This window comes from Dermacentor silvarum, chromosome 7 (assembly GCF_013339745.2).
Source record: "Dermacentor silvarum isolate Dsil-2018 chromosome 7, BIME_Dsil_1.4, whole genome shotgun sequence".
NCBI lineage: Eukaryota > Metazoa > Arthropoda > Arachnida > Ixodida > Ixodidae > Dermacentor > Dermacentor silvarum.
In genome coordinates, this window is record NC_051160.1 from 57080077 (window position 1) to 57221932 (window position 141856).

Below are 141856 nucleotides of genomic sequence, written 5' to 3' on the forward strand. Positions count from 1 at the left end.
AGAACCAAAAAATAAAGCGGGGCTAAACAAAAATATAAACAATCAAATTACCGTTCGCGTGTTAATAAACAGCGCCGATACTATTGGTCTAGTCACCATACCGATCCGTAACCATTTCCGCAGCGGGTGAGATCGCGGCTTGATAAGAAGCTCTATGAACGAATGAAATCAACTTTATTGAAAGGTGCTGCGAGTCGACCCCTACGAAGTGGGCTTCTCCCACGACAAGACCGGGAGCCCAAGCTCGGCGGCGTCGTCGTGGACTCGCTGGACCACAGAACACCTATGCTGGACTGCCCAGAGTTGAGGATCGAGCGAGTTGGTCGCTCCTGATCGATGGCTTGATCGAAGTTATTATTTTCTTCTTCAAGGTCGGCGTGAGCTCGCGAGCGAGGCCAGAGAAGGTGGAAGACGTTTAAAGGTGAATAACAGCTATCGCAGTATGCTCGCCCGACGGTGACGCAATCAGTTGCGTCACTCATGTGCGTCTGCTAAAGGTGCGCCATTCGGCTGCTCAGTTTCGGTTTTCTGAGCGAAATTTGCCGGAATTTAATACGCTGAAAAAATTACCAAGGCCAGCTTCTTGCATCTATGGAACCGGTTATGAACTCTTTAAATGACGGGCCTGCGCGAGTCTTGCATATTTACATGCCAGCCACTTTCAGTTAAAAAGTTAGGTTCATTTCCATACTTGCCTACTAATTCAGTCATTTTAACATGCAGGCCTCTTGCTGTTAAAAGCATTTCCGAGGAAACTGCTTTATATTTATCCCTAGCAAAAATATTCCACAATAGATTTGTACTAGTCTACTTGTTTTTGTATGTGATGTATAAGATATACGATAAGATAGTTTATGCAAAGGTTGTTTCACGTAACTTGAGCCAAGCATTAAAAATATGCAAATGCCATGTACCTGGACAGAACCAAGGTAATGTTGCTTGCCATCGCTTGGAGATACTCAGATTATAATTTTTTTGCATTATGCCTAATTAGATAAGTAATCTTAATTAATTAATCAACTTCTCAATTGTTATAATTACATTAAATGTGTCGATGAGAAAATTGTAGAGCAACATAAAAAACTCCCGATACAGCTTTCTGTTGCTCAATACGTGCTGCATAAATGTCTTTTTCCGAGCGTGAAAGAAGCTCGTGAATAGACGCAACATTGCTGCGCGACTGGCCACTCGAGGCACTTTGCGTTCATTCGCGGGCATCTTTCGCGCTCGGAAAAAGACATTTATGCAGCACGTATTGAGCAACAGAAAGCTGTATCGGGAGTTTTTTATGTTGCTCTACAATTTTCTCATCGACACTTTTAATGTAATTATAACAATTGAGAAGTTGATTAACACTAATTATGTAATTAGGCAGACTGAAACAAAAAGTAATCTGAGTATCTCCAAGCGATAGCAAACAACATTACCTTGGTTCTGTCCAGCTACGTAGCATTTGCATACTTTCAAGGTTTGGCTCAAGTTAGGTGAAACACCCTGTATTTGTCTAGTACAATTATTTTTCCAGTTCTTGTCAGTCCATTAAGTGTCTGCTTTGGGTACAAATATTAGTCGTAGTGTTTGTGAATATAGTATAGAATACTTGCAATCATATGAATACGGTAGTGCTTGCTGATAAACTAATTACTAGAAGTGCATATACGAGGGGCGTTCAATAAAGATTTCCCCTGAATCACTTCTATTTATTGCAAGATGCTGAAACTGTGCATGTGTAATGACATAAGTCACTATAGGTCACGTGCCAATGTGTAAGAACTAATACCGGTCGTTCTTTTACAGGTGCTGAAGTGGTGTGAGGTGTGATAATGAATGCAGTGGAATACAGAGCAGTCATCAAGTTCCTGTACTTGAAAGGCCGCACTCCAAGGGAGACGTTCGATGAGATAAAAGAGGTTTATGGGGAGGTTTCCCCATAACATGGTGTAGTGAAGAACTGGCATTGTCAATTCAAATGCGGTCGGACTTCGGTGGAAACGGCTCCGATTGCAGGGCGACCCCACTCCGCTATCGTTGAACACACCATCCAGCAAGTGGAGGCCACCATTTTGGAAAATCGCCACGTAACCATTCGAAACTTAGCCCAAAATGTCAAGACTAGTGTGGGGTCTATGGAAAAAATTATTCAGGACCATCTTCATATGCGTAAGGTATCCGCTCGCTGGGTTCCCCCGGCTGCTCACACCTTTCCAAAAGCAGGAACGAGTCGAAAGCTCCCAGAATTTTTTGACCATGTGCGATGAAAACCAGGAGGACTTTTTCAACAGAATGATTACACAGGATGAAAGCTGGGTCCATCACTATGATCCGGAGACTAAAGTCCAGTCGATGCAATGGAAGCACTTGGACTCACCTCCTCCAAAGAAGGCACGTGCCCAGCCATCTGCGGGCAAGGTCATGCTTACAGTCTTTTGGGACCAGCACGGAGTAGTCTTGATGGATTTCCTAGCAAATGGTGCCACGATTACTGGGGAATACTATGCTTCACTGCTGCGGAAATTGCGGGAGGCCATCAAAAGCAAGAGACGTGGCATGCTCACCGAAGGTGTCCACCTTCTGCAAGACAATGCCCCAGTTCACAACTCACATGTTGCCCAGATGGAAGCACGCTGCTGCGGCTTTGAAATTCTACCGCATCCCCCTTACTCACCCCACCTCGCACCAGCGGACTTCCACCTCTTTCCAAGAATGAAGTCATATTTGAAGGGCAAGCATTTTCCAGGTGACGAGACTCTCATTTCTGAAGTCACAACATGGCTTTTGGAGCACCTGTCGACTTCTACAAGCGAGGTGTTTGCAGTTGCATAAAGAGATGGGAGAAGTGTGTGTCCCTGGGTGGCACCTATGTAGTGAAGGACTAATAAATCTGCCAAGTTTTCTTGCTCTCCATCCACAGGAAGTGGGTCAGGGGAAATCTTTTTTGAACGCCCCTCATAATAGGCCCACTGTCAATGTATTACGACTATAACAGATAAAACTTTCCAGCCTTAAAACTTTAGTAGCAGACTAAGCTAGCTCATGCATATTTTGTTGCATTTTGCACTGTATACTGTATTGTGGGTGACAATTGGTTTTGATGGAACTCGATACGTCAACTGGTCCTCATTTTAAGTCACTGGTTGAGTGATGCTGTGAAACAACAAAATAGTTCATAACAACATGGCACAATTATAATTTGGGTCCTCAAATAAAGAGGGCATTGTAGTTTGGTATGATCAGTGAAGAGCAGCCTTTGTTTTTATTTAAATAAAAATCCGTCACAGAACCTTTTGTACTTGTCTTGAAGCACTCGCACTGCTTGTTGACCCAATTTTTGCTTGCATATAAATACATAGCATGTGAGAGAAGAGATTGCACATAGTGAAGTGGTGGGTTAGGTTAATGAATTGAACTGCCATTGTATGAGCATGCATTAAGTATAAGCCATTGGGCCTTAGACCCTTTTCATAACTGTAAAGGTAGCGAAGCAGTTAGCCCATCTCATGGCAGTATAGCTATTTTTTGCAAACAGCTTACACAAGCACAGTTTGCTTGTATTATGGCATGGAACATCTAGACATGGCGATAAAACTATGTGCAAGAAACCAAGTCCTAGCATGCGTAGCTAGCACTTTGTCTCCATTTGGATGATGACCAGTGTTGCCATTAGTTGGGCAAATGTGCAGCGCAGAGAAGTGCATTTGAGAATTAGGAAAACGGCTTATGGTGTTAAGAAAACGAATTTGTAATCCCAGTGCTTTTTATTAGATTGGGCTGTTGATTGTTAAAAAGCAAATATAATATTGTTTCTCCATATAATATTACTTATTAGACTATTAGTTGTCGATAATCTTATAGCCTAGCTACTAGTTTTTCTTTTGGAATTTTTGTCAGGGATTGCATCTTTTATATTTTAAGGAACTCCAAATGCATTTTCGGAAACAACCTGTATGTGACCAAGGCAATAAGCGGTAGCATAGTGCCTCAAATTGTTCTCACCTTTTCAGAGTAGTTTTCACCTTACCAGACCTTTGGTAGATATTGTGCGCGGTGCTGGAATGTATGCTCCTGTTCTACGCTTAAGAATAAACATGCAGCAAGATAGATTTAACAAACTTGTTTTAATTAACACGTATGTTACACACTAGTCTGTTCTCATAGGAAATCAAGAACACATACGCAGTCAAAAGGCAGTTTACAAACACTTCCTCTTAATTACATATATATTTCTTCTCCCTTTTCCGCTAAGGCCTGGTAAACTATGGTTTTTTTTAGGTATGCATATATGTGTTTTTTAATGTATGTACATTTATGTATATACGTTAACTATAAGGGTGCCAAGCACAGAAAGCAAGAATGTGAAAGGAAATGAAATTAATGAAAGTGGCCAATCCAACCTTTTCCACAGATCACCATGCAAAACAATTTCAGTTCAAGACAAATTGCAACATTCATCAGCGACAATTTTACCGCTGCGCGTAACAAACACTCGGTCGTTGAAACTGCAATGCAAATGGAATTAGTGCACGCATTCTGCTGAGTACCATATGCTGACAAAACAGTATGTAGCATCAAGTATTGCATTTTTTTAAGTTCATGGAAAGCGTACACATGCACACTAATCGGAAACTAGAAGACAACGCACAATTTAGATGCAAGACGAAAGTGATCTGAATCAGCAACAATATACAAAATAAAGACACGACCACATTGTGGCTTGATACCAGTGCGGAAAATTGATGAAAAATCAAGCATCACTGAGAAAGAGTACATCCAATGCACAATGAATATGTTACTTAGAACAGTGAAACAAAGTGGAATGTTTAATAAAAGGAGGTCGGCATAAGTTCATATTCATAGGCAGTGCAGCAGTAAAACACACACCTCGCCCATTTTGGCGTATCTGCCGTCTACATTCAGATCCCATCTCCGACTAGACAGTACTTTCCTGTCTTCCATCCAAAACGTGAGACAGTGGTCGAGCTCATTCCTGGAGCCAAAGGGGTCTATTCAATTTTTCTTTAAAACGAGAAAAATAGCAATTAATGTGCAAAAGCATAACGCTTCAATTTTTGGTCCTGCACACTCGTACGCATCTACAAACGTGAAATAGTTAATAACTGTAAAAACAGATCAGGCTGTGACTTCGTATCAGATTAAGATCACGACTTCGTACAGTCCAGGCAAATGAGCATGTAACGAGAACAAAATACCTGCCAAGAGACAGCAGAGAAAAATGAGTGGATAGCAGTTATAAATGTGTTTAAAAGTGCTTAACACTTAAACAAAACCTGTAAATATATCTAGCCTCCTGAACAACAACAAAAACAAGAACATAACAAACTGCAGTTTCACAGTAACTTGCTGGAGTTTTCCAAGCTCAAGTAAATGACTAGACACATCACAGGCAAGCTGGAGTATCGACACAGCAAATGGCAAGTTCCAGCCCTAGCGTTAAAAGATTAAACAAACTCAACTAGGCAAAATGTGGTTCTTTGGAACACAAGACTAAACTTAACAACAACCAGTGCAAACACAGGCAAGCTGGAACTGACATAGTTTGAGCTAGTTCTTGTAAATACAACCAGAGTAAGCATACTGTTTAAACCAATGGTACATTGGTTACTAGTTGATTACTATAACCAATATAGTATGCTGGTTAGAATGAAACATAGTAGTATGTTGGTCACTGTCGTTTAGTATACCAACATAGTATGTTTGTTATTAATCAGTATACTATTCTGCTTAATGTACCAACATACTTAATGTTGGTTACTAACCAATATAGTATGTTGGTTAGTATTCCCGGTTCACACATTATAGTGTAGTTAAAGCATGAACATAGTAAAACGGCATTGGCTGTGCATGTAAACATAATACTGGGCCTACAAACTGACAACGGTGACTAACACAGTGCTGACACAAAACAAAACAGGATATACTGCCTGCTTTCAGAGATGCTGTTTTTAAACGTCCTGGGGGTTCACCACTTTTTCATCTCCTCACGCCAACGAGGCGTGTTTGGCCACGCTGCTCATAGTTGATGCTCAAAAATGGCTTGCAATGGGTAAATTCTACTTTCTGGGTTTCTCATGTCGTGTCAGCTATTGATATGCACGCGTCGTTCTATGTACAGGATTATGCTAGTCCTAAAACGTACTTCTGCATCAGATTTTTTTTTTTTCTTCATCTCACGTGAACTGTTCTTCATCACTATGTTGGAAGAAGTAAGAAGCCGAGCCAATGGAAGTGGAAAAATAAATAAACTGCTCCAGTGAATCGCATGTGAGTGTGTGCATTATCACTTGGATGTCACGAGGACTGCAGACAGCAAAAAAAAAAAAAATCTCTGCTACGTCGCAGCGAAGCGAACGAGTTCGTAGTCGCTGCGCCAACTCGCGGTTGTCACCAAACGTTCCACATCACCACGGGACGAGACTGCGCGCACAAGAAAGGTGGAACGTGCTTCGACAACTTGGGGGTGGGCTGTGAAAAGTCGGCTTTTCTTTTTTTTTTTTCTTCACAAAACACGGCCGAAAGGGTGTGACCAAACACAATGGGCTAGGCTAGGGAGATGTGCATGATGACCATGGTGTCCTCAAGAAAGGAAAGGTCCTGTCAGTCAACGAGTCTAACAAGCTGCTTTGCAGCAGCAATATTAAACATAGATAAGCTTGCTTTTAACATGGTGGCAATTCCAGTAACCTCTTGGGTAGTCACTGCAAAAGGATGATTGGCCCCCCATTTATGAGCCTGTGCATAAACCATCAGGCAAAGGTTTACCCGCAAGCGTGGTCAAACTAGGTTGTTGTCCTAGGCCCAGATTCCCGACTCATTAGCATTGGCAAGCAACCTCATTATTGTAGCTTTCTGCCATACACGGCTAAATATCAAGAAGAGAGAAAAAGGGGAAAGAAATACATTACAGAGTTACTGAGTTCAGGCTAATTAATATGAGTGCAGTTTATTGTAGTCGCACTGCATCCTGCTGGGTAGTAATGCAACTTGATGGGTCAATTCGGTGCATCATTAGATTCAAGGCCAAGATGCACCAATGCAACCAGGTGAATGTACGCATTGCTGCACGTTCAACCAAGGAGCAACATATCACTGCTCTTCTCAGGGAGGCTTCCCTTGAGTGGCATATTAAAAAAATGTTCAGTTCCCAGTTCGAGGCATCGTCTGAACATTTAGCTTCATCAATGTAGCTAGATTACAATGTTTGTTGTTTCTGCCTAGTTCATTTAGCACGCAGCTTGAAAAATCCGCTACTAGTCAGCACTTGCTGCGCGTTTATTCAGCCTGGTCCACTTCCAATTTTAGGTATATTATTTGGTGAGTAAATTAACTGTGCGCCAGCTATAAGCCAAGACACACCCAGCCTTCCACAGACATTTGCAGATTTGTAAGTTATAGCTTCTCATTTGTTTCTTCAGCAGATGACAGAACAGATCCAGACAGCTTAACGCAAGACAGTTAATGTTGGTTGCATCTGTTTCCTTTATTTGTGCACAGTTCAAATAAATTTAGAAATTTTCACTGCAACACTTTTTTGCGACTATGCTCGGTGTCGACTTCGAAGTCCTGCAAAACTACACATACTTTCCTCGTGTTCTTCATTAAATAAAATTAGCAAAAGTCCTAGTCTGATGCAGCTCTGCCGCCACTGGATTTGAAAGCTTTGGCATTCCTTTTGTTTGAAGGATCACGAAAGATCACGAAAGCTGAAGCTAGATCAGTCGAAGTGGTGATTTCAGGGATTTGGCTATGCATTGCGTCACGTTTCTTTTTTTTTTTTTTGCTTTAGAAGACGTGTGTCCAGCAGTACCTCCCCCCCCCCCCCCTTCATTGCCCGTGTCTTCTAGTGCAAAAACCATTTGATAAGCTAGATCATTAAGAATGTGACTGTGGAATACCAGATGCCTCACCATGAACAGACTGATGACACCACAAAAAAGAACTAAGGATAGGTAGCAATGCTGCCTTGACATTCTTGCATCAGACTTGCATGACTTCAGATTTTAACAGAGCCTGCTCGAAGCTACGCGATTGTAAATATATATATATATATATATATATATATATATATATATATATATATTATGCTACCAGACCTGTAAACTTAGGAACAAAAAGAATACTTCAGTTGCAGCCAAGAAATACTAAAATTAGGTGAAAAAAAATATATCAATATATATTTTCCCCTACTAAAGGTAGTGACTGTTCATTGAAGATTTAACTGTAAGGATGCTGTCAATAGGCACTCGACTTTATATATTCACAGCTGGATATGCGTGAAAAACATTTATGAAATGTATTCATGACGTATTCATGTAATGGTGGCCGAAATTTTGGTTGCTATTATACAATGGTTATGTAAGTTAGTGTCACTATTGCACGTTTTCGTATGTACGATCAATGGCTCCAAAAAAATAGGCTATAGAAAATTGTTCGGCGACTGTATTTGTATTTTTTTAAAATAAGTTCTGCCCTAAACTAGGCACAAACAAAATATTTGTAAAAGTATAAAACAGTAAAAGTTGGCAAGTATGCACTATGGTCAAATGTAAACAAGGATTCATACGGGTAACTTACAGTAAATCTTTCTGGATAAAAAATGGCTAAAATACAGTAGAACGCAGCAAAATCCTTTTTTGAATGTAGTGGTGACAAACAAAAGCTCTGATAGCAGGACGAAAATGCGATTAACAGCTGCTTCTCGGATCTGATCCTAATCATGGCATTCTAATCAATACAGTTGCACAAAAATGATCTTAGAGTGGAGACATGTTTTAAGGTGTTACTTCCGATATAAATGGTGCCCTGGGTATGGATGAAAGGAACCGGTTCTGTCACCGAACAGCTTACGTTGAAGTCGGTAGTGCAGCTAACTACACAACTCAATGCTGTCCAAATTAACACAATTTGCCTCTCTTACAACCTTGCCATGCGTCTCTTGCAATGGCAGATGGCCTAGCAAACCAATCACTGAGCAAGAACACAGTACATTTCAAATTCAAGTTCAAAGCAGGTGCCAAGACACACTGGCAGAGACGGTGGACAATAAAGTTCAACAACTTCTGGGCCTGTATAGCCCATACAGTGTGCATTCTCTGTCAAATCTATTCCATCTTTGCCTGCATTGAAGAGGATCAACAGATCCAGTTAGTCTGCACCGAAAACCCAAGCAAAGCCAAGTGGAACCAAGGAGGACCTGTATTAGGTTAACAACAATCAACCATTTGATTTCGTTAAAACTTTTCCGAGTGGCAGCCTGTGTACTGACTGGATCAGTGTGCTAATAAGAAAAGCGCTCTGGCTTTCTGGCTAGTGCACAAGACAAAACGCATTAAAACTGGAGTAGATTGTTGCACTACACCCATCCACCGGACCTGGTTGTACGAAACGGCCTTTTTTCGGGAAATGTCCAAGAGGCAATGTTGCACGCTGTAATGATAACTTCCTTTGCTCCGAGATATTTTGATCGGCTCATGTCCCAGTGACATCCTAAGTGGTAAAAACAGGCCCACACTAATTCAGTGTTCATGCTACACACTAAACAAAGGGCAGCGTACCAGAAGCCACAGTGCAGTGTAACGTGTTCTCGTCTTGACTGAATTCTAGGTGTTGATATTGATTCAAGAGGCCTGCTACGATGCACGTTTATGGGCAGTTGCGATAAAAAGGAGCTGTGGCGGCGCTCCTTTTAAAAATGCTGCTGTCCATCAATTTAGTAGTGGAGTCAGCTACTCGAGTCTTTATTGGTGAAACAGAAGCTTAAGGTATTTGGAAGCTTTCGAGAACTGCAGATTGGATACTAACTATACAGCACTTCGGTTCCTAGCGTATTAACAAACACATCCCACTTGAGATGCCATAATTGTTCTCCTCGTTGAGTCGTGTCACACGAGAGAGTGAGTCACACGGACACTGTTCAGGTGATCGACACACGCCGGCACAGTACGCACGCGGTGTGACGTTCGGCATTTTCTGCACGCGTTGACAACTTGTCAATGCCACCCCCCCGAAACAACCTGTCCACGAGGGCGGAAGATCACAGCATCGAATACCCAAAGTTTCTCCATTAAAACTGTGACCCTTGCTGAAATTACATCCGCAAGTATGCTCGCGGATGTCGATGCAATACAGTCGACTATTGCTAATTCAAACTCGTAAGACCCATCCATCTTTGTTGGAGTCATTGAAAGTCAGAATAACTTTAAGTTGAATTAAAAGATTTCCAAATATGAACATATAAGCACAAAAACACGATTTTATGCCTCCTACATGAAATCGCATGCAGACATTAAAGGGGTCCTGAAACACTTTTTGAACTTAGTAAGAATACGTTTCCAATCTGTAGACGAGGCTCCTGTGGACGTATTCCACTGCATGCAGCAGGGAACTTACAGTCTTGTGTCAAGAACAGTAAAATATTGCTTGCTCTCTCCTTCGCAATTCCGTCAGTAGCTACGTCGCAAGTAGCCCAGCAGCCAGCCAACCGGTATTAGCGGATTTCGCGATCACGAGTGCATTCTCAGTAATACTATTAGTATTGCTAATTTTGAGTTAAATAAATGAAAAATATATATGTCTGCGATCTCAAAAAGACCAAACAAGCATTTCATCTTGGCACTTCCGGTCTACACACAACAGCTGTGCGTAGCCGCGTCTGCTACGCTTGGCCTCAGCGATCACACTGGCGTGCTGCGTAGTGTAGGTACCATGGCCACAACCGGATGCCACGATGAGCCTTTTCGTTGGCGAGACGATCAGACAACCGCGTGTGCCGATTGGTTGGTAGATTCAGGTGCCTGAGTGCCCACGCCTGAACCGGAAGTAGCGTTGTAAGGTACAAAAAACACTAAACAAAAATGCCCAACTTATGGCTGGGGCTTGCCTCCGTATCCTGTGTAGCTTCCAGCGCACTAGTGGAGACGAAAGAAGAGAGCATTTGTGCATCGGCGCAATAACTACCTCCAACTCCACTCGTACCTGAAGGATTTGAAAAATGTTTGTGGCAGAAGATTTGCGAGTTGACGCCCCTTAATAGTGAAGCCATTTTGTGATTAGTTAGAAAAGTGTTTGAGAGCCCCTTTAAATAGATTACACTGAAAAAAAAGAATACAGAAAGGAGGCAGTCCCCACAAATGCACATTCCGCATGCCGGAGCTGCAGAGAAGCAACTGTGTCAGTGGAGCCATCCCCGTAGTGAAGTCTGTCACTGTACACAGCAGCCTGAATATCAAACATGGGCCTGTTTTCGCTACTCATGCATTATGAATGCCCTCTTGTCGGCTTTTTATGACCACACTGCTCTGCTGCTCTGGGAACATTGAAAGTTTGAGCTGGCAAAATTAAATATCAATATTAGTAACAATAATAATAAAAAGCTTAATGTGCATTGAAAACTGTAGACCAAACATCATTATTATTTTTCTTTGAACAAACCAGAATTTTGAGTTATCCGAGTTTGTATTACCACAAGCCGACTGTACTCGCTTTTATGCAGACAGCAATCCAACAGTGATGATATCTGCACTGTATACACAGATGAGGCTGTCCGTGAGGAATGACTTTTGCACAATGCATGCCTCGTGAGTTGTGGCCATTGAATGGAATGCCTGCCCATCAAACCTATCACACATATTGCAGGTAACGCTTGCAGGCTCCTCTGGCAACACTTCTTCACTGTCCGCATGACGACGGACGCACACAGGGGAAACTCAGAATGCGGAGCAGCAGTAGAAAACTACACAAGAGAGAGGGACAGAGACGTCGATAAGAAGAATCAAGGAGCAATCGTGGGGCTTCACCTTTCCCGGGGGGGAACACAAACGAAAAGCAACGTCCCGCACTGCGGACACCCTCGGCATGCATCACCGTTGCTTTTGTGGTCAATGCGTCCGGAAGCGTGGCACACGAGACGACTGGTCAACAGCCTTCTTCTGCCCGACGGCGTTTACAGTTTCGCGAGTCCTTCTTTGCTGGCGACACGGGGCCACCACCCACTACGAAGACCAGGACTATGGCAGATCCATTTGGTTTCTTCTTCGAAGTGGTACTGGTGGCAAGAAGAAGAAGGGGGAAAAAAAGAAGAGTTTGGTTCGTCATAGCCGTTGCTGATGGCATGTCCCCGCACACAGCGACGTCGACGGCCTGGCCTTACAGCAGTTGGGGGTCTAACGTGTGGCGTTTTTGTTGTTGGCTGGCGGTGGTTGTTCGTCGGGAGCAGAACGGCGCGGAGCAAGCAGACAAGGGGCGTTGGCTCGTTTTTCCTCTCACGATCCTATACTAAGACTGGGCAGCTTGGGTATGAACAGTCTACTTTGCTGCAAGACAGAAAAGGTGGGGGCATGGGGGGAAAGGGGTACCGAAAAGATATTGTAAGTTTGGGCACAGATAACAAACAGGTGGCGTGAGTGTCACATGACATACCGACTTGCTCGCTACTGCCCCAGTTTTTGCCACACTGAGTGTTTTGCTGAACAGCACTCGAGTGTTTTTGCATCCCAGCCCAATCAGAATGAGGTCCTTGCGGCTAAATATCAAACTTGTGACGTGCTTGACAACAGAATGTTATAGCCACCGAGCCACCATGGCAGGTGCTTCGTTGCGGGTAAGACCCAATAGAATCTACAACTGCAGTTAACATGGTTAGCAGAATAACTGTGGCTAGATATTTCTCATGTGACACCGCATAACTATGTTTAGATGTAACTGAGATTCAGCATACAGCATACCTATGGCTAGCATGACCAAACGGATTGAAAAACTAACACATCGTGAAGCAGACACATTCACACAAGCGCACTCTACCAGTTTGATGCACAAGCGCACTGACATTCAGTAATTTGCTTTTACAATGGCTCTGGCTGAATACCTAATTTACTTGATCATTTTGAGGCATTTAGCCGCTTGATGCATGCTCCTGAATTGTGTCAGCGTCAGACAATAACGCGAGCAAAGAGTGCACAAATAGCCCCTGTACTTCAGCAACAGAGACATCAAACGTTTTGGCCAGCATCATAGCTAAGAGACATTCTCGATCAATCACTTCTGAGGGTGTCACTTCCGGTACATGCATGCTGATTGGCTGAGCCAGAGGAAGTGGGTGTGCTGAAAAGAATGACACACCTCCCAATAAGATCACTTTCAAAGAGCGTCACTTGGAAATTACGTCACTTTGTGGCATAATTTCCAAGTGACAATTTCTAATTCTAAAGTGTTCAATCGAGAACATGATCCCTGGCACTTCAATGGGTGCTGCTCCAGGCTGTGCAATTTCTTTCCAACCACACAGCTTGTGGCTTCTCCAACTAGAAGCCAGTGTGCGCAGAACTTGCATTATGGGTGTGAACACAAGCAATGCACGTGTTGAGCAACACATGCACTTACACAGCTAGTGCAGAACAGGGCAGCTTCAACAATTCAAGTGCAATGGCTGTGCATATGTGCTCAGTTTAAACAGTGCTGGTGCCGATGCGAGTGCACAAAAATGTACAAGCCAGTGGTGCCCACAGCAGCCATTTCTGGCATGCTACAAAAAAAAAAAAGTACATCGTCGACACACACACACACACAAACACACCAATAAATATTTGTGATACTCTAGCTCGACTCATAAATTTTGTGCACTGTGTGACATTTAACCAATTGATGCTGCAGCAGCTGAATCTCGCTGAAAATAAACTGTCGTGCATCTAAGCAAAGCCTGCAGCCAAAAGTTGTTAACACTGTAGGGTGCAAACTATATTAAGCTATAAGATTCTATAGTTTTATCCATGACGAAGCAGTTTCAATTTATATTAGAATTATCACCATGCCTGAACTTATACAAACCTGGCCACCAGAAGTCAGGTATACTAAACAGTGCTTCAAGGTAGAGAAGCCAATGAGCAAGAATAAAACTACGCATTCCCTAGGCATGGCTTATATGCACATTACTTCCCTAGAGCAAACATTTTATGTGCACGGAGATTTAAAAAAGCAAGAAAATTGAGCATGCTTACACATTATTGCTTACCAAGGCTAACACAGCTACTAGAGTAGTGCATATATTGAATTGAGCGGTGCAGTGACCCTATCGTTTCTTTATATAGCTAGAGCAGTGAATAAAGTTATAGGGCAAGTTAAACATTTGTGCACACAAGCATTATGTCAAAGGCTATGTTAAACTTGCTTCCTAAACAAGCAATTGCTTATCCGGTTCTGTAATGTGAAAATTAGGCGAGAAGTGTAAATCAGCTTGCTCGCAAACACCTTGAGAGGGTGTGTTGTCAGATGCTGCAACCATAAAAACGTCTGAACATTTAAGAAAAAAGCTGTGCCATGTCAGTACATCCGCCGGATGTGCCATGCAGAAAAAAAAAAAAAAGAACATATATGTGCCAGTGTGGTGCAAGTGCAAGATAATGCAGGCGGTGAACACGTACCGGTGCCACAACAGTGTGCAAAAGAGTGCAAGGCAGTGTTAAATGCTAAGTGACCTGAGACAAACACTTGCACTTAAATTTTTGCCTTCATCAGCAGAGATGCTAACGTCAGCACTGAACTTGGCAAATAAGACCATATTAAAGTGCAACGCCTAAATTGTAATTCCGTTCTGGAAGCCTCTGAAGAATAAAGTTTTGACATTCGAAAAAGTGTCTCGACAAATGATCCTATTTCCAGCATTCGTCCGTGTGTTCTGACACTGCTGACACATTAACATATGAACTGTAATAAACTTGAGCGCGTACGTGCGGGGCTTGGTTTCATCAAGGTACCACAGGTGTCCATGAAAGCTAATGTAATGCATTATGTTAACCTCATTAACTCGGTGTAACCATAGAAAAGTTAACTGCAGAGGCATCAACGCCTTTAGATTTACAGTTGGAAGCACAGCCTTGATCTTTCTTGTTACACAACACCAACAGTATGTTTGGAGCATAATGGAAAACTTTACTAGTGCACAAAGTTTACTTCTGAAACAGTGCAGTAAAAAAAAAATCACCGTCCATGCAGCAGCCCATACTCAACATGAACTTGTTTTGAGCACAGAGCCACTCATCCAAGGTGCCAAAAATGTCAACGTTGCCAACCTATGGTGCAACGTTGGTAGGATAAAGTGATCAGTGTGACAAATCCCACTTATGATGCTTATCACAAATGTGATGAAAGTAACCTGTGACAAACCCCACTTATGGTACCTAAGACAAATGAGACGAAAACAACTTATGATTTCTAGGACAGATGCAACAAACCCCACTCTTAGCAACAAGGAGAAATATGATAAATCCAACTCATGACCTAGTCTAGGACTAATGTGACAAACACCACTTATGGCATCTAGGACAAATGTGGCATAAGCCTACTTATGATTTCTACGGACGGATGCAACAAACCCCACTCTTGGCACCTAGGACAAATGTGATGAATCCAACTAATGACCTCTATGACAAATGTGACAAGCACCACTTATGGTACCTAGGACAAATGTGACAAAACCAACTTATGATTTCTAGGACAGATACGACAAACCCCACTCTTGGACACCTTGGACAACTGTGATAAATCCAACTCATGACCTCTAGGACTAATGTGACAAACACCACTCATGGTACCTAGGAGGAATGTGACAAAACCAACTTATGATTTCTAAGACAGATATTGACAAACCCCACTCTTGGCACCTAGGACAAATGTGATGAATACAACTAATTTTACCCACTTATGGTATCTAGGTCAAATGTGACAAAACCAACTTATGATTTCTAGGACAGATTCGACAAACCCCTGCTCTTGGCACCTAAGACAAATGAGATGAATACAACTAATGACTTCTACGACAAATGTGACTAAACCCCACTTATGGTACCTAGGTCAAATGTGACAAAACCAACTTTATGATTTCTAGGACAGATTCGACAAACCCCGCTCTTGGCACCTAGGACAAATGTGATGAATACAACTATTACTTCTACGACAAATGTGACAAACCCCACTTATGGTACCTAGGTCAAATGTGACAAAACCAACTCATGACTTCTCTGGCATATGCAGAAACTTAAATCTTGGAACCTAGGACAAATGTGATGAATACAACTTATGGTGCCATAGACAAATGTGACAAACCCAAGTCATGATGTCCAGGACAAATGTAATGAACCCAACCTGAAACCAACCTCTGATTTCATAAACAATTGTAATAAACCCCATTTATGATTTCTAGGACGAATATGACAAACCTCAGTCATGACACCTCGGACCAATGTGACAAAACCCACATATAGCACCTAGGGCACTTGTGACAGGCCCAAGTAATGACATTCAGGATAAATGTGATGAACCCAACTTATGATTTCTGGGATAAATGTGAAGAACTACACTTATGATTTTTGGGACAAATGTGAGACCATCATAGTGAAGAAACAAACTGGGAATAGGATGACACCAAAAAAAAAAAAAAGAGATGTCAAAGACAGATACCTTTTCCTCTGCCTTTTTGTGATAGTACCTTCATTTTTACAATGCCATTAGTTCACAGTTTATTCCCAAGATAATGAATCACCAACTCACTCAATTAATGACCTTGTTGTGCCTGGGGAACAAATAAAAGTTATGATGTACAGGACAAATATGATGAACCAGATTTGTAGGACAAATGTAACAAACCCCACTCACAGTATCTAGAAAAAGTATGATGAACCCCACTCACAGTTTCTAGGTTAAATGTAATCGGCATTTTGCGGACAAAAGCAGATGGTTTTGGTGACGAAAGTCCACAGGACATATGTGCAGTGGCCGAGGCACACTGCACTGTGCATCTTCCACTAGCTTGCCTTCTAAAAGCATGGAATAGTGCACATGTAGCTTGCTGTGCTTGTTTGCACGTGTACATTTCCATACCCTTCCGAAGTGTAAAGCTTGTCACGTGATCTGGTGCAGTGCACCATTTCAGCAGCTACCTACCAGGATGACTTGCATTTCCTGTGAAGAGGATGTTACTAGACTCAATAGCAGCATCCACAACAGACCTAAGGCATCAGAAAGTTTTTGAAATTGCAAACGCAAGTGGCTTGCTAATGCTAAAGAAGCCTTAATGTTCCCAAGAAAGACATATCAGAAAGCACTGCGCCCATGTGCACATGCCAAACTCTTTCGCTCACAGGGCTGACAGCGTTTATCAACTTCGGTCCGCCTTCTAAAACTGTTAGAGCTGCTTCCAAAGTTACATGCCACACTCTGAACTCTACATGGAGTGTCACAACGCCAAAGAGCAGGAAAACATACACATTCCTGCAAGCTGTCTGATGCATTTAGGTAAGCACAGTTGATTACAGTGAATTTGCTCCACTGTACATTAGAGAAAGTATGATCAGAATGATCAGGAATATCTGTGCTTCTGCAGTCAATGGGAAGGACACATTTTGTTTAAAGGTACCTGTGTACATTGTGATTCCAGTGCTATTTAATGCAATACAAGTGCTAACAGAAATTGGTATTACGTATACAGTGATCTTGGGGATATCTCTCACTTGCCAGAGGTCTACCCTAAAAAGTGCCCGAAAGGTCAGACTGCATAATTACGAAAAGTGGGGCAACCTTTAGTAAATGAGTATAATAGACTAGCTTAAATGAACAGGAATCTGCAGTAGCCTCCTTTAAAGATATGCATGAAAAGGCCATAATAATCTGCTTGGTCTTATCAAATGACGCAGGAGAAGTCCACTGATGTATCTACCTTGAAAATCAGTCTTAACAGTTTACAGAATATATCGGACCTTGGAAATCTTTACGGCTTAATTATCTGACGTTTGTCTCGACAGAAGTTCACTGAAACTACAGACAGCTCAGCTTATCAAAACATCTTGGTTTCCCAGTGTTTGCCCCAAGAGAAGCCTACTGCGTCAAGCGCTCCAGGGAAAAATATAATGAAAATTTCTATAACGCTAACGCAGCAGCTGCTGTGCATTTTGGAATGCTGTGATGTGCAGCAAAGCATTCCTGAAGCCAGGAATTGCAGGGATTGAAACACTGCCGCCAAGTTCCAGCTCTAGGATTGCTTGACCAAAACCAACTATGTAGCTCAAATTTAACCTGTTCTCAAACAGCCAGTCATTAGTTTTGCTATCTTTTCTACAACTGCTCCTTCGGCACATATAAAAATACCAGACATTGGCACGTGCAGAGGCACCCACTAGAGGGCACCTATCAGTAGGGTTCAGCATTTTCAATTTTAACTGAAAAGAAAAAGAAAAAAAAAAGAAAGATATTACAAAAAAAATTAAATAAGTGTGCAGAGTTTCTTTTTTCGGCTTTCAGTTTTAACCAAACAGGGTCTGTGATAGGAAATTTACTAAATAGCTAAGACGGCAATCAACGCGCAGCTGCGAGCCTACGTGTGCCCCTATGCAAGGAGCCTGGCCAAGTCGAAGCAAAGTGGCAGCCTGCTATGCCAGCAATCTTCATTTTTTTTTTTTTTTTTGCCCGTTTTGCCTGTTGCGATGCAAAAAAAAAAGCAAGAGGGTAGGGTGGAATAGGGGGGGGGGATGAGGAGACAGAGCTCGCAGAAGGGTCAGGAGAACTCTGGTTTGGGCTTCGGGCTCTTACAATCTTCACGCTATCGCCACTGCCCAGTAAAAAAAAAAAAAAAAACAATTGACTCCAATTAGCTTTTCCAATAGGAATCAACTGGGACCAATAGGAACCAATTGGAAAATCCTTACTTCCAACCGGTTATCATTGGGTCAGAGGAGAAACCAATTGGAGTTGCCAATTAAAATGAACTGGACCCAACTGGAACCGATTGGGAAATCCCTAGTTCCAACTAATGGTTACGATTGAGTCAAAGTGAACCAATTGAGTCCGCTTGGACTTGCCAATTGGAATCAACTTGGCCCATTGGGAAATCGTTACCTCCAATTGGTTACGATCGAGTCACGGATGCAACCAATTGAGTCCAATTGGACTTGCCAGTTTGAACCAGTTAGGCCCAGCTTGCATGTTAATCCCAACTGAGTCTACTTGGACTACCAATAGGAATAAACTAGCTAGAACGTAACCAACTGGGAAATCATACTTTCCGTTTATGAACCCATTCAAGGAACCTGGAATTAGTTATAGCTATGCATGCAGTACTAAGGCTATAGCAAACCTGTTTCTGACAGCTGGAATATTTAGGTTTGCTTTGTGGGGTATATATGTGTATTAGTATTGCCCATTGGTACAATTGGTCATTCCAACCAATTGGAACCCACAAAGGTACAAATGGTCACTCCAACAAAAACCAATTGGTCACATTCCAGTTGGTTCAATTGGTCCAGTGATGTACTAATTTACGATAGAAAATTTTCCAATTGGTACCAATTGAAAATTTCCCAATTGGAGTCCATTTCTTTTTTTGACAGGGTGTGGTGGATAAGTTTGGCAAGTTACGAGATGCTAACGTGGTGTAGTATCCACCAAGTCACTGCATTTCTGTATTGTTTGTTGGAGCACTGTATACCTATGTAATATTGCAAATGAAGTCTCATTCTATTTGCATTCTAATATCAAACACACCCACTCTTAAATGGAATTGTGTCTTTGCTAGACAGCTTCTCAAAAACCTTATTCTATGTATTAGATCTGCAGTCATACAGCACCTTTTAGCATCTACAAAATTAGTGAACCAGTTGCTCACTGGGAGAAAAAAAAAAGAAAAAAAAAGAATTTCAGGACAAAAAAATTTAGCGACCAAAAGAAGCTGATAAATGCTCATCTTGAAAAATGCATTCAACAGGGTAAAAAATAAAAACTTATAATGCTGAACCCTACCTATAACTTCCCATCAGCACCTCACTTCCCCACTTAGTGCATTCCCTGAATGACGTTAGCTCTATAATGGCTAGCTCCAAAGTTTTCAGATGAAGCAATTCACATATTTTATCGGTAACGAATGAATATGGATCGTGCAGGACACTGTCCCGAATGGCCTTCCTTTCATATTGATCTGTGGGTTGTACAAATCCAAGCCCCCTTCAGAAAGCTTGGGGGTCAGAGAATGTGTCCGAGAGAATGGTCAGCGAGAACTTTGTGTCCAAGTCGTAATTTCCATTTGCTGTTCTTGGTGAACATGCCCACACAATGCCAGGGTTTTTCTCAAGCGACTTGGAAGAGTTTTTGTTTGGCAGGACTGTCCAACTTTACTGAATCCAAGATTTCAAGCTGCGTCTCCATGTCAAGCCCCGCTGCTTCCAGTCTCACCATCGCACTTGGTATAAATCCATACTTCTAAATATGATCAGCGGGTAAAGGGCAAAGTAAGCGCAAGCGCATCTGTTAAATACTTAACTGGAAACATTATAAAAAGTTTGGATAACCGGGACTATTAGTGATTTTCGGTAGATCCAACATGAATTCAGGACAATTTGGGGCAACAAAGTTGCTGAGAACTAGGATTAAGTAAATTCCCAGTGACAACGATGAAGCCTTATGGATATCTTCTGGACATCCACTTGCCGGAATATGGATATCCTAGGGATGTGTGGACGTCCCTCACATGAACATCTGACTGCACTTTCCGTGTCCTGTGGACATCCCTTGCATTTCTGCGAGGGGACATTAGGGGGATATGCTGCGTACATTTTACGGAGATATGCCAGGTCCTTTTGCACAGTGTTTGCCATATTGTCAATTACAGTCGCAGCACACGCTGTGTGACAGATGCAATGGGCAGAGCACCCACGCTTAAAGGACAGATACATTTTGTGCACACGTTATGCTCGCACACGTGTGCGGAAAGGCAGCATACTCATCATTCTTCTAGGCCTTCCGCTAAGTAAAAAGGCCCTATTAAACTAATTGAAGTTTTTAAGTAAATTGTGTCAGAAGATTCGTAAAGTATGACGAACACACGAGCAGCAGACTTGATTACTTTTGATTGTAATTCAAACATGTGAAAAAAAAAAAAACATAATTCTCTTACAAGGAAACTGAAAGAGAAAGCCTCAATTAGGAGGACAAGTATTCACATGTATGTCAAAAAAGGTTCATGTGCGATATGCCCTATTTGTCCAGAGAATGCCCAGAGAATTCTCTGTCATGTCCAGAGAATGCCCTATTTGTATCGGAAATTGTGCATGGACATTGGAACATGATTCAAATGTCCCATGAATGAAGTGTTTTTCACTGAGTAGGTAGATGTCTGCAGGTAGCTGACACTATCATCGGGACATTTTTAAAACTGGGAGACCCCAAAAATCTACACTTATTAGAGATGACACAAAGGTCTTCTTGGGGAGTAAAAAAAAATGTGTGAGAAGGTGTTCCAATGACAAGGAACGCAAAGGATGTATACAATGCTCTGTCCTTTGGCGTCTTGTGCATTTCATGACATCACTGGACGCAAATGTCCATAGATGTTCAGCTAAGAGGATTCAGATTTAGAGAGTTGATGTTAAAGAGAATCTCCTTTAGTTATTTGCAGTAAATCAGTTTAAGTAAGCACAGGTGCACATCATAATAGAAAACTTTATGAAGGCTGTTATAGCACTCAATGCAAGGTACATGTGAGACCCTTTGATCTGGGCATCACTAAAAATTATGGAACAAAGCCCACAGAAATAAAAGAATAAGAAGGTATCACTCAACATGGTAGTATAGTGCTCTCCAAGATAATAAATGGACTCAATCATGTCTGTGTTGGTTGCACACTGTGACACAAATTGACAGATTTTATGGCATGCAGATGCTCTTGCTTTACAGTAGAACACCCCATGTGAAAATACAGCGATGCAAGAAGTGCATCGACATGTAGTCAGTGCATACACACACAAAGTGTTCTAGTGTAAAAGTCGGCCCAGTGCTTTGACAAGATTGTCAACATGCAAGCCGCTTAAAAGCAAGTGTTCAGCAACATGCTCATGCTAAAGACGCAAGAACGAGACACCACCACGCCAAGACAATCCAAATGGTCTCACTGACAGGCTGGGGTCTGCCTTTGCCACTTGTAATAACAGATGAGAATTAAGAAACTACAAAATTGTAGCAGTCCAGAGAAAAGTAAGTCATTTCATTTATTGTCACTACACAATAAAGATCTTTCATCCAGTTCATGTTGACAGTCTAAATTCTGCCACTTCTTCTACTTGTCATGTCAGATCTTCAAAGCTACTTTATGCAGTGATAAGCTTGCCACAATTTTCTTTACTAAGCAACTAGTATATCTAGACTAATCCTATGAAGCCAACAGACAGTGAGACGAAGGAAAGCATAGGGGAAATTAACAGCATAGGGTTTCAAGAACTGAAAACTGCAAGTGCAAACTAATTCCAGTACGTCATTTCACTAAAAGTTTATTAAAAGCAGTAATACCAGAATGTGACTCCACAGAATCCCCGTTTCTAACATAAAGGCTCAGAAAACAGATATATCGCAATGTTTGCATTTAAAATTTCAGTTCTTGTGCCCCCTAGCCCCTTAGCCCCTCTGGAAGACTGGGGTAGAAGCCCGTCAGGTTTCTGTATATAATAAAGTTTTTCTACTACTACTACTACTATTATAGGAGGTTCCTTGCTCGAACATAGCAGGAATCAAACTTTGTTCTTATTGTTAACAAGAATCCGTTAATAAAATGGGACAAATAACAGGCCTAGTGTCATGCAAGATTAATTTGGAAGGTTGTTCATGGCTGACCCACCAGACCATCAATATGACCATTTCGCTCTTATATTTAAAAGACGAGGCTTTAGTTGAGATAGCAGCTTTCTCACAAGAGCTCTTCAAAATATCCAGCAGCCCAAACAGCACAACACATGCAAAAAACACGCGATCAGCAACTGTCACGAATGCAAAGCGGCCACTGAAAAAAGAAATAATAAAGCCAAGCAGTAGCACCGACACAGCTTCGTATTTAGAAATATTTAGCTTATTGAAGTACACATATGTCACACCCGTCACTCCTGCTGCTACATCAGGGACTGTCAGCTCTACTACAGAATACTGTGGTGAATATTGAGCATTTGTGACCTCTCAAACTGCACTAATTACAGCCTTTTCACATCGTGATCTTGGAATTTCTTTTCTAAATGGGTTGCTGGCTGTTCAGTATCAGATCGCAGGTGTCTGAGACTCAAAAGTACTGATTTTTAAGCCTTATTGTTTCGCAAATTTAAACGTGAAACTTAGCTCAAGTAACCACTGCAGAGGCATCAGAACAAGCTCTCTAATAAAATCTACTGTATCCTGGTAAAAGCTAACAGTAACCACAATGCCCAAGCTGACTGTCTCATTTACTGCCATTTTATTTTATTTTTTGTTCTTTCCCAGCTCTCCTTGAGATTGATGTAGTTGAAGTATTCTAATTGCAATTTATCCATGAAAACGTTACAATTTTTCACTGTAGTAGTGTCCCAATGTAAGTGGGAAGTCGGCAATACTAATATGAAAATTAATTTTTCTTCAAGAATGGGACAACATACTATATGCTTGAGGGCAATTACATTGTTCATTCAGTAACAAACAGATGACAGTTTAGAAAAAGAAAATCTGAAGCATATGATATGCAGGTGTGAAAAAGCTAACCAATCGCTTGCTTCCTGGAGTGGCTGAACAAGCAAAAGTAAGTTATGCACGGATAAGTGACATGTAGCTGTTACTGGGTACCAATTAAGTAATCAATGCAGCAGCTGAGGGTGGCACTGTCAATGTCCTCTGCGAATGAACTCAGGTAAGCCCGGCGTTTCGGGCGAGATAATTTGTAAGTCAGACGTGAACAGAGAAAATCTGGCTGAAATTCCTGACAACAGCACTGCACGTGTTACAGGGATGCGTGAAAGCAAAATGACCTGCCAGAGTTCTGCTTGAGTGATAAACACATAGGGTGTGTGTTTCTGGAACAGACAGATATGTAGAGATAAGCTGCTAGTGAAAGGTAATAAGTCTAGTGGCACTGTGCAGCAAAAGAGAGACGTACAAGTTTCCTTGCTGACTAGGAATGCCACTCGTAATTAAGATAAAGGTCAGATAAGATGTAGAGGTAGAGACAAAATTAGGTCTGTAAGAAAAGGCCTTGACAAGGTTGTGGCAGGTCTTGCATGATGCGCTTGGGCATGGCTCTCTCGTCAGAAAGGCAGAGCCCAGATACTAAGGCCTTTCCAGATAAAAGAGATAAGAAGAGAGAGACACAGATAATGAGAGAGAGAGGCACGCACGCATGCGCAAGGCAGCCATGGCGGCGGGCAAGCTAGGAGGAGGATGGACCCGGGTCCTTCTTGGCCGTGAACGATATCACAGAGCGGAGCCCCTTCACGGAGGTCTGCGAGAAGGGCACAGTTGAGCGGCTGCAAGCTGACTGCGCCATTGAGGCTGGGGTGGAGGAAAATGGGAGGGCGAGAGGGGATACGACAGCTCTGCCGCACACCCACCTCACCACACTTTCAGTTAAGCCGTTCTGTGCATTTCTCCGCGCCATTGCACATCTGCTAGACATCATCTGCTACACGGCGCCTGCTACATGACGTCTGCTACATGACATCTGCTAAATGACATCTGCTAAATGACGTCTGCTAAATGACGTCTGCTAAATGACGTCTGCTACAAGACATCTGCTCTATGACGTCTGCCGCGTGGCATCTGCTGTGCATCTACTCTATGGCATTCAGCTGACACCTAGCATCCTGTGGCAGCCAGCTAAAGAGGGATGCACTGCAAAAGTCTGCATAAACAAACATTTCTAGCAGGAGACTACGCTCTACAACTAGTGCTCTAGAAACTAATGAAGCAGGAAAGGGCTACGCTACTTAATGCTGCAGAAGAAAAAAAATTAACGCTGTACGAAGGAAGTGGATGCCTGTAGTCTGTTCAGCTAGATCACTACAGCAGCTAGTGAAGCAGGGGACTACTTACTGTAAAAGAAATAAATGATAATGTTTGTAGTCTGTTAAGGGAAGTGAATGTCTAGTCAGTTCAGGTAGGGAAAACGGGGCTAAAATGATTAATATCTTTTTGATAATTCAGTGGCATGGAAATGCACCAAGTGTTAGAAAGTCTGACTGTTCAATTTTGGCACTAAGGACGAATGGTTAATACAATGTCTCAGACAAAAAAAAAAAATGGAAGCTACCAAAGTACCAAAACAGAAATGAGGGAAGTAAGAACACGCAGACATACACACATAACCACAGGAGCACAAAAGACGTCGCATCGAGACCACTAGTGGGAAAGAAAACGAAACGGGTCGGTCTGTACACGAAGTAGCGACAGCGGTCAATCTACCATCTACTGTCACACTGACTGCGGGTGCTAGGAGCGTTTCGTACACAAGTCTAAGGGGGGGGGGCAAAAGGTGCTGAGGGGAGCTAACACAGACAGCACTTGTGTTCTACGAGGGGAGTTTTGCACTAGGCAGGCTGATGCAGGCTAATTCCTGAAAACAGTAACACAACCTTGACACGCAAGAGACAACTTTGACGAGTGATGCTGCACGCAATGCTAGGTTACCAACTTGCAATTTAATCAACTGGGCACTCTTTCCTTAGAAAGAAATAGAGGAACTTAATAACCACCTAGGCGTACAACTGAGTACACACTGTACATGTTTAATCACGTAGCATTTCTTCAAAATCACAATGTGCAGTATTACATAATAAGTGACACTATGCTCTTAGAAGAGAGTTTTAACTTGTCTGTAAACATTGTACACTTTATGAAATACCGGGTTACCGAAGCCGCAGATGGCAGTAGCAATGCTCATAGCGGCATCCTGTGACTCTTTGTCGAACTACAACACGTTTAAACAATTTTTTTTTATCTTTTGATACGCGAGTGCTTTCGTCGAACAAAATTTAAAAAGAGACAGAAGGTTAACGATTATGTGTCGACCGATGCTTTTCAACAGCAGTTAAGCAGAATATGGTGGGTAACTTCAATAATATAGCTCTTGCGCTCTCTGGTTAAAGTCTGTACCCCAAGATGGAGCCACTAACATAGCCGCTAACATAAACATCTTCGGTAACCCTGAATTCTGCAATGAGTTATTACACTTACGGACGAGCTAAAACACTAAATAATCCAAGACATGTACTGAAGAAAACTGTCAGTACCTAAGGTGTGCCAGGCTCACATTGTACAATTTATGCGTCGAGTGTTGGTCTTGCAGAAAAAAACAAAACGTTTTAGTTGATGTAGGGATACAATAACTATGCATCAAAGTGGGTGGAAACGAATGCTGCAGCTCTCTCAGTTCACACCCAGTCTACAATGTACTGTTAATCTCAAGATCCACTTGTAACTGACTTAAACGATAAAGATTGCTCTATACTGCCCTGGGAGCTATAGAAGAGCCCTAGCGATAGGAACTTGCACACATAAAGTGAACAGGTGCAAAGTGAAGCACACAATCACCACGACTCACAAAACACCAAAGTGTTCTCAACACTAGTGCAGTGTGCTGCAAACCACAAGGTGTATGCATGTCGGTGTGAAACAGAAGTTAGTTCTTAGACTAGCAAGAAACAATTAGATGCTGAATTTACCAAGAAATGTTGAAGACTATCATTACCAATTTTAGTCTCAGCATATTGCTGAACCAAATGCTTCTCCCTTTTGCTTACATGGAAATGAAACGCAACACACGCTTATGGAAACATTCCAACAGTAAAACTGTAATCATTGAGCCATGGTTCAGTATATATTTATTTAGCAGTCACCTCACAATTTATGCATGCAATGCAGCCTTGTTTTAAACAAAAACAACTGTTCAGCAACTGTGCCTCATTAATTATAATCATTATTTACGTACAGATCTCTGAAGAAGTACGAAAAAGAAAACGTGTGGGCATTAAAATGGCACAAGAAAGGATTAAAGCAACACCATCATATTCCATTTAGTAGGTAGAGAAAAGCTTTAGCAAATCACATTACATAAAGTAGAAATCACTTTTAGCACCAACTTTAGCAATAAACTGGTTTGACTATGCATGCACTAGAGCAGGTGAATGCCTGTTAACATTTGTCGGGGCTCTTGGGAGACAGATGTGATGTTCTGCCAACGGTGTAGCCTCGCTTACCTTCTTCTTAGTGCCGTTAGCGTAATCCATGTACATGGCAGAATTGGTGTACCGCCTATAGCTGTCGTTCCTCATCACGAAGTAGACATGCCACTGAGCATGAAGAGATCAGGATAGGGAGTGGGAAAAACAAGAGCAGCTAGTTTAACCACAGCAATGCAACTCAATATAGCCAGAAATCATGCGACAGAAAGTGTATTCATTTGGTTAGCACGAACAGCAGGTCTGACTGATATAGCAGGCCACTTAATTGTAGTGAAGGCCTAATCTTTGCCAATAGCCTACAATTAGGAAAGAAAAAAAAAAGAAACTCGTCCCACTGAACAATGTACACTTCTTTTGAAATGCACCATTATTTTAAAGCCCGTGAATTATTGTGACATTTAGGATGTGGTGGCCAGAAATGTACGTGAAACATCATGTTAGTGAACAAGAGATGGTTACGGTATTCTAAGCTGGCATCACACAATGTTCAGGTGAGTGCAAGGTAAAAAGAATTTTAAATGCTTGCAGGTATGGCTACAGAGTGTTTCTCAATGGCTTTCAAGTTTAATCACAAAATGTTTACTTCCACACTGGCATAAGACACTTGTAATAAACAAATTTACATAGTCCCGCATGCTATCCAGCTGACTCATAGCTAGTTTACACATACAATCAGGCCCATTACCTGAGCTGGCCCTTTGCATGGTCCCAATCTCAAGCACTCCACCAGTCTCAGTTGAATAGCCTCGCAACAATCTTACCACAATCTCACAACAGACCATTAAAAAGTCAAAAAGAGCCATTTTAAAGCTGTATGTGGCTCTGAATCAGTGCTTCTACTGCAGTGGTTACCCAAAGTATAGAACTTCGGGCACACTGTGATGATATTAAGCAGGATATCTGTGATGTAATGCAAACCAGGTCTGATAAAATCTACAAAGTGTAAATGTACAGCCTTTGTCAAATGAAATGAAGCCATGGTACGCATGGATGCTGCTGACTCCAGGCCGCCTATTCTGCTTTCTGTTGCATCCACACCGCTCGCAAGCTCAGCTGAGCAACGTAGGCTTTCACAATTAACCTCCACGTCTTCCTAGTGCCAAAGTTTTCCAGGCGTGACACAATGCAGCCAGGGCTCAGCAACAATCGCTCCAGGTGGCTTTGTTTGTTCACTTGCTCATTTGAAAAAGTCAGCAGTTCCCTGCTCACTTTTTCTCAGTGGCATGTACAGCCAACAGCGTTTGCCATTTGCGTGACAGTGTTTGCCAAAACAGTGCCGTTTCAAATTTGTCAGCACCAAATATTTCTGACTATGCGAGAAGTAATTGAATCTCCATTTGGAGAAGCGCACTTACAAGGGCGTGGTGTGACGCAGAGTTCGACGTATCAAATGCGCCAGTGAACGCCAGTTCTACGTACATGAAGTACATTGCTATACTTTTGCATAAGATATTCAAGGGGATTTTACAACTGTTCGATATAGATGATAATTCGATAGATCCGAGTTTGAGATATATTCGGGATCGAATTCATGCTTCATCAGAGGTACGAGTGGTGCTCTGACTACATTACGGCCGGGACCAATCAGCCATCAGCAGCTGCTGATAAGAAAGGGTATATTGAGCAAAAAGAAATTCGTACATTATACCGGCCATTCTTTTTGTGATCCAAGTCACCTGTGTCTACTTGGCCCAGAGAACATGTTTCATTCGTATGCTCATAGTTTCAAGTGACTCAGTCCAGGCACAAAAACAAAACAGAGCTACACAGGAAGGTGGAGATGTAGAAGATGGTTGAACAAGGGGTGTCGCTGAAGTCGATGTTTTGACAAGATTTCTCTTCATGATGAAGAAAAGTTCTCTGGTGAAAACGTTCGCTTCAGTGACATCCCTTGCTTCACCACTGTTGATCAATGCAGGCAGTGATGCAGCCTTAAGAACATATTGGTGACTCTAGCGTGCTATGTAAAGACAGCGTATGTTGAATAGTGCACTAATTTGTATTCGACAGCACGTGAAATTTGGCAAGCGAGTTCACGAGAGCAAGATGCGCTGAGCAGAATGGGACTCTACAACAAGGCCAAACCACTCACGGCAGCTTCGTCAAATGTCCACCGGTCGGGATTCTGCATGTTGACCTTGGTGATCTCGTAGCTTCTCGAGTCGATGTTGATGGGACAGTTGGCATCAGGAGCCAGGTACTCGCTGGAAGGCAGAAGACGTGCGTCAGGATTCGTTAACACAGTTGACAGATTGCAATGCTGTCGACGCCTGAATCCTTAAGAGGACATAATTTTTTACCAATAGCATACAATTACCCACGAAGCTGCAGTGCATCTGCCCTTTGTGCCTCTGGGTTTTTCCGAGAGTTGCCAATATTGAAAGTAGTTCACCTCTGTTGTGGCGCCACGAAATTAAGCGTACGTAATTGACTGGCATGCCCACACAAAGTTTGAGTTTGACAGCGGTGTACTTGTCACGGGTTTTTAGGCTGTCATCGACTTATACTACCTCGCTTTCATGTCTCTGGCCTAGATGCCCTGATTACTGACAGGTGATTAGTGCAATATAACTATAACCAAAGGACACAGTACACTCTGGCTATTCAAAGACAGAGGTTTCATTGATACCCATTGCACCACTGTGTGTATGTGTACACGCTGCGTGCATAGTGCGGTACATAGAGAAGCACTTTTGATGCAGTCCTTGTGTGATTGTGCTTTAACACTTGCCAAATGCCACTGCTTCACCTCACACTACAATGTCATTCCCATGTGGGTTATGAGCACACTCTTCATTCAGCACGATAGGCGTACAACACACTGCACACAATTCTGCGCTTAATGACTTTTAATGACTTTGCCGTTTGCAGGTCATGGATGTGACAAGATTAAAGCTGCAGTCTACTGAGACCGGAAGGAAATTGTTACAAACAATCAGAGGGTATTAAGTAGACCTTATATTAGCACGTACATGTAACATGAATTTTTGCTGTGTGGAGCTACTTCGTGATTTCCTTCTAAATATATTGGGCTCAACTTTTGTAAGAATTGCACACCGTGTGATGCTCCATGAAAGTTATGAAGCTTCCCGTGGAAAAGTGACTAGAGGTTTGTCCAATGCTTGCTGCTGGCATGTACTCGAATGACTGAAATATATAAATATATATATATAGTATATTCAGTTTGTCTTCTTTTCGAAATTGTCTTTCTAGCTTGCCCTTGGCTATGTGCTCTGCGATCCCAACTCACGAGTGTTTGTGCATTTTCAATTCGAGACAAATTTCGAGCCACCGAGTTATCAGCAACAACAGAAACATAACCACATTACGCGTGTGGATCTGACGCAAAAACAAAACTCACTTCCATATCTCTTGTACTTTGATGGGGACATCTTTCAGATGAATTTGCTTCAGCTCTTGCACAGCCTCCCAGAACCTGGCAGAAAGAGTAAATAAATTTGATTGATTGATTGATTGATTGATTGATTGATTGATTTCTGCTGTTGACTGCAAGGGTGGGGGCTCTGTTTCCACAGAAGATGCCTTGGTCGGCCAAATGATTCATCGATCCATTCTATGGACACAGGGCCCCCAACCTTGGAGTTGGCATCAGGGCATCGTGCACTGTTCGCAATGCACCACGGCAAGAGGCAGGTGAGGCCTCGGCATGGCTCACCTAAGGTTCTCGAGGCTAAACTCTTTCTCGAGAAACTGGATGAAGTGCTCCCGACCCGCAGGGTCCCGGAGAAGCTCCTGCAGGGAGTTCTTCCAGCGACGCACCCGACGCGGTGGCACATTGGTCCTGGAAGGAAGCAGCGTCAGTTAACAGGCTGTCAGGCACTGCCCGCCGCGGAACAGTTCTGAATCACATCAGCGCAGGAATGCTTTCTGTCCAAGAAGCTAAAAACAAGGAAAGAAGCTCCCACTTTTCTGGCCACGTAACCTCACAAGCACTCTAGGTTAGAGTGCTCCAAGTGACTTGGCAGCGCCATCTGGGGTTCGTAAAGACAACTGTCATGATAATTGTCATGGCATTAGGGTTCTAAAGCCTGATTGGACACAAGCATTCAGAAGTGCTCTGCAACAATGAATTTGTTGAGGTGCTTCAGGAATTGGTGCAGCAAAGAAGCACTCAACAAAGAAGTGTGGACACCACAAAGCTCAAGAAAAGAGCAAAGTGCTTGGCACTCACGTCTGCTTTTCCACTTCCCAGAACTCAGTGCTATCCGAGATCCAGGGGTTGGAAGGCTCAAGCGGCATGCAGAAGCCATCGTACTCTGCGTGCTTTTCGTAATACGATTTGTACCTGAAAAAGAAAAAAAAAAATACGATGACGCCTTGCAGGTCAATCCAGTCAAAAAAAAAAAAAAAAAACAATTGACTCCAATTGGCTTTTCCAATAGGAATCAATTCAGACCAATAGGAACCAATAGAAACCAACTGGAAAATCCATACTTCCAACTGGTTACGATTGGGTCAGAGGAGGAACCAATTGGAGTTGCCAGTTGTAATGAACTGGACCCAATTGGAACCGATTGGAAAATCCCTAGTTCCAACTGGTTACGATTGAGTCAAAGTGAAACCGATTGAGTCCAATTGGACTTGGTTCCAACAAAGTGGGAAATCATTACATCCAATTGGTTATGATTGAGTCAGGGATGCAACCAATTCAGTCTGATTGGAGTTGCCAGTTTGAACCAGCTAGGCCCACCTTACATTCCCAACTACTAAGTCTAATTAGACTACCAATAGGAATAAACTAGAATGTAACCAACTGGAAAATCATATTCCAGTGTATGAACCCATTCAAAGTAATTGGAATGAGTTATAGCTATATATGCATGCGGTACTAAGGCTATAGCAAACCTGTTTCTGACAGATGGAACCCTATTTAGGTTTGCTTTGTGGGGTATATATATGTGTATTGGTATTGCCCGTTGGTGCAATTGGTTATTCCAACCAATTGGTACCTATTGGGTACGACTGGTCACTCCAACAAAAATGAATTGGTCATGTTCCAGCTGGTCTAATTGGTCCAATTATGTACTAATTTACGATTGGAAATTTTCCCATCGGTACCAATTGGAAATTTCCCAATTGGAGTCTACTGCTTTTTTTTTTTTTTTAACAGGGAGGGCTCATATAACTTCAGTTGCAGCTGACAGTTCTTAAATTGCTCTCACTATTAGGATGGCCTGGGCTCACTAAATGGAAAGAGAAATAAGGCACTGTTTCTATTGTTAGCTTTCTGTTAGGCACTTTATGGCAGAAGGATGAAAGTAGCCAAAACATACTAGCTGGTCCTGCTCAATTGCCACTACAGCTAAAAAATAAAACACATGATGACAATGGGTTAGTTGCAATGTAACCCTGTGCGTGTGCGTGTGTGTGCGTGTGTGTGTGCGTGTGTCAGAAAGAAAAGAATAAAAATAAAAACAAATGAAAAATAAACAAAACCGGCGATGAGAACATTGTTCTCCCAAACTTATGAGTTCGCTTAGGTATGGCATTTGCAATGGTAAAGTAAATATTTCGTCAAATTTCATTGAACATCCAGGGCTCTTGCAAAGGTTTATGAAAATAGGAAATTGGCTACAAGGGGGGGGGGGGGGGGGGGGAAGGTAGGACTTGGCTCCATTGCATACATGTATGCCTTGTTAACATTGTTGTGTGCGTAAGTGAATAGCCGGGCCTCTGGGCACATGCAATTATCCAAGAGCTTTGGGGCATCTAAAGGTTTCTGTTGTGGTCGATTGCTCAGACAGGACTGCATTACTCTTCTCCCACCACCCTTCTCGCCCTGTGGCGGCTTCATGAAGGAGAGGGCTCTGGCACCACTACAGATGTTCACGGTTCTATTCTCTACAGAATTACGCAGTGAAGCAACAAACACTGCCTAAATGTCCTCACTACAAGAAATATATGCCTTCAAGTACATCATTTTTTTAATAATGTTTTCTAAAAGCATGCAGCTATTCGCTAACACTAATAATCATCACTGATGGCTTCTGTGTAATTATTACTACCAGTAAAACCTCGTTAATACGACCCTCGTTAATTAGGAAAATCGGTTCATTCAGACTCATCGTCTCACCCCGGCCAGCGTATGCATTATTGAATGCAATCAAACTCTCGTTAATTCAGACTTAGTTGGCCGTACATCGGTTAATTCGGACAAGTTTCGTAGCTCGGCGAGTGAGGAGCGCCGCAAATGCGCGACGCGACAGAGCAAGAACGGTGCTAGCATCCAATCGAAACGAAGCGGCAGAGTCCACATCGCCATAGCCATCAGCTGAAACCATACGTGAATGACAGCAACGCCTGAACGCTTCGGGATGTGTGCGCGATAGTGCAAGCGTGTCGGCAAATGAAGGAGTGCGCCGCGGCTGTGCGGCGAAGAAAGTCGTGAGAGTCATGAGATGATGAGAATTTCAGCTTCCGCTCCACTTTTGTGCTAAATAGCAACAGGAGTTGCTCACTCATTCATTCACTAAATAAAAGCGCGTTGACGTAGTAAGCATTTGCTTGTTGTTTTCTGGATACCCTCGATAATTTGACATTCAGTTAATTCTGACATTTATGGCAGCCCCGTGAAATCCGAATGAATAAGGTTTTACTGTAGCAGTGTGCTCGCTTCGCTCATTAACTCACGTTTCAAGAGCTGCGGTGATCTTGACATTGCCACCATCGAGCCTCGCTTTGAGCGTTTCCACCTGAAAGGGGACACAGGAGAAAAGGAGTTTAGACACTGACATGGCAGTCTAAGAGCGTTGCTCTTAGACTGCCATGTCAGTGGCAGTCTAAGTCAGTGGCTCTTAGACTGCAGTCTAAGAGCAACGCTCAGGTTTCAAGATACATGGCTATGACGGGTGCTAGAATATTTTGGCACATCTTAGGAATATTTATTTTTCATATACCATGCAGTTAAAACCTGGACATGCAAAAAAAAGAAAGAAAAAAAAAAGGAAAGATGGAAAGACAAGACCAAGTGCAAATCACAGAACACCGGGGTGATCACTTTTAAGTTTTCCAGAATTCTTAAAAAATCGCCTGTTGCAGAAGACATAATTATAGTCCTTGAGCTGGTTAATTCAGAGAGGCAGACATTACTGTCACGAGAAATCTAAACACATAATCAATTAATTAACAAAGAATTGCTAATTCATTTCTTAATTACATTACAGCCCATATTGCAATTTATGAATTGTAGCCGGCAAGCTTGCAAGGTATGTCCACTTGGAATGAATTTCCAGAATGACAGTTGTTCGGAGATGTGCGCCATCAAACTCGCCACAAAAATGCACTGTTGTTCCATTTACTTTTTTAACAAAACACCATTTTATGCACTGAAGCACAAAAGTAAATGGAATGCCCACGTATTTCTTCCCACACCTTGGGAAATAATATCTCGAACTGGTGTCATCCTAGGAGATTCAATTCAAGTGGATACATCTTGCAAACTCACCGGCTACAATTCATAAGTTGCAATATGTGCCATAAAGTAAGTAATTAAGAAGTTAATTAGTGAACTTCTGCTAATTAGTTGAATAGTGTTTGGATTTATCATGCTAGGAATGTCCCCCTCTTTGAATAATCCAGCTCAACGACAAAAATTATGCTTTCTGTGACAGACAATGTTTCAATATTCTGGAAAACTTTAATATGATAACCTCGTATATACCTCTTCTACTGAGTACACAATGCGTGAGGTTGAGCAGTTGGAAAATATGACCATGAAACATTCCACAGCATGACAGTCAACCTTTGACGTGACACATGCTACAAAAGTTACTATTTGTGGGGTAGTAATATCGATAGCAGGCTGACAGACAGACAGTGCAGTCCACTGCTAACAGGAACACATGAGTGTGGAGCACAAGATAATTTTCCACTCTGGCAACTGTGGTAAGTGGCAAGAGTGACAAGTATGCAATCACAATTGTGGTAGACAGCTGAGCAGTGCCATGACATAAGCTTCAGCCGGCACTTGCAGCTACCGCGCCACCAAAGTGAGAGCTGCACATCAGAGCTGCACCCTCTAACAGTTGGCCGTAACTTCCCAGTTTTGTCATTTGAGATGCCTCAATCATTTCACGGTTGATTTCTCCTCTTTCCCTGAAAAATGCTGTTGCGTCCTCAGTCATGAATTTGTGTTTCCACTCGATGGGTTTTGGCAATTGGCTTTGGCAACGACTTTCTCTTTTTTTTTTTGTAGCTTGCTATAATGTTGCGTCGCTGAGTGGAATAAGGGCGGAAGGAAACTATGTGGACAGGACGGACGCTCACTTAAAACTAAAATTTAATGAATAGTTTCCAAGATACCAGAAGGGATGTGCATGAGCAGTCAGAAGCTACATACAAGGCTCACACAGATTCACACGCAAAAGCTCCCAAAAACTACCGCCTACTAAGATAACTTATTTCTTTATCTGTCAGCGCTACTGATGGGACACTAATGCACGTGGCTGATTGTGTCCTTATCTGACCAGCCTCAATGATTGATTTGTCAATCACTTGTCACTATGATTACACTATTGTTATGGTAAAACCTTGTGCATAGCTTGAGGCCAGGCAAGGTAACAGCTTCCACTGTTAACAGTGGCATCGACCTGCTACAGCCCTTTATAGTACTTTTTTTCATTGTGTTCAGTACACTCACCACCTGAGTGTACTATTCTGTGCAATTACAACACAATTGCTTTGGCCAGCAAATTCAAGCTGAATGTGGTGTCACGGAGTAGCGATGGTACTCAGGTAGATCCGTACGGCAAAAGGACAAAGCAAAGCTGCACTTGGGTGGCAACGATAGTGGCAAGCACAGTTGGTGATCGTAACACTGTAACAATTATGTGAACACTGTTCAAGTTTATCTAATGTTTATGTATACATGCATCACCCTACATTCTACAGCAGGCAGCGATGATCGCCTCAGTTCTATAATGTACTACAGTGTTTGCAATGTGTGTACAATCCGATAATGATCAGCCCATCATACTATCAGAGCAATGACATTTGCAATGTTTCTGATACAGCAAGCACGTGCTGCAATAGAGCAATAATATGACAGTGGCGATATTTCAGAGGAGGTAGTCACTGGACGAAAGCAAAACAATTGACAGTATGGCAGTGCTCCAGCCAGAATGCAACAAGCGATACTTGCCTCCTTCTTGAGAACATCTAGCGGTGTGTTAATCTCGCCTTCCGACACGCTGGGACTGATGCGTCCGCCAGGTACTGCGCACTGCAAGTGCTGAAGTTGGGAATTGGAAGAAAAAAAAAACACTCTTTTTTAAAGAAAGACAACGTTTTCATCACGACAAGAGTTGACGCACAACAAAAACAGCTGTGATGTGTGCCTATAGCAGTTAGGTGTTAATTGGGCCTAGTTATTTTGAAATCTTTGAAAGGAATAACAGCATGTGGACATAAAAGGATTTGCATGACCAGAAAGCACCGAAGGACCCTGCTTGTATGCAGAGCCGCAGATTGTTGATGGCGACCGCAAACATAACCGAATTGATATGAACAACTCAGTCGTTCAAAGGACAATGCTATTTCACATTCACTCTTCAGTAAGTACCGGCTGATGCAATTTTTGTGGTGATAAGTTAAGGACTCTCTGAATTTATTTCTTATTATAATTTATTAATTTTTTTACATCAGTACACTGCCACTTGAGAAACCTTTTGCAGTCAGCCTCAGTGACCTTCTGCAGCAACATGCTCAATAAAAGGTCATGCCATCTTGTCAAACACGCCATGTGCGTAGCGTTCTATAGTAAGCATCTTGGTGTGCAGTATTCTAATGCACCTATGGTGCCATCAAAGCAATATAGCCACAGCTGCGACAACTGAACTTTCGCGCAAAATGCTCCAACAGTGAAGCTACAAACGAAAATACGATAAAATGCCATCACCCACTCACCTTTGCGCTTTTGATTGGTTTGTTCATGCGGCAGGCCTTCTTAATGTCGATTTCCGTAGTATTTACACAGCCCGGCTGTAGGAGGTGTCAAGCAAAAGGTGACATCAGTAGCCAAACAAAATGGACAAACACTTCTGACAGCACAAATGCCACAAAGCATCACAACATCCTAACTGTTAAGTGCGCCGTCATGCTAAAGTTGTGTGTTTCATATATTTTCACTCAGGGCCGAGGCATTACAATTCGGCAGTTGGTGGCATGTAAGAAAAAACAGAACACATTTTAACAGCGTAGCAGGGTTAAAGAGAAAATAGTATTTTCTTTCTCTTTCTTAAAGCTTGCACCTGAGCACAGCCTTTTGAGGGATTCACATGTGCTTTATACAATGATGATTTACCTTTGCACACACCGCACAAGCAGCAGAAAACTCGCAACAACAAAGACTGACAAGCAACACATTTTGAGATCACAGTGACCTCTTTGAGCTATATGCTTCGCTGCTATTGATTTTGGCTGCTTCACAAAGGTTTCTGTCTAAACTTGGTCGAAGCAGGTAGCCCCCCCCCCCTCTGGTGTCCTTTCATCATCGAAACATTTCCAATGGAAGGTTCGGAGATTGACGAGCAAGCTTTCTCGCAAACAGAATTAATGTTCCTACATCTTGACAACATTCGTAAAGTCACAAAATGAGCCGAAATTCATAAACTACAAAAACATTCGAGAGAGTTGGCAAGTATGTAAAAGGAACAGACTGCTTTGTGACATGAGGTCAGATAAACCAGAGAGGGAAGAGATGCAGCCACTACTCACCACTGGTCTATGTACATCCCAAAAAGCCCTCTCTTGGCTGTCGAGGACTTTCCTCTCTAACTTGTCTCTTTTCTTGTCAACCCTGGACAAGAGAGAGAACCGGAGAGAGACACATGGCGATGACGACCCACCAGAATGCAATGCAGCTCAAGCGATTTCACTTGCATGTATGTGTATATGTGGGACCACTTCTACATTTGCAGCATGCACCGCTCCAAAAAAGAAAGAAAGAAAGTTCGTCGCTATCTAGAGCGCATTACTTTGCAGGAACCAGCACTGTGCGAATTACTTTTCATTATGTTTGCAATCACTGGGAAGGATTGCACTTTGCAACACCACAACACAGCAGAGATCTCATCATCACAGCAATGGAGTGATGGGTAATGAGGCATTGCTTTTGCAGCAAACACAGCACACACTAATAATATATTAATATCAAAGTGCTAGTTGTTTGGCTAGTTGATATGTACATGGTCATTTAGAATGAAAACAGCGCACACTATAGTGGGGCAGCACTGTGTATGTCTTTCTTTCTTGTCTCGTTAGTGTGCACCGTTATCCTTGTAAATGAACGCCTGCCAACTAGCCCAACAGCACACTATTTTTAGTGAGGTACACTTAGCTGAGCTAAGGTGAATGTGATAGCCTTAGGAAGAAAAAACTATTCAAGCCGCTGACTTTGTTACGGTCATTGAGATATCCATGCGAATTTCATGCCAAACTCCTTTCACTTTAGAACAGCACCAATCTGGACCAGTTGGTGAATACTGAAGTAGGAACAAAACAGTGCAGAAAACAGAATGAACTCAAGGACAAAACATAAGAGTGCTATATGTGTCATTCTTTGTTTCATCATCCCACCTTCTGCACTTCTTGTTCCTACTTTTTCTCACTCAAGTACAGCAGTCCCCACACCTACAGAGAATGTGAGCTCTCCAAGTTCACCATGGAGACCGTATTGAATGTGGCTTAATAGAGAGTTTTAGAAATGGGGACCCAAGCGGCTTGGGGACCCAGGAAAATTGCGGGCCGCAAGTGCGCATGCGCAGAACCCAAGCCAGTCTTGGTTTCTTGCATTCACGTTGACCCAAAACTCAAAAATTGAAAACCAGCATGGGTCCCTAAGCCGTCTTAGGCCTTAGAACAGCCTACTTAATACGTAGTACTAACACAGTGATTACGCTCATTACATTTGATGTTCATCCTTTATGCTCAAAATGCATTCTGTTCGTTTTCCCTTGTAAGAAAAACTTTTCTTCTTTCTTGCTTTCAAGCACTTTTTTATTTGCCCCACTGCGGCGTCCCGAGCGCTTGACCCAACGCTGTCTGCGTTTGATCCAATTCTCAAACTCTGCTGCTCCTCTAAACCCAAGAGCAGCCTACCCAACGTGGCTTGGGGGTCCAAGAGTCTTGGGTTCCCAATTCTAAAGCTCTCTAATATTTCCCAGAGAATGTGCAACACATATCGCCCCTGAGGCCCATCTACAAGTCACTCCACCCCATCATGCTGTCAATGGATTCAGAGTAGAAAGCATTTGCGGCCTAGCAGGCCCTGCTAGCTTGTCTATCAGCGCAATATTGATTGCCTTTGTCTTGATCCATGTTTTTAGCTCTATTGATCTCTCTAGTGATAAATATGTGCATGCGTTAGGAAATACCAACTAAACTGAGAACAAATCCTGAAATATTGGCTCCCCCGGGACGTCCATATCTTAGTTACTTAAAATGATGTTTCGCAGAGTGTAGTTTCTGTCTCTGGGATAGGCTCTTTAACATTTCAGTAAGAGCACATATACACGCATTAAAACACTGTTCATGCTGACTTTCATGACACACAAACATGCAACATGGCAAAGTATACTTTGAGTACAAGCACTTTATTTTCAGCTTCTAGAACTACAAGAAGCTCCAATGCTCATGATGAGTCAAACTTAGGTAATTAAAAATTCCTCCTGATTCAATTAAATATCAAAAGTTTTGATGGCCTGCTGCGTTTTCAATGCATTTAAAGCTACCCAACTTAAGTAATGTGTTTGGTCAATTTAAACAATTGTTTTACTGAGGGTACAAGAAAGTATTTATAACTTGTATATAGCATAACTGTGTTTGATATTCCCTTAATATTGAAACTGCTCCGTGTGTTCACAGGTGCCAACACCAGATGGAACCACTGAAACCAGTTGTGCAATTGCAATGACAAGGGAATGTATCTGCTCCCCTCTGATAGTTGTGCAGAAGGTCAAACGAATAAGCACCAGTATATCTCTATATCAGTTCATAACTCTGTTTTATGCCATACTTTAAATTTCTGTCATTTAAACAAAAATATGTGGTCCCTAAGAGCCATCAGAATGCTACCAGTTTTAAAAAAGCAGAGCTCCACAGGAAAGGCAACCCTCCCAGGAGGTGTCTCATGTCAGCACTATGACTTGTGTAAGTCACTATGAGTTATGCGAGGCACTATGACTTGTGCGAGGTACTGACACAAACACCCATCACAATGAATTTAAAGCTGTTCACTTTATGCAGTCTTACACCTGCTTAGACCAGAGCTGATCATATCCCTGTCCCAATTTATTACATCATTATACCATCGTTTTCTCAGAAGCTGTGCTTTACCAATTTCTTATCTTACCCAGTTCAATGTTACTGTTCTGTCTTGGTTATTTAATATTTGGTCGACGTGCTTTTCTGTTTGATAAATGTCCGGCAGAAGCAGCTGTCACAAATGTGGCATGTTCAGCTAATGCGTGGAAGATGTTCTTCTATTTTATGGTTCCCTGGCATATTACTCACTTGGCCTGCGCCTCAGCCTGCATGAAGATGAACTCCCACTTGCGCGAGAACATCTTCTGAAGCCGGGCCAGGTTCTCGGCCTCGTAGTCGGCCAGTTCGAGGCGGGCCTTGTTCTGCATTGTTCTCTTGCACAGGTACACGGCTGAACAGCCAACCACCACCAAAAGGGAAGAAGAAAGGGATTGATGAAGAACAAGTTGATGGAAGGATCAATGAAGAACACACAGCCCCGAGTGCAGAGTCTTCCCAAGAGATGCGACATGCTGGCAAGACTTGATTGTTAGACCATTACTATTATACCATGAGTGAATACCATTCCCATTAGCTGAAAGCTATAGCAACCAACAAAAGTGACCAACAAATGAGGTAAAAGAAACATTCCCAATGCAACACTATGAGAAATGCCGTAATAGCAAACTCCGGATGGCATAATTGTGTCATCGCAGATTTCACTACTGAGGTATTCTCCAAAAAAATTATCGTAAGAACTGGCCAGGTTGAGCTTTTGTGCGTGTTTTTAAATACCATACACTCCTTTTTCACTTGTACACAACTTGCTAACCTCTAGCAGATGTCATCGAAATTTGTTTACATCCAGGGCTACTGCTGCGCAAAAATCAAGGTAGTGTTGCCATCTATCTTTCAAGTTTGATCCCTTTCTGATGTACCAAATATCTACTCCTGGTAATGCTGACATACTTATGACTTGGAAAACGTAATCAATAAATTCAGCTTCATGTAAAGTATTTATGTTTGGTGCACGCTTAATTTCAGGTGCTGTGCACTGTATTTATTTGTTGTGCATTAACAAGCCATCAATAATAGAGGCATAGCCAGTTAGCTATTGGTAGAGGGCAATAAAAATGAACACTTATCAGTATATCAATAGTCAAACACATACCCATCAGAGCAATAGAGGTCAGCAGAAGGTAGTAAACAGGGCTTACCGTAGTCAGTATTTTCAGGTTCCCAGCAATTTGAGGGCCAGAAGTAAGGCGTCTGGAAGAACGCAAAGTAGACATTCAGTGATCAAGGTAACTTAAGGCAGTTTTGTGAATTAAGTCACCAAAAAGTGATGAACAGTTGTCAAACTATAGGTATGTCACTGGAGTCAACATTTTGTCAAGAGGACTTTCCTACATCAGGGCATTGAGAGTTGTTGCCCTGATGAAGACAAGCACCCTTATCAAAATATTTGGCTGCAGTAACATGTCTTGTTCGACTGCTATCGAACACTTCAAGCCTCCATCTTCGTGTAAACCTTTGCCTTGTTTAACATCCTGGTCACACGAGGCACTTTCGATCGCGATCAAGCCCGATCCAAATCGAATTTCTCTATTGCGATTGTTGCCACCCTTCTGCAGCTTGCAAAAAGAAGGCAGTTGCAATATAGAAATTTGTACCCGATCAGGCTTGATCATGATCGAAATCTGACTTCGGTATAAGTCATCTGACACCGGTCTGACACCGGTATAAGTCATCAAGAAGACTGAGAAGGAATTTCAAGCAGCAGTTAAAAGATTATCACCAATAAATCAGTTGACATGGAAATCTTACCATGCAACCTTCCCACCAGAGGATCTTTTGCAATATGTAGATGGCCTGCGCTTTGTAATTTCTATCAAAGCAGTAAGTTTACACTTTGGCCAACTACGAGTGAAATGGTAGAGATAACAGTGATGTACCTGGAAGCGATAAAAGGTGCCGTCTGCCTTGACGGTGAGCACGTGGTCATCGATGGGGAAGAAGTAGCCATGCGAGGCCATGAGGTGTGCCAGGTGTAGAGCTTCCGCTGGGAGCAAAAGCAGGTAGACAGGATAATCGCTCACTCGTCGGCTGTTTTGCAACACACGCAGCTGCAACTACAATACTCGTATGATGATGATGATGATGATGATGATGATGATGTATCAGTGGTTGCTGTTCAATTAATAGCGATTTACCTTGGCCGCCTAACTTGACTACTAGCAAAGTGTGAGGTGTGTTGAGGAACATGTAAGAGTTCCTTGCTGGGAAATTTGGTACTTAGCACCATCGTCGTCATCATCATCAGCCCCAATTTATGTCCGCTTCGGGATCATGGCTACTTCCAGGGATCTTCAGTTAGCCCTGTCTCATTGGCGGACTCTATTTTATGCCTGCAAATTTTTTATAATCTGCTGTCCTCAACTGCATTTTTCTTTCCTTCAACAATTCTGTTATACTATACTACACCACCAGTTCTACGCATTACACTGTCCCGCCAAACTCTATTTATTCTTCTTACTCTCTATACTAGACTATCAGCTACCCTCAGTCTCTCCCCAATCCATTCCACTGTCTTTCTGTCTCTTGACGTTACGCCTATCACTTTTCATTCCATTGGCTTCCGAGCCAATTTTGAAGAGCTGAAGGGTGCTTAATATAAATTTCACAAAACCATCGAAAAAATGTGACTAAGGCAAAAGTAGGGCATAGAATATATGCTGAACATAGGAGTGACGTTATTTGCTAAAAGAAAACGTGTCCACTTAATACCTGAAAAAGTACAACATCCTAAATTGGCTTGTTTTTGTTGCCAAGTTGAGAAGCGACACCATATTAGGTGGCTCTGTAGTTCCTGCTCTGCAATGTTGCTTTGGAGTGCAAAAGCAAGCCAACGTCAAACCCACAAGGACCTATTATTGCAGCTACTAACTGCTTAGTGCCTCAAATTTTTATGATACCCACCTAGTGATGCACGGAAGAACTTTACAAGATTTACCTTCGTGCCATTTGCAACACAAAATGCTCGCCACAAGTACACAACCACCCCTCAAGATGCGCACTCCTAATCACATGACTAGCAGATCTGAAACAAAAACCTTTTTAGTTGACAACGTCTAGGAGGTTTGCTATTCGGAAACATATCCCTCCTCACCTAGGCACCTATAGGCACACCTAGGATGTGGCTGGAACCAATTTATCAAACATTCAAATTGAGAATGTTCAGCCAATGCACTGTGCTATGAGCTCGTGGCTAATATTTTAACTTAACAAGAAAAATGTAATGCCATTCTCCCCCCTATAACCTTAACACATTTATATCACATTTCATGTATGCAATGTATATCATGTATGTATCACATTTCATTCAGTAATGCCAAACTTCTATGAACCATTTCTTTTTACACAAATTTGGACTAGTCTGCACACGGTACCACCCAGTCAAAAAAATCAATTGACTCCAATTGGCTTTTCCAATAGGAATCAACTGGGACCAATAGGAACCAATTGGAAAATGCTTACTTCCAACCGGTTACGATTGGATCAGAGGAGAAACCTATTGGAGTTGCCAATTGAAATGAATTGGACCCAATTGGAACCAATTGGAAAATCCCTAGTTCCAACTGGTTACGATTGAGTCAAAGTGAAACCAATTAAGTCCGATTGGACTTGCCAATTGGAATCAACTGGCCCCATTGGGAAATCCTTACCTCCAATTGGTTACGATTGAGTCAGGGATGGAAACAATTGAGTCCAATTGGACTTGCCAGTTTGAACCAGCTAGGCCCGCCTTACATTCCCAACTGAGTCTAATTGGACTACCAATAGGATCGAATAAACTAACTGGAATGTAACCAACTGGGAAATCATACTTTCAGTTTATGAACCCATTCAAGGAAACTGGTATGAGTTATAGCTATATATGCATGCAGTACTAAGGCTATAGCAAACCTGTTTCTGACAGCTGGAATCCTATTTAGGTTTGCTTTGTGGGGTATATATGTGTATTGGTGTAGCCCACTGGTGCAATTGGCCATTCTAACCATTTGGTTTCAAACCAATTGGCACCCATTGGGTACAATTGGTCACTCCAACAAAAACCAATTAGTCACATTCCAGTTGGTTCAATTGGTCCAGTTATGTACTAATTTACGATCGGAAATTTTCCAATTGGTTCCAATTGGAAATTTCCCAATTAGAGTCAATTGCTTTTTTTGACTGGGCAGACCACAAGACAAGAATCATTAGCATCAACAGCATGGACATGCAACTCTTTAGGGAGTGGTAGCACATTTGTGGAAACCAAGGGTTTCATGTACACAATGCATTTTTAAAGTTTGCAGCAAATACAAACGAGCAAATGAAGTCTACTAAGCAAATTCAAAGAAATAACTTTTCAGAGAGTTGGGTCAACGAGTCAGGGAAGCAAGAAATTTCAACTCACTCTGGTCGTCGACGTCGAGGTTCTTCATCATCCATGCAATCAGATCAGCTCCTGCAGTGAAAACATACAGATGCGATGACGCAGAGCACAGCTATGTGGGTTACTGCATGTGCAAAGCACAGTTGAACGGCATCATAACATAGTTGCAACCAGCACAAAAACACCTTTGTTATATATGATATTTCTTACAAGCGCATACGCTCATATTAGAAAAAAAAAAGAAACTGCAATTGGGTCTATGTGAAAGAAACGCAAACATGATGCCTGCAATAGGCCAGGAAAGGGTCTCCTGTCAATTTTGATGGCCGATCGGCAGTTTGCAACGTGAATACGTGGCACATGAACAATTCTCAATAGAAAATTCGCTTTCCACCACCGTTAATGCACCACCATGCAATTGGTGAAATCAGTGGAGTTGGCTCACTGGCCTGCCAGCTGCAGGCCAGCCAAGCCACGTGATTGGCCAACACATGCACGCATGTCCAGAATGTGCCTTTTCAAAATGTTCTTGCTGACTATTTCACATATTTGCCACCAGAACATATAATTAGAACTGCGAACAAACAAATATTCGCTTTGTTGTAAACCATATTGTTTCGGATCTTACATTTTCGATTTCAACATCCTAATAGTAAAATACTAAAATAAAGCACGGCCAACCAAATTTAAATTTACTACATTATCTCCGATAATTCATTATATCGAGGTTCAACTGTAATTTACAGAGCTGCTTTGCAGTAGATGCAGAGCAACCAAGGTACAGACACATTTTTGAAGGCAGGGAATGTGATACGTACTACGGCAGCTATGGAAAGCAAAGATTTTGGCACCTGTTACCAGTTGTGTTGAACAGGCCATATATATATTTTCTATGAGAACGAGGCCAACTTTTCAAAAGTGGAGCCAGTAATTAAAAGTTCCATGGTTAATGTTTCAATAAAGAAAGGAAAGAAGACACCTTAGAATGTGCAGCAAATAAAAAAAAAAAGGATATTTAAGCAGGACTAGTTGGTACCTTGATGTAATAATTACCTAATCACTGTTATGCCAAAAATGGTGTCATTCACCATTATTTTTAACCGCCCTCTGTCTGCGCTGTTTTCTGTCATATTCCAGGAGGCCTAAGGTAACACGAAAAATTACTCGCCATCCCGGCCCTGCGAGAGTGGATGTCCTGAGAAGCTGTGAAATACCGCCACTACAACTGCTGAGGGGAGTATTCTTTATAAATACAAAATCATTATATGGCCCACGAACCAAAAATATCCGGCGTTAACATCCGATGGTATCAAAACCCATGTGACCAAGTGGTGACGTCACATTTGACATGATGACGAAACGTGATTGAGTCTTCACCTAAAACGTCGCGTGATGACGTCATCACACGAAAGGTCGCGTGATGACATCTCCACGTCAAATGTTAAGTTACGTGATAACGGCATCGTCCCGTCACGATATCTCCTGATGACGTCATCACGTCAAACATGACGACACGCGATGACGTCATCGTCAAGTGATTATGTCACCTGGGGCGGTATTCTCTAAGAGTCCAATTAGTGGACTGTCCATTTCGGCTGTCGCTGATTGGCTGCCGCTTCACGTGCACGAAGGAGATTGGCTGGCACCTTCCTGTACGTGAAGCAGCAGCCAAGCAGCAGCAGGGTAGCATGCGCCTCCGCTTCTACTCCGGCCGCGGCTACGCATGGTCCGGCTGAGTGCGGCCGCGCGCGTCTTATCCTGGAGGTATAATCTGCCCTGGGTTCGTAGGCTAGCCAACCCAAAGATAGCTGATGGCTTCGTGTGCGCTGTGTTGTCGTGAGCCTGGTTCACTGGTCAAAAAAAAAAAAAACAATTGACTCCAATTGACTTTTCCAATAGGAATCAACTGGGACCAATAGGAACCAATTGGAAAATCTTTACTTCCAACTGGTTACGATTGAGTCAGAGGAGAAACCAATCGGAGTTGCCAATTGTAATGAACTGGACCCAATTGCAACCGATTGGAAAATCCCTAGTTCCAACTGGTTACAATTGAGTCAAAGTGAAACCAATTGAGTCCAATTGGACTTGGTTCCAACCAAGTGGGAAATCATTACCTCCAATTGGTTATGATTCAGTCAGGGATGCAACCAATTGAGACCAATTGGACTTGCCACCTTTGAACCAGCTAGCAGTAGCGCACCCAGGATCTCTGCCAGGGGGGGGTTGACAGTTTGCCAATACCATCTAAACAGCACTAATTTCAATTTCTTCACGGGAAATTGTCAAACAATGCGCTTTTTGTGAGTGTGCAGACGATTGCGCGTCTTACATCTTAGTTGCAGTACTCAAATGCGTGAGGAAAGAAAAGGGGTTAAACAAAAGGGGGGTTAGGTCGGCCTCAGGGGGGGGGGGGGGGTTACAACCCCCGAAACCACCCCTGTCGTGTGCCACTGCCAGCTAGGCCCACCTTAAATTCCCAACTACCAAGTCTAATTGGACTACCAATAGGAATAAACTAGAACGTAACCAACTAGAAAATCCTATTTCCAGTGTATGAACCCATTCAAGGTAACTGGAATGAGTTATAGCTATATATCTGCATGCAGTACTAAGGCTATAGCAAACCTGTTTCTGACAGCTGGAATCCTATTTAGGTTTGCTTTGTGGGGTATATATGTGTATTGCTATTGCCCATTGGTGCAATTGGTCATTCCAACCATGCAATTGGTTTCAAATCAATTGGTACCCATTGGGTACAATTGGTCACTCCAACAAAAACCAATTGGTCACGTTCCAGCTGGTCTAATTGGTCCAATTATGTAGTAATTTACGATTGGAAATTTCCCCATTGGTACCAATGAGAAATTTCCCAATTGGAGTTGATTGCTTTTTTTTGACAGGGTCGCGTTGAAGCGAGACGCAGCACGAAGAGAAATCCACTCGCCGCTGCTGCCGCTCTTCATCACGCCAGCGTTCTGAGAGCGAGTTTCCGCGGTCATCGAGTGAGATGTGTTCGTGTTTGCTTCAGCGCATGACACCGTTACTTAGTTATGACGCCGTTACAACTTAAGTTATTAAGCGAATATTTACAGCACTTTATACAGCTTATAAATCTACTAATCTTACTGCATATAGCTGTCTATAAATAATTTGCTATCGCAATCTTCGCCTTTCGGGCGAAACTGTGACTTAGCATGGCCTGCCACTGCTCGGGCGTGGTGATTCTGAACGTAGGATTGGTGCTGTGCATCATTGATGGTGTGTGGTGCTGCGGGGCATGCCCAGATAATGTGGTCGATATCTGCGTGTGGCATGTTTAGCAGTGCGATGTGAAGGCATCGGGGTAGATATGTGATGGTAAAGGGACGGTGTAGGAAAGGTGCACGTCTGTAAGAGCCGCCACGTGGTCGACTGATGCTTGTTGAGAGACTTGTCGGTGAGCCCCTGAAACGTGTTGTCTCATTCACCGTGACTGCTTCGTTGTGGCGCCTGAGCTTAGATGAGGGTTGCGGAGTGTGGCTGTCAATTCTACTCTCAAATGAGTTATCGGAAAAGTTCAATTCCTTTCACTTATATGAAGTTGAAACTTCGAGCAAATTCAATTCCAGGAATGCAGGCAAATTGCCCATTCCATTGTCATTCTTTATTTCTGGCAATAAGCCTCAAGGTGATAGCATGTTTTCCTGCCTTAGACAGCATGGCAGAAATGGCCTGAACTTCCGGGGAAAAGTGAAGAAAAAGTATATGAAAACGAAGCCATTCCATTCCGATTAAAATAGGCGCAGTTTCATTCGAATAAAATAATCGGTCCCCATTCCACTTCGAAAAACCGGTACGTGATTCCGCAATCAGTCCGATTCCGGGATGGAACATCGCAACCCTGGCTTTGGTCAAAGGCCAGTCCCGAGCAATCCGTGGTGCTCATTCGGGGACGCGAGGGTCTCATCGGCCACGACTCCTTGCCTAGAATGCACCTAAGGAGTAGCAGCAAGCGAGGAGCGCACCCCTCCCAATTACTTTCTTAACAAAACGTCGTTTAATTTATGCATTGAAGCACAAAATTAACTAGAACGCCAATGCATTTCTCCGCAAAGTCCGGGAATATCTCAAAACTGGTGTCACCCTGAGAATTCGTTCCAAGTGGATCTGCCTCGCGAACTCCACGGCTATATAGAATTTGTAAATTGCAATGCGGTCCATAGGATATTAGTTAAAAACTTAAATAGTACATTTTTTAAATTAGTCGATCATGCAGTTCAATTTTACGTGCAAGTAATGTCCGCCTCTTCGAGCCGACCAGCTCATTCATGAACTAGAATTGTGCTATCTGCCACAGGCAACCTTTAAAAATTTTTGAAAGTGTTCGCTGGAACACTCGGTATACAAGATGGCGGGGTAACAGAGGAACAGCTAGGGCCACTCACCGGTGAACACGCTGGGTATCTTGGACATGAAGCTCTTGACCGTCCGCACGGGCACGCCGGTCTGTTCGTTCTGCATGCGCTCCACGATGTGCTCCATCTGTGTCAGGGAGGAATAACGCATTGCGCACTGAGTAAACAGGTTGCGACACACGATTTCTTTACAAAGTGCACAGATATCGCTATTTAGAATTTGGTATGCATACCATGTCAATATATGTATTTTAGTGAACATGCATTGCATACGAATGAATGGGTTTCTATAAACAGATCACACACACACGTGCACATAGACAAATCCTTGGAGGCGGCAGAAACATTATTCCTTGGAAATCGGTGCACATGTATCGGCCCCTAAACCACCCAGAGATCGAAATTTAGTTGTGGTGTTGCAGTTGTGCACGAGTCTAGAACGAACACGTAGCCGCGAGAATTTTTCGAAATGGTGCCGTAATAGCGGAGTTACATGCGTTTGATGATCGAAACACGGCCCTCGCTCGTTTCGCTCTTTCCTTCGCTACTCTCCTCGTCTAAAACCCCTCCATACACGTTTTCGCCGACCAAGCGGTGGTGGAGCGTGGATCGAGGGGCTTTACTAGAGTGACCTCTAGCTTTACGTCGTCGGCTGCACCCAGATCCCCAGAGAAATAGAGGAGAAGCTCGTCGTCGCCCCGTTGCCCGGCAACGTTCATCCGGTGCACAACACAGGTCGTCGCAAGGCAAGAGCGTCCACGATATTAAAACAAATCTACAAGGACAAGATTGAAGCAAGCTTCGTCGATGCCGCCGCGTACCGAGACGGCAAGGCTTTTGCAGTTTCCGTCGTGGACACGTTGGGCAAAGTCATCAACTGTGCCTCAGTTCGGACGACGGACCCCGAGGTGGCAGAGCAGGTGGCCATTGCACTCGCCATGCAAGACGGTCGGAGAGACAGGGTGTATAGCGATACGAAAGTGGCCGTCAGGGCATTCCAGAAAGGCCGGGTAGCCCAGCAGGTAGTTCAAATTCTGAAATGCGCCAAACAAGGCGACAGCTCCACACACTCCATCCTTTGGTTCCCTGCCCACGTTGGGGCGGTCAAGGGGGTTCCTCTGAACTTCAATGAGTCTGCCCACGAGGCTGCGCGTGGCTTTACCGACCGCGCTGCCCTCGCATCGGACGACTCTCCCCCTGACCACAGGCATTCGCCTATCATGCACAATGAAGTGACTAAATTCTTTTACTTAGCGAGAATGGCCTTCCGCCTCATTCTAAGCTAAGCAGGCCGCAGGCAGTCATGCTCAGACTCCTGCAAACTAACTCCTACCCAAATGACATTTATCCGAATTGTTCTTGCGTGGCCTGTGGTGAGGCTGTTACTTTGGCTCACATGCTCTGGGAGTGCGGGTCGTTGGGCCCTGAAGTTCACCATGGAAGAGTGGGACGCGCTCCTGCGAAGTCCCCTCTTTGAAGACCAAATCCTGGCCGTCCAGCGGGCTCGTGATCGGGCCGGCGGGCTAGACCTGTCGGTCCCGTAGCCGGGTGCGCGTTTTATCGCGTTTTGCTGGACCCAATAAAAGTTTATTCACTCATTCACTCACTCCTCGTCGGCTGGTCTCTCCTCCTCGCCGAGTGCTCCTCCAAATGTCACGTGACATTCCTCGCCGCTATATAACGCGCTTCTCAAGACACTGTCTACTTCCGGTTAAGGCACGTCCCCGACGGCGAACCGACCTCCAGTGCCGTAGAATGCCTGCCGCGCGAGAGGTGTCCAATGTATACGGCAGTTCGGCCGGCGCACCGCCCGCTGCACGATCGACGGGCCAATCGACGACGCGCGAAGCTGCGCGCCTTCGCCGCCGGCGACGAAAGCATCGGCTGCAGCTTCTGACCAAGGAAAATTATTTCCGCTAGATAAAGTGATGCATACATTGTACATTTTATGAAAAACAAAATCCGCTGTCAAACGTTTAACATGAACGAGAGCTCCGATAGTTCGAGCTCAGCTGCAGCGCACGGCTACCGACGGGAGACGACCGACTCGGCTGTGCTCGCATCGCAGCGGACGGCGCTCCTAATATCAGCGTATTTTTCTTCTTTGTGTGCAATTATTGCGAGGAGCGACAACAACGATAAGAAAATATTGCGGCTCGTGGGCGTCAGTAATTCATTCCGAAGCGACGTGTCCGCTTTAGCTTTGAAGGGAACCCGAAAAGGCCTAGCGACGATATCGCGCCGTCGAGCGATCAGCGGCGGTGAGGCTGCCGCACAGATGGGTCCCGGTCTCATCCTCTCTACGGCAAGGTAATCTTACCGTTCGCGAGCAAAACCGCCATCGAACGGCGGCCCGCGAATGGCAAACGGCGTGCGGCGAGTTACCGCGCCGGTAACGTGCAGCGCTTCTCGGATACCCGCTGTTGCTTCCGTGCCGGCCTGTGCTCATGCGATGCCTGCCGCTATGGACCCTGTGTTGCGCGCACGTACGTCTAGAAAGGCCAACACTGTCGCACTCTGTTCGCGCAGCTAATCAAAGCACGACTGTGTTGGAACGCGTGCGATTTGGCACTTGCGTTGCGGGCTGTAATTACCGATTCGCAAGCGCGCACAAGCGAGCAACAAAGCAACACGGAAGAGCAGGGAGCGCGTGTACCTGCTAGCAGACTAACCGGAAGTTGTAGCTTCTTGCTCAACCAATCAACATCGTCGATTCAGTTGACATCACCAGATGCACCCAGGGCTGGTATTTGTAGCGATGCCTTTAATTTCGCGCTTATCGTGCTTAGTCAGTGCTCACTGGTCAGAGCGACGGTGCGCTCTGCATAGCGGCCCTGGTGACATCGTTGGGGATACCGGAAAGGCCAGGAGAGGAGAACGGCATTGGGTGTTTTTTTTTTTTTCTTTCTTTTTTTTTTTTTTTAACCGCGCCCGCGGCGCTGCAGCATTTGGCATCGTTGATCGTGACGGCATTCTGAACTCGATGCGCGTGTTTACTTGAAATGTTCAAAAAAATATCTGAGGTGGTTTAGGGGCCCTTTAAACATACGAGTATATTGCGCGCGGATGGACAGGTTTCCGTGGAAATGGCCATGTTAATATAAAAACTCAATGGCAGTTATGCAACGGTCGAGACGGCCTGCTAGTTGTTTGATATTAAACTGTAGCAGATGAACGGGCAGGTATAGGCTACGTCGCAAAGGCGACGTAGTGAGCGAGGCTACGCCTTTCGAGGTACAGCGCCTAGCAACCGCGGTTGAACGCGATTGGCTGAAACGCCGCCGGCGACGCTGTGACGTCACACCGTAGCAATGCGCCGCCACTTTGTCCTTGATGCCCGCGACGCACGCCCCGCGACGTTCCCAGGCGTTTAATTAGGTTAGGTTGGGTTAGGTTAGGCGTTAGGCGGCATGGCGTACTCTCACAGAGGTTGCTAAAGGCGTCGCCGGCGGCGTTTCAGTCAATTTCAGCCTGCGAGAGCTATATACAGTAACTATTCGAACGAAAGCACTTATCTCGAAGCGGCGCAGCCTGTGGCTTGCGCGTATCAAGCGTGCTGATCTCAAGGGCGATCTCTCAAACATTCGAGTGTGCGGCGCCCACTTCGTAACAGCTAAGCCTGCGCAATATTACATAATGCGCACTTAACGCTGCACTAGAATCACATTTGTTTGCATTTGTAGGAAGACCGTCCAAGCTCTGTGAAGAAACGAACCCGGACTGGGCGCCAACGCTTTTGCTAGGCTACAAAGCAAATAATGAAGGCACTGCGCGCTACGAGCGTGCTGCAAGGCGATGGTTTAAACGAACGACTCCCGAGGTCGACGCGGTGACCGCTGCACCGGCAAGAGCTATTGGAGTCGGCGCAACGCCACCCGAAAACCGCTACGACGACGACCGCACATACACAGACACAGCGTTGAAAAATGTTGAAATCAAAACATACATGTAAACAATGCAGAAATATCGATCCAAATAAAGCATGGAAAGTACGCACATCATTCTCCCAGCCACAAAACACTCGCGCAAGCTGCATATCCTGTTTGAAAATTTTCAGACCCGAGCACATAAACTCCGCTTTTGCGTGATTGTTAAATGGACAGTATCAGTTCGTTTCTTCTCTGCACCAAGCTCCAATCTTGCGTGTCTCCTGCACGCACCACTGACTAACCAGGGAATGCCTCTGGAATAAACAAAATGCGGCATGGAAAACGGGGGCTGCAGCCTACATCTCCTAGTAGGAGCACCTTTTCTCCTTGCAGCCGCTTCGCCGACAGTGTTTTCACCCAACCGCTTGTGAAGTAGTTGTGGGATTCAAGCGATTTATAAGCCTTCATTTCCTCCAGTGTCGCGAAGCTTGAAGAGAAAACTAGGCAGTTTACAATGCATCCGTGCCAGACATCGGGGAAAGCGCTAACGTCCATCGTCGTATCCGCACTCAGTCGCAACGTGTACGGGTCCACATCGCTCGCACAGTTTCACTTTTTCTTGATATCGTGCACGCGCTGAACCGATCAGTCCTGCGTAAAATGCCTCGTTAAACGCAGGCCTACTGTAAACGGGTGGCATTTCTCGCGAGGAGCGGTGAAATCCGCTTAGAAAACACAGTGAGACCGCATAAGCGCACGCGATCAGATGCGAAGGCGTCGCGCGCGGTGCTCCGGCATGGCGCGGACGCAGCGGCGCGGGCGGACGTGACGTCACGTGCAAGCCATGTATACAGTAACTATATTTCAGCCTAGCAACCGCGGGCGACTGATGCTAGACGCTGTGCCTTCTAGATTTTCAATATACGCACCCCTTTCCCCATATAATAAGCATACGTACACAAACACAGAAACGTTCAACAGACAGCTACTTTCAATAGAATTCTTTTAGACTCTGTATTAACTCAAAAGACAATCTAGAGGAACCGAATACCCGTTTTTGCAACGGCCATGGACTATGCCGCTCTCCTGCTGAGCATGACATCGCGGGTCCGATTTGAGTCCGCGTCCTGACAGAGACGGAATGTTAAAATGGCAAAACCCCACACGCAAAACCCCATAATTAACTTTATAATCAATGTGCAACTGAACACCAACCAACAGCAACTCTAAAATACGTTCAAATTAGCGTAGTCTACTTTCAAGACGCTATTTTTCAGTCACCCGGTCGAAAAACGTTGGCCGAGCCCGTGCTTTCTAAACGTTCTAGTTAATTTTTCATCATTCTCTTGGCCGGTCGTGATTGGTTCGGAGACGACTCGCACGCCACCGCGCGCCGCCCTTATCGCAGGGATCTCTGCGCTGCTCGAACAGCCGCGTGATATGAAAACAATAATGGAAAATCAAATCGAAAGTTATAACATACGTGTCCTGTAGCGGAGAAAATGACGGCCGAAAAGTCTCCCTATCTTGAATCTCGCGCCTATACCTAAGCGCCGGTGCTTAAGTGTGACGTCATGAACTTGAAATTTTTTTCGGCTGTTTCAGAGCAGAAAAAAAAGCCCTCAATACTCGCTAGGTTGAGCCTTGTGTTACTGCAGAATGTAAAATGTAATCATTTGCACTAAAAATTCTCAGCAGAGGCTATCAAAATCCATGACGTCAACTGCTCGGAACGGGCCATTGAACGGCCCATTAAACGGGCGCTTGAACAACCGCCCACCTAATTGCTAGACCCTATTATAAGCGTAGTGGCGTTGGACGAGGTGGACGGACGCGTATAAGAACAGTGAATTCTTTCGCAACCGATACACTTGTGAATACCTAAAGGCACATACGCGAACTGCGCGATGGCATCTTCTTTCCATTTTCCATCGCAATTTAGAATGACATCCACTAATCTCATAATTCACGGGCAAGCCGGCAGAAAGACTGCCGACTGAACGAAAATGTCTTTAACGCAGTTGGACAAAAGTGGCTCTGCGTGGTCTGATGTGAAACTATGCAGAAAGATTTCCCTTGAAAGTGCATCAGAAGAGCGCGTGATTTATATGAAATCGTTGTTTTAAATGCAAAATTTTATATATGTCCGTGTCGAAATGTTGACCTGCGAGATTAGTAAAGTCATACAAAATGTCGACGTACAGAGCGCGAGCAGTTGTGATGATGACGACGATGTTCCTCTTCTTCAGGCGCGTATCCACTAAGGGCCACGAATCGGGCGGTAGGATGTAGCTTAAACAGGTCCGGAATCACCCCTAGGGCTTGGTTAAAGAAATAATAATAAGCAGAGAACGCGGGTACCAAGCCAAATTTCGCAGACGTACTAAGTCACCATTTTCTCAAACACTCTCCTTTGAGCAGAACCCAGCGATAATTATTAAAAATCATTTCAGTGACGTAAGCAGTATCAGGTGAAATAGGAATCACAGGTCCACTTAGAGACGGTCTGGCTAATAAATCTGCTATATTCCGTTTAAGTGTAAACCGCGGTGGCAGCTGGTACCCACAGTACACTGATATTCCGTGAGTTTGTACGCGTATAGACTAAATTTTGGAACACACTTAAGAGAGCTGTATTCGTTACCGGGCAGAGCGAAGAACATATCGACAGAAAGTCTGTAACTATACGACAGCTGACGATTCATTTGTGGAAATCTGCATAGCGCTAGAAACATCGCCAATAGTTCTACGAAAATAGGCGTGCAATCCGGGTGGCGAACAGGAAAGGTCCGACAAAGAGAGCTAGAGAAAATGTCTACGCCAGCCATGTATTGCTTGTTTCCAGTTGAGAAAGGTAAACTTGTACCTGGTCATTTAAATGTCGGAATCACATTAGTTTAACATTTGGAGGGGGGGGGGGGATAATTCAGGGGTGGGCAGTATCGAAGATATATGTATCTTAGATCTTAAGAAGATATTTGGGTGTCTTACTGCGGTGTACAGGTTATAAACAGGGATAACGTGCTAGTAAGGCTGGTATCTTGTATCTGTATCATGACGCATTCGGCAAGACATACATCAGTGTCTGTATTTCAGACACATCATAGGAAGTATCGTGTATCTTAAGATTCATTCAAGATACGACGCCTATGGCAAAATCCACAAGGACGCCCAGATTCATTGACAGCAGTTGAAATGAATGCTGCGTGGCACACGTATTAATAACGAATAAAGTTTTACTAATAAACTCTTTAGTTACATTCGTTACGTAGAATGCTCCAACCGCAGAATACCAGTCAAGCCGATGCTTATAGCACACCATTTTGCCAGAAACTTTGTGCTTAGAACCAGTTTCAAGAAATGCAGGCTGAACATGTGTCCGTGAAACGCATTGCTGTTCTGGCTAAACGTTAACAGTATTTTACACAATGCAGATACATCTTGCATGGAACATCGATGCACATCGCTGCGTATTACAAGAACTTTTGTTGCTACCGTTTTCTGCAATATTAGCGAATCGGCTACTCTTACTGAGAGACGAAAGACGGTTGCACGGCGACGTCGATCTGATGTTTCCGCCATCAGCTTGCACTGAAGTTATATATTTTGACAGCGTCTACTTAGGTGCAGTAAATCGCTTACTAAGGCGAAAGCCTTAGGAGTCGATGTTGGCGGTGCCCTTGGCGGTGACCTTGAGTGACCTTGGCGCAACTGCGCCGTGACGAAAAATGGCCGACGCCGCTAAGAGTAAAAACACGCTTAAAAATATCGGCTTGACGTCACGTTTCTCAGGAAAGTTCCTGTAAACAAAGTAAATTAGTGGCTTTGAAGATAAAATTTTGTAAAGTTCGGTCTCGGAGGGAATCGAGCCCGGGCCTCCGCGGTGCGAGACGAGCATGATTCCCTGATGCCACGTCACGTGGTCACAGAGACGCACTTGTGCCAATGCTAGCGCGTTCACCGTCATCTTCTTCCATAGCTGGCAGGCTTTCGCCTTCAGGTTTTATAAACTTGTAACACTTGCTTAGCTTTTTTTTTTTTTTTTTTTTTTTTTGTAAAGAGAGACCACCCATTCCATTATAAAATGTAAAGAACTGAACCTAGCAAGCTTCGAGGATTCTTTCTGCGTCAAAGCGGCCTGGATACGATTAAATGGTGCGATATCTGTGACGTCAATCTGTCGCTTCGGCGCTAAGGTTTCGGTGCGAAATTTTAAAAGGGGCAGCTTTGGCCTTCGGTTTACACTTTATGACAACCAGCGTTTCTCACCAATTGTATATTAACATACAGTTTCGATAAGAATACTTTACCAGTCTATAACTGACAGAGCTAGCGCTGCACTTTCGCATCCCTTAAATGCTCCTCGTGACGTGATGAGAAAGATGCGTCAGCTCGGGACTATAGTTAAGAGATTGTCGATCGGCAAGGACGAAAGTGCGCTGTAAATGAACCAAAAGAATCGAGCAGTGAGTTTTGAGAGCTTGTTCTGAACAAAATGATAGGCACGTATATACTCAAATACGTATAAATCCGTGACGTGTCAAGCTCAGCCATATACCGGAGAGCTGTAGTTCCGGAAAAAATTTCAGGAAATCAAAACTCTGCCCCTCATTTTTCTCAGCTAACTATAACCAACCTTTCTTCTTCGTCGTCTTTTTTTTTTTCAGTGATCGTGCGCTTTATATAACGCCGAAGACCTCATTAATAAAGACAAAGAATAGGACACAAGAAAGGTTCTACACCGTTATTATACGGGGTCATCACTTTAAATTTCTACGGAATTTTTTTTTTTAGATCGCCCATGGAAGATAGCATAATTATTGTTCTTGAGCTCGATTATTCGAAAAAGCGGACATTACTAGCACGAGAAATCGAGGCACATATTCAACTAATTAACAATAATTCATTAATTAACGTCTTAATTACTTTACAGCACATATTGCAATTACAAATTGTAGCCGGTAAACTAGCTAGACGTATCCGATTGGAATTAATTTCAAGGATGACACCAGTTCCGAGATATTATTTCCCAAAATGTGGGACGACATACATGGGCCTGCGAGTTACTTTTGTGCCTTAATGCATAAAAGAGCATTTTGTTGAAAAAGTAAGGGTAACAATACTGAATTTTTACGGCGAGTTTGATGGAGCATATCTCCAAACTGTCGTCATTCTGGAAATTCGTTCCAAGTGGATACGACTTGTAAAACTCACCGGCTACAATTCGTAAATTGCAATACGTACGTGCCTTAAAGTAAATAATGGAAAGCTAATTAGACATTTTCTTAAAAATTAGTTAAATAAGCGTTTTGATTTTTCGTGCAAGTAATGTCCGCCTCGCTGAATGATACTTAAGTAATAAAGTTGTTTCCATCCATCCAACTTAAGGACTGGAATTGTTATCTGCAACAGCCTATTTTTAAAAATGCCTGTAAAAGTTAAAAATACACACCCATTGATCACCTACCTTCTCCCGATTCGAATATATATATATATATATATATATATATATATATATATTGCCGCGCGACTGGCCGCTCGAAGCACTTTGCGTGTATTCGCAGTGGAGGCATCTTTCACGCTAGGAAAAACACATTGAGGGACAGAAGGCTATAACGGGAGTTTCTCATGTTGCTCTACAATTTTCTCATTGACACTTTTAATCTAATTATAATATTTGAGAAGTTGATTATTCAATTAATTAATTATATTAATTGCGTAATTAGGCAGAATGCGAAAAATAAACCGAGTATCTCCGAGCGACGGCAAACAGCATTACCTTGGTTCTGTCCAGCTACGTGGCATTTGCGTATCTTTAAATATTGGTACATGATAGTTGGGACACCCTGCATAAATTGAAAGAAGCTATAATAGTGCAGGCGCTAGTGAAAAAAAAGCAAAAACAAACATTAAATTACGACGTTTCGGCAGGCGACCGTCCTTCATCAAGAGTGCGGATTGCAAGCACACCGAGTTTAATCGCACTCTCGATGAAGGCCGGAAAATAAATAAATAAATAAATAAATAAATAAATAAATAAATAAATAAATAAATAAATAAATAAATAAATAAATAAATAAATAAATAAATAAATAAATAAACTTTTCCAATGTCATCTCCACAATAGTTACAATTTTTATTGCATGCCTGATTTCTTATACAGCAGGCTTCGCTATGATCACGTTTCACCTGAAGTATAACGCTACCGAGGCGACGTGCTATGCCTAAAGCAGACCTGTGCAATATCTGTGTTGCCTCCGTGCCATACTTAAATACTTAAATGCAATACTTAATTCAGCACTACGCCCTAGCTTAAATGCGCAATAGCAAACGTGGTGAGGTATTCAATAAGTGATAAATTGATTTGCTTAAAACGAAACGACAAAGTCATATATGCTGTTTAAAGGCGAGGCATCCTTTTCTGAATGACTGGAAATCACTGAGAAGTTATTTGCTCGATGCATTCGTTTAGAAACTGGCCCTCCGCATAACCATTGCGGATCTCTTGTAGCAAGATCATTTGGAACACTCACCATTTACACCAGTCTTTTTTTCTTTTTTTTTTTCTGTTGACTTTCAATAAGTATTCTTATGCCTTACGTTCGAGAAGAAAAAAAATTCAAAAATTTCGAATGATGTGTTCTCGAATCGAATCCGAATCGAATATACCAATTACTATTCGATTGATATTTGTATTCAAAATTTCAAATATTCGCACAAACCTACTTTATAAATTAGTAGATCTGGTTATCAATCACACATAGTGAACCATAAGGGTATATTATAATAATTTATGCGGACCTGTACACCCGCCATCAGGTTGAAAAGCAGCAACGCTGATTTTGTGTTTCTAAGGATGGGTAGACGGCCTCAAAGAACTCGGGATGGTGCAAGCGGAGGAAGTGGGAACTTCTGGCGGGAACTTCTTATACGAACTTGATCTCGGGCCGGTCGGTTCAAAAGCAATAACCACAGCGCTAACCCGAACACCATGACAGGACGAACGCACGCTACGTCGTGTCACCTTTACTTACGCTACGTATAGTGCTCGTTCGTCATGTTACCTTTCTTGCATCTCGTCTTGTTAACGCTACGGTTGTTGCCTAAGATATTCTTATTTTCATATCTACTCAATTGTGCTGAACTCACTTGTTGAACATGACGGGAAAATGCACGAGGAGCAACGTAGTAGAAGCAATAGAGGTATTAAAAAAATAACGCATTTTTTCCTTCTTTTGTTTCTTTCATTTTACCGGGTATTTCGCTTAGCGCACGCGCAATGTTGACTCCTAGAAGGTGTATTGCCCTTACTTACTCTTTCATCTCATTATGTCGAGGTTAGCTAGCAATTTAGCTGTAAAATTAAAAAAAGGTAACATTGAATGTCCTTTCTTGTTCTTTTCCAGCTGTCCCCCACGTGTACGGCGTTGCCCCAAAGAGTGTTGGCAGACATAAAATGTCGTAGCGCGTACAAAGCAGTTGTGACGAACATGTGCGCCGCGACTGCACAAGGAGAAGGAAAAGAAAGAATCAAGCGAATAATGGAAAACAAGCACACTTGTGCAAGCGAGGTGCAAGAACCACCGGGCGCGACGCGCCCGGGGCACTCAGCGCGGCTCTATAGCAGACGACGAACACCGACGTTGCAGACGACAGCGCTGAACCGAAACGGTTATCGCCTTCCGGGCAGACGACGAACGAAGGGGCCTCAAAAACGGAAACCGGAAGCCACGTCAGGTGAAATGAATAACAAGAATAAAAAGTGCCGAAATTATACTGCTCCCTTCTTCTTCTTCTTTATTTATTACTTTTTTTCCCCCTTCTCAACCACCGGACGGAAGCAGAAGACGCTCTCTTCGTGCGGTTTTTCAGGATGTCGTCTGCTCCCGACGATGTTCCCTGCCGTTGTTAAACAACGGCAGGAACACGATAACGCGTGTTCCTGCTGTTTTCTATTTTATTTATTTTTATTATTATTATTATATTTTTTAAGGCTCGGGCGTGCACGTCGCCCAGCGTGCACGCTATGCATCAATATCAAGACGCACCTTTATACAGCTGCTGCGAGCGTACGAAGGTATCTCCCCCTCTAGGGCACACAACAGGAAGCGGATGATGTCTAAAAGGCTGCAGCGTTTCGGAGCGTCGTCTGCTTCACGTCGCTTTATTGCCTTGAAGGGACACTAAAGAGATATACAAGATCAGTTTACGCTGACAAAGCATTAATTCGTTGAACACACTAATTATGAAGTAATAGGTTGAGTATTAGAAGAGAAAATGTCGGTCAAAGTTTATTATTATTATTATTATTATTATTATTATTATTATTATTATTATTATTATTATTATTATTATTATTCCTTCCGTTCTTATTTAATTTCGCGCCGAAACACGAGCGCCGGTAAATCAGTGTGACGTCACGATTATTTCAACGTATTTTTCGTATTTGGCCCATTGTGACGCACTAATTATAGTTCTCGAAACTTGCCATAAGTTCAGTATTTCGCCTCTCTACAATACAATGCAGCCAATATTTATCGACAAAAACTTTAATGGGCCCGAGCAGACGCCGGCAAAATTCATGACGTCAGAAATGGCTGGCTGGTGCGGGAACTTGGAGTCGGTGTCGCCACCGTTCCCTGCCTTTGCGCGTTTTCTGGCTTACCACGCCTCAAATTGAGAGCGGCCTTCTCGACACTTAGTTAACTTAAACAGATAAAATAAGTTTTTTCTTTCTCTTGCAAGCTGTTGGACGAAAAAAAAGTACACTGAGTATATCGAAAGTCGCTCAACTTTCTCGACCAGCTCGTTTCTGAAGCTTGCTCGCTAGGAAGAGAGCATGCAGCTGCAATGTTCCGCACACAAGATGGCCACCCCTCTTGTTCAAACTATATAACGTAATGAAATGCAGTCGAAACCGGATATATCGAACTCGAAGGGGATTGCGAAACAGCTTTATATATCAATATTTCGATATATAAAATAAAACTTTTATACAAAAATTGTCAAGGGGATCCATTAGCTGTTCCTTATACATGATAATTCGTTATATCCGGATTATACTGTATACACTGAAGGGTGCGCGCGCATTGTGTTGATTCGCACCGCAGGTGCACCAATGCAAAAAAAAAAAGAAGAAGAAGAAAAAAAAAACAGGACAGCAGTGCGCATGCATTAGACGACATCGTAAAGGTGTCCCTGAACATTGTGAACATGACGAGTAATGCTCTCGATAGCTGAAGCCTCGCAAAACAAACAAAAGTGTGGCATTGGCATATTCTCCCTTACATCTCTACGATCCTTATCATTGCGCGCATTGCCGATGTGGTATCCACCTTTCTCGCAGAATTTCAGACAGTATAGTTCTAGCCCTTAATTCGTGTGCGCTTAATCAACCAGCAGATATTCTGCAGCGGTCGTCACTTATTCTCTGTGCCCTGCCCTATATGTTCGCGCTGAACTCGCAGATATTGCGAGCGTTCAAATCATTTCTCCACCGCACACCGGGAGTTCCCTCTCTAAATAAATCGTTCAGATATCCACCCATGATCTTATCATTCGGGGAGAAGTCTCGATTTAGGCCATCGCTCGCTTGCTTTCTTTCTTTCTTTTGCAAAATTTGCCGTAAATAGGATTTGGTAATGTGCATGAAACGTCAAGTTTACAACTCCACAGGACGGCGATGAGAGAAGACACCACTGTGCTGTGAGTACCGCCATCAGGACGTAAATATGTCGCACGCCGCTATGAAACATGCGTGGCTATATTGGAAACCTCCAGTAATTAAAGAATAAGGATTTCAAGTAAGCCATTGGCTGACGTGCGAATGTCTTTAGTGCCGATGTTCCAAAGTTGCAAACTCGGTGCTTCAATCTTCGCTTTCTTATTCCTGTAAGAATCTGGTTTAAAACTTTGAAGCGCCCTAAGTAAAAATTCTGCTTCAGATCAACATTCCATAGAGAATCTAACTTTCTTTCTTAACTGCAACAAGCTACACTGAAAATGATTTAGCGGGGACCCGATGAAAGTGTTTCTATACTTCGTATGCGTTAAAGACAAGTTGCAGAGCGTGACGTCATGATGACACGATCGCGACACTACCACTTACCGTGCGGACAAGAAAAAAGTTCGACAGACTCTATGATGACGTGAACGTTCTCTGAAGCCAATGTGTCACGTGGCTTAGCTTTCGATAGTTATTTAACAAAGGCTTAAAGCGACTAAATAACCAATAAGAATGTAAGCGTCACGCAAGTGTATGCAGGCGCGGATCCAGGGGGGATGTCCGGATGTCCTGCCCCCCCCCCCCCCCCCTCAGATTTCTGCATCGCCCCCTCGCTGACAGGGGGAGGGCCCTGTCACAAAAAAAGAAAAAAAATATGGCCACCAGCATTCTTCAATGGTATTTTTCGCGAGTACCAATGGTATCAGCCATGTAGAAGTAAAGCTAGCTCGCTCACAAGCTTAGTTGTATTCCGTAGGAGTGTGGTGTCGCGAAGTTGCCGTAGTTATTTTTTCTCATGAACACCTTGGACCTCCTGGCGCCTGCCGTGCCTTACTCGTCCCGTCGGTGGCGTCGAATGAACGAGGGGACGTCCCTTTTGCCAAACACGCCGAGGTCCGCTCGAGCGCCTTCGCGCCTAATGAACTTAGTTTCCCCTTGGAGTGTCAACGGTTGCCTCATTGGCTGTCATCGGTTCCGCGACCAACCTGCTTAATAAAAGAGGTCTCTTGCTGAAGTGTTCATATATAAATAATAACAACTAACAGCTAAACTAAGAACTACGCATAGGCAACATTTTTTAACTGTAGCACTCATTGTGATCACAGTTACACGTTGACAATATCCAGTACGAGCACAGTACCGTTCGTACGCTACAAGTTTTTCATTGTACCTTCGCAGTTTTATTGTCGTACATTAAGCATAGGAGGCTCAAGCCCACCGGATCCGTTTATCTGAGTGGGCGTTCTCGCGGAGCGGGGCGAAGCCTCGAGCCGCGGCTGCGAAATGGGGGAGCGTGACGTCTGCGGCCAACGCCAGCGCGCGGGCCCTATAGGATGGCGTCGCGTGGTTAGAGAAACGGGAGCAGATGCGCGCCTTGTGTAAAAGGATGACGTCGCGTGGGAAACAAAACATGAAGATGCTGGCTCGCGCTCTCGCCTATACTACGCCACATCGTTATTTTTGTAGGTGGCGTCGTGAGACTTCATACGCGGTGATTCGCATATCGTAAACAACCAGCGTAGTGGTTGCTGCGTTGGAGCGGACCGTTACGCCCGTATTCAAGAACGTTCCTCTAGTCAACACACCACCACGACTCAAGAGAGAAGATGGCACGGCCATCCCTCCACAGAAGTGGTCACTGAGCTTCATGATCATTCACGGGAATTCATGAGAATTGTCGCGTCTTTATTCTCGATTATTCAGCGCAGTACGACAATTGGAATTTGGAGTCTGATATCTCGGAGCACGGACACGCTAGAATAATTGTTCCGACTGATACTGTGTAGAAACTCGACTGTCTCAATACAAACATATTGTATACAAATTGTATACAATGCAAACATATTGGCGCACCCGCCAAAGTTTTCAATACAAACATATCCGCTTACTGCAGTCAACAAAAAATAATTGTTCAATTTTAGTTAATTGGGCTGCTCACAGCGATAATTATCATCTCACTTTGTGCCCCCTTAGCCACATAACTTATTTGCACAGGTGGTCTTCGCATGCCTCCCAGTGCCTAACTTTAAGAAAACCATAAAGCTTAGTTTTTAACACCCTGTATTATCAGGCGCAGCCGCCAAGCACATGGCTGTATTGGGTAACGTCCTTTTTCTATAAGCTCGGAGAAACCGATACCTGACTTCGCTACAGGTCTTCTTCCTCTTTCTGGGGTTTTACGTGCGAAAACCAGTTGTGATTACGAGGCACGCCGTAGTGGAAGGCTCCGGATTAATTTTGACCACCTGCGGTTCTTTAACCTGCACTACAACCAAGGAGGATTTTTAATCCTCCTTGACTACAACGCAAGAACACGGGCGTTTTTGCATTTCGCCTCCATCGAAATGCGGCCGCCGCGGCCGGTATTTGATCCTGCGATCTCGTGCTCAACGCCTGAGCTGACTGAGATACCACGGAGGGCTACAGGTGTTGCTTTAGCCGTATAAAACGCGGGTTTATCGTGAGGAAAAACGGTAAATTTCGGTAAATAAGAAAGGCTACTATCATCATCATCATCATCATTGACAGAAGCTGACCCCCCCTCAGAGAAAACCTGGATCCGCCCCTGAGTGTATGCAAGTTTTGCCTGTACTGTACGCCCGTTTGTTTTAACAAACATGCAATTTAACAACAACAAAATACAAGCTGTCGAGTTAGAGGTCGCAGTGTAGGTCGACCTGGTAGTGATAACAACTGTCCAGTGCTAAGTACGCAATCTTACCCTTTTTTTTAACTGTTACATATGCGCGTGAAATTGACAATAACGATCAATCGATTGACAAATCAATAAAAGGCTGACGGTTAGTGCGACTATAGCAATTCTTATCTATGCACAAACCTACAGCAAATAGCAGCGCATTAATTCGGGGAAGAAGGAACTATATACTACGCCAGCCAGATAATTAAAGCCGGCATTATACATTATGCAGCAGACGGCAGCGGAACGTGCTAAGCAGACGGCGTCGAAATTATATGTGCGTCTAGCTTCGATACACGTCTGCTTCTGCACACAGACGTCAAACGCTGTGCTGTGGCCGATTTCGATAGAATACGCGTAGCAGACGACACGACGAAAAAAAAAAATAAAACAGACGGCTTCGGATACTGTCACAGAGGTCGTCTGTTCCAGCTATGAAATGCTAAATTTAGACGTGGAAACAAATAGGCGAAGACACCGAAATGTTGACTAACGTAACTACGGAGAAAGAAAAAAAGAAAGTAAGAAAGGGGATATAGAGAAGAAATTCGAGTAAAAGATTGATCACGTGTTCACTTAACAACAAGGGTAACAAAATATTGGAAATTCGTGTCAAAAAAAATAAATAATAAATAGAAGGCAGGCTCGAAGCCAGATAAATACATATCACAAAGCAAACGATAACAGTTGACTATAGGACAGCCGTCCTGTGATGTATGGCCGCATAGCATATATAGCGACCAGTAATGTCCTAGGCCTAGCGGCAAAGAGAAAAATACGGCGCTGCGCAAAGTGTATCTCACACGGAAGGCACGAAATACACCGAAAAAGTTGCCGCAGTGAACTAGAACTGCCACGACGAACGCGAAAGCCACTGCTTTTTTCCGAAACCCTGCCAACGACCTGGTCGCCTTCCCAACCACCATTCCGAAAACAGTTCGAAACCACCACCGGTATATATACAATGTAAAACGGAGAAAAAGAAAATCGTTGCTCAAAAACGCGATACATTTCGCGTTTATTATATATATATATATATATATATATATATATATATATATATATATATAGAGAGAGAGAGAGAGAGAGAGAGAGAACAGATGGCCCACACAACCAGAGCCGAAGCCGTAGCTAAAAGCCAAATCGTGGCACTACGTCACATTTACTCGGCTCTCTCTCCCTCTCTCTCTCGAAAATACCAAAAAGAAGAGAGAACCCGAAAAGCGCACAAGGAGCGAGAAAATCGTGAGAACGGGACCACTCGCGCGAAAAAGTAAACCGCGCACGACACACAGATGGAAACGAGGCGAGGAACCGGACAAAATGAGAACGGAAAGGAAACAACGCAGAAGATGTGACCGAACAAGAAACAGATTTACGCGTCGCTTTTTTTTTTCCTTCGAAGCAGACGACAAACGCAACAGACGGACGACCACTTCTTCTCTCCCTTTTTCTTATCTGTCTTTTTCTTTCTCTCTTTTTTTTTTCTGCCGGCGCGACCGTCGCCTTCACTGTCCTTCTGGTGGCTACAGAGTCGCTGCTACAGGAACAAAAACTAACAGACGACAAAAATAAGAACAGCGGGTGCTATAGCCTTCACTGTCCTTCTGGTGGCTACAGAGTCGTCTGCTACAGGAACAAGAACTGCTAACAGAGGACAAAAATAAGAAGAGGAACGGCGGTATAGTCGGTTGGATGCTGTAGCTCAGAAAACAGAGGCGCACCCAACGTGGCGAAGAAGCGGTACGCGTAAAAAAATGGCGACGACGACGAAGAGGAAGAATATCAGAAAGCAGCAGCAGCAGCAACAGCAGCAGCAGCTGCTGCTGCTGCTGCTGCTGCTGCGCCATGCAAAGCTTTACTTCATCTTCAGATGCCGTTACGCTTCTCTTCATTTTGCTGCTGCTGCTTGTTTACGTTAGAGGGCGCAAGCAGAACCTCCTTTCTCCTCTTTCCATCTCCTTCTTGGCAGAGCGAATGCGTGCCGACCACAAAAGAAAAACCTCGCAAATCCTTTTCGCTTCCTCGTGCAGCAAGCAGCAGCGCTGGGGAACAACGAAGGAGTCGGTATATACGAAGGGGGGACGCAGCACTCCACAGAAACGGCGCACAAGAGACGCGCATGGACGCTTGTGCCGAGCGGCTTTCAACGAGTCGTTTTCTCTCTCCGATGGGAAAGGCTGAAAAAGAACAACAACAAAAAGTGGGCGGCCCAGCCTTCTTCTCGAAGCGTGTTGCGCTACTCAAAGGGAAAGCCGAGGAGGCAGCGCGGCCGCACAGCGGCGATTTGTTTGCGTTTGCGGACCCGCTAGCTCGCTCTGTCGGCCATTCTTCTCGATTCTGTATTTCTTTTTCCCTCTCTCGAGTCGTTCCTTACATCATTCGTTCTTCCTTTTTCCTTGTTAAAAAAAATTTCGCTTCCTTTCTTGGTTTTTTTATTCTCTCTCGCGTTGAGATTTCTGGGGGTGCCGCGAGCGTCGTCTGCAAGCGGGAAACGGAACAGAAGGACGTGACAGAAGCAGAAGGAAACAAAAATTCGCGCGCGGACCATCGAACGTGCCTGAGTGGATGCGTATCGAAAACTCAATGCATGTCGAGCACTGTCACGCCGTTCACTCCCCAATCTTGATGCAATAAATATTTTCGCGCGCTCGTATATGCTCGATGAAGCTTCGTGCTTCGACGGCCTAAAATCGAAACAGTTGAGTTCAGGTGCTCCTTAATGAGGACAGCGACGTCCAACACGACTGGTCTGTGAACGATACAGACTTGTGGACAAAAGACTGCAACACGTGGGTTGTTGATTCTTCACGCCGGTGAAGACTGTAGGAGACTATACACTATTCGCTGAAGACTGAAGCGCATGGCACAAGGCTATGAAGATCGACTTCCGCGAAAAAGTTAAGATAGTGTCGGCGGATACCGGGAGTATGCAAAAGTGTGTTTCACGCAGACGTACGAATGACGTACGCACAATAACACATTGCGGCTGTGCAGACCGATATTCATTAAATAGGCGCCATTGTGTCAAAGAAAGCGTTGAATCGGCGATCGGCACTTTGCGATGTTTTTGACGGCCATAAGCCCTACCCCGTGGCAAGTGAAAAAGGCCGATGTGGATCAAGTAAGCCGAGCTCTTATTTGAGGCACCGTCTACGTGGAGATTACTTGCGACAGCCCTTGTGCTTCCTGCATGTAGGCGCTGGGTATGTGCGGTTACCCCCCCCCCCCCCCTCCTCTCCCTGCATTTTGCCGCTGGGCACGTTTCAGTGCGGTCTGTGCGACATCAAACACTTACGGTTGGTCGTCTTGTGCGTCGCCTTTACCAGACCGTTTCTTTCTACCAATCCCAATTCAGCTTATTTCCAGTCAACTGGTAAGGACATGTACTGGCATGAACAATTGAGAAAAACCTCACGTAATCAACGCGCAGAACTACAATCAAGCAGCGAGAAGAAGGCCGGTAAGTCAGAGAGCTATAGGTATCGATCAAATTAAATATTCTGGCGTCTTACGTACGTGCCAGAACCACGATCTGGTTACGAGGCGCGCCGTTATAGTATAGGGAGGCTGCGGTTTAATTTAGACAGCCCGGGGTTCTTTTAACGTGCACCCAATGCACGGTACACGAGCCCGTTTTTGCATCCCCCCTCCCATCGTATAAATTATAATGCGGCTCCCGTGACTTCGAGCTTTGCAGCGCAGTGCCATATATAGTCCCTAAGCTACCACAGCGTATACAAAGCTATAGGTATAAACACGGAACGAAATGAAGGGGGGGGACTACGGTAACAGCGTAAAACTCGAAAGATAAGCAGACTGCGCTATAGTGACAGAGAGAAACAAACGGAGCAGACGACAAACAGAAAGAAATCGAAGCATAAACAAAGCAGACGACACTGACAAGCGACAGCAAACAGTGCCGATCGAGGAAAGAAAAATGGCGTCACGCAGAATACGCAGGGATATCTTTTGTTGCGTACCCTATAGCATCCACCCGGGTTCTTGTACCGCGACGTAGTAAAAAAAAAATCAGAACAATGACAAAACAGATATCAGAAACACGGCACGGAGACGATGCGGCCTCCATGTTGGCGCGCGCCGGAACACATTTTATCGCGATCAACCACCGTTACCTCGATCATCACTCATGGTCCCCCACCACCAATAGAGGGGGGCGCCACCATCCTATATCACCCCCTCTGCCTGTTTACGCCTTCTCCCTATTTTTTTCCCTACTGCTGACGCATTACTTTAGTGAGTTCCTTGCACTTTCACCACTCCCTTTTACTTACACCGTGATATACTACTGGGCGCCCCTTCCTATAATAGGACAAGGTGCCCAGATACTTTGACGATTGGAAGCGCGCGCACGCCTTCCTCCTCTCTCAACGTACGCTCAGTGTACACAACGCGTGTAACCGAACCACCTGACCTCCCTCCCCGGTATCTGCGCGCCATCAAAGCACCGGAGAACGACAACGGCGCCCAGCCATTTATGTTTATCGTTTTCGTTCTGTTGGCCAGAAGAAGTTCCGGAAGGTCACCCGGGCTAAAAGCTGCTGTCGGCGGCCATGATGGGGTCCAGGGACCCGAGCACAGCGCGCAGAGCCGCTTGTGCACAGCGCCGTTATACGAGTGAGACGCTCGAGAGGCTGGACTATATACAGCCATACGCCTACAGCTGGCGTGCTGTACTCCGGATGATTAAAATCAAAAGAATCGTGAAACAGACAACGTGAATATTTAAAAGAAGTGAGAAAAATACTAAAGAGCGTGCAAATTAACACGCAGAGCCGCACATAAAAAAATTCCATTTCAGGAAAAAAAATCACAGCATATCCACGGGGTGAATGATGATGAGTGGGCGAAGCTCCGGAGGGAATCATCGGATATCCCGCTTAAGGGGACGCTAGCACAAACGCGTTAGAAACGTGCAGTACTCTCTAGTAAGGGGGAGCGGCCACAGCGTCTTACGCAGCCATTTACACATGCCGGAACGTGCACCGCGTTTGCCGACGCCATCACATGACTGCCGAGAGAGTATACCCCCCGTATTCATAAACGCTCCTCGACTTGAACTTGACTTGCCACCGCTTTGGGCAGCGCGTTCGAAACGCGTTGAAGGTAAGGCGGAGAGGCCACAGCGTCTTACACCAGCTTCTTACACGGGCCGTAACGCGCTAGCACAAACGCGTTAGAAAGGCGCTAGAAACGCGGCCTTTCGTTAATGTTGGGTATTTATTGCCATCGTGGTGCGTGTGTCCATGTCCGCTTCGTGGCGTAGTGGGCTAACGCCGCGCGCTCGGAAGCGAGGGGTCCCTGGTTCGATTCCGCGCTACGGACACAACTTCGGAATTTTTTTTCTCATTTTTCTCAGACTGGTTACACACTACTACTACGACGACGGGGACGAACGGGTGCCGCTATAAGGAGCTTCGCCCCTAAAAAGAAGAAAAAAAAAACATAATTAAGCTACCCGACAAGAAAGCCAGCGAAAGCACAGGGGAGAATAACTGCTTAAGTATTGAAACGTACAAATAAAGTATAAGGGTAACATGGGTTACACTTAAGGTATGCGTCCCCTAACTTTGGGTCCTGTAATTCCATAACTCCCTTATTGAAGCCGTGAAACGTCTACAGGTATAGTACAAGTTGCGAGGAAAATATACCAGACGCACGTGTCCACAAAGGACATTCGTGACATTTTGTTGGCTGTGTCCTGTTAACATAGGCACAGGATGCTCACGCGGAGGTCAAACGAAACCCGAATGTTCGAGATGACTTTACCCGTCGGACAACGAACGACAAGTGCGCCAATTAATCGATGGAGTACCTGCATCAGACAGGCTGGATGCGTTTATTTGATGCCCTTTTGTTCAACTTTTGTACTACATAAGCCTTACAGCAAATCCCCAGAATAAAAAAAAAACAGTATATAAAAAGTACAAGTATAAAATTAAAAAAGTCGCAGTTTCGCCCGAAAGTCGAAGCATCGATTGCGATAGCAAATTAGTAGACAGCTATACGAAGTATGGATAGTAGTTTTGCAGCCGTATAAACTTGGTAAACATTCGCTTGCTAACTAATTAACAAGCATGGTGTCACGCGCGCACAAGCAAACATTGAACGCATCTCACTCGATGACCGCGCGCACTCGCTGTCAAAACGCTGGAGTGAGGAAGCGCGCGGCTGCAGCAACGAGCGAATTCACGAACTTCGCTGCTGCCGCTCGCTTCAAGGCCAACTATAAGCGGCGAGAGCACAGCGCACACGAAGCTATCAGCTCACGGCGGACTCTGTCCCCGTCGCAGATCGTTTTCAAGACAGGGTCCGCGCGGCCACGCCATACGCAGCCGCTGCCGAAGTAGAACGCCCCCCTCCCCCTCCCTCCACTCCCCCCTGTGCCTTCCGCGCGACGGAAGAAGGCGCCCTACCTCCGCGCTTTCCTCGCTTGCGCGCACGAGATTGAGCCGCTATCGTCGCCTCACCCTCGCACGCTTTCACTCGCACTTGCAGCATACGACGCGCGGCGACGATGTTATCGCCCTCGGACTTTATACGGAACATCACGGCGACGCCGACCGCAGAAATGGACCCGGAGTGTCCATATAATTGCAATAAAAAAGCACAAGTACACACGCCGCACGAGTACTGCTTTCCCCTGCAATGCGTTTAACCGAATGGTGATGGCGATTTTTTTTTTCATTCTAACATTAACAGCGTATAGCGTTCCAATGTAGCCCGAATGATGGGAAATGGAGCCACGGGAGAGTTGTTATACGAAGCTATCTATGGGGCAACGACCGCTCATCACTTCGCGGAAGATAACTTTATAAGATCGGGACCCGACCGGCTGAGTCAGCGGAAGCGCGCGCCGGCGACAAAATTGATTGGTTGCTGGAGCCTGCAGGGGCTTCCCGTTAAACTTGCTGATGACTCCAGAGAGGTTCGAGCGCCAGCGTTCGTTTAAAGCGTGCCGGAAAAATCTCCCGGTGCTGCTGGAAATTTGGGTCCCCTCTCCGCGCTGTTGTTTAATGGCTGAAGTAGCGAGATTTAGCATAGCGTTACTGCTTACAGTCGTTGGCCCGCGCGGGCGCTGTAGACAATGAAACTCTCGACTGCAATGAGCACGCTGGAGAAGCATATGACGGAAGAGCGGTAACAGTGCTCTAAAAACCCTCTGAGAGAGTTTTAGCAAAGCGCGCGCGTACTAGCGGAAGCGTATAACGTACGGAACATTAATATACATGATGTGTTCACGAATAACAGGGCCGGCGGCGAGATCTTGTGATGCTCCGATCAGCCGTGGCACGCGAGAAATCATTCTGTTGTTGCAGGAATCTTCTAAAGGAAGGAAAGAAAGAAAGAAAGAAAGAAAGAAAGAAAGAAAGAAAGAAAGAAAGAAAGAAAGAAAGAAAGAAAGAAAGAAAGAAAGAAGAAAGAAAGAAAAAAATACTTCAAATACGAGGATTACATCCCTGCCGACACTTTCTTTTTTTTTTCGTCGTTCTTGCCATACAAAGCCTCCTCTCCCCAGAAAATTGTCTGTTTTGGTATTGCAGAATCATAATTTACTGATACGACACTTAATAATCCTCTTTACCGTCCATTTAAACCAGAGGGATTCACCCCTCGAGGCCATCAGCGTGACAGTTTCACCGTGTTCCAAAACGTTTCATAAAGTGGGGCGCGAGCAACTCAGGGAGGGAAGAGAAGGAATGAACGTCTATTCGAGAAAAATGTGAAGAAGACACAAGCTCGGTTCTTTTTTTTTTTTTTTCTTCTGGCTCGCACCCGACCTCACGCCATACCCGATGTGCACAAACCGACATTGCCAACTGCCCCTGTAGAGCGTGCTCTCGCTGTATGGACACCAAGCATAGTGGCGAAGCTTGAGTTACAAATTGCTACTGCGTAAACGGGGCCGATACAACGCATATTCCCGACCAGACGGGTTTCCGTCCAACTCTTGACTTCATCGCTTTTCACGTAAGTGTGCGACATGTAGGGGGTTTACTAACGTTAGCCAAGCTGTTCAATGGAAAAAAATAATAAAAAAAAAAAACACGATGCCAAATACGATTTTTAAACCTATGGCGTGCGGTCGGCACCATGTTTTATTATTATTATTATTATTATTATTATTATTATTATTATTATTATTATTATTATTATTATTATTATTATTATTATATTTTCCCCCATTGAACAGTTTTATTAACGTTAGCTGGGACACACGGTATACCGGGTGTCACACGTAACTTTAGCCAAACGTTAAAAATATGCAAATGCCACGTGGCTGGACAGAACCAAGGTAATGCTGTTTGCCGTCGCTTGGAGATACTCAGATTTTTTTTGCATTTACATAGTTAGTTTTAATAATTAAATATGATAATTAGATGAAAAGTGTCAATGAAAAAAATTGTAGTGCAACGTGAGAAACTCCCGATACAGCTTTCTGTTGCTCAATGCGTGCTACATAAAAGTGTTTTTTTTTTCGAACGTGAAAAAAGCCTGCGAATACACGCAAAGTACCTCGAGCGGCCAGTCGCGCGGCAGAGGTGAGCGCGCGTCTCCTTCTTTAGCCCGGCCGTGCGCCACTCGCGCACTATCTTGAAGGTATAATCTCCGGCGAGGGCAAAGCCGGGCGAGCCGAGATGGCTGATGGCTGCACGTGCGCTGTCTTCGCGTGTGCCTATAGTGCTGAAGGTCGCGTAATCTCATGGGAAGCGTTCACTCCCCCGTGTTTGCGTTCGCTCCCCCGTGGTCATCACGCGAGCGTTATGACAGAGAGTCAGATCTGTTCATGTTTGCCTGTGCCAACGTGACACCATTGCTTGCTAACTTAATTATTAAGCGAATGTTTACTACAATTATACAGCCGGTAGAACTTAGAAGGATTAAATGTTAGGCTAGTTGGTTTTGCATAGCTGAACAGGTAAATTAGCGCGATAAAGGAAACAGACCCAAGAAAGGGAGACAACGCTTGTCTTTGTCCCTCTTTCTTGTGTCTGTGTCCTTTATCGCGCTAATTTAACCGTTCAGCTAGGCAAAACTTACGTCGTGTAGTTGTGTAATACATTGCTATCGCTATAAATGCTTCGCCTTTCAGGCGAAACAGCGTTTCTTTCTACATTTCAATAAAACACACACGCACGCAAAGTTCATTTCCAATACGCTGTTTTTCATTTCGCTGCTTCATTTCGTTGCAACTAACGGGCTGTACCTCTGATCTTTCCCACTATAGCAGGATACAACCTAAAAAAACAGCAGTTGGCAACAAAGGCACACGGACCGCGCGTGATTGTGTTACTCCGCCAGCCAATCACAGAAGCAAACAAAATCGTCATCATGCGACCTTTTCAAAATGGCGTCGTACTTGATACGACTGTACTTGTCGTACTTGTACGTTCCGCTACAATAGACGAGTGAAAACGTATAAAACTACGCGCTTACAATTCTATTTTTGTGGTTACCGCCTTATTTAGGTAACAGAGAAAGTTTGAAGTACGAACTATTTGCAGCCTCGCGGAGGAACAGTGACTGGCGGTTATGAGGGCGCGGGCGGGGCTTCACTGCGGACTTGCGTTGTATCCGCCTATAATCGCTTCCTGATAGTTACGGGAATTGATCTTCCTTAAAGGGCGTAGGTATAAGGGGGTACTAACGGCACTTCGCCTCGGCACACCGCGCACCGCCAACCGCACCGCCATCCCCTCGAAAAGTTTTGTACGAAATTTTAATTTTATACATCGAATTACCAATAAATCGAACTTTTTGTGATCTTCAGATTGGATATATCCGGGTTCGACTGCAATACCCTGTCAAAAAAAGCAATTGACTCCAATTGGGAAATTTCCAATTGGTACTAATTGGAAAATTTCCAATCGTAAATTAGTACATAACTGGACCAATTGAACCAACTGGAACTTGACCAATTGGTTTTTGTTGGAGTGACCAATTGTACCCATTGGGTGCCAATTGGTTTGAAACCAACTGGTTGGAATGACCAATTGCACCAATGGGCAATACTAATACACATATATACCCCTCAAAGCAAACCTAAATAGGATTCCAGCTGTCAGAAACACGTTTTCTATAGCTTTAGCATGCATATATTCCAGTTTCCTTGAATGAGTTCATAAACTGAAAGTATGATTTCCCAGTTGGTTACGTTCAAGCTAGTTTATTTCTATTGGTACTCCAATTAGACTCAGTTGGGAGTGTAAAATGGGCCTAACTAGTTGGAACTGGCAAATCCAATTGGACTCAATTGGTTGCATCCGTGACTCAATCGTAACCAATTGGAGGTAAGGATTTCCCAATGGGCCCACTTGATTTTAATTAGCAAGTCCAATCGGACTCAATTGCTTTCAATTTGACTCAATCGTAACCAGTTGGAACTAGGGATTTTTCAATCGGTTCCAATTGGGTCCAGTTCATTTCAATTGGCAACTCCAATTGGTTTCTCCTCTGACCCGATCGTAACCGGTTAGAAGTAAGGATTTTTAAATTGGTTCCTATTGGTCCCAGCTGATTCCTATTGGAAAAGATAATTGGAGTCAATTGTTTTTTTTGTTTGTTTGTTTTTTTGACTGGGTACGCTAGGTATAATTCTCACTTACCAGCTGGAGCACGGGCGGCCGCGGCGACAGCAACGGCAGAAACATGGTCGACTAACCACGTGCGGGAAAACGGGAGCGGCCGCGGAGCCTTCCGCACTCGCCGTGTTGACCAAAGTGGCTCGGGCAATGTCGGAGGGATCTCACGTGACACGCCCGGTGGCGCTGATAGCGCTTGTGATGCCCTTACGTCGGCCACGAAGAGAAGCCTTTTCCCCCTCTCCCCAAACGTGCTGGCGCGTGCGCGATCGTCACGGGATACGAGGATTACCATATAAGGAACACTATAGGGATATTTAGAAACAGCGTCTCCAAGTGGCTTTGCGTATACTCAAAAACACAAACTTCTTCGCCGATAGCAGCCCCTAACGATGGGTCCCGTATTTCTAAAGCTCCTTACTAAACTGCACGTTAATTCACCTTCCTGCTGCATTAGCATACAATGGAGTTCAGCTTTAACCTTTAACCATTGACCAGTCCACCATAAACCCGTCTTTACGTTTTTTTTTTTTTTTTTTTTTTGCGTCATTTTTTTAAGCTTATTAAGCACCGTCACACGGTAGCTTTTCTGGTACTGTAAGAAGTAATTTAATAATGCGACTAAACCCTTCAGCGCCCCTTTAGCAAGCACGGACGAGGTAAACGAAAAAGTGGGCAATCTCGCGCGATCTTTGCGCAGCCGTGTTTCAAAACTCGAGACCGCGAGAAGCGCACCTTTGCAAGCCGTATATATGGCGATGTATATATGGATGTGTATATGTCGATGGTGAAGATGTGGGCGAGGAATTGGGCTAACCACGACAACATGATATAATGACATCACGACGACGACGACGGCAACAGCAAAACCAGTTTGGAGTTTTTATCACTGCTCTCGCAGTAAAAAAAAAAAATTAAACAATAAAAACATAGAAAAGTAAAATAGGGAAGTACTCATACGTGACCGTAAGTGGCCTCTTCGTAATGCGAAACGTCAGCGCTTTTGAGCTGGCGCCAAGGTGAAGTCCCTTTTCAGAAAGAAGATACGCGACACCAGACCACCAACGTCGCAAACAACCTCAACGAAACGGAAAATTCGCTTCAAGTATAGACATTGACGGCTTCGCTTATGCTGTAACTAAAACATAAGTAAATAAAACGGCGGAGGGTACTCATATTCCAGGAAGTACATGTCTGTGTACTTATTGGGACCGAGTTGATTAATGCGCGATTGGGCATCGGCGTGTCGCAAAGGGAAAAAAAAAAAAAACAAGGACGATGCAGACAGGGAACAGACACAGTAACTCATTTTTCTCCTTGTACGCTACCTGTAACGAAACAGTATGTACGTCAGTCAGTGCGCGCGCTGGCGAAAAAAGTTCTAAATACGATGAGCGATGAGGCCTGCCAATACAGGCAGTTTCAAATAACCTTGCGGGAAACCGAAGAATTTTTTTTTCCTCGCGTTAAACTTAGCAAGTGCTCTTATTCAAAGAAATGAGGATCTGGTTGCGGATCTGCTGTAGTGAGTATCGACGGAACCTACGTACAATGCAGAGTACGTTAAGGATAGAGACCAGTTCATTGAATGTGCATCAGTAGAAAAAAAATATATAAAAGTATATGTATTCTATAGGCAGCAACCACACACTCAATGAGCGGGTTCCGGCTAGCAGGACCGGACAACCCATTTTAATTTTATTTTTACTATCTTGCGCATTCAAGCTGGCGTCATGGCGAAGTCCCTATTTATAAAGATATCCGACACCAGACCACAACGTCGGCAACAACCTCAATGGAACAGAGAATTCGCTTCAAATATAGACATTGACGCGCTCGATTTGGTTGTTAATAAAATATAAATGAATAAACGAGGGAGGTTTAGAGAGGGGGCTCGTATTCCAGGTAGTAGATGTCTGTGTACCTGTTTGGGCGAGTTCGTTAATGCATGGTTAGGCATTGGTGTGCCCCACAGAAAAAAAAAAGAATTTTCAATAAAACAAAAGCAAGGCCGAGACAGGAACAAACGCAGTAACACTCCTTTCGTCCCTACACCTTTAACTCGCCCTCTTTCTTTGCCCTTTACCTGCACCAAAGCAGTACGTTTGTACGCCAGTGCGCGTGCTGGAAAAAAAAAAAACGTTTTAAATACGGCGAGGCCAACGAACACAGTTTCAAATAACACCTTGCGGGCAGCCGAAGACTATAATAACGATAACGGCATATACATATACGAGAAGAAATTTAAGGGAACCAAGGGGCCCGATGTTATTAATCATATCATAAGAAGCCAACAATGACACGAAGGGCAGCGTAAGGGGAAGTTATTTGTAATTCTAATTTAAATAAAGAAATTACAAGTAAAGGTAACTGAAAGTGCGTGAAAAAAACTGGCGCCTTGAAAAAACAAGTGGGGGCGCCTTGCAAGCTCACCGGCTACAATTCGTAAATTGCAATATTTGTCGTAAAGTAATTAACTAAGAAGTGCATTTGTCAATTTTTGTTAATTAGTTGAACATGTGTTTCCATTTCTGGTGCTACTAAAGTCCGCTTCTTCGAATAACCCAGCTGAACGATAAGAATTATGCTACCTGCCACAGGCGAGTTTTAAAAAGTCCGTAAAACTTAATTTTGAACACCTGGTACACCTTGGAGTAGGCGAACAGAACAATCCCGTCCGTCGGGCATTCCTTGTCAGACGTGGTTGCGAAGTATGGTACGGAACACTGCGCTTTGTATTCCTTCTAAACAGGAAATACTTTTCTTTTTAATTCGAGGAGGGCTGCCATTTGGCATAACACATACAACAAAAGAAAGTTATAAATATGAATGCAACCCTGCATCGTGGAAGTCCGGTAAGGCTCTGTAGTTACAGTCCTCTTGAATCCACTTGCATGCGACGAAAATCGCAGTCGCAGGGCCGTTTCTGCGATTTTCGGCTGCGACCAACCGGTTGGTCGCAGCGTCGCAACGTCGCAGCAATCGCTGCGATTTTTCCGTCGAAATTGCGCCGAGAGGTATTTCGCAGTCTGTTTTGGAAAATGGCGGCAATCGCTCAACGCAACGTTTATAGATACTTTTTTGTCTATAAATATTGGATCAACGAGCCTCGAACAGTGCAACTAATTGAGTGGAGCCTTGGATTACGCAATCGGTACGTAGCAAGGGCTCCCGGATATGTCGTGCGCCTGGGCAAGTCCACAGCACGTGGTACAATAAAAAAATTCCTGGGTTTTACGTGCCAAAACCACGATATGATTGTGAGGCACGCCATAATGGGGGACTCCAGATTAACTTCGACCACCTGGAGTTCTTTACATCAGTGACTTGTGCCAGAGCATGGCCTCCAAGATTTGCGCGCCGGCTGGTGCGCGCAATTCTCGGAGGCCATTACCAGAGTCGCACAGTCGGAGCAGGTGGCGTCGGGGCAGGTGACAGCAAGGGTGACAGCCGTATCTTCCTGAGGCAAACTTTCTCCAAACTTGTGAGGTATTTTCGGAGGGGACTATAGGAGAATGGAAAATGAGTCCGGCACAAGAGGTATCGGCACACATGCGTGTTCTTCGTGCTGTCGTACGCTTTGTCATCTGCCATGACAGTGAAAGGGTCAGAGTTGTGTCCTTGTACCCAGTGTATATAGATCAACATTGAAAGGTGAGTTATTGTGAAGCTTGTGTGTCATTTGACAGAGTAATGGAAAGAGAGTCAGTATAAAGGAAATACAATTATGCGCAGAGAGAAAGATGATTGTTGTCTGTACGGATTAGCAAAGAAAATACATTGTCGTGCGCTGCATTTTGTAATTTTCTACGCTGCTCGATATAAGCGGGAACGCGTAAGTTAACAGACCTCCAGCACGAGTTCGACGATCACTGTAGTCGACGCAGGGGGGACACAGTTTTCATCCCGTACTAAACGTTGAACGCCGATGTGAATTTTATTGCGATAGCAATTCTTTGGACACTCCAAGCGCATTTCTGCCGTCGCCGTCGCCGTGAGGTTCCGCATAAAGTTTCAAACACGGTAACATCGTCGCCGCGCGCCGTACGCTGGATGTGCGAGGGTCAGCCGACGATCGCGGTTCAATCTAGCGCGCGCGAGGGAAGGAGAGGCATGGGGGCTGGGGGGGGGGGGGCTAGAAAGGGCGTTCTACTCCGGTGCCGTATCTTGAAAGCGTAGCTTCAAATGCGCTGTGCTATCGACGTTTAGTTTGCGTTGAAGCGATAGAGAGCACGAAAGTCAATTCGCTCGCTGCTACGGCCGCGCGTCCTCACTCCAGCGTTTTGACCGCGTGTTTCCGCGGTCATCGAGCGAGATGTCTTCCTGTTTAACAGTGCGTGCGTGACACCGAACTTGTTGATTAAGTTAGTAAGCGAATGTTTACAAGTTTATACGGCCGATAAAACTACTCTCCTTAGTTCGTATAGATGTCTAATAATTTGCTATCGCAATCGATGCTTCGCCTTTCGGGGCGAAACTGCGACATTCTTTTATCACTGGTAATACTTGCGGAACGCCTACGTAAGGGCAGTATAGGTCGTTGAAAGCCGCGTATAGACGTTACTTATGACACTGTATAATGCATCTATTTGGCAACGCGAAGCAGCGCCTAGCGACTGCTATAGATCAAAAAGGCAAGCGGGGAGAGTCAAAAACATTTTGAAAATCACCCTGGTCAGTGTGATAAAACATTTAGTTGCGTGTCAGCGCCTGCGTATAGTGCGAGGCTTTGTCCATTTGCGCTGTCTGATTTCGAAGAAGCAACTGCATGCTAGCAAATTTCTCGGCAAGTGCGACATTTTCTGGTGTCAAGAGGATGTTCAATCGAACGCTTGCCATCGCCCATTTCGGATTGTGTGCCAATTGTTCTTTTTTAATCGCGGCGAATTTATTCGTGGAACTTCGCGTGACCCCCAGCGCGTTTCCTAATAAGAATACATGAGTCCAAGCGAACTTCCACGGTCTACAGGTGGCGCTGCTGTACATCCAACATGATTAAACATAAACTGTAAATAGGCAACCAGGAGTCATCAGAAAGCAAGTGAGAGAAACAGAAACAGTGAATTGGATGCAAAGAATGGAAACAAAACAGACCACGGAGATTTACAAGAATGAGATCAAAGAAATTAGAAGGGATAACCTGTACAATAACACAAAGGGACGTGCCTTGCTATTTGAGGCTTGAGCCGGTTGCCTAAGGACCAAAACATACCGAAGCAAATATTCGGAACTAGATGAGGCATGTGTATGCTGCAGTAAAGATCGAGAGACCACTCAGCGCATCCTAATGCGAAGGGATTCGCCCAGTGAGAACCGTAGGTAACGTACACCTTCCAGAAGCGCTTGGGTTTAAAGTGGACGGAAGCATCAACCTGTCAGCAGTCGAGATAAGCAAGAGTCGTTTAGAGCATTGGTGGGGGAAAAAAGCAGGGAAGAGATTGATGCGACCGATCTCTTACAGTCACAGATAGCGGTACAAGGTAGATTTTGAAGGGAATAAAAAAGAAGATTAATGAGATGTACGCAAAAAATGCTAGATAAAAAACGAAGTCGAGGGTTACATAAAAAATGCATAGCATATCCTGATTAAACTAATCAGGCTATTGACTATTTGTCACCGCCCCGTTTCAAAGGGGATGCAATTAAATCATCATCAGCATGGCGGTCGTTGAGTTGATCGCGACGCTGGTGGTGAAACGTATATATACGTTTGGGGATGACCAGAGTTCTTTGCGCTTCAGTTACCCTCCGACGTGTGCCATTGCATGGGCGAGGGTGAGATACGATTTTGTCATGACTGAAGACATTTTGGGCATGCTGCAACGCCGAGCTCGCCTGCTCACCCGACACCCCAAGTGCGCATGCGCGCACTCACATCTTCTTGTTTATCACTCTCCCCTTTGCGTTTTTCTTTAAATTCTCGAGCGGGGAATGAACTTCGTTCTTCTGCATCGTACTATACACTGTCTCGTTACTACTGGCGCGGTGTTGCCGCCGCCCAGTCCGGAGCTGTAACAGAGCACGTGAATGCGCCATCGTGAAGCACCTGAATGCATAAAATTGCAAATACTGCAGACTCAGCAGCAGGGCTGGGCAAAGGTACAATGCGAATGTATCATGATACAGATACACTATACTAAGGCGATAAGTATTAGAGATACAGATACAAGATACAAACGAACTGTATCCGACACTTGTCATATGTATATTAAGATACCTCGATACATTATAGTCAATTCATCATTAAAGCTGAACCGCAGGTGCCGCTGCAAGTTATCAGGTTTTTACTGGCGAATTTCTTATCTCCAGCCAGCCAAACATCCTACTTTTCAAATTTATACTATACTTTAACGCGTATATATATATATATATATATATATATATATATATATATATATATATATATATATATATATGCATACATACATACATACATACATACATACATACATACATACATACATACATACATACATACATACATACATACATACATACATACATACATACATACAAAAAACGATCTATATCGCAATTGACTCCCCAATAGTCAAAGGGGCCGGTCGGACGTGCGGCAGTTTAGTGCAAATACGCTGTGCAATCGGGAATCTTTTTTTTTTTTTTTCATGCTGCCTTTATCATCGGTACGATGCACTGCTTTGCGGTTCATTCGTAAAGCGGGTCGGTGTCTTATATTGGAACGTGCCCATTCGTAGTTTTTATATAGTTGTGCCACATTAAGCTTCGGCGTAATCTGCACATTGAACAATTAATATTTTGCACGTGTTATATGGAGATAACAAAGTTTATAAACAATGCACCACCTTGGATATACTTTGTTTCTAGGCGTCAGTAAACGGCAGTAAATATAGGGGGGTACCCGTGTCACACGGGCACACTTGGAAGGCCTTCCAGTCGACGGCCTTCGAAATGCCACAACTCTATCGACTCAAATGAGTTATCGCGCTGCTACACGGCACTTTTGAAAGGCCGTTGAGTGGTTCAGGCGTTTCTCGCAAAATTGTGTGGCGCTGCGGATCTTTATTTTCGTTTTCGTGTCATCAAAAGTTGAACAACATTTAAACCACTTAAAAGCACTATAATTTCTTTTATATTTGTTTATACGGCGAAATGGCGGCGATATGACGGCAGCCGGCAGCATATGGAGTTGAGGGAGAGTGTACGAACACTAGCACGTCGCTGTTGTAGAGAGTATGTGCAGTTCGCACATATCAAGTGTCAAAAATGCTTTATTGAATAATTAATAACACTCATATATAGTATTTTTAGAGCATTTTGGTTTGATTTGTTCTTTCCAACCGTGAGCACGAGCACACTGTGAACGAGAGGGCAAGTTCGCGCTGTTTCCGCTTCCGTTGCTCAAAGGCCATCGAGATTTCGATAGAGTTGTAGGGTGCTCCGTTGACTCGATAGACTATTGACTCGGTGGCCTTCGAAACCGCCCGTGTAGCAGCTCTAACTTGACCTTTGAGTCAACTGACTATCGGTTGGAAGTCCTTCCAAACGCCCGTGTGACACGGGTATAAATAAAAACAGATATACACACTACAAAGTTAAAAGAAGCGTGGTGAGATTTGTCACCACTCATTTTCTAAGTGAATGCTCACATCATCATCCTCATCATCGTTATCGTCACAACTGTATAATGGGCTAGCAGCAACGTTCAAAGTGTGCGTAACTTTAAGTGAAGGCTGAAGCTCAAATTAGAGCAGTACACGCCGCTGATGATGGTCTTGCAAAATGTGCATCTTAATTTGATTTTGTAGCATGGTCGGACGAAGAAACGGTAGATCACGTAGCAGCAGATAATGTTCAATATAAGACAGCATGCCGACTATCATTAGCAGCGCTGCAGCTTTTCGTTATGGATAAGCTTCCAGAAAAATACGCTCGGACACGGGTGCGGGAGTTCTCGGCGATCGCCCGCGTTTGGCAAGACTCATCTTCCTCATTCTCATTAAGTGGCATTGAAAAAAATATGAGAAAATGTCAGCAACCTTGGAAAAAAAAAGCAACCACTCACGGTGTATATAGAAATGTGCTGCGAAAGTAACCAGCAAATATTACACAAACGGACGCGTCGACATCGACAGAAAATCCGAGACAGGGAAACAGCGCAGTGTCTCTTGTGGTGATGCAAAGGACGCCAGCTATGGAAGTTTATCGAACACCAAAGAATGAAATCAAAAGCATGCAGGCCCGTTTCATAGAGATGCTGCAACAGCAGCGACTTCTAAAATGCGTTGTCCATAATCCATCTTTCATATAGTCTTCAGCTTGATTCACAAATCAATTTCACACCTTTAAGAACACTTTCACGAACTGTCTTTGTCTCCATTTTTAAAGCCAAGCTTTCTTTGTCTCTTCCTACTTTTCCGGGCGCTGCTGCTGCTGTGATGGTCATGCCGCGCGTGCCGCTGGGTTTCTTGCAACATCACCAGATGGCGCTCGTCTCCGCGCATCCCGGCCGGCGCAGCCGCGGCAGCGTTTCGCCGTTAGTGCGCATGGCACGTGCTGTACTTGCTTTTTTCCTATATGCGACAAAAATGGAGGCGCTGGTCTGTGGAGGTCGCATGCTGGGCTGTGATAGTGTAAACATTACAATCGTACACAGCCTGAAGAGAGCGCTTGGAGCTGGCATCTCAACAGCGTGCTGGTCCACATATGCAGTGGGAGCACGTAAACACGCGCCAGCAAAATGGCTCCAAAGCGTGCGCTCAGCGTCGAGGACACCCAGGCCCGAAAGAAGCCATCGCGCGGCACAGGAGCGTCTTCGCTACGCAGCGAAAAGCGGTGCAGGTCGCCAATGTACGTACACGATGCGTACATACAATTTTAATCATTAATTGAATTACGTACAGCTCCACAATTCAATTAAAGTGTAACACTTCCGCCGCGATGCGATGTGCCATGTGAGGCAATGATAATGTTCAACCCTCTCAGGTTATGAACAATGACGCACAACAACGCCTGAAGCAAACACTTCTCCCTGTGTTTTCTGTGGTCTACGCAAGCAAGCAGCAGCGGTGCACGCAAGGTAGCATTTCACATCAACTCACCACTCTCGTATTGAACTAAACGCTGAAATTGCCCATTCGCCGCCAACGTTGCAGCTAATTATCATCAATCAAAGCAAACAGAATACAAAGCTTCGCTTACAAAGCAAACAGCATACAAAGCTCTACCAAAGCTCTACCAAAGGATCCCACTGTGCGTGGGATCCGATAGCGTATAGGGCCCCGTGTCGCAGAAAATCCGGCGACGGCAACCGACGTGTGATCGCGGGTGGCGGAGAAAATCATCCAACCACATCGACCGTGCAGGCCCTCCACGTGGTGCAAGGTTTTGGTGAACAAAAATTGAATTTCTCACGTCAGAAAAAAGGTAAAGTATGACTTCACCATTCGGCGTCGGATTCGCCGTCGGATTGTTTACCAATCGGCGTCGGATTGTAATTTGAATGTACGAGAAAACCTAATTCTGCTATGAGGAAACACAAACCCCTTTTCCTGCATTTCTAACCAGACCTGCGCGCGTCGGGGCAATAGCAAACAATCAATAAAATAATAAAAAAGGTGTTAGGGCCTTCACATTTTCATATAAGACCACTTATATTGCCCCTGGAAAAATGTCTTTCCAGCAATGCATTTAAGTTTAAAAGTGAAGCCGACTTTAAGGGTTTCGGTGTAAGCTTGGTCTTTGTAAGCTGGCTTTCCCACGTTCAGTGTAGCAGTGAATGAAGCCTACTTGCCGTATGCGAACGATGCGATGCGAACGGGTCCCGATAACGCCATCGCGTTCTACTCTTAAAGGCGAAGCTTAAGCGTCCTCCAATTTTTTTGTCTCAGTCGATCGTTCAGAACATTTATTGCACGTAATTTAGATGCCCAAACCAATATCTGCTTTCTCCGATTACACCACACATCTACTCTGCAAAGGCATTGACAAGCAACATTTCTGTGCCTGATAACGCAGCTGTCGCCTGTTTTGCCGAGGCCGATCATCGCGTCACATAACGCGTGGCACCGCCTAGCAGTGTCGTCTGCTACGGCGAGAAAAGTCGTCTGCTCGCGACGGGCCGTTCGAGCCGTTCGGCGAAACTTTGTGTACATTCAACTGGTTTCCGCAGCGCTCCAACTCGGTTAGTAGCAATGCGAACTCCTCTCGAGATTGGAGATAAAAAGGAACCCTGCCCCCAGCCGAACGTTCAGCTGCTCCCAGAGCGATCGGATGAGTCACGCCGATCGGGTTTCATACCAGATCTCGGCAGCTCTCTGCTCGAAGGTGAGAGTTCCTATTTCCAATAAATTACTACTAATAATACTACTGCTACTACTATACGTGCTGCTGCTGCGGCTATGACTACTTCAACTGCAACAACCAGAAATACTTGCACCCTTCGGGGCTTATCTTGTACTGCCCACATGACCGTGAAATAGCGTTCCCGTCGGGAAAGTAGCGAGCAAATGAAAGACAGATGAGGATTACTGTTTGAGAACAAGCTATTAAGCATAAACATTCGTTTTAGTGTGTGCTACTACTAATACTATATATAGGCTAAACCAACGTTATTAGACTGACTTGTGTCTTTTTTTTTTTCTTTTTTTTTAGCATAAGGGCTTCACCTTGGAAAGCGGACATCTGCTGGGCACGAAATGCCACATATAGGATTGCGCCCTGGAATCATTACCATAATGTTCGCCGAAGCCCATCAGTGCCATACGGGCACCCACCGAACAAACTGTCCACGTAATACCCTGACGCATAATGAACCAACGTTTCCGCATCGACTGCTTTTGCGAGTCTCTGCAGAGAAGCGGCAGCTCGAGAGGTCACGATGAGATATATCACGCAACATCGATCTCTCTCGGCGCAGAATTAGTTCCTATTAACCGCTGGCACCGGGAACGCCGATCCGATACGTTTTCAAAGAGGCAAAAATGAAGCGCAGGTGTAGATACATCACTATGCACCAAGTTAAAAAGGAATAATATTTATCAAGCATGCCAGTAAGCACGTCGAGCATTCCCTCGAAGCCCATGATCTTACTTACCTGTGAGTCGCAGATTCGATTAAATTATCGGTTTTCCTCCCCCTCAAACTACTCGATCGTGAATGAAATAGATTGCCTTCCGATGTCGTGATTGCTCTATTCATTGCTCTAGTGTACGTTCTTGCTTTAATTTGGAACACGTTGAAACCAATGTTTTAAGTTTATATTATATGCAGAGGTCTTTCGAACCTACATATAACGAATTATTCTGTATAACGAACAACAGTAAAATCCCATTGAAAATTTGTGTATAAAATTTTCAGTTTATATATCGAATTACCTATATTTCGAACTTTTTTTTGTGTGTGTGTGATCCCCTTCAGATTCGATATACCTGGGTTCGACTGATTATATTCAGAGGTCTTGCGTGCCGAAACCACGATCATGGTTATGAGGCACGCCGTATATAGTGGGTAACTCCGGAAATAATTTAGACTACCCGGAGTTATGTGCACCTAAATCTATGGACACGCGGCAGGGTTCGAACTCTCGAGCTGCAGCTGCGCAACGCCACAACTCTAATGTGGCGCGCAGCCCATGTTTTGGCCAGCGTTGCTTATTAGCCCATGTTACGTTATCCATGTTGCTGAATTTTGTGAAAATGTATTTCGGAAGAAGTTCTTTTACTACGATTGTTTTGCAAATTGCACCCTGCCTCCCTCCAAACACACACACAGAGACAGCCACGCGCACGCGCACTTTAATTCCTTGGCGCTGTGGGTATGGCATAAATAAATAAAATATGAAATCAGTGCTAGAAATAAGTACGGATAGGACAGCAAGAAACGCGCGTGGCTTGTGAAAACAATTGTTTCGCTTCTTTTGAGAGGTTATGTGACACATGTGACAGATTTTTCGAACAATGTGAGCTAAAGTAAACACAGGGGGAATCGAGCCATTTTTTTTTTTTTTATAGGAAACGAGCCTTTGTGTTTAGAGAACCGTGATAATACAATGGATAAAGCATTGGACAATCAGGTGTTAGATTATATTTAAAAAGAAAAGGAAGATTTGTACACGGGAGGCGCGCACAGCACACAAAAGTGGCAGCAAGAAAAAAAAATGATTGTAGTAATTAATAATAAGGCGGACAAAATAAATCCAGCAACTCGCTGCAGAAAGGTTTAGTGGTATAAAGTCGTTCTAATGAAACCACGCGATAACAACAACCTCAAAGCGCGGGGCAACGGGTGTATTAGCCGAGTAAGGCGAAGGATCTGCAGTTGAATGTCTGTTGCTCGCGGGCAACAGCTAGACAGCTCACCAAAAACGACACGATATCAAAGCGTGCGCGTTAGCAATCTTCGTCCGGTGGCGGTGGTTCGATTCGCGTCGCAATATCGGGGGGCGCGCGATCATCGAACCGTCGTCGATCGAATTACATACACGCACGCTCGCACGCAGTGCCGGAGAGCGCGGCGGCGAAGCTCACCTTACGGCAGACGATCTGGTTCGGGTTCTCCTCGTTGCCGGTCGCGGCGGCCGAGGAGGCCGACCCGCTGGCCTGGCTGTTGCCGCCGCCGCCGCCTCCTCCAGTGTCCGTCTTGCGACGGTACGCCATGGCCAGGCGCTCGCGCGGTGCCACGGTGCGGCCACTGTGCTCTAGCCTCGGTGCCGTGCTGAGGCGGCCACCATTCCAGCGGGACCAGCAAGCTCGCGGGCCGCGCGCCAGCCACCAGCGCGACGCCTGCGGCTGCCGATCCAGCACACACACACTCAGGGTCGTCGTCCCAACCTGGCGCCGCTCGTCAAAGTTTGCAACGAAAGCTCCCCGCACGCGCTGTTCTCGTTACGAGCGGTCGCCGGCGGCAGCAGGAGCGGATGCACAATATAACACCGACGACGGGAGGGGAGGGGATCGCCGGAAAGGAGCCGATCGAGGCCGCACCTGCGCTGGGCTCTCCCCGGTACGGACGCGGAGAGAGCGCGCCGGCGGACTTCCGACGACGCGCGTTAGGCCTAGTCAGTTATCACACCGTCTTCGCACTCACGCAGGAGTCGGGCGACGCCGCCGTTCTCGTTGGTTTCTCGCGGTGGGCCGGCCCCCGCCGAGGTTGAGTGAGCGCGCGCGCGACTCCCTTAGGCCTAACGTTCGCTCCCCATCGCGCTCACGCACGGAGTCGCCGCTGCTGCTGCTGCTGCCCGTTGAGCTCGCATCGTAGACGACGACGCACGCAGGCGAGGAGCCACGGGAGGTTCGGCGGATGCGCCGATCGTCGCCGGGCGACGCCGGCGATGCTCCCGCGAGGCCGAGGTGGCGGCATTGCTACGGTCGCCGTATCGCGCGCTGCACTGTGCCACAGGCGGCCGCCCGTCGCTCGACCGAGGCTTGCTGGGCGGACACGGCCGAGTGGTGAACGCTGCTGACGCGGCGGCGGCGGCTATTCTCGGGCCGTTAGCGTTGTCCGCCGCCACATTTTTCGAGGTGCCGATCACGCACGACACACGCACGCACACGGAGACGCACGCGCAGCAGGCAGAAAACACCAAGAAGCGAAAGCGGCGAGGGAGCTCGCAGCTGACCTAGCGGCGGCCGTTTACAAACAAAAAGGTGCAAATCCGAAACAAGATCGCGGCCGGCCAATCGCGGGTCCGAGAAGCGCGGTCACGTGACCGAAGCCGGCCGCAAGTAGCTGTCGCCATCTGTTGCACTGCCGCCGAAGCGAAAATTCTCCGATCAATTCCTCAATTTTTTCATTCCTTGATTGAGCGCATCTAATAATGTACTGATGGATGAAGAAGGCTCTCCGTAGCGGTAATCACCAAAGAAAATGCGCCGCTAAAAATTCAGTGTCTGCGTAATAAGCAAAATTAATTCGGTGTATCCGTAATTCCCTATATCGGGTAAACAACGCCGCGTGGGCCTGACGTGCCAAAACGATACGTCGAAAGCGTTGTCGTGTTTGAAGAAAGATAATACAAACGCGTACCGAGAAATACACCTGCGCGACTGCGCGAACGCTGTTTTCGGCAACAGGCGCAGTTTGATTTGCGGGAAACTCCCGATATACAAACTCAAGATTATCTTCTATACAGCAATATCTTTAATCGGAGTCGCTTACCTCCACGCCACAAGTGTAACCTAGGTATTGCTAACAAAGCAGAGTTGTGGTTCGCAGCTGAGCATAAATCCACGCGCACGATTGGATGCTCCGAGATCCCCGTGCATGATAGAGGACACCGAGTCATCAAAATTGATCCGCCTATCCAAATGCGTCCCAGACCCATTCCAGTCGATGACGGTTAACCTTTCTGTATGGAGTATCAATTGCACAGCGCCAGCGCATACGTTTGCGTAATATTATCCGTTTTGCTTCCGACATTTCATTTTGCCTTGTCTGGAGACCACACAAACGAAACGACCATTTCGTTACGTCCCGCTCCACCACTAAGCACCTGACCTATGCCAGAAAGCCAATCTTAACCCTCACGATGTTGCATTCCGTAAACAGGCTTCCCCACGCATTAAGCGTGCGAAGCGGTGCAGCACGGTGCCGAACTTGCAAGTCTGGAATTGTGGAGCAGTGGGAGGCACTGACACGAAGCTCTGACGCTGCCGTCCAAATGGCGGCAGTGGCCTGGGCCGCGGAGGGGCTTCCGGTCGTCTGAGCCACCATTCTTCTTTCCTTTATTTGGTTTCAACAAATGCTTTATGATCATCATTATTGCCTTACAACAGCTGCTGCAAAGGCTGGAAAAATATAAATAAGAACGCAGAGAAACGGACAGATGGCATAGAAAATTTATTCTGAGACATCTTTGATGACGAGAACGAGAAATATTTAGCAATACAGTAGACTTCCATTAATTCAACTGTGGTTTGATTTTTCAGTCAATTCGATGCTGACTGAAGGTCCCGGCTGGCACTCATACACTTTTACAGGACCAAACTTATGTTGCTTTTACCTTGAAATTAGTCTTCGGGAGATAATTCGAATTTGGCTGGTCATCATGCACGTGCCTGGCCCCAATGGTGACCCCAGTAATGACTCCAATAGCGACAGAGTAGGATTCAGCGGCGCTTAGAGTACAGTGAATGGGTTGAACAAATGTTATTTCCCGTCAGAAAATGCTACTTTTCGCTTACCCCAGAAAAATATTAAAGCCAAAACAGCAGCTCACAATGAATTTTACCGTATTTACTCAATTCCAACGAGCATTTTTTTTTCCCAACACAATTAGTCTGAAAATTGCTTGGGTGGTGCAAACTCGTACAAAAACAAAACCGCATTCGCAACAGCCTACCATCAGAGCCAGTCTAGCCAGCGTAATCGCCACTGACACTGCCATCACAAGATGACTAAATAGCAGCAGAATGAGTTTGCAAATAGCATTAGTACGATGAAGACGTGCCGCTTTCAGTCTGAAAACAAAAACATATTCAAACGACAACTTATTTTGCATGTTAAGCTAGCGAAAAGTCCAGTCACGTATGCTTGGTTTTCTGGAGAAATGTGTGCGTTACAGGACAAACTAGTGAAGCAGTTAGTCTAGGAGTGGGCCAATATTCTGTTTGCGGTTGGTGTGAAGTTGTTTGACATTTGACAAATGCTGAGTATGAAACGTGCTATGGAACGCACACAGGACAACATGTTGTGTTTCTTCATAGACAGCAATAAAGCACTTTCTGAGAGTGATGAACCAAATAAAGCTCCATTCAGTGAAGGTAAAGTTCGCTAGTTTTGTGTTTTTATTTTTGCCAGAATCGGAGGCACGCTGCAGTTTTCTTGCTAAACATCGGGTGCACGTTCAGCTCCTGCTTCGTTTAAGAGCTCTAATGCAATTTTATGGTAGTTTTTTTACTTTCAAGCCATACAAAGTGGATGTGCGCTCAATTCGGAGACGTGTCAGAATTGGGCAAATACTGTCGTATGTTTTTTCTGTCTCTTGTTTAATTCGACCTGTCGGTTAATTAAATAAATTTCGTCGGTCCTGTCAAAGTCAAATTAACGGAAGTCGACTATACCCACTAAACTGAGCCGGCAATACTGCCAACAAAGTGAACTGTGGGGCGTCACACAGAAGCATGCGAAGAATCATATAAATAAGCGTCACTTCATTAAAAGCAGCACCCAGGGAGAGAAAAACACAAAGGGGAAAAAAACAAACACACTTTGGAAGTCCAGGAACGACGGAAGTAGTTGGTGGCCCATTCTGTACATTCTTCTGGAGCATGGCGGTCATTCACATGACACACCGCATCACAGCATGCTGTCGACTCAACAGTTCCAAACTGTGCCACGTTCTCAACAACTGAAGACAACCAAGATGTTGCACAGCACGTGACTTGATTAGCGTTTTTATGCGGAGTGCGCAAAGCACACTGCCACTGCTTGGTGATTGCAGCGCCAGATGACTTATCGCTGCAACTCCCTTGTGTAGCGTCCTTTCGTGGTGGAGACCCATCATATAAAGACTTGCTCGCTCGCTAGGCTGTCAGCAAACGGCTGGACGAGCGACGACGTTGCAAAGTAGAAGATGAGGCCGAAGGTGATCGAGATTGGCAGAGCTGGAAGTGCCTTCTTGAATATGGCCAGCAGGAGCAAGGTTAGGCACAGACCCTGCAAACAAGTGGGTGGACAGACAATGCAGTGCGGGTGAATACCACAACTTCATATTGGGTTGTCAGAAATGTACTGAAGCACTCATATTGGCTGACTGCGCCAAGTGATAACTAACGTAATGTGCCTAAGAGAGGACTGGACAGTACGAGTGCTAGAGTTTGTCGCTTGTGTCATGCCCTAGGGGCAGTATTGCTGAACAAAACTTTCGGGGATACAATCTCTTTCGTGTGACTTGGCACCAGACCTGCCGACATCTATGGCCAACAGTGTGCCCTCAAACGGTTCCGAGCACATTCTCTTGGCCTTGGCACTGTGCCAGGAATGTTGTTGCCTGTAGATGTTGATGCATCTGGTGCCAAGTCATGCAAAAATCTCAAGAAGGTAGACGTGCCCCTAAAAGTGTTTGTTCAAGAATGCTGCTCCATTGCCCCTTCTGTGGTTGTCCCTTCTGTGGTAAACCCCTGTGGACTCGAAGCTGTTAAAAGATGGGAAACATTTTGAGATAAGCGAAGTTTCAAGATAAGCGAAATCCCGAAAATAGACGTCAGCTGGTTACACATAGACCAAATGAAGCCTTTCTAAAATGCCGTCAGTAGTGTTCTCGGTCACTTTTGCATGCATCGGCACCAGACACGCTGGTGTCTATGCGCGACGGCATTACTGGAACTACACCAAGACAGCGTGCTTGAACCAGAGTCAAGACGATTGATCCTAATGCAATACAGCCAACGATTGCTTATTCAGCTATCGATAATTAGGACATGCTTAATTATTTGGACATCTCCACGGCCCCACCACTAGCCCCATAAACTCCCATAAGGACGACCGAAATTTCAGACACCTTACAGTGCGTTATGTGGTAATTCGAACTCTGACTGCACGGCCGTGTGCTAATGTAGCCACTGAGCCAAGAAAAAATTGTGATAATTTAATTTTGAGATGTTGCTGGCATGATCATTGGCCATGTCGCCGGCACTCTGCGAAACCGAAGCTAGCAAAACCTAATCGATCCAGTAGTCGCCGACGAGACTTCTGTCTATCTGTAGCGACAGCATGATAGTGGTCGATCTACGGGCCATGATTTTATAGCGATGCCTCATGCTCAATTATATGCCACTCTTATAATCCACTGCACATGACCGGCTGATCCCGTTAATAACGTGTGCAGAGCGTCGGTCTGACCACTGACGAAGCGCAAAAAAAAGCAATAGCATAAGAGGCATTGCTAGAAAATTACAGCCACTGAATGTCTAGGCCAGGGGTTCTCAAGGAACCCCCCCTTTTTTATAGAGAGGCTAGGCGTAGCGTGCAACATGTTTGGGGCCAACAGCAGTGTTGGGCAGGCTACTTCGACGGTGACATGCAACCCAGATGGTCCAAACTGGGTGCAGTCATTATGAGCCAAGACAAGACAGCATCGCATCCAAGGCACATGCTGAGAAAGAATGACAGTTTTCAATGTTTATTGCACTGAGAACATTTTATCACAAGATGTCTTAGAATTAGTGTCGGCTCTACTTTAAGTAAAACTTCGTTAATTCGAATTTCACGCAACCGCAAAAAAAAAATAATGTCCGAATTATTGAGGGTATCACGAAAACAAACAAATGCTTACTATGTCAACAAGCCTTTATTTACTGAATTAATCAGCAAGTCCTGTTTCTATTTGGCACGAGAGTAGTACGGAAGCTACAATTCTGGTCATCTCGTGACTGATTAGCGCTCGCAGCTGCGAAGACCTTGCGACTTCCTTCGCAGCGCGGGCGTGGCGCTTGTCTTCATCCGAGACACGCTTTTCACTACCGCGAGCACATTCCGGTTATTTTTTCACCAGTGAGCTGGTTGCCAACAGATCGTCCGTACATCACGATGTAGACGGTGCTCTTCATCTTCGACAGCTTTGCACTGAGTCAAAGCGAAACTCCTGTTTGCCACAACCTCTCCAGACGAAACCACGGCTGCTATCGACGCGATCATGGACGGTGACCTTGCGGTTCTGAAGGCAGGTGGCCGACGCACGCGCAGAGTCAAAATGAAGCTACAGTTTACTGCAAAATGTACGGATAAAACAGCGGTCACTATCAACGGGATCATGGATGGCAACTACGCCCCACTACGCAGTTTTGAAGGCACGCGGCCGATGCGTGCACAGAGTCAAAACGAAACTACTGTTTGCCCCAACCGCTATGGACGAAACCATGGTGGCTATCGACGCGATCATGCATGGTAACTACACACTTATGAAGGCACGCGGCCAGCCGCCATCGCGGTGTTATGCGGGCCGATAACGCAAGAATAAAGGCTTTAAAGCCACAATTAGGCATGAAGCGTTGTGGTGTTGCTGTCAGTCACGTATCACATACAATTTCTGCTGATGCCCATGGGGATGCGGAAATTCGCTGCTTTGTTTCGGTTGGATGCTAGCGCCGTTTTTGCTCTTTTGTGTCGCGCATTTACGGTCCTCTGCGCTCGCCGAGCTACCATATTAGAAGCTTAGAACCATCTGGGCTGCGCTGCTCTGCGCATTTATTTTTATAATCCTCCGACGTATACGTCAATGTGCATGCTGTCGGCACCTTTGGCACCTACCTACAAACAGATCTACAAACGGGAGAAATGCGCATAGTGGTAAGTTACGGCCTCCGAGATTCAAGTGCAAAACCTTAGGCGCGCTGCCCGTTTGCAGCTGGTGGATTTATTGCACAGTTCGCGAGTTTCTGTTACGCATTGTGATGTGCTTTTTGAATCCCGGGCTTGGGTAATGGAGGTTCTTTAGGTCGAGCGCAGCTCATGTTCGCCGTTTTACCATTTGGCGAGGGCGGAACCAAGGAAAATTTATGAGTGGCTCACGAAACCCCAAGGAGGGGTCTGCGGAATCCCTGGGTTCCACAGAACCCACTTGAGAACCCATGGTCTAGGCCAATGGTAAGCTAATGTGCGCGCAGCAACACGCTCAGACAAACTTAAGCAGTATTCATGAACGATCACTTTCAAAATATACTTTTATTTTCACTATATTTCGCGTGACTAGCACCGGACGAGTCAACAGGCGGCAGCATTTCCGCACAGTGATAAGGTAGCGTGCTTGGCATTAGGCCAAGAATGCTGTCATTCCTACCTGCCGATGCGTCTTGCGCTATAGTCACGCAAAATAATACAAGGTATCTCAAAAAGTGATGACCCGAGAATACATTGCACCTTTTTTTGCCCACTTGTGGAATAAAGTCACTTATTTCTGGGGCGAATTCAGTATTTCAGACTCCTGATATTTGGATGTTTTGGCGGTCCCCGTCGAGTCTGAATTATCAGCTGACGACTGTATTTGAAGCCACACATCTGAGCATAACCGCTTCCAGACATCCAAAAAGCTGACGCTGCTACTTTCCGCATCTCAACGTATCCCGGACAAATTCACCTTGAAAACTGAACTGTGGAAGAGCGCAATCGTCACGCGTTTAGCAGGCACCCATGAGTGATGCGGTGTTTACTCCTCCCAGTCACGTGAAAATGAAGCGAGCGTCCTTATCGTTGTAGCTCAAAAGTGCCGATCACCTTGCTCAAGGTCACAATTAATAAGCCATGACCACATTGACGCATACTGACAATGTAATAAATGAGAGAGAGAAAAAAAAAGACTTCGGCTCCCAGATCACCGCTGCTGCGTGAGCTGGGAAGTGGCAGCAAGCAGCCGAGCAAGTGCACCCAAGCAATGAAGGACAGAGAGAAAGGGGGAAAGATGAGTGGGGGAGCACGGCCCGGCGGGGCGCCTGGCTCAGCTAGCAACCTGGCAGAAGGTGAAAAGCGAGTGCAAGTGATACTGCCGGTGCTGCCTCGTTGCCTTTTCCCTGGTAGTTTAGAAGTCGACATTTCGAGACATGCAAAATTCGGCGCAAAAAGCTTAACATAAGGGGTGAAGCATGGGTTGACATGGGTTGACACCTCGACTGGAAAAAAATTTAAGTAATATTTCGAGATATCAGAGCTCGTCTTAACGAGGGTTTACTGTATTTAGTGCCATTTGCCAATTCGTCATGCCTCATCGTACCCAGTTCGTCGGGATAAACCACGAGGAACTGGCCCATTTCATTACCCTTATGCAACGTAACAGACAAGCTGCAGAATGGACTTGGGTGTCAAAATTCTTGCGCTCAAGCTTGGTGCATTCTGTTATGCGTTCACATTGTAAAAAGAAGCAAGGCAGTTTGTTTATTTTAATTCATTCGTGGCTTTATTTAATCGCTTCTAGTAACTAATAAAAGCTTGACGGCCTTAGTGACATGAACTATGTGTAATCAAAGTGAGTCGCATAAGACACCGCATAGCATCGATGGACAATATACAAGGCACAGCTGATGGTGCAACAGCACGTCACATTACAGCAGTGCAACATGGGCACATCGCACGCCCCACTTACAATGAGGATGGCCACAAAGCAGGCGACGGTCGTGTTCCAGTCGCCATAAGACGACGCCTTCCCCACCAAGACGCTGTAAAAGATGAAGTCGCCCAGACCTAGCTTGACTCCCCCTGTTGAAGGAAGAGAGCAGGGTGGAGCAAAAATGTCGAGTTGATACGAAAAAAAAAATTTCTGGAAAGTTATTGCTTTGTGAAGCATGCAACAAATTATAGTGTTAAGTAGGCTTAGTTGGGTAGACAACTTGAAAGAAAACAGTACAAAATTAGTAAAATGACAATGCAGTTTTGACAATTGAAATGACAATTGTTTTTTAGGGGACCCCAGGAAACAAAATGTATGATCCGGGAAAATGTAAACATCTGATATCGCATGCATTTCTCAAGGTTTCTAGCAGGAAAATTATTGAGGCTACTAAAGTAGCACATGTGGGTAAAAACTAGCCACATACTATCTGCTTGCTTCGCTGCAAATGACGTCGAAAGATGATAGTCTTCTGACGCCCCTGATACGCAACACCCTCTCTTCTCCCCCCTCCCACCCCTCATGCCCTTCCCCTCCCCTCTCACTCCTCCCGTGATGGATGCAATGGAGGTTTTACTGAATTCAATTCAAATTTCCCGCGATCGCCCTGCTCTCGTGCCATCTGTTGGGACCTTTTATTACTGTTAGCTTAAAGCCGGCTACAGAGCCGCGGCTTCAGTCGGCTTGTTTTTAATGCATGGCATCTCTTTCGACACCATTTCTAACGCGTTGATTTTCATTTACTAATGTAGAAAACAGTCCAATGTGTATTCTTAATTAAATGAACGCTGCAGATCATGGTTATGTACATATATTTTGCCTCAAACAGGCCTGAGGTTTCCTTTGCGTTGTATAATGTTGACGTGTATGACCCCGTGCCACCAGTGCTAGTAGCTCGCTTGGTTGGTTTTGGCCGGGCGGTTGAATCGAGTGACAGACAGACAGACAAAGTTCTTCGCGTTTAGGTAGCCCAAGAAAGACCATCGTCTTTGACAACTGTGTAATCCGTCCGTTACTTACTTACTTATAATCTTTGCGTCAAAAAGAACTAACTTTTTTTTTTAAACACTGCCAATGCACAATAGTGAGATGAGAAGAAGTATCTCCTATGCACGGTTTTCTTGTTTTGTTGCAGTGATCAGAATTAAAAAGCTATCTACTGTCAAAATAAACATTTTTTTTTTCGTTGAAAGTATAGCGCTCTGTACATCTTTTGTGTGCTTCTCCATCTTCATCAGACTCTCCAACTAACAAGCCCGACTGGAAATGCCCTTCACTAAAGAGGTGAGAAAACTGGCCAAGTTGGTACGAATTCATGGTAACGCTAACAGCCTGGTGAAGTCAAGGACAAAGGTGAGCAAAACAACATAAGCACCAAAACCCAAAACATTAAAGTTACATTGCGGGGTTTAACATCTGAAGGCTGCACAGTGGCCCCCATAGTGAGTTTTGACCACCTGCGGTTTTTTAATGTACATCCAGGAAACGGTACGCAAGCATTTTTGCATTCCGTCCCCATGGGAATGCGGAATGTGGGAATCGAACCCGTAACCTCACCCTCAGCACCAGAACACCGTAGCCACTGCAGCAGGTAACACAAGTGCTGATCGTGACAACACTAGCAGCATGGTGAAGACAAGGATGAAGGCACCACGTTTCACAACACAATGCCAGCACCAGACCCTCCTCCCCCCTCCCTCCCAACTCACTCTCTTCTTCTTCCTGGTGGGGGAGGTCGCCAGTACTTTCAGTGGCACCCGCCAGCGTGCCGCTGTTGACGACTGTGCTGCCGCGCTGCGAGCGCCGCCGCGTCCTCTCTCCACGCATCCGGGGCTGCTCAACCTCCACGGGGGGATCCACGTCCCCGCCCTCTGCTAGCTGGCCAGGGCTGTTGGTCGACGCTGCAAAATGAAAGGATAAGTGTTACTGTGCATTCTGCTACACTCGTTGACGGTTTGAAATTCGGTACAAGCTCCGCCCACAAAAACTGCGCAGAATCTGCCCTGTGTACCTCTGCACTCCCAAGCAAATTTTCTGACAGTTTTCTGACGGATGTCGATACTGAAAGAAACTTATTCCTGCTGAACTCGCGTAGCCAAACTTTTCGCCCCGTCTCAGCAAATGTCACGCTCAGTCTGCATGGCAAATGCCGTCCAGAAGGCAAAATTTTGATTGTTGTATCCGTCATGCGGTCATAACATATCGTTATATATGTGTTTTTTTTTTCTCATAGCCCTAGTGCACAAGTTGATACTCCTAAGTCAACTCGTCGTTATAACCGATATATTGTTATACGTAGTATCGTTGGACAGCACTGTAGCACAGCTTTCTGTCCTCACAAGTTCATCAGACTTAAAAAGTTCACCAACATTCCAGAAAGATTGCGGCCTACCTGAAGAGGCGTCGCTCTGTGCACCTGGCTGGTTCTGGTTAGTGTAGAAGGGATCCCGGTCAGCCATTGTAACCACACACCACGCCATGGCAGCTGTTGCATAAGAGGACAGAAAAGGGGGGGGGGGGTGACAAGTGGGCAACTTTTTCATTAAGCAACCAAGACAAGCTACGACTATAAGTTGCACCTTTGTATAAGTCGCAGCTCCCTCAAAACAGCAGTTTTTCCGAGAAAAAACGAAAAACATATATAAGTCGCACGCACCGTTGTATAAGATGCACCTATTCGTTTGGCAAGCGATTTTAAAAAATTAGCGACGTTTCACTCCGTGAATGCGGGTCATGCGCAAGCGTATGGATGCCATTCCTGTATAATTGCAACAGCAATGATATGGACACTACAGGTGCATTTCTGCGATGCGAAAAAGCAAAATTGGTGTGGATGGCACTAGCATCCAATTGAAATTAAGCAACTAAGTCCACATTACTATAGTCATCAGCAAGAACTGTACGGAAATGATAATGCCTTGTGCCATTTTACTGTGTTTAGCACCACGCAAGACACAATGTTGGCTGTGTGTCCACAGGACTGCGCGGTCACTTTAAGTGGTCGCATCGAAAGTGGCCAGGGATTCTTTGCAGCAGCTGCGGCAAGCACGGCTTTTGTCTCGCTTCAGTGTGCAAAGCATTCAATGTCACCATGGAAGCCATTGAGGAAGAAAAACTATTCTTTCGTAGCCCATGTGGAAACATAAAACCAACCGGCTTCATTGCAATCGATGATCGAACGCCGGCCAGCCCACTGACAAAAAGATCATTTGGATGTGCATGCAGTAGTGAAAAACGCGTTTACTATGACAATAATGTGCGTCTCACATTACTAAGATATTCAAGGCCATCGTCGCTAGGAGCGGCCATTAGTCACAAGGTGGATATATTGCAGCATCCATGATACTTTTGCGCAAAGCAGAACTGAGTGTTGCTACTTCATCAGCAAATAAAGGTGCACTCCTGTCTTGGTCCCCCCCCCCCCATCCCATAACTCATCAGTTTTTTTCCGGTCCAATGAAATCTGAAGTAACAAGATTTTGTTTTTCTTGACTTTTGCATAAGCCACAGGGGGACAGTAGCCCCGAGCTTCTTCTTCTCCTGTATTATTCTTGTGAGCTTGCTAACGGTACAAGAAAAAGTCTTGTCACACAATCAGAGAAGAACAGTAGTTGGAAATGCAGGGATACTCACACGAGTAGATGAGAGCAGGGAAGATGGGCTCGTTACGCTCCTGCGCCGTCTCAACAAGAATCCGCAGTGGTCCCTTGGGGCACAGGACGGCGATCAAATCTGCAAAGGAGAAAGTAAGTTTATGTGCCGATTCACTGGTCACAAAAGGAAGGCACGCAAACGGCGGCACAACACCTTACCGCCACTCAATTGGGACAGCGATCCATGCCAGTGGGTTGGGGTGATAGAGGGAATGAGGAGTGCAAATGCTTGTAGCGTGGTCACGTCGAAACCCACTGACCTCACTCAATCTATGTTTTGTCTAGCACTACGTGCTATAAATTGCAGACCTCACTGCTGCTCATTACCGCTTTCCTCCAAAGGGTCTAAATATCCGTCTCTCCACAGCAGCTACTACAGCCACCCATACCCAAGCAAGCAAGTCCAACCACCATAGCACAGCCCGTTAACTTGGAGGAGTCCCTCAGTGAGGTTATGCTTAGCTAGCTGGCGTCCTGGATGTGTTAGTTATATTTGTAATAAATACGTTCAGAGGGTACATGCTGTCATCTTTACGGTTAAGCCACCGGTAAAATGTACTACTAGCTCCCTCGAGCTTTTCCCGAACAGCAGTGACTGAGGGGGTATACAGCAAACACCGTATGCAGGGGGTATACAGCAAACACCGTATGCAGAGTGCAAAAGGCCTAGCACACCTTACCCTACAGGGTGCAATTCAAATGGCAAAACTACAGGTTGCAGGGCCAGCATTTCAGCCCATGAGCATCAATACTGTGCACAAGTAATGACCGAACGGGCCCTGTGGCTCACCCCAGACGGAGATGACCCCGAGGACGACCCAGGCGGTCCAGTCGGGAAGGTACTTGATGAAGACGAGAGCCATGAGCGCCGACACGAGGATGAGGTAGGCCTGCTGAAGGAGCAGGGGCCCCTTCCAGTGGATGGAGATCATGCCGACCACGCCAAAGTTCCACATGGCAAACACCACCGTCGGGTAGTCCATGGGTACGTTGTATGCCCGCAGCACCTCCCTGCCATGTGATGGTGAGGAAACATTAAAGCGAGCTCAGGTTGCTGGGTTTATTAACCGATTGATTGGTTTTAACATCCTAATGCAACAGAGGGGCCACCACCTGTGTTCCTTTAAAATGTGCACCTAAAGCACAGCACACAAGTGTTAGTGCACCCTGCCCCGATCAGAATGTGGCCATCGGGAAACAAATCTACAACCTCATGCGAAGCAGTAGAACACCATCGCCACTGAGCCATCGTGGTGGGTAGAGGTAATGATTGATAGTGTTTTAATGAGGCACCACAGGAAAATATTAATGTGCCATGGACGAGTCTTACTCGGTTACAATGTTTTTTGCAATTAGTGCCAATGAAAGGTCTCTCTCGTCCACATATTTGGGCGCTCTTTCTAGGAGCCTGTAGTGAGCCGGGCTGGTCCAATCCATTTTGACGCTCTGGCGATGTTCCTCTATGTTCGTCCGGTAGAGATCTTAAAAATGGTGGCTGCCAGTCATATGTAGCCACACCCGTTGCAAAAGTGTGGCTTTCATTCGATTGAGTCATCAAGCTCAATACAGTATATGATTTGCTTCTACATGAAAGCATTGACAGTGATGGAAGTGTTTTCTGTGCAGACACATCCAGTGATGCTCATGTCACAGACTACGACGACAGTTATGATACGGTTGGAAGATGGTTAGGTGTGCCGTCTGCCAGGCGTGAAGCGTAGTTCAGTGCTTCTCCACTTCATTACAATGAATGTGATGCTGCAGTCAGAGTTCTGTCACAAGTGGTGAGCGTCGTGTGCTGCTGCGGCCGTATTACAGTGGAAATGCGGCACATTTATCATTGTATTTAAACTGGACACTGTCTTGACAGTGACACCATAGACAGTCACACATTTCTGAATGCAGCGAAGCTCTGTCACTTGCGAAGTTAACATACTTGCCTTGTCCGTCAGTTTGTTTCCCAGTTTGAGAGGCAAAAATATAGAGCTCTGAATGATGTTTTGTTCGTTAAACACATTAAAATTGAGTCTATGAAGAGGAGCACAAATTCTGCACTGACAAAATAGCCCTTCATCAGTTCTTCTAAAGGGAGAGCTTGAGTTTATATTTGTTTTACAAATCAGTATGTAGGTGATGCATGCGAATGTAATTCGCGCAGGCAGTATTCTTATACAGCGAAATGTGTAATGAAAATGACTTGGTCTGAAGGAATGTACAATACAATCGAATAAATGATATTCGCACAGCTAAACTCCCTGGCTTTATTTTTTTGCCTGTATGGGTGCTATTATAAATGTGATGTATGGTCATTTGTGTCGTACTTGCCAAAACGTCTTCAAGCTTCTCACACAGAATCATTTTGACGACCGTCTTTCAACAGGTTCACTTCTTCACTTGTGTGCAAATACTAACTGTGAAAGCGTCAAATGGCCCATTGAGCGAAAGCGCCCGCGTCTGTCGTCTGTAAAAACGAAATGGCAGGTAATTTCCCATTGGCTGTGATGCCACATCACGAGCGTGCCTCGATGGAGCAGAGCGGGTGAAAGGGTACACCTGCTGCTGTGGTAGCGCGCCTAGTCTATCGTGTTGGGAGAGGGCACCGGTGTGATGCCACGTCACCAGTGCGTTGTATCTATCTCTCTCACCCCCTCTGGGCTTAGCTGCTGCATGTGCCTGCTGGCCTTAGTGGCCGATGCTGCTTCCTTGGTCTCTCGTCGCGCAGGACGTCGGTGGCATGCGGCATTCGCACTGCAGGCTGCTGCTGCTTGCTGGTTCGGACAGCACGTTCGGCTATGGTCTATACCGGCGGCGCAAAACTCGAGGGACCGCTCAGTGGCGCTCAATCGAAATGAATGCTCTTGCATTCACAACTCATAAGCAGTGCTTAGGTGTCCTTGGATTATTCACTTGTTTAACACGTGTCGTTTTCATTCACATCCTATTTGCTTGAAGCACCTGTGCAAGTATGGCTCACTGTCTCTTCAGGATTATTTTAGCGACCGGCATCTCGTCGAAGTCTTGCTTGCTTATTTTGCGGGGAGTTTTCTTCAGCTGCAGCGTCAGGTAGCATCGAAGGAACAGTGTCACTCACTAGCCACATGGCACCTTCAAAATCTGCACAACACACTCGATGAAATGCTCCTCGAAGTGGTGCTTGCACACAACCAATGCGATTCAAACATTTTCTCAGCAAGGCGATGCACAGGCTTACGTTTCTCGGAAAGTTATGCGTCTCGTGGCGTCAAAATCCGCGAGATTTTAGCCTGTGGCTTGCATGTTTGTAGCCGAACTTACGATTCAACGGAAAGCAAGTCGTGACCCTCTGGCTAGTTTTCTTCTGCGCAGGAACACTTTCACTCTGTCTCAAAGCCTAAAAAGCTTCGTATTCACGGACATCACCCACATAGCTCACTTCGCTCCTATATCTTCTAAGTAAATTACAGGAACTCTGAGAACTATCGTGACTGCGAGCACAGCACACCGTGCCGTAAGCGTATTAACAGGCAATATAAGTGACCGCTTTTGAACATCACTCCGTGACGGAAGAAGCATCACACCTTTCCGCACTCTTTCAACATAATTAAACCACTTCCTTTCAGGTTTTACTGTGAAAACTAATTATTTTAAATATAGCAGGCGCGCAATAAAAAACAGACTCAGTAGCAAATGACGCGCACTTCCCAACAGGCCTCTGACCGCTGCACAACGTCAACACTGCTGTCACGACGTGGAGAAGCAGTGAACTACGACGGTCGGCACATCTACTCATCTAGCCACCATAGTTATAATATAGCACTGCAGTGAACGAAGTTAGATGGATGAAACCTTCTGCCGGCACCTAGCTTTAAATTTGTGTACTTTCAGACAAAAGTTGTGAATTTACTACCCCCATGTCATATATATATTTCAAACTTGCAAAAAATTCGCTATCCAGATGTGCAAGAAGAATGTCATTTTCTGCATTTTTGGATGTTTTTCCAGCCCTTAAAGGGTTGAATTAAGCTAGAGGAATAGATTATTCATCTAGAAGGCTATCACTGTTTTCTGTGGGCCAATACATGACCTTCTTGCATAGAAAATTGCCACCAAAGAACCCAATGCTGCTCCTCGAGTTCATTTACCCAGGCCACAACAGATGAGTTGACATAATCGCCACATGACCTTTCTTCCTGCCGCTCTTTTGTAAATCAGCCAGTGCTGATGTCACGTGAGAGGTGCCCTAGTCGAAAATAGGTGGCGCCACTCCGATTTTCCCATTATCATTTTTCGAGCTTACAAAAACTTTGTTCTTGCTATGAACGGCAACTTCTGTATTAGAGAAGCTTAACCTTTCAATTTAGCTCCACTTAAATACTTCCCTTAAGTGCCTCTTTAAGTCACTGAGCCACACAGGAATATGAGTCATACTGCAATAGAAAATTCCGGATTAACTTTTAATAGCTGGGGTTCTTAAGCACACAGCAGCTTTCCACCATGAACATGCGCCCGCTTCCTGTCATGAATTCTTTAACGTGCACTGGCAACTTGATATACATGCAAGTTTGCATACACCCCCTGTCTAATGGTTCACAAGCAAGCGATCTGATACACAGGCCGCATTAAGGTTGCCAGAGGGCAACAATGAAAATGATGAACAATGAGTAAAAGCTAGAACAGCCTAAACATCACTTGAAAATTGCGTCAAGTTTCATCTCCTGCCAACTTACCCCAGAAAGATGTAAGCAAAGAGGAAGACCAACAGCAGCGAGGAAAGGATGAGCCAGCCGTGAATGACCTGCACAGAACAAGTGTTGCGTTGCACATGTAAAGACTTCAAGGATCGCACAAAATATGAAGCAAAGAAAAGACCACTAGTATGTTGAAAGGCTATCCGCAGAGTCATTCAATTCACAAAGTGGACTGCAGGCAGGTGGCGCCCAGCATGAGTAAACATCACTTTTCTAACTCACAAATCAGACACATGATGCATGTGCAGTGCCTATAGCTCACGAATGCACCCACACGTTGCAAAATAACGACTATGCGATAATAAATGGCACGCAACTAAGCGTTGAGACTGAATTCAACTGATGATCTAATGCTATGAGCATTATTTCGTTTGGTTATGCAAAGCTGAGGTAATGAAGTGAGGTAATACAGCAGCGGGAAACACAGACTGTAATATACTTCAGTGTGGCAATGAAAAAAAAAAAAACCTATATATATGTCCAAAACTGTTGGGTAAATAAACTTAAGATAACCGCGAAATTGTGCTTTTCATTTATTTATATATATATATATATATATATATATATATATATATATATATACACACACACAGGGTGTTTATTTTAGCTGCACCAAATTTTTAAAATGAGAAAAATATAAATCATGGTGACGTTATGTTTACCAATCGAGTGTACGGATTGGCGGCCTCTAGATACAGAACAATTTCCGTACTTGCGTGTGTAATTAGCAAAGTTACGGTAATTAACTTTCTCATTAACAATAGGTGGCTACAGCAAATGAGTACTTTGGGGCCCGTCCTCGACACTACCTATCCCAACGATCAAATTTTGAATAGCGGAGTACGTGGGAGCTACGCGAACAATTAGTTCCCCTTGGCAGGCTCCTTGAAACCGAAACTGGCCGCAAAAAAAGCGTCTGTGTCGTCGATGCCGCCGCCCCCCCGCCTTTCGTCACGTCTCTGAGGTCATCGCTGGTGCGGCCGCGCGAGCAGCTTGCGTTATCTCCTTGCTGTCTGCGGCGTTGGCCTAGCGCTTCAACGCCGGGGCCGCCAAATTTACTTCGTCATTCCATTGGGCACCACGTTGTGCTGTAGCGCCAACCCCGCTCCTTGGGCTTTTAGATACTGCAGGCACAGCGTCATATCAGACTGTAGCATCGACTGTGAACGCCGCAGACAGCAAGGAGATAACGCAAGCTGCTCGCAAGGCCGGACCGGCGGTGACCTCGGAGACATGACGAAAGGCGGGCGGGGGGAGGGGCGGCGTCATCAACGACACAGACGATCTTTTTGCGGCCAGTTTTGGTTCCAAGAAGCCTGCCAAGGGGAACTAATTGTTTGCATAGCTCCCAGATGAACTCCGCTATTCAAAATTTGCCCGTTGAGATAGGTAGTGTCGAGGACGGGCCCCAAAATACTCATTTGCTGTAGCCACCTATTGTTGATAATTAGAAAGTTAATTACTGTAACTTCCCTAATTACGCAGATAAGTGCAGAAATTGCTCTGTATCTAGAGGCCGCCAATCCATACACTCGAATGCTAAAGATAACGTGACCGAGATATATATTTTTCTAATTTCAAAAATTTGGTGCAGCTAAAAAAAAAAACACCCAGTATATATAGAAACGGAAAAAAGACAACAAAAAAATGGACATGCTACAACAGCCTCAGCACACATGCCAAGTTAACGTTGACTTTCTGCATGTCTTTTGTCTCATCAGTACAAAAGCACTCCCGTCTGAGCACTGTCATGCCCACCACTAAAGCTCTGCAGTTGTAGGGGAGACACCCACCTTGTAGCAGCGGAACTTGTACAGGACAATGAGCAGGATGGTCATGACCACAATGACTCCCATCAGGATGAATGCATTGGCAAAGGACTGCCACACCTTGGTGCCCGTGTCCACCGTCTGGTCGGTGAATGGCGTGTACACCCTGAAAGGACGGCCGTGCACATGTACAGCACGACACAAGCGCATCAGTCGTCAATGAGACCGAAATACAAACTAGGTTTTTAACACACTAACAGAACAAAAGAGTACACTCATGGGCAATCCGAGTGTGATAACTGCTGGGGACACTCACTCGCTATGTCTTCACATTCCGTTAAGCTTGCCTTCTCTGCGTAAACACTGTGCAAGAGGCCATGTTGGCTGGTGGACGCAGTTATGATGGCTATGGCCAGAGAACGCAAGCCAATACTTTGTCGTGTGAATCACTCTACCCCCCCATAAGTGACTGTGTGAAGGCTGGTATAATACGTATACGCATCAGATAATAAAAGGAGCTGTATTCCTCCAGACAACCAAACATGTGCGCTCAGACACGGAGATGTGGGCCATTTACAACACAAATTAGACCCTTGCCCATCTTTCTTGCTAAAGAATTAGGTGCAAATTAGATTTCTACTTTGTTTACGAGCTTCTATGTCATTTCTAAGTTAGTCTTCCACTTCAGACACAGAGAGAGTGGGTGCACATTTGATTCGGGGGCGTGTTAGAATCGGGCAAATACTGCCAAATGAATCAGAGCAGTGTGGTTCGGTGCTTTTCTTGCATCTTAATTCAATGATGAATAATTGGATCAATTTTCTTCGGTTCCGTCAGAGTCGAATTAACGAAAGTCGACCGTCTACGATGTGCCATTTTTTCAGTCATGATACAGACAGCGTGAAAGGTCGATCTGGCGTGCGAGGCATTGCTTGTTTGGCAAGAAACAGAGTATACAGTTCAATCAAAGTGAGAGCCCGCTGCCATTACAAACAATAAACCTTCTCGAGACTCTGGGCTCGGCGTGACAAGTGTGGCTATCAATGTTATCAAAAACCTTAGTCAAAAGGCGAGCTGGATTGACGGCAGTGCTCTGTCTGTCCACTACTCCTTGTTCCCACTAACATTTTGCGCTGTTTCAAATATAAAGATTGACGACAGACCAACTTAGCCCACATAAAAATGTTGTTTAGAGCGGGGCACTCACAGGTAGGTGTTGGTGTGCCGGTAGAAGTTGATGGAGCTGATGGTGGCCACCACGACAAGCATGCAGAGCGACACCGGCACGAACAGCTTGATGACGTGCTTGGCACCGTACTTGAGCTCCTCCTCCTCTTCCTCGTCCCCACCCTCGCCACCCCACGACGGAGCTCGGCCACGGCCAGTCGCCATTGCAGTGCCACCCGCATCTCGGCCCTCGCGGCCAACTGGTCCACCGGAGAAGGCCACTTCCACTTCCTCATCACCCGCCGGCTGCACAGAATGGGAAAGAGCGAGAGAGGCGCTTCGCAGTAAGAGACCACGAACACTTTCAGCAAGTTCTGTGCAACATTTAGCACTTCATCATGATAGTGCAGCCTTCTCCATGATAACTACTTGCATTGCCAGTGAGTTTGCATGCGGGCACACTGCAGTCCTTAGCCACAGAGAACTTGGAGGAGGCCGCATTTTTGCTGGTTGGTAAATGTTGAGGGCATAATGGCATGCTCTGATTATCGATAACCTTTCTTTTTTCCCAAGCACCATGTCAGCTGTTTTTCTGATGGAATCAAAGACAGTCATACAGCTTGTCTGCAAGAAAGTAGAAGTGCCCACTGTCAGTCCACGGCTGCGGCTCGCAGCAATGCTGCACGCAGCCTCGCTGATAACTATATTGAGGCAGATCTGCGGGTATTGTTTGGCCATGTTATGTTCCAGTGTTTTTTTATTTTTAGCATCTTGGAGCCCTGTACAGTTACTATAGTGACTACAATGCACACTGAGACGAAATCTGAAGCTGCCTTTATAAGCCAACAGGAGGTGACACGTGACTCACTGGGCTCGACACCTGCACATCAACAGTGAACAGCCTACTAGCGTCCCCAACTGCTTTTCCTTTGGTTATTTATAAATGTCTTTATTATAAAAGAACTGAAAAATGGGTAGGTTCGTAATAACTTGAATTGAGGATGCACAATAGACGAATGGCCATAGGTGGAGTTTTCATTATAATTTCTTAAAATTGTATTTTCACTCTGGACTATTTGTCCTTTGACAAAAAGGAATGTGAAGAGGGGTGTCAGGGTGGGGTACTCAGGTGGTAGGAGTGTGATGCAGGAGTTCGGTTTCTCTGCTGTTAGCCTGATGGTTATGGGACTATCTTTTACGCTCAACATTCCAGCTGGATCCAGGATCCCGAAACTGGGATCCCGAGCTTGTGGATCCTCGTTACAAGTGAGTTGTGGCCATGTTACCACGAAATTTTGAAGGACTTCACTCCAATGCCAGGACGTTCAAGGTTAACTCTCTGCCGGCATTGTTGCCAACATCCTCCATCATCCCTGTCAAAAAGAAAAAGATAGTATGTTTCCATATCTGTTGCCCAGTTTGCAGTGTTCTGCATTGCTTGCACAAAAACTCAATATCTTAAAAAAATATAATAATAATAATAATAATAATAATAATAATAATAATAATAATAATAAACCATGACCTCATCATGAGATATGTCGTAATGGGGGACTCCGGATGCGACACAACTGGGTAAATGAATGCATGCTTTTTGGACCGCTGCATGCTGCTCCATCCCTAGTGCTTACCCCCCCCCCCCCCCAAGCAAGTGCCCACAAAAATCCCGGACAGGTCAAGGTGACATCCACAAAGCTGCGATAGAAATGGTCAAGGCACAAGTGCAGAAACCTGAGACCCCCTCTGGGAAGTAGGTTATTATTGCCAGTTATAGTGGCACTACTGCGCTACCAGAGACACCACTACAAGCTAGGGGTGTGCGAACAGTGATTTTTGAGGCTGAATCGATTTTGAATCGAACAGGGCCAGAAGCAAATCGAATAGCTTTCGAATAATGAATAGCCATTATTGCAATTAATATAAAACTATGTTCACACCCTAGTATTCTTAAGCTTAGCAAGTTTCTGTCATTACATAGTACAGTTATCAAGCATTGTTTAATAAAAGCATAAATGGAGCATCAGAAACAAGTAGTTTCTTCGCATGCACAGGACTCTCCAGAGAGCATGAATGATCGCTGTATGGCTACCTAAGCGACACAGCCTGCTCCACTGCACAAGCTCTCGTGTTTTATGTCTATACTATGCCCGCAGGGGTGAACTTTACCTTACTTTTGCTCCAATTTAATGTTTAATTGGGCGCAGTTGACGTTATGAAATATTCAAGAAGTATTCGAAAAATAATCGCATTTACGAATAGTGACTATTCGATTTATTATTCGAAAGTTTTGAATATTCGCACACCCCTACTACAACCACATCCATTCAATTCGCACACAGTGAGTGAGCTGGTAGTTACCCATTTCTTAAGTACCCACACGGAGTTGCACAGAACTATTTACTCATGCGTTGCAATGCTATTATGCAGCATAATTTGGGTTTAATGTGCACAAGCAGTGTGCGGGGCTGCAGTAAGAGTACCCAACAAGCACAAGACTATGAAACATAAATTTCATCGCCAAGTAAGTTCAAATATCTAACCACACTCAAGGCTGATGTTCAGTGCCATATTTTTTTTTTTTTTTTTTTTCCGAGGTGGGTGTAATGCAGTTGCACGTCCCCTTTCGTTAAAAACAAATTCTAGCACTGCACGGTTACGTCAGTGCTTACCTACCCCACTGATACAGCATTTCAGTGCTAGAGCGATCTTTGCGCAAAGTTTGCGCGGCTGCACCACCTAAACCATACCGCGCCAGAAACATGCGACAGATTCGCTCTGCGCGAGAGCACCGTTAGCGCTACCCTGTGCGTCGTTGATACAGGGCACAATACTGTTTAAGCAAGGTAGAAACATTTCGCAGCTCTTGGAAATTTGCGACATCCAAACGGAATCTTTCGAAGAGCCCGCCAGACGATGACGAACGTCACTGCCGAGCTCCGTACACTACGTACGAATGCCCAATCCAGGGTTCAGCGGAAACGAAAGCTATAATAAACGCCACTTTGCCAAGCAGCACCCAAATTGCAACGACTCAGCGTTAACGGCACTCGCGATTTCGACGACAACGCGAGGAAAAACACCACCTCACCGCAGTGTTTACACAGGGTGCCCGATTTCGAACGCTGATCTCCTACAAGCCAACGCCGTTCGACGCAGAAAACAAAACACGAAGGAGTTCCGATAATACGCTAACGTGATCGCGCTGTAACCTCCGCACGTAGCCGGTACGTTTCGCGTCGCGGGCGACAAATTTTTTCACCTCGATTAAACGATCCTCGTCGACAGCCTCCATCATGTCCCCTCCGATCCGCAATCACGAACGAGCGATGAGTCGACGGTGCGACCGACGGAGAAAGAGGACGACGAAGCCGGGCGGAACAAACTCGATCGTGGCGATACCAGTTGGCCTTTATCGTGAAACAATGGGGCGATGCAAGGCATCGATGCGAAACCGCTGCGCGAGCGATTGTGACAGGGCTTCCACTGCTACGACACACGGCACAGATACACACACACAAACACACCTGCTGCGAGTGGCCGTCAACGACGTCGCGACGTTTCCGGCTCAGCCGCGGAGGATCAAACTTGACGGGCGCGGCGTTCCTCCCCAAGTCTGCGTACGTCGACGTCGGTTCCATTAGGCAGAGGTACTCGTTCAACGATTCAGAATCAGTGCCGAGCATAAAACGGCTTGATTTAAAAGCGATATCGGGCGGTTCTCCCGTTCGCCATCGATGAAAAGTAAAAAAAAAATAGTGACGGGAGTCGGCCGGCCCGCTGACTTCCCAAAATGGTGGTGTAAACTTCCGGTTCGCGAGGATTTGCTTCCGGCTTCGATAAGCCGATGGCGAGACGAAGGTAGCCAAGCCACAGCCGTTAGTCTAAAAAGTTGCCTTCTTTTCTTCTTTTTTTTTTTTTTTTTTTACAACTTAGCGGTACACCTTGCAGACGTTTCTCGGAGCTTAACCTACCGTGTGTTCAAAATTAAGCTGTACAGAATTTCTAAAAATCGCCTGTGGCAGGTAGCATAATTCTTATCGTTGAGTTGGGTTATTCGAAGAGGCGCAGACATTAGTAGCACGAGAAATCGGAACACATATTCAACTAATTAACAAAAATTGACTAATGAACTTCTGAATTACTTTACGACACATAATGCAATTTACGAATTGTAGCCAGTGAGTTTGCAATACGCATCCACTTGAAACGAATTTCCAGGATGACACCAGTTTCGAGATCTTATTTCCCAATGTGTGGGACGAAATACATGGGTGTTCCAGTTACGTTTGTGCTTCAATTTTGGTGAAAAAAAGTAAGTGGGGAAACAATGCATTTTTACGGCGAGTTTGATGACGCATATCTCCAAACTGGTGTCATTCTGGAAATTCATTCCAAGTGGATATGCCTGACAAAGCTCACCGGTTACAATTCGTAGATTGCGATATGTGTCGTTAAGTAATTAAGAATTCGCAAATTTTTGTGCATTAGTTGAATATGTGTTTTGATTTCTTGTAATAATAATGTCTGCCGCTTCGAATAACCCAGCTTAACGATAAGAATTATGCTACTTGACTGAAGGCGATTTTTAAAAATTCCGTAAAGCTTAATTTTGAACACTCGGTATAATACTCGTATAGTGCCCGTGTGTGGCAGTAACAATGTTACTTTTGAAATAAACAAAGTCGGGGCAGTCATTCCTGCAGTTGTAGAAAGCATGTTCTGCATTCGTATGCGCCACAGATCATCCTTGTTGATCAAGTTTCAAGGGACTTCCTTCATCACTATAATGAGATATCCACAAACATGTTTAACAAGTCCCGGGTGCTTAATGCTTTCTACCATAATTAGAGTGTACTGATATAGTACAAAGCACACACACAATTATTGCAAAGCCGTTTTGGCAATGATACACGAGGATAAAAGCACTAGAACATGCACTACAAGAAGAGAGACAGGCAGCCATGTTTGTATTTACACAAATTTATTAACCTAAGGGTCGCGCGCCGCCACTTTTAATGCAAAAAAGAAAAAAAGAGGAGGCCACGTATATGTACAACATTTTACAGTAAGTACCAACCCAGTGAGGGCTGCGATGCAGTGTAATGTATGTACAGAAATGAGAGGTCAATATAATTATAGAAGACGACAAATGTCTAACGAATATTTTTGGCTTTTAGTCCGTGGACTGTTGTCCTGGACAGTGAAGAGAGTGCAATACCTATGCTGTACACACACCACAGACCACCACACAATGAAACAGGCTTGGAGCTTTTTTTTCTTCTTTTCTTGTTTGTACACCAGGTACCGTGGCAAAGGTGTTCCACTTTACAGAAGCTGAATCACCACGTAATGACAACGAACAGCACGTCCTTTAATGGCTCAGAACCACAGAACTGAACGCGGCATACAGACAACAGCTTCGCAAGCACTTGGAAGTTGCATCAATGAAAACCTGCATATCACACTTCATCAGGAAAGGGGACACTGTACCACCATGATGGTCAAAGCCACAAGCCAATCAGCTAAACACCTGTTTTGTACAATGCAAAGAGACAAATGTTAATTGTCTTCTCTCTTTAGGCCTCACTAAGCTGAACACACTTCGGCTTTCATTAAATGGCTCAATCTCCCAACCTCACCGGGGTACGGAGTAATCAGATCTTTAGGCCATACATTGTCCTGAGAATTTTGAAGGTACAACCATTGCGTACTGAGACTAAACAGCCACATATGAGGTCCTATCCTATGTAGCACTTCGCAAAAAACAGACAAAACAAAAAAAATGGGGGGGGGGGGGGGGGAGGATCTGAAAAAGAACGAGACTCAATAATATAACAAAAGGCGACAGAATCAAACCCTAATTCTGAATGTCCCAATTTGGAAGTTACAACCATTGCGTACTGAGACTAAACAGCCACATATGAGGTCCTATCCTATGTAGCACTTCACAAGAAACAGAAAAAAAAAAAAAGGGGGGGGGGGGGGTGAGGATCTGAAAAAGAACGACACTCAATAATATAACAAAAGGTGACAGAATCAAACCCTAATTCTGAATGTCCCAATTTGGAAGTTACAACCATTGCGTACTGAGACTAAACAGCCACATATGAGGTCCTATCCTATGTAGCACTTGGCAAAAAACAGACAAAAAAAAAAAAAGGGGGGGGGGGGGGGGTGAGGATCTGCAGAAGAACGAGACTCAATAACGTAACAAAAGGCGACAGAATCAAACCCCAATTCTGAATGTCCCATCTTTTCTGCTTTTCATATGGTGGGGTTTTATGGTGCAATTAAATAACATCCTAATGTTGATGAAAGACAAAATGTGGTCTTGACAATGAGCAGCGACTCTCAGTCTGACCGAGCAGCAAAGCAACTGAGGTCAGCTTGCACCACTCGCATGAAAACCGAGGGCACCATTTCCAGAGCTATCATTTAAACTCTTAAAAAAATAATTGTCACAGTGAGCAACAGGGCTCCAGAAACAAGAACATGGTAAAATTGGCATATGCTTTATGTGGATGACTCGTAGCTTTGTGAACCTAGCCATCAGTCAATCTTACTAGAGGTGAAGGCTGCGATTTTGTAGCAATGCCTTTTGGGATGCTAATGCCTCCTCGCGCTTTTCACATTCGTGAGTGGTCGCGTTCAATACTCCGCCTGGGGCTGGGCATCGCTCTGGCCGCTCATAAATGCGAAAAGCATGAAAAGGCATTAGCACCGAAAAAGGCATCGCTACAAAATCGCGGCCTAGATTAATCAGTTGCTGGATTCACAGAGCTGTTCGTACCTACTGACTGTTCAAAACTGGCCTCGAGAAAAAGTCGGTGGGATGACAGCCACGGCACCAGCTAATCACTAGCCATGCTTAACTGCTAATAGCGCTGCGAATTTGACCCTGAGAACATTAAATGTGAAGCAGCAGTACGACTGGCATACAGCTGCTGAAGGTACGACCCAAAAATGAATGCCAGAGTTGCAACTGCAACATTAATGACGGTGAACTGGAGTGCTTCCCATGCACCTAGCAAACCTAAATCAACCCAACAACTCGTTACAGAAGCACTGGTAATGATGCCGTCAGTTTGATGCGAGATTCTCAGTTTTAAGGCGAACCCCTTCGCAAGCCATGCTTTTCAAGACAGAGAGGGTTTTGGTGTCAATGTGAAGTAAGTGTCCAGGGTACGTCGATAAAGCAGGCGCGCAAACACACAGGCCCAATGACAGTGCTCGCATCATCACACGCCGGAGGGACGAAGCACGGCGAGTTGATGCAGCACGACTGACAACACAAATAACCTGCCGCTTCTTGTTGAAGGTGGTGAAGGAGCAGACGACAGAATGGCTTTGGCATCAACAGCATGCTCCGTGAAGAGCACTCCGGTGCAGTGATGGTGGACGAGGGCACTGTCACTGCAAAACCAAAAACGTACTGGCCGTTGGTTAACAGGCAAACAGCTAACACACTAGCTCATTCAAGTTTTGTAGTCTCGACAACAGCAGGGAGAGTACATAGGGAACAGAGTTTGAAAACAACAGACCCTTACGGGTTGTCAGTGTTGTTATTAGAGTCGAAACTGGCTATAACAAACAGGCTAGGAATATATTTTTTTTTATATCAGCTAATTCGATTTACCCAAACTCACCTATAACAAACTTTCGTGATGTGTTCATTATAGCACACGTATATTCTACAGTTGAGAAAAGAAACAAGGAAGGAACACATTTATCGAAAACAAAGCTACGCGTACACCTCAGACCACGTACAGTAAAAGCTTGTTAATTCGAATTTCACCGGGACGCTTAACGAGTTCGAAATAAACCGAATTCGAACTAACGAAAGTCATTGAAAAACAGCCAGAATTGAGACCGGGTTGCTAGAAAGCACTTGTAACTCGCAATACAATATGTATTGGCCAAAATAATCTAATCTGTGATCACTTTTTGCTTCTTTTCTGAATGCGATGATTACCAGTTTTTCTTCCAAAGCGCGAAAGTGACGCAGAGCTTCATCTTCACCCTACCTGAAGTTGAAGAATAGGCGCGCAACACCGAACGCCTCCATTACAGTAGCCGACAGATTTTTCGGACTTGATTGATATTCCGTACTTCATATATGCACCGTCAGGGTTCCCAAAGAGCTAATGCAAATTTGAAAACGATTTTACGGACGAATTTAGGCCCGAAAGTTCGATTTTCCAGACTAGATCGCTCGTTCCAAGCCACACTACCTGATCTTGGGGGCCGCCATGTGGGATTTTCCATTGGCTTGGCTTCCAGTGGCCCGCTCTATGGCCTCCAAGATTGGAAGCGCACACTATAAATAGAGAGCACGTGCCAACTTCTCGTCTCGAAGGCCATCCCCGCTCTTCCTTGGCTGACAAAACGCTCCAGGGAACGGCACTTTTTACGTTTTTCTTTTTTCGTTAAGCACTATCGGCATAATCACTTATTGCGGGCTCATTTTGTTTTCACCGCGTGGCAGCGCGCAGTTCGAATTATTGATGGAGAAGCTGATGTGCGTGCGAAATAACAAGTTGGTTTACCCATAGACGCCTATGCTGCGTGGCCGGACCGTGACAGTCAGTTCGAATTAATGAGCTTTTACTTTGTGGGAATCCTCGGGTCCCATAACAGCCGCATGGGCAGCGAACGTCGCGTCAAGCGCATGCGTGCCAGGGAGAGTTGGGAGAGGGGAAACTTTCCTTCCGCGGGCGGCGCGCGGGAATCGCAGCGCTATCAGCGCCACCGGGTGGGTCACGTGAGATCCCGCTGATATCGCCCGGGTCTCTTTGGTCCCCAGCAAGCGGCGATGGCGGAAGTCTCCGCCGCCGCTCCCGTATTCCCGCACGTGGTTAGTCAACCGCGTAATTGCCGCGGCAAACGCCGCTGCCCCCCCGTATTCCCCAGTTGGTAAGTCGGAAGCCCTTCTTTACCTAGTGTATTATTCTCTTCGAGGGAACCCTCAGCGATGTCAACTATAGCTAGCTGGCCTGCTCGAAGTGTTAGTTGCAGTCGTAATAAATGCTTTCCGAGTGTACACGTGGTTGTCGTCTTTTGTTTCCTCGAGCTTGTACCGAACCGCGGTTGATGCGCAGGCATGCGCCAACCGCGGGGCTCGGTGTGTTGAGGCAGAGGGCCGTTGGCATCCCCCCCATATCCCGACATTTTGGCGCCCAACGTGGGGCAAGCTCTTGGAAAACGGGACGACGATCGGTTCGGATGCGCGGAAGCCTGAAGGCTTTGTCTGGACCAGCGTTAGGCCTCAACCGAAGGCGTGATTGCTAGCTAGATTGGGCATGTGCTTTCTTGAGTGCGAGTTAACGCTGCACCGAACTCGTGTAGACGCTGAGATTTGCAGCGAGTTTTCTCCTAAGAGTACGCCCGAAGCGAGTGAGTGCAGCAGCCGACGCGGTGGTCGATTTTCCCTGTACATATGTAAATAGCCTCCTTTCTGTATCTTTGGCTCTGGGAGCTGGGCGCCGGAAACGCTGGCTAGGACGTCAGCGGGGCGCAGTCCCAGGAGTCTGCTCGGAAGCTGTGTGTTGAGCAGCGAGCGGGGACCACTTAGCTGGGCCTGCATCTCCTCGCGGCGGCTCATTGGAACCCTTTATGGGTCTTTTGTGGCATTGGTATCCGTCATGGACGCGATTAGGCCTAAGGCTCTGCGGAGCTGCCGGTCGCATGTTCGAAGACGACCATGCCGTGACATTTAGCGGATGCAACCGGATTCGCTAGTTCTACTATACTCGCCCGAGCGGAGAAACCTCGTTCGAAATAGAAAGCTTATTTTGTTCAGATGGACCCAATATTTTGCGGGCGGAATAACCGAAATCTCGGGGGACCAGAGAGCGCTTTGGTCATACGAGCATCACCCTTTTTCGCGCTGTATCGGACCGGAAAAATTCGGTCGAAGCGAATAACTTCATTCAAACGAACTGGATTGTTTTTTTTCTTCTCGTTACCACATAAAGCTATGCGGTAGACGGGTGGTTCAGCATCGAGTCAGACGGCCGACGCTGCGGCGGCCTCTACTGCCTTAATTCTAAGTGTTTGTGGAGTGCATTTGAGCGACTTTGCAGAACGAGTGAAGCCGTCATGACTTGCTATTGCTGCCATGGTCCACGTCCCTGCCTGCTGTCTCGGCCCTTCCCTGTTCGCGGCCCGATGCAGCAGCACATGGCAGCCACAATGAGGGAGGCCCACCATCATACACCCCCACGAGGATGCGTCGGTGCGAGCATCATCGAGCCGGCGTGCGCGCCGCTTCGAGAAAGTCCTGACCCGCTGTTCCCGGGTGGACATTGCGGCGCGCATCTTGAGGGCAAGCCATCTTCAGCCCCCGTCATCGTCAACCACTGTGACGGCTGCCACATGTGGGCGGCCGCCACACAGGACTGTGCTGCCTGTCAACATGGATTCGGACATTTCCTGCCGGAGTTTACCATCGCATCTGCCCGGATACTTTGTCAATGCCGTCGTTCCAGCGATTTCTCCGCCGTAGGGCAATATTTAAGGGTGGAGGGATGTGGGAATCCTCGGGTCCCATAACAGCCGCATGGGCAGCGAACGTCGCGTCAAGCACATGCGTGCCAGGGAGAGTTGGAAGAGGGGAAACTTTCCTTCCGCGGGCGGCGCGCGGGAATCGCAAGCGCTATCAGCGCCACCGGGTGGGTCACGTGAGATCCCGCTGATATCGCCCGGGTCTCTTTGGTCCCCAGCAAGCGGCGATGGCGGAAGTCTCCGCCGCCGCTCCCGTATTCCCGCACGTGGTTAGTCAACCGCGTTCTTGCCGCATAACGCCGCTGCCCCCCCCGTATTCCCCAGTTGGTAAGTCGGAAGCCCTTCTTTACCTAGTGTATTATTCTCTTCGAGGGAACCCTCAGCGATGTCAACTATAGCTAGCTGGCCTGCTCGAAGTGTTAGTTGCAGTCGTAATAAATGCTTTCCGAGTGTACACGTGGTTGTCGTCTTTTGTTTCCTCGAGCTTGTACCGAACCGCGGTTGATGCGCAGGCATGCGCCAACCGCGGGGCTCGGTGTGTCGAAGCAGAGGGCCGTTGGCATCCCCCCCATATCCCGACAACTTCACTAGAGAGAGAGAAAAAAAGCAAATCCTGCAAACACTGTATTTTGCATGCAAGTGACTTTTTGGAGCTTGCAGCGGATGCTCCTTGTTGACATACCCAATGTCCGGTTGGTCATGAGGGAGCTATTTTACACGAGTGTCGCTCAGTAAGTATCGAGCGTTCGAGATAGAGAATAATTCGCTTTATTTGAGTTCATTATATTCGGGTTCCACTGTACTGTGAATCACACTTCGCACTGAGGACCGCAATGCACTGCCTAGAAAAGCAACATCGGTGCACATGCCAGGGTAGCTGCGTTTGGGCAAATGATGCCTCGCAGATAGCATAGTGGACCTTGCTGATACATGCCCCACTCAGCAAATGCATGCGTCTATCTCGCGCAAGGAATCAAGACACTGGCTCTCTGCTTTCGCACAATCACAATGAGCAAACCAAAGGAGATCAATGTAGCGCTACATGCCTCAACACATCACATAGCCTAGAAAGGTGTTTGTAGTACAGTCAAACCTCGATATAACGAAGTTGTATTTGCAGCAAAAAAACTTCGTTATATCGAGAATTTCGTATATCGAGGTTTCGTTAATTGACCAGAACTAAGATGGGGAAATAAAAATTGTTTGTTACATCGCCAATTTCGTTAAATCGAGGTTCGCTAAATCAAGGTTTGACTGTAGTCCACAATGCAACTGGTCTCTATATTCATCTCTATGCTGCTGCATGCTGTGATGTGGATGTAAAGCAGCAATGAATACCGGAATTACAACCACCAGATTAAATAAAAATTATTATTCCCTCTATCTCATTTTACCTGCTTGTACCACAAAGTATGATGATACGAATTAGAACTGTTCATTAACATGTTGTTCACGGCATCACAGTAACAGAGCATAAAAGGCAGGAAAATGTGTTATGTGAATGCCCTGAGCACTATGTTAGCATCACAGGGACCAGGCTACAGTAACATTATAAATGGACAAAAATATTTGTGAAGAACGTGTTAACCAGGTTTCACTTTACTCTTATATGTACAGTCAGCCTCAAAAGTTTACAGACCACTGGATCAGAGAAAAACATTATTTCTGCAGCCGCAGCACAGAGCCTGGCGTTCATATTTGCAGCCTGTAGTAATATAATATGGGAACACAGTGCTCTATATAGTATCACTCAATGTCGGTTACAAGCTGCTCGAAAATTCTACGTTTTCACAGATCCCACGGTCTGTTAACTTTTGATGGCAACTGTACAGGCTTCATCGGCACGCCGCCATTCATCCTTCGTCCACACAGACACCCACCTCCAGCGGAGCAGGGCGTGTGGCCGAAGTCGCCGGCGGTCACTTGCCGCGCTTGGACCAGTCCTTGGGCGTCCAGTGCAGGCACTTGGGGTCGATCCGCAGGGGCCGCTTGAGGGCCGCCCGCTCGTATGCCTCGATCACCTCCCGGGTCAGTGTGATGATGTACTGGCCCTTGTAGTAGTTGATCAGGTTCAGGTACTGTAGTGTTGATATCACGTCTTCCTTCTTGATGCTTGTCAACTCACTCATTTCACTGCACAGGGAAAGAGAGAGAGAAGGAATAGCGGTCCACGCAAGTCACTAAGCTGCACTGGTGCTAGCAAAGCTGGGGCCGCACTTTCAATTGGTCCCTTTCGCGATCAAGCTGAGCGAGCAAAAGCGAATGCAAGAAAAGGTACACCACACTTCCCATTAGCATTATTTTGACACCAGTTAGAGCACTTGAGCATACCAGCATTTGGTGAGGCATCATAATGATACGATAAGTCAAAGTGGCTTCTCTATAACACAGCCGCAGTTGCAGAAACGGCAAATGGCAACAGCGGCCACATGTAACGCACACCGACCAACTTGTGAGCTTTAAATGTCATAAAAATGCCACGAACACAACCGCGGAAGGGTGGAGGAGAAATATGATTTTTTTTTATGGTTCACCTGAGCACTCACCTTATGGGACAAATATGCACTTTACAAATAATGATTTACCTTTAGACACAGTTCATAAGTAACAAGCCGGAAAACTTTTAACAGCACTAATAGACAAGAAAATCACTGTTTTTATAAGATCATAGATCACAGTGACCTTGCTGTTGCCAATTTCACTTGCTTTGGGAACTTGTCTGAATAAACTTTCTCATCAACATACACCATCTCCTGTCGAAAGTGCCTATTTTCTGCCTTCCTTAGGAAGATCTTCAAGCAATAAACGTCGAGCTAACAATGTCTGATTACAGTATTTACCCGTTTACCCTTACACTTTTCCCCCCAAAAATTGGGCCGGAAATTGGCCGCGCGGTGCAATTGGATACAAAACCAAAACAACCCTTTGCAGTGTTTGTATGCTTTGCCACATAACCCTAATGTACTGCAGCAAAGCTGACTTTAGGGAAACAGCCGCCACTATGCAACACACACAGTAAAACCCCGGTGATACGAACCCGGCTGGTACGAATTTCGGTGTGATACGAATTCGTAACATTCCCCGGCCGAAATACATTGCTCACAATACGAAAAAAATCGGCTGTTCCGAACGTGTTGCCGCGCCGCTACGGATCATACGAACGCGTGAGCAACAGCGGCGGCGGCCGAGCCAGCGGGGCCACCGGCACAGACAAGCCGGCACAGCGGGATCTGGGCGAGATCCATAGCCGCCAAGCAAGCGACTACGTCAGGCGGCTGCGCAATCTCTCATTGTTCCCCACGTCGAGCGGACCGGACCCCATCACGGCCTAGCCGATGCTTAGCGAGAAATTAGACGAGGACCAATGCTGCAACGATGACCGCGGCGCAGCCCCGACGGCCAAGACGCTCCCTGCACTCGACTTGTTCAGGCGTTCAGTGGCGTGCGAAAACATTCCCAGATCACGTGTGCGCACTTATATGCCTTTCAGAAGGCGATCGTTGACGATTTGGACAAGAAGAAAACGTCCCGTTGGTACGTTTCTCAAGGGACCGCGAAAAAAAGAGTGAAAAAAGCCGCTATTTCGCCCGAAAGGTGAAGCAACGGAAACGCAGCAGCAGCAGCGAGCGAATTGACCTTTGCGCTGTCTCTCGCTTCAACGCGAACTAAACGTCGAATGCAAAGCGCATACGAAGCTACTGGCACTAGGCGCACTTCGTCAACATCGCAGATCATTTTGACGATAAGGTCCGCGCAGGCGCGCACTATATGCGCACGTCGCAGATCGCTTTCAGGATACGGCAGTAACGGCACTCGCGCCGGGTGCCTCGTATCTGCAACGTACCGGCCGCTTGTTGCAACGCATCCATCGGTCGCTTGTTGCAATGTACAAGCTGGCTGCACCGATAAATTTACGTGTCCGCCGCATTCAAACGTAACCTAACATGCCGGTACATTATAGATTGGCGAAATATCATGGGGAATGCCCGGTTATTCGAACGCGAAAGCATTTGCGATGGTTAATTCAAACATACCGCGCACCGATAATGCTCTCAGAAGCGCGCCAAATCACGTGGCGGCGCCTCCGACCGGCATTGCTCCAACACCGCCAGAGAGCAAAAGCTTAGGCGAGATACCTCAACGCCGCGCGGAGAAAAAAAAAGAAAGAACCGGCCAAGGTCGCCGTTTCTGCGTGGCGCTGGAACACGCGTGTGCGTGTCGACGTCTCGGCCAACTGCAGCGCAGAAGGAAGCAACGGCGGAGGCCCAGTTCAGCCAACGCTCGCTTCAACGGCAAAAACCGAAACTTCAGGGAGCAGGCTAAGCGGCGCCGGGCCGACGGGACCGGCGGACGCGCACGAGGACAGACGAAGGTGAGGGTGTTGAGAGGAAGGGCGAGCGGAGCCACCGAAGCGACAGAGTTGCCGAGGCCCTGCCGCCCTCCTCCCTCACCTGCAACGGTCCCCGCACGCACCCGTCGCCGTGTCGCCTCTTCCTCTTCACAACCACAATCTCTCTCTCTCGCCGTGCCTGCGCCGCCCGCTCCCTGAAATTTTGTTTGCTGCCGTTATCGCGAAGCGAGCGCGGGCAGTTTCGTGGCCCTCGTTCGATATGTGCTTGTGCGCCGCGATATTTCACGAATCGCACCATTCGTACGTTGTGCTATGGTGCACGAATATTTCAAAAATAAGTCCTTCTTTTAATTCGAACAAATTTTTGGGCCCCTTCGAGTTCGAATTATCGAGATTCGACTATACATGTAAGTCAATGGGATTTAGGTCGGGACCGCGAAAACGCGATGTAGCAGCCGTGAAACGCAGCAGCGAGGAAGGTATCAATGGGATTCCACTATTAGAAATCTTTTGTGGTAAAAATAAATTAATTTTTCTTGATATTGTGTATGTTTTGATGATACGAATTTCGGGTGATACGAATATTTCACGCAGCCCCGCGAGATTCGTATCACCGAGGTTTTACTGTATTAGACCCCTGCCCGTTTTTCTTGCAAAAAAATTAGGTCTGCATTCGATTTCTAATTTGTTAGGAGCTTTGATGTCGTTTCTACATTAGTTTTCTACTTTGGATGCATATAAAGTGGGCAAGTGTTCGATTCGGGGAAAATACTGTTCAATGAATCAACGGTGCGTTCTGGCATTTTTCTGCATCTTGTTTAATTCGACCCGTCGGATAATTCGATCAATTGGTTAATTAACAGAAGTCGACCTCGTGGTACAGTGAAGGCCACTCTATAATGCATATAGACCTACACTGCAACATTGGAAGCAATGCGGTGTTTTTCGGAATTCTATTTTCCTTTCCATTTTCCATTCTATTTTCCTTTCCAGTTCTTTTTTCTAAAGATCGAACAGAACTGGACAAGTAGCCTCTTCTGCCGTCTTATAATGCAATGCTATGATCTGTTTATTACGAGTGGTTGAGTACTCACGACAGAATTATAATGAGGAGTGCTTACGCCATCGGGCTAGTACATGAGTGTCCCGGTCCTGGGAGTCTCAAATCTGGTGCTGCATGTACCTCAATTTTGCGATTACTAAAGCTTTGTTCTCGATAATACTGACGCCTTATACATTCTCAAGCATTGCTCTATCACTTTAGCTTGACTTAATATTTGCCTTTCGTGTCCCTTTAAGCATCTAACATCTGGCACACTACACCCAGCCACAAGCTAAGAATTCTGCACAAGCTCTGGCCACCAAACTGCAGTGCACATTCTCTCTGTGCATCTACACTCCATAAACACATTTTCCATGAAATGCTGATATTAAAAGAGTTTCACCTCCACCACAAAATCATGTAAATGAGCAAGCTTAATTGGCTGGTGCACCTATAAAAATTCCATGAGCTGGACAGCAGTGAATGTTCCACTGCATTCTGAGGTTGTCACCAATTATAGCGAGAGCACATTCTAGTGGTGCTGACCCCCCCTGTATAATGGCACGAACCAGCAAGAACATCCCATAGCAGCAGCTATTGCAGTGAAAAAGACAAAAGAAGGTGTTGTGGTAGCTAATTCTGGGACCATAAAATGCTTCTTCTTATTTCTGGGGTTTTACGTTCCAAAAGCAGTTCTGATTATGAGGCACGGCGTAGTGGAGGGGCTCCGGATTAATTTTGACCACCTGGGGTTCCTTAACGTGCACTACAACGCAAGCTCATTACATTTAATTTTTTTTTAAACGCAAGCACACAGGCATTTTTGCATTTCGCCTTTATCGAAATGCGGCCGGTGCGGCCGGGATTCGATCTCGCGACCTCGTGCTCAGCAGCGCAACGCCTTAGCTAACTGAGCCACCGCGATGGGTGACCATAAAATGCTAAAGCTTTGTTAGCAGTAAAAAGAAAGTAAATAGACTTACAAGGTGGGACATTTACAATGGCTGTGCTGTGGTAGAGAAACATCAGTTCGCACAATAAGGCAGAAGGTGGGCAAACACCAAATTAATTACTCTGTGAAGTAGTTTGGGGGATGTCCACCTTTCGTCGTATTCGACCCGTACACCTTCTGTAGAGAGCTCAAAGATGCTAGGAGGAACAGGTGAGTACACAGCCAACGTTGCGTGCAGAACTGTCTCATGCTCACCACTTGTGTGATCAGTGCTAGTTTGTATGCTAACGCACTGCATTACCAGCCTTTTGTCCTTAGGCACACGAGACCTCACACAAGGCTGCATTAGTGCAGCCTGGTCAATGTCGAAGGCACAATGGCATGCTCTGATCATCAGCGACTCATGTTTTTACTGAGCATCCCGTCAGCCGCTTTTGTGATGGAAGTGATGAGAAATAGTGACACAGTAGATGCCTCGGATTTCACCACACCCTACCAGAGATATTAAAGTGTTCAACGGAATAAAGGCTCTCTTTCCCGCTCTTAGTCTCTTGCCTCCACTTCCTTTCTGGTCTGTCCCCTCTGGATGCCTGGCAATTAGGCCTACCCCTCGCCCAATGCATGCTGTATGCCGACACAACATTCACTGCTAGTCACTACTTGGTGGCTCACAGCAAGTCTGCGTGCGGCCTGGCTGATAACACAGACGATTATCACGGGACAGATCTGCACGTATCACTGGCCTCGTTACCATCATGACAACAATGCATGGCAAGGTGGGATGGATGTGGGCCACTGGCCAATGACGACATGTGCAGTCGTTGGCCTGTATGAAAGTAGTTTGTTGGCAACTACGGTCCACTTCAAGCAATAACAGAGACCTAAATCCATTCATATTGCCAGGAGGTAACTCACTGAATTGTGATCTGCGGCTTCTCTCCTGCCTCGTTGGGAGTCATGTTGATCATGATCTCGAGGATGGTCTCGGACCAGTAGGAGCGGTACGACAGAAGCCCCAGGTCCGAAAGTGGCTTCTCGGGGGAGCCCGTCTTGCCTTCAAACTTGGACAGTTCATAACCTGTGAAGGACATTTCCGGGAGGGCCACTGATTGTAACCGATAGTACAATCGCGAATTCCAACTGATTTGTGCACTTTTACATGCCAGGACGACACTGTGTGGCATGAGTGAAGCCACACTGCAGGCCCCCAGGGTAATTTTTACCATTCATAGTTCTTCAACATGAGCCTAAACTCAATACAATAGCGTATCTGCATTCCACTCCTATCTGACCATGGCTGCAAACGCTGGGAATCGAACGAGATAATACACTTCCGCAATAGAATTGCAACAGAATTGCAACAGAATTGCTATAGAATTCAGGAAATTTCGGATACATGAGGGCATGCCTTGCACAGTGTGATAAAAAAAAAAAAAAAAAAAAAAGGCTAAACAATGTTCGCGTGTCAATATGGTTGCCAAGGCCTGGGATCATACAGTTGAATCTCGTTAATTCGAACTGCCGGTTTATTCAAACTGATGCTGTGGTCCCGTCATAGTTATGTGTATTTCAATAAGCGAAAATGCCCGGTAATTCAAACGCAAAAGCATTTGCGACAGGTTAATTCGAACATACCGTGGACCGACAATGCTCTCAGTAGCGCGCCAAATAACGCAGTGGCGCCTCTGACTGGCACTGTTCCGACACCGCCATAGAGCAAAAGCTTAGGAGAGTCCCCTTAATGCAGCGGCGGAGGCCCAGTACGGCCAACGAAACTGCCCCACACCCCGGCAAACGCTCGCTTCCCGATAATGGCAGAAAACGAAACTTCAGAAAGCAGGCTAATCTGCGGCAGCCGGCTGTACCGACGGCGGGTGCACACGGAGACAGTCGAAGGGGAGGTAGCTGCAAGGCAGCTGAGAGAGAGGGCGAGGGGAGCCACTGAAGCCACTGCCACTGAAGCGGCGGAGTTGCCGAGGCCAAATCTCCTTCCCTGCCGCCCTCCTCCCTCACCTTCGACGGTCTCCGCACACGCCCACCCGTCGCCATCCGCTCCCTGAAGTTTCGTTTGTTGCCGTTATCGGGAACAGAGCGGTGGCCGGCGTGGCCGGTTACGCGCCGCGATATTTCACGACTCGCACCGTTCGTGCATCGTGCTATGGTGCTGGAATACTTCAAAAATACATCCTTTCTTTAATTCGAACTTCTTTTAATTCGAACAAATTTTCGGGCCCCTTCGAGTTCGACTTATCGAGATTCAACTGTATTTTCAACGTTGTGCGCAGCATTTGAACACCACAGCCAGTGAGCTTCGACATGGAAGATTTATTGAAGCAAAATGTAAAGCTTGTTAATCACACAGAAACGGTATGGCTGCTCATTTCATTGGAGCAATTTGCTGGAGTGATGTTCAATCAAGTGACAGCCTACTTTGTAATTACAACATCGTTATAACCAGCATGGAACAATCCAATCAACTTTACAGGAAGTAAGTATTTTATATGATGCTCGAGGCATAAATGCACACATAAAAAACAGCAGCCTGCAGGCCTTCACGTCATGTGTCAGTAGTAATTGATGGTAAAAAAACAGAGCTTGTCCCCTCTTTAAGGAAATGCCGGGTTACAGTAAGCGTAGGCGGCAGTAGCAAAACTAGTAGCGACATCTTGCAATGCTTTGTCCAATATCAACGCATGAGACGTTCTTGTGTTGCACGAGTGTTCTCTTCAAAACAATATCAAGCAAACGGGACTGCACATTGTCGATTGCGTCACTGCCGACGCTTCACACCAGCAGATAAGTAGAATATAGGTTACTGCAATAATGGCTCCGTGCCCTGTCTGGTTAAGCTCTCCGGCACAAGGTGGCGCTAACAACGTGGCTGCCCACGTTTATGCCCGGTAACCCAGGATTTCGTGAATGGTAATTACGCTTATGGACAAGGTAAACCTCTCTAGTAATATTGGCATTCGCTTAAGGTTGGATCACACTGAAACAAATACGACTTTGAAACGACGGTCTAGAACGAGGAGATGCGACACTCACTGAACTCAATCAGCAGCTTGCCAAAGCCTTTCCTCTGGTAAGGTGGCAGTGTCAAGATGCAGGCAACATTGTAGTCCTCCGTCGACTCTTTCTCCTGCAGTCAGAAGGGCCGAGCTAAGACAACACCTCACAATTTACTTGATCACACAGGATGCCCTTAACTGCACAGCGCACCTATCAACCTGCTTGAGAAGATCTGCATCCATACTGCTTTACATGCGTGCAACGTTGCTTTTGTCAACTCGGTGGTGTCAGGAGTTGACTCTGCCATTATACAGAGAAACCACAATTATACAACTTTCTCGGGATTACACAAAAATGGTGTATAATCCAACCGACAAAAATTTCACGCAGTTGCACACAAAAGAGTTGTAAGGAGGCTAATACACTACAGTAACCAAAACCGTCAAAAAAGTAAACGCAAAAAGAATTCTGCATTGCAGGTACCAATCAAGCTTTACTGGAGCGATTCAGCATACTGTGTACCTGATCCGAGCCCACCAGCATGCTAAAACGTTCCTGCATCATTCACAGACATTTAGAAAAATCGGTTAATCATAGGCTTTCTTTGAGCCACGCAGCAAAAGCTGTCTGTCAAGTACACTAACGTCCGCGAGAAATTCATCTACCCCCCATTGTCGCCTGCACACACGAATCTCCGAATGTTGTCAATGCTACACAGCACATCCCCGAACGTAGGTACAAGCACGGCGGCATATGTGGAGTTAACCTCGAGCGAGGTGGAAGCCAGCAGTGTCAGCATTATACGACAACCCGCACGAAACCAAAAACTTAATGACAGACGCTTGAGAAGCCTTGTATGCTCGCGCGTAAACAATGCGGTCCGAGTGCCTTCCGATGGTTAAACGATTCTTGACACTGTAAGCGCTCTTGGCACTGCACAAACATATGAAGCTTAGCAAAGCACCCAAAACGCAGTCGACTGTATACACAAACACGTCTGGTGACGTAAGCGGGCGCTGCCGAGAGAAAACTCGGAGAGAAAGCGCAATAAGACTGCAAAGAAGGGACAAAGACAGGTGGCGGTTGAACGGTGTGGGAAGGAAAAGAAACCACGAGAGCACTGCGAACGCGATGGAAGGAAGAAGGAGGCTAGATGAGAGCTCGGAAACTCGGGACACGTCTGCCGTTGGGTTCACGGATCCACACGAGTCGTCGTACGAGACGGGGCGTGCATAAGCTACAATCCTATAATTGTGGTTTTTAATGCATTCTCTCTACAGAGAATTCGCCGATACAGCACTAATCCATCGTAAAAACCGGGATGTCGTGAAATCAGGGTATGTATACCCGAGGTTCGACTGTGGTAAAATCTCATTAACAAAGCTTCAAGATGCCGCGAACATATTGTCCCTTCTATCAAGGGGTTGTCTTTATTGTAAGGATGTAATAAACTGCCAACACAAATAAGAGTATGGGGTTGCATCGAGGACACCTAACAATAACTAAACCTATGCTAACCCTATAAAAGCTACGCACTGCACAGACGCAAGACCGTGGTGCACCTCACACGCGTCAAAGTGCTTGGTGCGCGTTTTTATTCACGATAGGGTAGAAAAGAATGCACCGCAGAACCAAACTAGCCTATATGGATACGCACTGTGCTGCCAGCAGCACTTGTACTGCAAAGCACGTGTGAATGTGCCCGGCCGCATGTCTGTTACAATAAGGTGGACTGTTGTGTCAGGTTGAGTGACTTTCTGCTGGGACAAGTCATCCTCGCTTCTCAACTGACCTAAAAAGCTTGTGCATCTCTTCTTGTGTGCCGCTTAGCACTCTGTCGCCTCGCGGCCGGTACGTCCCTTTCTTCTCTGCCCTTCTCCTTCGGCCTCGGCAACAGCCGACACTACACACAGGATGTTAGTTTTAAAAGTGGCTTTCAGCTTTGAGAACATCCGAGTTCATTCCCACTCACTTGGAAATGGGTAAGGATGAATGAAACCAATTCAGCACGAACCTACGAAGTGCACAGTGATAAGTCATGCGTGCCGCTGCCGCAATGGCTTTTCCAGGAAGTGCGGATGGGGCGTGCAGTAGTTTTGTTAAATTCAAACTGTAATGTAAAGATCCGGCAACGTGGAGGTTGAGGTCAGATTTGTTTCGGCCGTTCAAGGAATCCTAAAATGCCATTCATGGAAAGCCCTCGTCTACAAGAGATGCCCGGTGGTACAGCATCTCCAGTTTGACATCCCATGCTCCGCGCCACTCAGTCAAAAGATTGAGACCAAGAAAATATCGAGAACTTGTTTGGACCGGGAAGCCTTTCACATTCTTGAAGCAGAATGACAATTTGCTCTCGATAATAAAGAACAGCCGCAGTTTGCACGAGCCATCCATATGCGCAGCGAATAAAACTGAGAGCTACCTGCTCATTTTTACTCCATGGCCTGTATGGCCCTTCAGATTCAGCCTCCTATAGAAAAACAGATGACAAAACAGTGCCATTCTAAATTTGTCAGCATTAAATATTTCTGGCGACGCGAGAAGTGATCACGTCTCCTGATAGGAGAAGTGATCGTGTCAAGGAGCTCATTTGCAGGGGTGCGGCATGGCACAGCGTTCTATATATCGAATGCGGCGGTGAACAGGAATTCGATGTACACGTAGTACAGGCCCCGATCTTGGATATATAAAACTCCGTTACATTGAATTATTGTCTATAATATCGAGTAGTCGTAAAATCCCCTTGAGAATCCTATATATCGAACGCTGCACCAAGCCCCAGCTCTGCAAGATCACTTCTCCTAATGGAGATGCAATCACTTCGCGGGTCTTCAGAAATATTTAATGCAGAAAAATCTGAAACGGCACTGTTTTGGCAGATTCTGTCAAACAAAAGACACGCATACTGGCCGCAAACGACGCTCGCCCACACGCCGAGAACGTCGGACTGCGAGGCACGTTTATAGTCTGACGTTTTCAACGCAAGAGCGAGCGTCACTTGCGCCTTGCACTTATAGTCCGACGTTCTCGGCGAGCGTCGCTTGCGGCCAGTCACAGTACACCACTTGTGCTGCGCCAGCCGAAATGCCGTCCCCTCTATACTACGATGTATGCACAGTCGGCTGCTCTATTGGGAGCTTGCGCAAAACGATCCCCAACCCGCGCGCTGCTTTAAATGGCTGTCTGCAAACGTCGGCGAAGCGAGTTTTAGAGTGCACGCCGTCGCCACCGCTCGCCGCAGGAACGGGCGCCTTGGAAAGAGCAAGGCTGGGTGGCCTGCACGGCGACACCAGCATCGCTAACGTGCTCCCACTCATTAGCACTCTCCCCATCCACGATGGCGCAGAGTTCGAATTATCAGTTGTGGTACGGATTTCAGTGTGAATTAGTGGGATGCATTAAATATTGCTTTCAATACATTGTTGGACGGACTGCGGCGGCTACTTCGAATTATCCAAAATTTCGAATCAACAAGTTGTGAATTAATGAGCTTTTACTATAGACACTAGTTTGATATACCCGAGTTTTATATACAGTTAAACCTGCTTATGACGAACCTCCATATAACGAATTCCTGGATATAACAATGTTTTTCTATTCCCCGCCGTTACTCCATAGAAGCACATGTATTTGAGACCTCTACGTAACGAAGTGGCAGCGGGAGACCCCCTCGGAATAACGAATTTTCCCCGCCGACAACCTAGAGATTTCGCCCCAAATTTTTTCATTTTTGCGCAAGCAGTAACCGGAAGCACCTTCTCCGCCGCGACGAAATGCGAAGCGGCGGCGTCGCACTTGGCGCGCTCTAATTGACGGCGACTGCAATGCGAGAGCGAGCGCACGTGTGTGTGTGTGCGCGAGGCGGGCCTGCATCTCTCGACCCGGCGATCTTGTCGCCGCGGGCATGACCTTTCCCTCTCCCTTCATTCAAACCTGGCCATATTGAAATGCCAATGGCGATATGGTAACGCAAATTTAAGGTCGCATTCAAATCTAACGCGCACTTTTTTCCAATAAAATGGGCCCAAAAATTGCCTTAGCGTTAGATTCCAGTACGACCCTAAATTTGCGCTACCATATCGCCGTCGGCATTTCAATATGGCCGCCTCCTATGCACTTCGAGCCTAGCTCCCGTAGCTTCGACCGCGTGCTGTAGTACATGTGGTTAGGCATTAGTCTACCAATTTAGTTAAACAGCGAATGTTTACAAGTTTATACGGCCGCTAAAACTATCCTTACTTCGTATAGCTGTCTGCTAATTTGCTGTCACAATCGATGCTTCGCTTTTTGGGCGAAACTGGGACTTTTTGTTCATCGCATCTTTACTGTATTGGGAGTAAATCTTGAGCGATAATTGTATTTCTGTATGAAAGCATGAGTGCGCGGTACTGTAAAGGATTTGTTTCGTCTCTTTTGGTCACGGAAAATGAGTGCGCATTACAATCGAGGGCACGTTACAATCGAGTAAATACGGTAAGCATTTCTTTTTCGAATTTTCGTGCCGAACCTGCACATAACGAAATCCTCTTTATAACGAAGTTTTTCGGGAATTTGTCAATTTCGTTATATCCAGGTTTAACTGTATATGGAATCGACTGTACATCCGCTAGAAAGGCGTAACTGTAGTAGCCAAAGGGCTTTCACACCAAAAAGGTCAAAACGAGAGAAACAGGGGCACGCACCTTTGAGAAATAACCGACGAGGTGGTAGCCACGGCTGTCAACTTCGGTCATAACGTAAAACAGGAAAGGGTCCGTGTCATAGTACAGCGTCTTGTGGTCAAGGAAACACTTGGCCAGCAGGCAGAGGTTCTGTGCATACATCTGCAACAAAGATGACCGGCACAGGGGTTAGCTCCAGGCACGATGAGGTGCAAACACAGCCACAGACGTGGTTTGCTGGGGTGCCTGCCAGGGACGGACTGGGGGTGGGGCTAGCCTCCCAACCCAACAAACCTTCTCCCTCGTGCCTTGGCACCTTACATGGGCTCACATTTGTTCCATGGTAGCTAACTGCAAAATTTCCAAGCCTGTCAAATGCTGCCTTTCAAGAGCATTTAATCAGATATGAAGTAGTAGGAAACTTCAGCTTACTGTTCCATGCCTTTACCAATCTACATGACACTGTCACAAATCACCTGTCTTTCTTAGACATCTCCAAAGTCTATAGCAAAGCAGACGATGATATGACGCAAATACAGCAGGCTTTCAGAAGGTAGTGAGGGGGTTGTACAAGGTGGATGGGCATTGGCCCTTTTGACAGCCAAGGTCATCATAATCATGGCTGCCTCTTTTGTGACTGGTGTAACATGTAAGGAAAATGGAGTATTGGGGGCGAGGAGCTACGGAGTCGCCATCTATCGGAAGCACCTCGCTTGCGTAGTATGAGGAATAACGCGGCTGCGCTCCTCATCAGTTTGGCTGGCGGCGCGCATTAAAAAAAACCATCGCGCGAGCCATCCTGGCCATTTCTGTAAGTACTCTCCAAACGAGGGAAGTTTCTTACTGTCAAAATAATAATCTTGGACAACAGAAAGCACAGAATAGTTTACAGGCACTATCTCTTCACTGAATACATACACTGAACGCCCATTGCGCACGGTCGCCGCGATGGAGTGCCCAGAACCAGCTTCTTGCATGAAAGGTAGGCAATTGCCGAGAGCTGACTATGTGAAATATGTTCATATAGTGTGCTGTCTATATAACAAAATGGAGCATAACAGAATGAAACCTCAATGCAGCGATCGCATGGGTTCGAAGCGACCAACTGCGCTTCTGCATGCATGTCCGCGCATAATGTTTCACTTTCGCTGCGAGCGCGTTTCCGCACCGTGCTGTGAGCTTTAGGCCGCAGCATATGAACATTTGACAGTACACAAGCAACCATTGTTGCGTGGACGCTATCAGAGCTGTTCAAAAATAATTTCATTATAACTAGGGACTTCGACGTTATAAGACAACTCGTGATGTGCCGTCACGACGTTTCAATCTTCCTTTCTTTTTCTAAATTCTTGGACGTTTCAATATTATTACTTCTCAAGTTGCGTCGCACTGTATGTTTATCGGTCTTCTCAGCGAGGAATTTCCCACTGATTTTTTTCTGCTACTCCAGTACATTCATTATTTGGGGCTAACACAAACGTGAGCATATGCCACGCCTTTTTTGAATGTGCTTCTTATCATTCCCTTTCCATTCTGGTGAACTTGCTAGTATCTAGCATCAACAAGTTCATGGACAAAGCCATTACATTACAAGACATTAACCGGGCAGCACGCACGGGCGAGCTTCTCATTGTGCACTTTCTGTTAGTGCTCACCGAACATCGCAGCCCCAACGCCTTCGCAGAAATCTTCCTCGCGGAAGTGCTTGCTACACACCAGAGTTGTAGCTGATGGTTGCTTGCCGGTTCTAAGTTTCGCAATCCAAGCTACACGCAGCTTCTTGGCCTGTGGGTACGTGTGAAGGCCGACACCGGGCTCGGTTGCGTATGCGTCCGGCACTGCGGTACCGAGCAATAGCCTACCATGTCGGACTCCTTCAAAGGCAGCCACTACCTATTATAGTGCTTTCAAGTGTTGTCAAGCAAACCAACACCGAATAGGGAAAGCATCCCCACCCCCACTTAATAAGAACCGCAGCGCAGGTGGGACGAAAGTTTCGTTTTCCGCTCGCTTTGGCGCCTCCGAAGCAGGCGACTCGGCCGCTGTGTCCACATGATCCCTCATACCATGTCACGCCGACGGTGGCGCCAGCTTTTCCAGTGGTGGAGCTCGCCCCCAATAATAACCTTGACAAATATGAGATTGCTACAGCAACACCAACAAAACATAGATGCCAGCACTTGAAGCACACACGTAGATGCAAGCAGAACTATTTCAGGACAGAAAGTAAAGTGTTGGTAAGTAAGTAGGTGTATTGAGAATTTGATTGGTCATACCATTTTTCTAAAAAAGGCTACAGGAAGTTGTGTAATCCAACAGTAAGCAACAAAGCATGAAACCTCCCCAAAATCTAGGTTTTAGTCCGTCGTTCAAACAAACCTTTCGTAGATTAACTACATGTTTTTTCACCATGTGTAGTCAGAATACAGCTTACGTACCACTGCACACATTTTCCTAATGAGATAATACCCCCCCAAAAAAAATCTGCCAATACTGACATGCACTGGTGTAGGCCTTGAAAAGGATTTGCAAACTTGTATAAAATAATGCGAAAAACAGCTCTGACTAAGATTCATTACAGGTTGGAAAAAGGCACACAAACCTTGTTCTTGCGGCCGTCTATCTCAAAGAAAGAGTAATTTCCCTTGCGGTAGATTTCGTTTCCTGGTGGATGCTTCAGCGTGCATTTGGCCTGAGCAAGAAAGACGGAATGCGTTCAGGGTGAGATCAGGCTGCCCTCGATAAAGTAGAAAGTACCATTACACTGGATTTCTTTTTTTTTTTCCCCCCTATCTTGACGAGGTATGGCCTAACCCTTACATAGGGGTAGGCCATTTTGGTCCAATTTTTCCAGCTAACATAATACCCACAACCCCTTTGCACCAAAAAGCCAGCGCCATTGTTTCAATTAGGCAATTATTAGTTCATGCATGCGCATCACATACAGGCTTGGTCCGGCAGCGCATTCATGGGTACAATCATCCTCCCGTGCCATCCATGGAGTTAGAAAGTATGTCTGTGGAAATTATCCACAGGAGAAATTATCATCAGCAAGGCTCGTACCCCTAGTAATGCAGAGGCTACAAGCACTCAGCAAAATGAAGCAAACAGTGCATACATTCATTGGAATCCCGCATACAATGCATAGAACAGAGTATGTTTCAATAAAGAACAAGCTCAAAACAAGCATTTCTCATCATCAGCAATGGCTCATACCCCCGTAAGCAAGCAAAAAATGCAATGGCTCATACCCCCGTAAGGCAGATGCTACAAGCGCTCAGCAAAGTGAAGTGAACAGTGCATACATTCACTGACATCACCCATACAACACACAGAACAGCATAGACGTTTCAATAAAGAACAAGCTCAAGACAACCACTCGAACCATAAATATAACATTGTATACCCCCCTCAGCAGCTGTAGTGGTGGTTTTGCAACAGCTTTGCTGGACATCCACTTTCGCAGGGCCCAGATGGCGGGTTTTTAAAAACTGTATCAGATCTCAAGATTGTGCTTTGCCTATAAAAGCAGCTTTGACATGTACACCCACATAGCTCACTAACAAGCTCTTCGGTATGTCTTTAGAAGTAGCGACAAATGCATACTATATCTGCCTCGGGATAAAATGGGGGTGGACATGCAACTTAGGCAAAGTACCTTGAGCCAATTTTACCAGGTCCTATTTACTGTCTATTTAAGGTAACAAAATAGTATCACCGGAAAAGTTGGTAGGCGATTCGACTTCTAGTTGACATCAATGAAAGGCAAAGTCTTCCTGAATGAGTTGGGGATGAGAATATGGTGCGTGAACCGTTATCATTCACTCTGTGAGGCACGCAGCATCTTAAAACAATGTCATATGCATCTTTGACCAGAGACAGCATCTCAAAATGCGAGCTGCCAAGGAAAGAATACAAAAGAGCTCTCCTTACCACTGGTACCACCTGTACCACCAATACCGCATGGTGGCACCACCGGTATCAGCCTATATTTTCAGACTGCAAATACCCACAGGAATGGCTTTAGACTGCTTTAACTTTGGGATCAGCCCACGAGAAAGCCTACAAACACATAAACCCAATACGGAAAAGTGGGGGTATCTTGCCATGAAAGACAGAGCCTTGAAAAGTAGCTAATACTCCAAAAAGGCAAATTTGTCGTCAGATAAAAGCTAACTGAAGTTCACAAATTTCTCGCCATGTTACCAACACTGGGCAAAATCTTAACCAAGGCGAGGGCCACTAATGACCCAAAAGCGCAGTTAGTGAGACAAAGCAGCAGTAGACATGAGCCAGGCAGCTGCCATGCCCCACACAAACCACCACCAAATTTCAGAAAGTTTGCTCACCAGATGTCGCTTGAGGCAGGTTCGGGACTTTGTGTACTTTAGGCAGAACTCACAGAGGTAAATGCACGAATTGACTAGTTCCTGAAACAAGAAGGACGACACATCACAATGAACACTTGTCGAGTTCTTGAGCAGCAAATAATATACTTGTGCTAAGGTTGTGTTTCAGAACAATCACTCTCGGAGACGTTCAAACTGACAGAGGGAAATTTGGCAGAAACATTTGGCAGACAGACACTCTTTTCATTAGCTCACTCAGCATAGCTGTCAAGTGCATCAACAGCAGTTGATTAGCCAATCTACTTGGAACATCATGTAAATGCTGCCTTAGGGGTTCCATTGACAAGAACACGTAAATGGTACAGCACAGACGGCGCTTAGAAGAGCATTACAGCCCCATTTTCGTGAACATGATTAGATGTGTGCAAATGTACCTGAATTCACAATAGCATCACAAATCACGCACAAGAGCAGTGAAACTACCACCGAGACAAATCATCCTGGAGCAAAACATGACACGATTCAACTTAAAAAAACACTGTTCACTTTTGACATTACTCCATTCCCTAACTGACTGCAGTCTTAGTTGACTAATTCCCTCCCCTTCCTTTCTAGTTCTATTCAGCTCCCTGCAAAAGCTGCAAGCTCTACAAAAGGCACAGGCACCATGGCCGTCGGGTGGACGACTCATGCTCACCTGTGGGTATGGCGAGAAGTACCATGGCCTGATGCGGTTGCGGCCCAGCTCGATCATCTCTATGTTCTTCATCCTCGTCACGATGTCATCATGGTGGGCCACCATGCTGCCCGTCGAGCGTGGGCACAGTGCGGACGCATCCTGGGAGTCCTGCGTGGCCACTGCCGGAGGCACAGCCTGCGAAGCGTAAACCCTCGCGTCCAGTCTACCGCACTCGACCCGACGAGAATCCTTGTCCCCTCCCCCTTTCCGTTTCGATTTTGCGCTATGTGGCCATAAATCTTCTGGTCTGAAAATTGTTCAGTATGAACCGACTAGCCCGACAACACATACAACTGACCGCCTGCAAACGGGCTACTCCCACCGCCTCCACAACGAGAATGGGGAGGTGGTGCGCCACTGGTGCAGAGCGCATGAAACGCTTGCAAAGTTCACGCACCTCTACATGCACTACAATGGATTGGACAGCTAGAGCAGGTATAGCTGATATTTTGGTTGCAGTTTTAGAAGAGGGAGTCGGGGAGGTCAAGTAGTAGGTCTTTTCAATTTTGTGGTGCCAAGACTGCCCTGCTCATGGCCACCGGTGAAGCCCACCTTCGTTAGAGTGTAAAAAATTTGTTTCCTACTTTCTGGACTAAGGGAGCTGCCCACCCAGGGTGACGAAGGAACGTTTTCACGATGATTCTTGAAATAAATGTTTACTCTCTCTTTCCTACTAAAATTCACCTTTCCGAGAGAAATTTTTCGCATGGTCTTGTTTTATATGATCATCAGCATCGTTCGCATGCAAAAAATAATTCTGTTTCTTTTGTAAGCTTTTTTTCATTTTTTTACCGTCCCCTAAAGGGTTAAAACATTTTCGCAAACAGAATCTACTTTTCATAAAACTTGAAACAGCCATTCGTAAAATCGTAGAACGAACCCAAATTGATAAACTTTACTACAAAATTGGGAGAGATGGCAGGTATGCGTTTTGCAAATTTTGCCAAAGCTGCATGACCATCAAAAAAGATGCGTTTCAGAAAAGAGCGGCGTTTCAAACCATCGATAGCGGGCGGCCATTTTTTCGTCCACCTTTGACGATCACGAAACTTCGGAGCGCGTTCAAAAATCGCCGCCTCGCGGGAAAAAAGCGAACTGCTTAGAAAACTAAAATGTACTTTCTACTCCTTCACGTACGATAGCACAGTATGTCCGTGAGCGGCGCAGAAGGTCTCGAAAGCGGCATTTCAAACCATCCATAGAGGAATAACGATGCCCAATGGGCGCGGTACGGAAAGAGTTAATATCAGTGGAGGAAGCAAGGACTGGTTGTTAGTGAACGCTAATCAGGTGCTCCTTTTCATGTAAGTTTTCCTGTTCACCTTTCTCCAAGACTTACAGAGACCTGGTCACTACTGCTAACATAATTTTACTTTGTTGTCAGAGGCCGACTACAACAAAATTTTGGGCCGCATAAAAAGAACAGCTCCAGACAGCGTAGATAAAGTTCGCTTGTATTTTGAGAATTTCTGCGATGGATAACTTAATTTGCGTGCATTGATTACCTTAAGTGCTTTTGCAAGACCATGCACGAAATGCAGATGCTCGCGTGAGCGTCAGAAATAAGAAATGCTCACCTCGTTTTCTGTGGGTGGAAATTTCCTCTTCCTTCCCGCTGCTTTCTTTGGTGGAGCTCCATTCTGCAGGCACGAAACAACCGGGGTCAAAAATCCAACAAGAACTTCGAAAGGTCCGTGGTCGAAACAAATTCTAACCAAGGACTGAACTTTGTAAGATTCCATTTATTTTCCATTCTACGCATTTTGTTTCAGTCGCATGTTACACCAATCCCAGCGATGACGACGGCGCAGCAGCATCCGAGCCAATCACAAGGGACAAAAATCATGAGAGAGTTTGTAAAATACAGGTGCAGAGCAGCATTTCAGCACTGTCTCGACGTTATGCCAAAACAGCGCACCCACTATTCTGCTTTTACATGCTGCAAAGACGACCAGGGAAGAGAAGTCGCATGATCTCCATTTTGACTTAACCTAAAGCCACAAATATGCAGCATGTTTCAACATTCCTTAAAATTAGGGAATAGTTGCACCTTTTCCTTGGGATTGCTCTTACCACAGAGGCATACATTCTGAAACGACTCGAGGTAATAGTTAGACAATATTTCGAATTACAATAATTACTTTTTTAACCGAAAATATCAGACCGTTGATTTTAACGCGAGACTTGAAACCCGTCACCTGATGCATTCATAACTGGCTCCAGACACGCTGATGGTGCCAATTTCTACTGTGTGATGAATTCTGGCCAATTTCATGCAATAAACTGACACTGAACTGCCAAACATCGCAACTGTCAACATTACTTAGCAGACATCCCACGGGCGACATGATTGTACACGTCACCATCGGGCAACCATGAAGAGAATGTCCCTTTCAAGTAATTAGTTGCTCGCTTTTCGCTCATCGAAGGAAAAGTAAGGAAAGTGAAATGTGATGTCAATGAGCACGGTCTGAGAGCGGGGGGGGGGGGGGGAGGGGGGGTACAGATGTGGCAGTGCCCTACTGCCAAGTGCTAGAATAAAGAACCAGTGCTAGTGTATGTGTTAAGCGTACGAATTCGCATCACTCAGTGTATAGAGTGAACAGCACCATTGTGCGAGCCCAGCCAGGCGCAGGCCTTTATGGAGGCCTGCCAGTCAGTGTAAACAGTGTGTTGAGTGAAGGCTGCAAAAGGAGGCTTGAGGACAGCATCACATGCAGCAGATATCGCAGCCAGTTCTGCCGTTATGGGTCGTTGCAGGCGGGGTAACAGGAGGAGTAGGCTGTGGCGGTGCGTGGGCAATAGTACGTTACGGTTGAAGCTTCATCACTGAGGGAGGTGTTGGTGTAGACAGCGTGGTGATGGGGATGAGTGTCGCGAACTTCTGTTTCATGCCACCTTGCGTAAGACAACTGCCTTGCGTGATCGGCATTCCACATTTCGAGGAATCGGTGTAAAGTCCCCGGTCAGGGGACAACCCTATGGAGTAGTGAAAAGAGGGTATAGGCGTTGCGGGGACTGGCCAATGAAGAAGCGAGAAGATGCTTCGACCGGATATAGTGGCTCTTAGTCGGAACTGATGCGAATGCTTGGCAGCCTCGGCTATTGCCTTGATCGGATCCATCTGGGTCATTTGGGCAAGGCGTTGCAAGGGTGTGAAACGCAGCAGGCCAGTGACAACCCTCACGACTTCGCGGCTGAGCGATTCGAGTTTTTTTCGTTACTTTTGGGTCAGACTGTAGAAGCTATGGCCGTATACAGCACGGGAGCAGTCACGAGACGAGCGAGAGTTCGCACCTCACTGCCCAAGTTTATGGACGCAATACGGCGGATTAGGTAGGAGTATCTGATGGCAGGTCTAAGTGATGTTGCGAAGCCATGTTGCTGAGCCACCATCTGCACCGATTTAAATGCCTAGGACTCGAAGACTGGTTTGCCGAGATATCTGCTTGCCATCAAAGGTGAACGAAACTAACGAGGCAGGAAGGGCTGCTTTTGCGCTGGCTGTCACGAATGGGAATCAACCCAAGACATCATTCTCGGCAGCAAACATGGCCGCTGATCTGTTGCTATGGGTGATAGAAAGCAGGCAAGTGCTTTCGAGCAAGCAAGCAAAACCTACCTTCGCTCATGCGCTCCACGTAAACCACAAGAGGCAAATTTGCTCGATTGCCAATGCAGCTAGCCTGCCTGCACGCATGCGCTCCAGATCAGTGAAACTTCATTTCTAGGGGTGTGCGAATACCAAATAGAAGATTTCCAATCAATATTGAATCAAGGTAATAGAGCCGAATATTGAATCAAATATCAGAAAAGTTTTTCACAAAAATCTAATGCTTACAAATTTTAGGCAAGAA

General features: G+C 45.4%; 3 protein-coding genes across 12 annotated transcripts in view; all 3 read right to left on the minus strand.

Annotated features, from left to right (window-relative positions):
- Nucleotides 1–4096: 4096 nt before the first annotated feature.
- On the minus strand, nt 4097–89614 carry LOC119458061 (regulator of G-protein signaling 7). 2 transcript variants are annotated; one of them, XM_037719860.2, is made up of 17 exons: nt 88508–89614; nt 49137–49233; nt 44731–44781; nt 42227–42333; nt 41489–41540; nt 40542–40683; nt 37746–37827; nt 36936–37010; nt 36172–36261; nt 33663–33724; nt 31204–31317; nt 30688–30813; nt 30373–30447; nt 29104–29215; nt 27027–27119; nt 24171–24274; nt 4097–12326 (listed from the first exon to the last, which is right to left on the minus strand). In XM_037719860.2, the coding sequence occupies exons 1-16, from the start codon at nt 88634–88636 to the stop codon at nt 24203–24205; spliced, it is 1479 nt and encodes a 492-aa protein (XP_037575788.1). In that variant the 5' UTR covers nt 88637–89614; the 3' UTR covers nt 4097–12326; nt 24171–24202. The 2 variants fall into 2 exon arrangements, with proteins under 2 accessions (XP_037575788.1, XP_037575789.1); XM_037719861.2 differs by lacking the exon at nt 24171–24274.
- A 1189-nt stretch (nt 89615–90803) lies between these two features.
- Nucleotides 90804–112187, minus strand: LOC119458060 (presenilin-1). 2 transcript variants are annotated; one of them, XM_037719858.2, is made up of 10 exons: nt 111918–112187; nt 108434–108699; nt 107251–107392; nt 105437–105504; nt 101521–101741; nt 100711–100809; nt 99470–99562; nt 98787–98978; nt 97054–97166; nt 90804–92636 (listed from the first exon to the last, which is right to left on the minus strand). In XM_037719858.2, exons 1-10 carry the CDS (start codon nt 112074–112076, stop codon nt 92481–92483), a joined length of 1509 nt encoding a protein of 502 aa, XP_037575786.1. In that variant the 5' UTR covers nt 112077–112187; the 3' UTR covers nt 90804–92480. The 2 variants fall into 2 exon arrangements, with proteins under 2 accessions (XP_037575786.1, XP_037575787.1); XM_037719859.2 differs by lacking the exon at nt 111918–112187 and adding an exon at nt 111653–111904.
- A 3325-nt stretch (nt 112188–115512) lies between these two features.
- LOC119458062 (histone acetyltransferase KAT5) overlaps nt 115513–141856 on the minus strand; it is a 47177-nt gene continuing 20833 nt past the window's right edge. For 4 of the 8 annotated variants that reach the window (XM_049670731.1, XM_049670730.1, XM_049670725.1 and 1 more), the window contains 7 exons: nt 137261–137341; nt 135514–135603; nt 132933–133073; nt 128287–128380; nt 126157–126319; nt 120777–121029; nt 115513–115806 (listed from right to left, as the gene is read on the minus strand). In XM_049670731.1, the coding sequence (XP_049526688.1) occupies nt 120816–121029; nt 126157–126319; nt 128287–128380; nt 132933–133073; nt 135514–135603; nt 137261–137341 (783 nt within the window). In that variant the 3' untranslated portion in view covers nt 115513–115806; nt 120777–120815. Of the gene's footprint in view, nt 115807–120776; nt 121030–126156; nt 126320–128286; nt 128381–132932; nt 133074–135513; nt 135604–137260; nt 137342–137957; nt 138135–139576; nt 139640–141856 lie in introns of all 8 variants that reach the window. The other 4 variants (XM_049670728.1, XM_049670723.1, XM_049670726.1 and 1 more) reach the window with 4 other exon arrangements.

Bases quoted from the DNA above. Each gene is read 5' to 3' on its own strand.
- LOC119458061 (XM_037719860.2), bottom strand. From the start codon at position 88,636: ATGGCGTACCGTCGCAAGACGGACACTGGAGGAGGCGGCGGCGGCGGC. The intron at 37,828-40,541 runs GTGAGTAATATG...TCTCTTGTCCAG, and splicing joins CAGGCTGAGGCGCAGGCCAA to GGTTGACAAGAAAAGAGACA. The intron at 30,814-31,203 runs GTGAGTGCCAAG...GCTTCCTTCCAG, and splicing joins TGGGAAGTGGAAAAGCAGAC to GACCAATGTGCCACCGCGTC.
- LOC119458060 (XM_037719858.2), bottom strand. From the start codon at position 112,076: ATGCTCGGCACTGATTCTGAATCGTTGAACGAGTACCTCTGCCTAATG. The intron at 101,742-105,436 runs GTAAGTTGGCAG...ATCACATGGCAG, and splicing joins TTTGCTTACATCTTTCTGGG to GGAGGTGCTGCGGGCATACA. The intron at 99,563-100,710 runs GTGAGTATCCCT...CTTATGCAACAG, and splicing joins CCCTGCTCTCATCTACTCGT to CTGCCATGGCGTGGTGTGTG.